Raw genomic sequence first — 144179 nt, 5'->3', positions numbered from 1 at the left:
AGAGGCCACCAGGAGTCCAGCGACTGCAGCAGCGGAGGGGACCGGAACGGAGCAGCAGAACCGCTGAGACAGGAGGTGAGAGTGAGCGGCTGGCGGGAGAGCGGGTGACGTCACCAGGAGGAGCGGAGGAGCCGCAGGAGCTGATAAGTATCTTCTGTGTGTGTTTGTGAGCTAAGTGTGTGTCTTCTGTGTATCTGGTGTGCCCTAGTTGTGTCTTCTGTGTGTGTCTGGGGGTCTAAGTGTTTGTGAGGGGGGGGGGGGGGATTTTCTGAGCGGAGGCAGCAGCGTGGGAGCGGAGGCGGCACACTACAAGTCACAGAGACCCCCGACTGACGACACACTACAAGTCACAGAGACCCCCCGACTGACGACACACTACAAGTCACAGAGACCCCCCGACTGACGACACACTACAAGTCACAGAGACCCCTGCCGACTGACGACACACTGCAAGTCACAGAGACCCCCCGACTGACGACACAATACAAGTCACAGAGACCCCCGACTGACGACACACTACAAGTCACAGAGACCCCCCCGACTGACGACACACTACAAGTCACAGAGACCCCCGACTGACGACACACTACAAGTCACAGAGACCCTCCGACTGACGACACACTACAAGTCACAGAGACCCCCGACTGACGACACACTACAAGTCAGAGACCCCCGACTGACAACACACTACAAGTCACAGAGACCCCCCGACTGACGACACACTACAAGTCACAGAGACCCCCCGACTGACGACACACTACAAGTCACAGAGACCCCCCCGACTGACGACACACTACAAGTCACAGAGATCCCCCAACTGACGACACAATACAAGTCACAGAGACCCCCGACTGACGACACATTACAAGTCACAGAGACCCCCCGACTGACGACACACTACAAGTCACAGAGACCCCCGACTGATGACACACTACAAGTCACAGAGACATCCCCCCCCCCTCGACTAACGACACACTACAAGTCACAGAGACTCCCCCCTCACCCTGACTGACGACACACTACAAGTCACAGAGACCCCCGACTGACGACACACTACAAGTCACAGAGACCCCCCGACTGACGACACACTACAAGTCACAGAGACCCCCCGACTGACGACACACTACAAGTCACAGAGATCCCCCGACTGACGACACATTACAAGTCACAGAGACCCCCGACTGATGACACACTACAAGTCACAGAGACATCCCCCCCCCTCGACTAACGACACACTACAAGTCACAGAGACACCCTGACTGACGACACACTACAAGTCACAGAGACCCTCCGACTGAGACACACTACAAGTCACAGAGACCCCCCGACTGACGACACACTACAAGTCACAGAGACCCCCCGACTGACGACACACTACAAGTCACCGAGACCCCCGACTGACGACACACTACAAGTCACAGAGACCCCCGACTGACGACACACTACAAGTCACAGTGACCCCCCCGACTGACGACACACTACAAGTCACAGAGATCCCCGACTGACGACACACTACAAGTCACAGAGACCCCCCCGACTGACGACACACTGCAAGTCACAGAGACCCCCCGACTGACGACACACTACAAGTCACAGAGACCCCCCCAACTGACGACACACTACAAGTCACCGAGACCCCCCGACTGACGACACACTACAATTCCCCGAGACCCCCCGACTGACGACACACTACAAGTCACCGAGACCCCCCGACTGACGACACACTACAAGTCACCGAGACCCCCCGACTGACGACACATTACAAGTCACAGAGACCCCCGACTGACGACACACTACAAGTCACAGAGACCCCCCGACTGACGACACACTAGAAGTCAGAGAGATCCCCGACTGATGACACACTACAAGTCACAGAGACCCCCCCCCCGACTGACGACACACTACAGGTCACAGAGATCCCCGACTGACGACACACTACAAGTCACAGAGACCCCCGACTGACGACACACTACAAGTCACAGAGACCCCTGCCGACTGACGACACACTACAAGTCACAGAGACCCCCCGACTGACGACACACTACAAGTCACAGAGACCCCCCGACTGACGACACACTACAAGTCACAGAGACCCCCGACTGACGACACACTACAAGTCACAGAGACCCCCCGACTGACGACACACTACAAGTCACAGAGATCCCCAACTGACGACACACTACAGGTCACAGAGACCCCCCCCGACTGACGACACACTACAGGTCACAGAGATCCCCGACTGACGACACACTACAAGTCACAGAGACCCCCCCGACTGACGACACACTACAAGTCACAGAGACCCCCCGACTGACGACACACTACAAGTCACAGAGACCCCCCGACTGACGACACACTACAAGTCACAGAGACCCCCGACTGACGACACACTACAAGTCACAGAGACCCCTGCCGACTGACGACACACTACAAGTCACAGAGACCCCCCGACTGACGACACACTACAAGTCACAGAGACCCCCCGACTGACGACACACTACAAGTCACAGAGATGCCCCGACTGACGACACACTACAAGTCACAGAGACCCCCCGACTGACGACACACTACAAGTCACAGGGACCCCCCCGACTGATGACACACTACAAGTCACAGAGACCCCCCGACTGACGACACACTACAAGTCACAGAGACCCCCCGACTGACGACACACTACAAGTCACAGAGATGCCCCGACTGACGACACACTACAAGTCACAGAGACCCCCCGACTGACGACACACTACAAGTCACAGAGACCCCCCCGACTGATGACACACTACAAGTCACACAAACCCCCCGACTGACGACACACTACAAGTCACAGAGACCCCTGCCGACTGACGACACACTACAAGTCACAGAGACCCCCGACTGACGACACACTACAAGTCACAGAGACCCCTGCCGACTGACGACACACTACAAGTCACAGAGACCCCCCCGACTGACGACACACTGCAAGTCACAGAGACCCCCGACTGACGACACACTACAAGTCACAGAGACCCCCCGACTGACGACACACTACAAGTCACAGAGACCCCCTGACTGACGACACTACAAGTCACAGAGACCTCCCGACTGACGACACACTGCAAGTCACAGAGACCCCACCGACTGACGACACACTGCAAGTCACAGAGACCCCCGACTGACGACACACTACAAGTCACAGAGACCCCCCGACTGACGACACACTACAAGTCACAGAGACCCCCTGACTGACGACACTACAAGTCACAGAGACCCCCTGACTGACGACACTACAAGTCACAGAGACACCCGACTGACGGCACTACAAGTCACAGAGACCCCCTGACTGACGACACTACAAGTCACAGAGACACCCGACTGACGACACTACAAGTCACAGAGACCCCCTGACTGACTACACTACAAGTCACAGAGACACCCGACTGACGACACTACAAGTCACAGAGACACCCGACTGACGACACACTACAAGTCACAGAGACCCCCCGACTGACGACACACTACAAGTCACAGAGACCCCCCGACTGACGACACACTACAAGTCACAGAGACCCCCCGACTGACGACACACTACAAGTCACAGGGACCCCCCCGACTGATGACACACTACAAGTCACAGAGACCCCCCGACTGACGACACACTACAAGTCACAGAGACCCCCCGACTGACGACACACTACAAGTCACAGAGATGCCCCGACTGACGACACACTACAAGTCACAGAGACCCCCCGACTGACGACACACTACAAGTCACAGAGACCCCCCCGACTGATGACACACTACAAGTCACACAAACCCCCCGACTGACGACACACTACAAGTCACAGAGACCCCTGCCGACTGACGACACACTACAAGTCACAGAGACCCCCGACTGACGACACACTACAAGTCACAGAGACCCCTGCCGACTGACGACACACTACAGGTCACAGAGACCCCCCCGACTGACGACACACTGCAAGTCACAGAGACCCCCTGACTGACGACACTACAAGTCACAGAGACCTCCCGACTGACGACACACTGCAAGTCACAGAGACCCCACCGACTGACGACACACTGCAAGTCACAGAGACCCCCGACTGACGACACACTACAAGTCACAGAGACCCCCCGACTGACGACACACTACAAGTCACAGAGACCCCCTGACTGACGACACTACAAGTCACAGAGACCCCCTGACTGACGACACTACAAGTCACAGAGACACCCGACTGACGGCACTACAAGTCACAGAGACCCCCTGACTGACGACACTACAAGTCACAGAGACACCCGACTGACGACACTACAAGTCACAGAGACCCCCTGACTGACTACACTACAAGTCACAGAGACACCCGACTGACGACACTACAAGTCACAGAGACACCCGACTGACGACACACTACAAGTCACAGAGACCCCCCGACTGACGACACACTACAAGTCACAGAGACCCCCCGACTGACGACACACTACAAGTCACAGAGACCCCCCGACTGACGACACACTACAAGTCACAGGGACCCCCCCGACTGATGACACACTACAAGTCACAGAGACCCCCCGACTGACGACACACTACAAGTCACAGAGACCCCCCGACTGACGACACACTACAAGTCACAGAGATGCCCCGACTGACGACACACTACAAGTCACAGAGACCCCCCGACTGACGACACACTACAAGTCACAGAGACCCCCCCGACTGATGACACACTACAAGTCACACAAACCCCCCGACTGACGACACACTACAAGTCACAGAGACCCCTGCCGACTGACGACACACTACAAGTCACAGAGACCCCCGACTGACGACACACTACAAGTCACAGAGACCCCTGCCGACTGACGACACACTACAGGTCACAGAGACCCCCCCGACTGACGACACACTGCAAGTCACAGAGACCCCCGACTGACGACACACTACAAGTCACAGAGACCCCCCGACTGACGACACACTACAAGTCACAGAGACCCCCTGACTGACGACACTACAAGTCACAGAGACCTCCCGACTGACGACACACTGCAAGTCACAGAGACCCCACCGACTGACGACACACTGCAAGTCACAGAGACCCCCGACTGACGACACACTACAAGTCACAGAGACCCCCCGACTGACGACACACTACAAGTCACAGAGACCCCCTGACTGACGACACTACAAGTCACAGAGACCCCCTGACTGACGACACTACAAGTCACAGAGACACCCAACTGACGGCACTACAAGTCACAGAGACCCCCTGACTGACGACACTACAAGTCACAGAGACACCCGACTGACGACACTACAAGTCACAGAGACCCCCTGACTGACTACACTACAAGTCACAGAGACACCCGACTGACGACACTACAAGTCACAGAGACACCCGACTGACGACACACTACAAGTCACAGAGACCCCCCGACTGACGACACACTACAAGTCACAGAGACCCCCCGACTGACGACACACTACAAGTCACAGAGACCCCCCGACTGACGACACACTACAAGTCACAGAGACACCCGACTGACGACACACTACAAGTCACAGAGACCCCCCGACTGACGACACACTACAAGTCACAGAGACCCCCCGACTGACGACACACTACAAGTCACAGAGATCCCGACTGACGACACACTACAAGTCACAGAGACCCCCCGACTGACGACACACTACAAGTCACAGAGACCCCCCGACTGACGACACATTACAAGTCACAGAAACCCCCCCAACTATTGACACACTACAAGTCACAGAGACCCCCGACTGACGACACATTACAAGTCACAGAAACACCCCCAACTGAAGCCACGCTACAAGTCACAGAGACATCCCCCCCCCCTCGACTAACGACACACTACAAGTCACAGAGACTCCCTGACTGACGACACACTACAAGTCACAGAGACTCCCCCCTTGCCCTGACTGACGACACACTACAAGTCACAGAGACCCCCCGACTGACGACACACTACAAGTCACAGAGACCCCCCGACTGACGACACACTACAAGTCACAGAGACCCCCCCGACTGACGACACACTACAAGTCACAGAGATCCCCCAACTGACGACACATTACAAGTCACAGAGACCCCCGACTGACGACACATTACAAGTCACAGAGACCCCCGACTGATGACACACTACAAGTCACAGAGACATCCCCCCCCCTCGACTAACGACACACTACAAGTCACAGAGACTCCCCCCTCACCCTGACTGACGACACACTACAAGTCACAGAGACCCCTGCCGACTGACGACACACTACAAGTCACAGAGACCCCCCGACTGACGACACACTACAAGTCACAGAGACCCCCCGACTGACGACACACTACAAGTCACAGAGACCCCCGACTGACGACACACTACAAGTCACAGAGACCCCCCGACTGACGACACACTACAAGTCACAGAGATCCCCGACTGACGACACACTACAGGTCACAGAGACCCCCCCCGACTGACGACACACTACAGGTCACAGAGATCCCCGACTGACGACACACTACAAGTCACAGAGACCCCCCCGACTGACGACACACTACAAGTCACAGAGACCCCCCGACTGACGACACACTACAAGTCACAGAGACCCCCCGACTGACGACACACTACAAGTCACAGAGACCCCTGCCGACTGACGACACACTACAAGTCACAGAGACCCCTGCCGACTGACGACACACTACAAGTCACAGAGACCCCCCCGACTGACGACACACTACAAGTCACAGAGACCCCCTGACTGACGACACACTACAAGTCACAGAGACCCCCCCGACTGATGACACACTACAAGTCACACAAACCCCCCGACTGACGACACACTACAAGTCACAGAGACCCCTGCCGACTGACGACACACTACAAGTCACAGAGACCCCCCCGACTGACGACACACTGCAAGTCACAGAGACCCCCGACTGACGACACACTACAAGTCACAGAGACCCCCCGACTGACGACACACTACAAGTCACAGAGACCCCCTGACTGACGACACTACAAGTCACAGAGACCTCCCGACTGACGACACACTGCAAGTCACAGAGACCCCCCCGACTGACGACACACTGCAAGTCACAGAGACCCCCGACTGACGACACACTACAAGTCACAGAGACCCCCCGACTGACGACACACTACAAGTCACAGAGACCCCCTGACTGACGACACTACAAGTCACAGAGACCCCCTGACTGACGACACTACAAGTCACAGAGACACCCGACTGACGACACTACAAGTCACAGAGACCCCCTGACTGACGACACTACAAGTCACAGAGACACCCGACTGACGACACTACAAGTCACAGAGACCCCCTGACTGACTACACTACAAGTCACAGAGACACCCGACTGACGACACTACAAGTCACAGAGACACCCGACTGACGACACACTACAAGTCACAGAGACCCCCCGACTGACGACACACTGCAAGTCACAGAGACCCCCGACTGACGACACACTGCAAGTCACAGAGACCCCCCGACTGACGACACACTACAAGTCACAGAGACTCCCTGACTGACGACACACTACAAGTTACAGAGACTCCCCCCTTGCCCTGACTGACGACACACTACAAGTCACAGAGACCCCCCGACTGACGACACACTACAAGTCACAGAGACCCCCCGACTGACGACACACTACAAGTCACAGAGACCCCCCCGACTGACGACACACTACAAGTCACAGAGATCCCCCAACTGACGACACAATACAAGTCACAGAGACCCCCGACTGACGACACATTACAAGTCACAGAGACCCCCCGACTGACGACACACTACAAGTCACAGAGACCCCCGACTGATGACACACTACAAGTCACAGAGACATCCCCCCCCCCTCGACTAACGACACACTACAAGTCACAGAGACTCCCCCCTCACCCTGACTGACGACACACTACAAGTCACAGAGACCCCCGACTGACGACACACTACAAGTCACAGAGACCCCCCGACTGAGACACACTACAAGTCACAGAGACCCCCCGACTGACGACACACTACAAGTCACAGAGACCCCCCGACTGACGACACACTACAAGTCACAGAGACCCCCCGACTGACGACACACTACAAGTCACAGAGACCCCCCGACTGACGACACACTACAAGTCACAGAGACCCCCCGACTGACGACACATTACAAGTCACAGAAACCCCCCGACTGAAGCCACGCTACAAGTCACAGAGACATCCCCCCCCCTCGACTAACGACACACTACAAGTCACAGAGACTCCCTGACTGACGACACACTACAAGTCACAGAGACCCCCCGACTGACGACACACTACAAGTCACAGAGACCCCCCAACTGACAACACACTACAAGTCACAGAGACCCCCGACTGACGACACACTACAAGTCACAGAGACTCCCCGACTGACGACACACTACAAGTCACAGAGACCCCCGACTGACGACACAGTACAAGTCACAGAGATCCCCCAACTGACGACACATTACAAGTCACAGAGACCCCCAACTGACGACACATTACAAGTCACAGAGACCCCCCGACTGACGACACACTACAAGTCACAGAGACCCCCCGACTGACGACACACTACAAGTCACAGAGACCCCCCGACTGACGACACACTACAAGTCACAGAGACCCCCGACTGACGACACACTACAAGTCACAGAGACATCCCCCCCCCTCGACTAACGACACACTACAAGTCACAGAGACTCCCCCCTCACCCTGACTGACGACACACTACAAGTCACAGAGACCCCCGACTGACGACACACTACAAGTCACAGAGACATCCCCCCCCCTCGACTAACGACACACTACAAGTCACAGAGACTCCCCCCTCACCCTGACTGACGACACACTACAAGTCACAGAGACCCCCGACTGACGACACACTACAAGTCACAGAGACCCCCCGACTGAGACACACTACAAGTCACAGAGACCCCCCGACTGACGACACACTACAAGTCACAGAGACCCCCCCGACTGACGACACACTACAAGTCACCGAGACCCCTGACTGACGACACACTACAAGTCACCGAGACCCCTGACTGACGACACACTACAAGTCACAGTGACCCCCCCGACTGACGACACACTACAAGTCACAGAGATCCCCGACTGACGACACACTACAAGTCACAGAGACCCCCGACTGACGACACACTACAAGTCACAGAGACCCCCCGACTGATGACACACTACAAGTCACCGAGACCCCCGACTGACGACACACTACAAGTCACAGAGACCCCCCGACTGACGACACACTACAAGTCACAGAGACCCCCTGACTGACGACACACTACAAGTCACAGAGACCCCCCCCGACTGACGACACACTGCAAGTCACAGAGACCCCCCGACTGACGACACACTACAAGTCACAGAGACCCCCCCGACTGACGACACACTACAAGTCACCGAGACCCCCCGACTGACGACACACTACAAGTCCCCGAGACCCCCCGACTGACGACACACTACAAGTCACCGAGACCCCCCGACTGACGACACACTACAAGTCACAGAGACTCCCTGACTGACGACACACTACAAGTCACAGAGACTCCCCCCTTGCCCTGACTGACGACACACTACAAGTCACAGAGACCCCCCGACTGACGACACACTACAAGTCACAGAGACCCCCCCGACTGACGACACACTACAAGTCACAGAGATCCCCCAACTGACGACACATTACAAGTCACAGAGACCCCCGACTGACGACACATTACAAGTCACAGAGACCCCCGACTGATGACACACTACAAGTCACAGAGACATCCCCCCCCCTCGACTAACGACACACTACAAGTCACAGAGACTCCCCCCTCACCCTGACTGACGACACACTACAAGTCACAGAGACCCCCCGACTGACGACACACTACAAGTCACAGAGACCCCCCGACTGACGACACACTACAAGTCACAGAGACCCCCCCGACTGACGACACACTACAAGTCACCGAGACCCCCGACTGACGACACACTACAAGTCAGAGATCCCCGACTGACGACACACTACAAGTCACAGAGACCCCCGACTGACGACACACTACAAGTCACAGAGACCCCCCGACTGACGACACACTACAAGTCACCGAGACCCCCGACTGACGACACACTACAAGTCACAGAGACCCCCCGACTGACGACACACTACAAGTCACAGAGACCCCCTGACTGACGACACACTACAAGTCACAGAGACCCCCCCCCGACTGACGACACACTGCAAGTCACAGAGACCCCCCGACTGACGACACACTACAAGTCACAGAGACCCCCCCGACTGACGACACACTACAAGTCACCGAGACCCCCCGACTGACGACACACTACAAGTCCCCGAGACCCCCCGACTGACGACACACTACAAGTCACCGAGACCCCCCGACTGACGACACACTACAAGTCACCGAGACCCCCCGACTGACGACACATTACAAGTCACAGAGACCCCCGACTGACGACACACTACAAGTCACAGAGACCCCCCGACTGACGACACACTACAAGTCACAGAGATCCCCGACTGATGACACACTACAAGTCACAGAGACCCCCGACTGACGACACACTACAAGTCACAGAGATCCCCGACTGATGACACACTACAAGTCACAGAGACCCCCGACTGACGACACACTACAGGTCACAGAGACCCCCCCCGACTGACGACACACTACAGGTCACAGAGATCCCCGACTGACGACACACTACAAGTCACAGAGACCCCCCGACTGACGACACATTACAAGTCACAGAGACCCCCGACTGACGACACACTACAAGTCACAGAGACCCCCCGACTGACGACACACTACAAGTCACAGAGACCCCCCGACTGACGACACACTACAAGTCACAGAGACCCCCGACTGACGACACACTACAAGTCACAGAGACCCCCCGACTGACGACACACTACAAGTCACAGAGATCCCCAACTGACGACACACTACAGGTCACAGAGACCCCCCCCGACTGACGACACACTACAAGTCACAGAGACCCCCCGACTGACGACACACTACAAGTCACAGAGACCCCTCGACTGACATAGTAACATAGTAACATAGTATGTAAGGCTGAATGAAAACAATGTCCATCTAGTCCAGCCTGTCTATCCTACTGAGTTGATCCAGAGGAAGGCAAAAAAACCCAAGGCCAGAAGCCAATTAGCCCTTTTGGGGGAAAAATTCCTTCCCGACTCCCTAATGGCAATCAGACTGTTCCCTGGATCAACCCCTAATAGTTCCTACCTGCCTGTATACCCGGATTGACACTTAACCTAATATTTATATCCTGTAATATCCTTCTTCTCCAGTAAGACATCTAGTCCCTCTTAAATTCCTCTATGGATCCTCCCATCACCACGTCCTCAGGCAGAGAGTTCCACAGTCTCACTGCTCTTACAGTAAAGAACCCCCTTCTGTGTTGGTGATGAAACCTGCTTTCCTCTAGACGTAGCGGATGTCCTCTTGTTACCGTTACAGTCCTGGGTATAAACAGATCCTGGGAGAGATCCATGTGTTGTCCCCTCATGTACTTATACATGGTTATTTGGTCGCCCCTTAACCGTCTGTTTTCCAGGGTAAATAGTCCCAGTTTTGGTGCCTCTCTGGGTATTCCAGTCCCGTCATTCCATGTATTAGTTTAGTTGTCCTTCTTTGTACCCCTCAAGCACTGTGACATCTTTCCTGAGCACCGGTGACCAGAACTGTACGCAGTATTCCATGTGAGGCCTGACAAGTGCCTTATATAGTGGGAGGATAATGTTCTCGTCCCTCGCCCCTATACCTCTTTTAATGCACCCCAAGACTTTATTTGCCTTTGCAGCAGCTGACTGGCATTGGTTACTCCAGTTTAGTCTATTATCCACTAATACCCCCAGATCCCTTTCCATATCACTTTTCCCTAGTGGTACCCCATTAAGTGAATATTTGTGACATCCGTTCCTCCTGCCCATGTGCATAGTCTTACATTTTTCAACATTGAACTTCATTTGCCATTTTTCTGCCCAAGCCCCCGGCTTATCCAGGTCCATTTGTAGCCGCACATTGTCCTCCGTTGCATTAATTATATTGTATAATTTTGTGTCATCTGAAAATATTGATATTTTGCTGTGCAGCCCCTCTATCAGGTCATTGATAAATATGTTGAACAGGGTGGGGCCTAATACTGAGCCCTGTGCCCCCCCCCCCCCACTAGTGATGGTGGCCCAATCGGAGTACGAACCATTTATTACCACCCTCTGCTTTCTATCTCTGAGCCAATGCACTTCCCGGAAGTGACGTCAGACGCCAGGAGCAGCGCGCCGAGACAGAGGCACGAGCGGGGGACTGAAGGGGAAAGCGCAGCAGCGCAGGAGCCGAAGCAGGTGCGGGGGCAGTAAGGTGAGCGGAGCAGAGAAGTAGCCGGCGCCAAGAGGCCACCAGGAGTCCAGCGACTGCAGCAGCGGAGGGGACCGGAACGGAGCAGCAGAACCGCTGAGACAGGAGGTGAGAGTGAGCGGCTGGCGGGAGAGCGGGTGACGTCACCAGGAGGAGCGGAGGAGCCGCAGGAGCTGATAAGTATCTTCTGTGTGTGTTTGTGAGCTAAGTGTGTGTCTTCTGTGTATCTGGTGTGCCCTAGTTGTGTCTTCTGTGTGTGTCTGGGGGTCTAAGTGTTTGTGAGGGGGGGGGGGGATTTTCTGAGCGGAGGCAGCAGCGTGGGAGCGGAGGCGGCACACTACAAGTCACAGAGACCCCCGACTGACGACACACTACAAGTCACAGAGACCCCCCGACTGACGACACACTACAAGTCACAGAGACCCCCCGACTGACGACACACTACAAGTCACAGAGACCCCTGCCGACTGACGACACACTGCAAGTCACAGAGACCCCCCGACTGACGACACAATACAAGTCACAGAGACCCCCGACTGACGACACACTACAAGTCACAGAGACCCCCCCGACTGACGACACACTACAAGTCACAGAGACCCCCGACTGACGACACACTACAAGTCACAGAGACCCTCCGACTGACGACACACTACAAGTCACAGAGACCCCCGACTGACGACACACTACAAGTCAGAGACCCCCGACTGACGACACACTACAAGTCACAGAGACCCCCCGACTGACGACACACTACAAGTCACAGAGACCACCCCCGACTGAAGACACACTACAAGTCACAGAGACCCCCCGACTGACGACACACTACAAGTCACAGAGACCCCCCGACTGACGACACACTACAAGTCACAGAGACCCCCCGACTGACGACACACTGCAAATCACAGAGACCCCTGCCGACTGACGACACACTACAAGTCACAGACACCCCCGACTGACGACACACTACAAGTCACAGAGACCCCCCGACTGACGACACACTACAGGTCACAGAGACCCCCCGACTGACGACACACTACAAGTCACAGAGACCCCCCGACTGACGACACACTGCAAATCACAGAGACCCCTGCCGACTGACGACACACTACAAGTCACAGAGACCCCTCGACTGACGACACACTACAAGTCACAGAGACCCCCCGACTGACGACACACTACAAGTCACAGAGACCCCCCGACTGACGACACACTACAAGTCACAGAGACCCCCCGACTGACGACACACTACAAGTCACAGAGACCCCCCGACTGACGACACACTACAAGTCACAGAGACCCCCGACTGACGACACACTACAAGTCACAGAGACCCCCCGACTGACACACTACAAGTCACCGAGACCCCCCGACTGACGACACACTACAAGTCACAGAGACCCCCGACTGACGACACACTACAAGTCACAGAGACCCTCCGACTGACGACACACTACAAGTCACAGAGACCCCCGACTGACGACACACTGCAAGTCACAAAGACCCCTGCCGACTGACGACACACTGCAAGTCACAGAGACCCCCCGACTGACGACACACTGCAAGTCACAGAGACCCCCCGACTGACGACGCACTACAAGTCACAGAGACCCCCCCGACTGACGACGCACTACAAGTCACAGAGACCCCCCGACTGACGACACACTACAAGTCACAGAGACCCCCGACTGACGACACTACAAGTCACAGAGACACCTGACTGACGACACTACAAGTCACAGAGACACTCGACTGACGACACACTACAAGTCACAGAGACCCCCCGACTGAAGCCACGCTACAAGTCACAGAGACATCCCCCCCTTCGACTGACGACACATTACAAGTCACAGAGACCCCCCGACTGACGACACACTACAAGTCACAGAGACCCCCCGACTGACGACACACTACAAGTCACAGAGACCCCCCGACTGACGACACACAAGTCACAGAGACCCCCCGACTGACGACACACTACAAGTCACAGAGACCCCCGACTGACGACACACTACAAGTCACAGAGACCCCCCGACTGACACACTACAAGTCACAGAGACCCCCCGACTGACACACTACAAGTCACAGAGACCCCCCGACTGACGACACAATACAAGTCACAGAGACCCCCGACTGACGACACACTACAAGTCACAGAGACCCCCCCGACTGACGACACACTACAAGTCACAGAGACCCCCCCGACTGACGACACACTACAAGTCACAGAGACCCCCCCGACTGACGACACACTGCAAGTCACAGAGACCCCCCCGACTGACGACACACTGCAAGTCACAGAGACCCCCCCGACTGACGACACACTGCAAGTCACAGAGACCCCCGACTGACGACACACTGCAAGTCACAGAGACCCCCCGACTGACGACACACTACAAGTCACAGAGACCCCCCGACTGACGACACACTACAAGTCACAGAGACCCCCGACTGACGACACACTACAAGTCACAGAGACCTCCGACTGACGACACACGACAAGTCACAGAGACCCTCCGACTGACGACACACTACAAGTCACAGAGACCCCCCGACTGACGACACACTACAAGTCACCGAGACCCCCCCGACTGACGACACACTACAAGTCACAGAGACCCCCGACTGACGACACACTACAAGTCACAGAGACCCCCCGACTGACGACACACTACAAGTCACAGAGACCCCCCGACTGACGACACACTACAAGTCACAGAGACCCCCCCCGACTGACGACACACTACAAGTCACAGAGACCCCCCCCGACTGACGACACACTACAAGTCACAGAGACCCCTGCCGACTGACGACACACTACAAGTCACAGAGACCCCCGACTGACGACACACTACAAGTCACAGAGACACCCGACTGACGACACTACAAGTCACAGAGACCCCCCGACTGACACACTACAAGTCACAGAGACCCCCCCCGACTGACGACACACTACAAGTCACAGAGACCCCCGACTGACGACACACTACAAGTCAGAGACCCCCGACTGACGACACACTACAAGTCACAGAGACCCCCCGACTGACGACACACTACAAGTCACAGAGACCCCTGCCGACTGACGACACACTACAAGTCACAGAGACCCCCGACTGACGACACACTACAAGTCACAGAGACACCCGACTGACGACACTACAAGTCACAGAGACCCCCCGACTGACACACTACAAGTCACAGAGACCCCCCCCGACTGACGACACACTACAAGTCACAGAGACCCCCGACTGACGACACACTACAAGTCAGAGACCCCCGACTGACGACACACTGCAAGTCACAGAGACCCCCCGACTGACGACACACTGCAAGTCACAGAGACCCCCCGACTGACGACACACTATAAGTCACAGAGACCCCCTGACTGACGACACACTACAAGTCACAGAGACCCCCCGACTGACGACACACTACAAGTCACAGAGACCCCCCGACTGACGACACACTGCAAGTCACAGAGACCCCCCGACTGACGACACAGTGCAAGTCACAGAGACCCCCCGACTGACGACACACTACAAGTCACAGAGACCCCCCGACTGACGACGCACTACAAGTCACAGAGATCCCCCGACTGACGACACACTACAAGTCACAGAGACCCCCCGACTGACGACACACTACAAGTCACAGAGACCCCCCCCGACTGACGACGCACTACAAGTCACAGAGACCCTCCGACTGACGACACACTACAGGTCACAGAGACCCCCCCGACTGACGACACACTACAAGTCACAGAGACCCCCCGACTGACGACACACTACAAGTCACAGAGACCCCCGACTGACGACACACTACAAGTCACAGAGACCCCCCGACTGACGACACTACAAGTCACAGAGACACCCGACTGACGACACACTACAAGTTATACAAACCCCTGACAGCGGTTACAGAAACCCCCTCTGATAAATTATCACATTTTTATGGTTCCAGGACCTTTCGTGATGTCATAGTCATGTGACCACAGATAGGAATGTTTGTGACTATAGGACCTTTCGTGATGTCATAGTCATGTGACCACAGATAGGAATGTTAGTGACTATAGGACCTGTCGTGATGTCATAGTCATGTGACCATAGATGGGCATGTTAGTGACTATAGGACCTGTGGTGATGTCACAGTGATATAACCATAGATGGGAATGTTAGTGACTGTAGGACCCGTTGGTGATGTCATAGTCATGTGACCATAGATGGGCATGTTAGTGACTATAGGACCTGTGGTGATGTCATAGTCATGTGACCATAGATGGGCATGTTAGTGACTATAGGACCTGTCGTGATGTCATAGTCATGTGGCAGATTTTCATCTTTTTTTTCAAAAGCCATAACTTTTCTATTTTTCCGTCGCCGCGGCCGTATACGGGCTTGTTTTTTGCGTGGCGAGCTGTAGTTTTTATCGGCGCTATTTTTGGGTACATAGACTACATTGTAAAACTTTTATTAATCTTTTTTATGAAAAAAAACCCCACATCAATTCTGCCATAGACGTTTGTGTTTTTTTTTCATAGCGGTAATCATGCAGCATAAATGACACAATACATTTTCTGCGGGTCGGTACGGTTACAGCGAGACCAAATTCTTATTTTTTTTAAGTCTTTCCAATTTTCCACAATAAAAACCCTCTTTTGAAAATTATAATTTTTTTTTAAATCGCTGCATTCGAAGTCCTGAAACCTTTTTATTTTCCATGGCCGGAGCTCTGCCAGGGCTTATATTTAGTGAGGGGAGCTGTAGTTGCTATGGGTACCATTTTGGGGTTCATTTGGCTTTTTTTAATCCCTTTTATTGCGTTTTTTGGAAGGCGAAAATAAGCATTTTGCTTCAGGTTTTTAGTTTTTTTTTCTAACGCTTTCTGCCGTGCAGCATAAAAAGCACATTCATCTTATTGTACGCGTCGTTACGGACACGACGATACCAAATATGTGGGATTTTAATTTTTACTATTTATTTTTATGCTAATATGGGGAAAAGTGTAAAAAAGGTTGGGTTTTTTTTTTCATTTTACTTTTTTTTACATTAAAGGGGTTGTCTCGCGGCAGCAAGTGGGGTTATACACTTCTGTATGGCCATATTAATGCACTTTGTAATGTACATTGTGTATTAATTATGAGCCATACAGAAGTTATTCACTTACCTGTTCCGTTGCTGGCGTCCTCGTCTCCATGGTTCCGTCTAATTTTCAGCGTCTAATCGCAAGATTAGACGCGCTTGCGCAGTCCAGATCTTCTGCTTTTCTCAATGGGGCCGCTCGTGCCAGAGAGCGGCTCCTGGTAGCTCCGCCCCGTCACGTGCCGATTCCAGCTAATCAGGAGGCTGGAATCGGCAATAGACCGCACAGAAGAGCTGCGGTCCACGGAGGGAGAAGATCCCGGCGGCCATCTTCAACCGGTAAGTAAGAAGTCACCGGAGCGCGGGGATTCAGGTAAGCGCTGTGCGGATTTTTTTTTAGGTCCCTGCATCGGGTTTGTCTCGCGCCGAACGGGGGGGCTGTTGAAAAAAAAAAAAACCAGTTTCGGCACAGGACAACCCCTTTAATCTTATCTTTTTTTTTTTTACTTTTTATGTCCCTGTTGGGGACTTGTACAATAGCACCTATGATCACTATGATAAGGCTTCTGTCCTGCAATTCCTTATCACTTGTATTAGCTATCATAACCTATGGCAAAGCCAGACGCCAGTATCTGGCATCCTGTGTCCACAGCAACCTGTTGGGCTCTCCACGATTACATCGCGAGAGTCCAATGACATCATATAGTGTAGTGGAAATCCAATATATCTATATTCTGGACTGTGAGCCTTTGGTAATGGACAATGAACCTGTTTTTATTCTGTATATTAAATGCCAGTACTTTTCCATCACTGATACAAATATAGATATGCCTTCTTTCATTTATCCAATGTATCTACTTCCTCTTATGAAACTTCTGTTCTCAAAACGCTGACAAGATAATATATAGTATAAACACGTTACATTTTCCATCTGTTTTGCAACTTTGGAAGACAGTATAACTCAGACATGGACAACCGCAGTCTGAAACAGCCACCGCAGAAATTACCCAAGCAATTTTACTGGAAACGTATGCAATTTATAGTTCATGATGTAACAACCAATCATATCGAAGGAACCACACGTGGCTCCAACACAACCCACTCATTTCATCCACCACCTGATGGCCAATCACAGATGACCGGAGGATGGAAGAATTGCAAGATGCTCATCCAATAATTAAACAATACGTTGTATCTATGTAACCTTTTGACCTGCCCATATGTTAAACTCTTAAGAGGCTACGCGCCCAAGATTAAAGATAGAATTGAGGAAGCTATGCATGCTGAACCTTGTGTCAGTGTGAAAACTTCTTATGCGCATATAATCAATTCAGAATTAATATGGAAGGGTGTAAACATTCCAAATTGAGTAAGCCATGGTTCCACAAAGGAATTCCACAACAATAGGGAGTGCGCTCCCTCTGTGAAGCCTTTACATGCTGCGATCTACACAGATTGCGGCAGGGAAGGGGTTAACAGCAGAGGTCGTTGTCCCGATGAACCCCCTCTGTTGCAGCTATTGGTGACAGCTGGCTCCCGCAACTGGATAGCGTGAGATCTCTTCTGATCTCACACTATCCCAAGGGTGTAAAGGCCCATTTACAGCAGCCGATGATCGCTTAAAAAAAAAACACTAATCGGCAATCGTTTGAGCGATAAACATTCCTTCTAAACACGCGCCCATCGTCTGCTTTTCGGGTACTGCTCTCTGATCATTAAATTCAGGCCAACCTAAAATCGTCCTTCAGCTTTATCAGTGGTTCTATATGGGTAGTGTTGTAGAACAAAGGAGTTGAAAGCAGATAAGAGCCCTCCGGCTTTTAACTGCGTTCAGGGAAGGCTTCATTTTCACTCTTTAATTGCTCTGAAGTAGCTGAGTAGCTACTTAATAGTTTATGCAAAATGATCGCTCAAAGCTGTCACTGTCGTGTGAGCGATCATCTGCTGGTGTAAATGGGCCTTAACTGTTCGTCCTGTTGCATTAAGTATCCCCCTGCCAGGACTACAGTTACACCCTGTGGTTGGAAGGGGTTAAACGAACAGTATAACGTGATTGTTCTTAAGAAAAAACAAGTAATCTTGTAGATATGATGCCTTTTAGTGGATAACAGAAATACATGATGTTATAGGGAGTTTTCAAAGCCACACAGGGCTCTTCTTCAGGCTTTTGAAATAGAAGCATCAATATTTATACAGTATATACACATACATGTGACAAGGCAGACATGATTGGGTTAATGTGCACTAAACACAATGCCAGAACTGGATGAGCAGACGAGTAAATACTTCATTAGTCTGCTGATAATGGATGGGAAAGTTTTATGGTCCTTAAATTGGTGTTAGGGGGTCACCAGGCCAGCGTGTTATCCTGTTCTGGTAGTGTGATTAAGGTCACTCTCACACAGGGGCTTGAAAAAATGTGTTTTTAAGGCAGTGCTTACTGTGTATTCAGCGGTGCTGACAGCATTTTTGACTACGTTTTCCGCACAGTTATGAACACAGCCAAGCAAGCTGATAATGCCAGAACTGAAAAAACGCTGCTGAAAATGCAGTAACCACATTCATGTCAATGGGCGAAGCAGAAACGCATGAGGATACAACAGAGAGCACTGTGTTTTAAGGCTTGTCTGAGAAGCCCTATTGATAACAATGGTAGTGATTGCCAGAATGGAAGTGAAGATCTTAGGGCGCCCACCCACTGGCGTTTTTTTTAACCTGCGTTTGCGTTTTGCGTTTTTCCTGCACAGGCATAGAGATAACATGTGTTCCTGTCCACTGGCGTTTTTTTTTTGGTCCGTTGCGATTTTTAACATAGGAACTGTCAGTTGCATATGTGTCCTTATTTTTCTCTTAATGCACCCATGAATGTCAATGGAAATTAACGGAAAAGCCGCGAAAAGCCGCGAAAAACGCGCCAAAAACGCGCCGAAAACGCTGCGTTTTTCACGCACGGAAATCGCAAACGCCAGTGGGTGGGCGCCCTTATAGTCAACATTTAGTAGTGAGATGGGTCTATAAATCTCTATTGGCCTTTGGGATCACTGTGAAATTGGAGTTTAGGATTTCCTGGGTTGGGGTGTCACCATTCATCAGGATCTGAAACATGGTCTGTAGAGGCTGAGATCAATGTGTGCCTATATTTTTTTATAATAGATGGCTGTAAAACCGTCCGGGCCCGCTGCCTTTCCCAATTTCAAACTATCGACAGCCTTGACTATTTCCTCTGAGGTTATATCAATATTCCGAGCCTCACCTTGATCCTGAGAGAGCGGGTGATGGGAGAGACTCCATAAACTTACGCCCCACATTCTCCACACTTCCCTTGTGTTCTTTATACAATGACGTATAGTACTTAGCAAACGTATCGTAAAGTTTATCTGGGTCAGCGGCCGTGGTATTATGCGGGTTAAAAACACATTATGCGGGTTCATCTTTTGACTTTCACCCAATTTTGTTGCCAGAAGCCTGTCTGGTTAATTTGCATATTTATAAGATTTATATCTAGTCCACCGAAGCGCCCTCTCCACCCATCTCTAATCTCCTTGGTCATCGCCCTTGAGGGAAGTCGTTGGTTATAGTTTTTTTTTTTTTACCAGGAACAGTCTTCTTTCCAGGGCCAGAAAGGCCTGAGACTTTTCCTTTTTCATTCGAGAGGACAGGCGAATAAGCTGCCCCCGGCTATATGCATTATGGGATAACCAGACCCATTGGAGTTGTGTCTCTGGGTTAGTATTAAGACCCAAGAAATCAAGAGATCTGGCTGGCAATCTGCCCTGAAATGTTAGGGTCATGAATAAGGGCCTCGTTCATCCTCTACCTAAATATTTGTCTGGTGCATCATCATAGTGAATCTCCGTAAAGACCATGTCGTGATCTGACCACACATACGGATAATGTCTTACTGGCGTTAAGTGTAGTAAGAGGGATCTGGACATCAATATATAATCCAGTCTCAAATAGGACTGGCTTACTGGTGAAAAATAGGTATAACCCCTCTCCTTCCCATGTCTCTCTCTCCAGCTATCTGCTAAAGCCAGTAGGGACAATTTACTCTCCCAATCCTTCTGTGAGGCAGAGGATCTATCTATGGTATTACCTGACCTATCTAGGGTTGGGGAGAAGGGGAAATTAAAATCACCCACCCATATCACCTTGAACTGAGGATTTGTGAGAAACTTTTTAGAAATCAACCTTATAGTTGGTAGGGGGTTCTCCGAGGGAGCATACATATTAACTATAGCCATTGGCTGCTCGTGTAATCTGCCCCAAAGAATACAAAATCTCCCCTCCTGATCACTGTAGGACTATGTGGATTACTTAATAGGGGGGCCCAAGCGTGCCTCAGAAGCATTTTCTGCAAAGGTATCCCTCCTATAAGATGTCTTTTAAAATGTGACCAACTAACGACGCTTGGATGCGAGATCCAGTACTTGGCTTGCTTAAGTAGTATAGCATTATAATATGCCGAGATCTTTGGCACTCCCATACCTTCTTTTTGGGGTATACAGAATTGATACTGCCACCCTCAGTTGTTTACTATTCCAAACAAAGTTTAATACTTGTTTTGGGAGAAGATTTATATTTTTAGAAGGGATGGGGACGATCATTGTGCAAAATATGTAAAAATCTTGGGTAGTATCATCATTTTATATAGAATAATTCTACCTACCCAGGATGGCTCTGTCCTCGTGTAGCTAATCAGTTCTTCTTATAGGAAGTTCATTAATGGTTTTAGATTTAACTCTGCCAACTTCTGTAGTGGGGATGCCAATTTTATCCCCAAATGCGGTGTCCCGGGCTCCTCCCACTCCAAGGGAAATTCTTGTTTAATAATCTCTTGGTTATTTTTGGAGATGTTAATTGCTAGTATTTGGGATTGGCCGGGGTTCACCTTATAGTAAGAAACCTTTTCAAACTTGTCTAATGAGATGGATATTTCTCTTAGGGATTTGCGTGGTTGGGTTACCATTAATATAAAGGTCATCTGCAAATAATCCAATTTTGTGTTCTCTGAGGGCCGCTGGAATCCCGTTTATATTACAGTTCTTATAAACTCAGCTAAGGGTTTTAATGCCATGATAAACAGTATGGGCGACAATGAACAGCCTTGTCATATTCTAGACATAACTCCTTTTATTAGTACTTTTGCCGTTGGCTCTGTAAAGCCCTGAATGCATTTAGTCCTTCAAACCCAACTTTTGCCAATACTACGAATTTGAACTCCCAATGCTTCCTTTTGAACGCCTTCTCCGCATTCCAGTGTAGAGATCAAGTCAGTTATGCGCCTTGTACCATCTGGGGCCTGTCGGCCCTGTACAGATCCCACCTGGTCGCTATGAATTCTAGACGGGATTATTTTTAAAAGTCTTTGTGCTAGAATTCAGGCATATAATTTCGTATTACCGTTAAGTAGCAAAATTGGCCTCAAGTTTGCTGGGGAAGTTGGCCTCTTTCCCTGATTTAGGGATTGCTGTAATTGTTGCTTGGAGCATCTCTTTTGGCAGTTTTCCTGTTATCCTGCCTTCACTAAACACTTTTGCCAAGCGAGGGGCTAGTGTTGTTTTGGGAATCTATCTTTTAGGTAGTATCATTTTTTGTAGAAATTTACTAATGACTCTGTGATATCTTTGGGGTTACAAATCTTATCTGTAGGGTCTATTAGGAAGGGAACTTTTGCTTTTATTCTTTTCTGTTTGACTTCACGCTATTGACCAACTAAATTTATTATTAGATGAGTAGTACAACATTTTTAGGGCCTTTAACTGTCTATCATCGTCTACCATTAATAGATCTCTGAGCTCATGTCGCCTTTTCAATCAGATCTCTGTGATGTTCTATGGTGGGCAATTCCCTTAGACTTTCTAGCTCTTTAATCCTTGGTATGATATTTTCCTGTTCTTTCCTTTTTTATGAATAGCTCCCTGCTGAAACATATTACCTCTTATGACCAATTTATGAGCATTCCATAAGACAAATGGGTGGGTACCTGGTAAATTACTAAATTCAAAGTAATCTTGCAAGGATTTTTTTATCTTTTCCTGATGCACCAGCATCCCCATTACGTATGGGTTATTATGTAGACATTTGTGGAAACTGCTAAGGACAGTACTATCGAGGAGTGATCTGACAATAGAGACTTTTCTCATTCTCTGCACCAAGAAGAGATCAACCAGAAACTTGTCTACAGATAATCCCCTACTTATGAACAGGTTCCGTTCCAGAAGCCTGTCCGTAAGTACACTTGTTCGTATGTCCGAACTAATGGTTGTATGGAGGGGATTGCGGGTGGATCCTGCTCAATACAGCGTCAACAGTTCCGACAAGCTGCGCCGCTCATCAGGACCGTTAACACTTTAAATGCCGCTGTCAGAATAGACAGTGGTATTTAAAGCGTTAACAGTTCCATCAAGTGGCGCGGCTGGTCGGAACTGCTGCCGCCGGGTATCCGCTGCAAGAAAGAGCCGGCACCCGACGTTCAGGGGTCCCGTACAATGTCCCGCAATAAGATCACGGAACGCTGTGTGGTTGCTAGGCAGCTGGGAGTCTTCTGAAAGGCTTGATAGGCGCTCTGCATAGGCAGCCCTCGGGTCTTTCAGAAGGCTCCCGGCTGCCTAGCAACTGCACAGCGTCTTGCGATCTTACCAGACAGGCTTGATAGAAGCCTGTCCGGTCCCTGCACAGAATGATGTCATGCCATAGCATGACATCATACTGTGCAGGACAGATTGTTCATATCTTGTGAAGTTCGCAACTCGAACATTCGCAAGTAGGGGACTATCTGTATTCTAGAAAAGGATTTATGTCTAGACAAATAAAAGGAATACTCTCTAGAATGAGCATTGCGGAAGTGAAATGAGTCATACAGTTCCTCTTTGTTTATCCACAAAGAGTGAAGGCCATACATCCTGCTCCATTTCTCTGTCGTCTCCACATACTATTAAGGGGCCTTTCTGAATCACTTCATTTTCTTCAAGACTTTCTGTAGAAATCTGATCTGCGATGAGTTTGGGGTATAAATACTAGCGAACATCATCACCAAAGAGATGAGCGAACCTACTCGGCCACGCCCCTTTTTTGCCCGAGTACCACGATTTTCGAGTACTTCCGTACTCGGGCGAAAAGATTCGGGGGGCGCCGTGGGTGAGTGGGGGGGTGCAGCGGGGAGTGGGGGGGAGAGGGAGAGAGGGCTCCCCCCTGTTCCCTGCTGCTACCCCCCGTGCCGCCACACCTCCCCCTGCATCTTTTCACCCGAGTACTGAAGTACTCGAAAATCGCGGCGCTCGATCGAGTAATTACTCGAAACTAGTACGTTCGCTCATCTCTACATCACCAGTTTATTACTTTCACACACCATCTAGCTCCGAGTTCATCAGCTGTAATTCTTTTGTGTTTTTGATGGCCACTATGATGCCCACTTTCTGTATGAGCCATAACAAGTGTGGAGTATTGAGGATGGGAAAATTTGGGGCAGCGACGTTTCTCAAAGTGTGTTTCTTGGGCGGATATCACTGCTGCATTAAATGTGGTGGCTTCTTTCCAGAAGGATGATCTTTTGTATGGGGAATTTAAGCCTTTTGTCTTTATAGACAGAAAATGTATACTTATGGTGGATTTCTGGGAAAGTGCTGAGGATTTTGCTTCCTTGGTTTCTTTCGATATTCTCTATGAAGCTGAAGGGTTTATCCATCTTAGCTTTGTAGATCAGAGGTGGGGAGATTCTTATATTGAGAAGGGTAGAGTATCAAACTTGTGGGGATTGGGTGAGAAAATTTGGGAGCATCAGTTTGATGCCTCTGTTTGAACAGTCTTCCCTCCCGGGTGCATTGGCTGCTCCTTGAGGAAGGGTTCTATTTTATGGGAAATAAGTTTCGGCCTTTTGGTTTAGTGACCTTTTCATATATTTAACTTGATTTTGGACTTTTATCTCACTCTCTAATCTGCTTTGTTGAGGGGCACTTTGAGTATGTCCGCTAGCCGGTGCTCTTTTCGGTCTGCTTTGCCATTCTTGCTCAATGCGGGATGGGCTCTGTTTTCTCCACTCCTCCAGACCCCAGCTCTGAATAATTTCACCCCTTCTTTTGGGTTACAAATTAGGTTATTTCTCTCAGCTTTGCACATCATCAGCTTGATAGGAAAACCCCACTTATACATTATTTTATTTTCACGGAGAACGATCGTGATTTGTACAAATTGTTTTCTCACTGTCATCGTTGCTTGAGACAGGTCTGTGAAGAGCTTAATACTTTTGTATGGGTGTGGGAGGCTTCTTAACTCCCTTGCCTTTTACATCAGCTTATCTTTTATGTGGTAGTAGTGGATATGAACCATAAAGTCTCTGGGGAGGTTTTCCACGATCACTCTCGATCTTGGTAGTCTATAAATTCTGTCTACAATGCGTTCACCTTGTGAGGTTTTAGGCTGGCTTCACATGGGGCAGATTTGCCACGGAAATTCCGTGCGGAATTTCGCCGCGGCAAATCCGCATGCGGCCGCTAATCCCGGGATTAGCCAGCCATGTGGACGATATTTCTCAGAAATCTCGTCCACACAGGACAGCAAATCCGCTGCGGCTAAGCCAGCAGAAGCCACCACTGCGGCTCGGATTTGGCGACCGCAGCATGTCCATTTTTTTTTCCCGCTGCGGCCGCGCTTTCCTCTATGGGAGCACGGGCCGCAGCGGAAGAGCGAGCGTCCAGGCCGCTTCAAAGCCGCCGCAGGTTTTGCAGCAGCGGTTCTCCCGGCGGAAATCTCACGGTTTTTCGCTGCGGCCAAACTGCGAGATTTCCGCCGAGAATCCGCCCTGTGAGAACCTAGCCTTAGAGAGTTGGGTTTTGATTAGGCCTTGCATAAAATCATTAGGTGCAGCTGGTTGCACCATCTCAACTATTCCTCTTATTTTAATACCATTTTCCTGGTTCCCATTTTCCATATCGGCCATCTTTGTAGTGATCGTCTATCAGGTCCCTTCTTCTGTTCTCTGGTGAGTATCCAGTCCTTCTCTGCTCTGTCTGCGTCGCTTCCAAGGTCACTTTTCAGCTGAGCTCAGAACTTCATGTCTGCTCCCGCTGCCTTCCAGGCCACGCCCCCAGGCAGATATTCTTTTTGAGTGTACTTGGATATCTCCTAGACTGCTATATACCATTTCTGGCAGTAAGAAAATAGAAAACAATCAGGACAGCGCTCCTCTCTCTAGCACCAGTGTTAAGCGATGATCACAGTAAGAACATGTATATGACTTACCCGGTGTAGGTGGAGGAAGCCCCCTGTTGGTGTGAGAGCCCTCCCACCTAGCACCTCCAAGTCCTGGTCGGCACATAGAATCAATGGATGGAAGTCCACAGGATCCAGAAAATAAAGAGTTGGTTTCCCGAAAAAAAACCCTGTTTATGCAGGGAGGAGCTTGCCTAAGTTTGTTGTATCCCCAAGGTTAGGGGCTCAACTCCTTAGAAGGCAGCAATGAAGAGATGAATGTAAAAATATAACTTGGGCACTCCAAGGAATCATTCATGTTATGATTAAAATGCAGGTATACCCCACTGGATTTATTATAGAATAAAATAGAATGGAACAAATATGCAAATATGCAACGCGTTTCGTCGCAACCTATGCCGACTTTCTCAAGCATAACAACAGACAAGAACATCATTCATTATATCTCTAAAATGTGGGACTTACATTTGGATATGGACCAATCCGGATCCCTCTATCTGTATCCATAGGCATGTTCAGGCAAAATGAGTGTATTGCACTGGCAGCCCTGTGTAGCCCGTAGGACTTCAGGGTCCCGCCTGCTGCGTGTGACGTCATGACGCCAAGGCGTCATGACCGCAGTCTGAGGGCGTTGGCGTGCCCCGTGAATCTTCTGGGTCTCGGCTGCTGTGTATGATGTAATGACGCTGGGGCATCCTGACCATGTGACCGCGCCCCTAGTGTGTGTGTTCCCATAATAACCTTATGTGTCCTGTGTTACTTCCGGGTAGCGGCCAAGATCTAGATCTTTATGGTGCTCACTATCGCGGGTGAGGGAAAAGAAAGAGCCCACAGTCCTATGTGTAATGGACCCAGGAATTCAAAAGGCGCTGGAGTTCAAAAGGCACTCCCTGCATACCCACACACCCCTCTACGTATATACTGAAGTAGAATAAAATGTATTTAGAATGTGTTAAGAATATATCTATTAAAAATACGGATCTCTATATGTATCTTGTGCATTAATACCGAAGATAATTAAACCATGTAAAAATATATGGAGTTATTAGTGGAAAAACATATATACAGGATTGGGCTATATTAGAATACATGGAGTCTGTCCAACAAGGATATATATATATATATATATATATATATATATATATATATATCAACCGACTTCATACACATTGGATTAAATTAAAACCTCTCTGACCAAGGTATAAACATATATTGAATACATGTCATCCAGCCAACTTATATACCCATATTTACATGGATAAATAAATAAAGTATATGTATATAGATACAGATATAGATATAAATATAAAAATATATGAAAATTAATATATTAAATATCCTAAAACCACTTGTAATAAATGCCCAAAATTAATGTATTACATATATTGTAATATAGTAAATTAAAACTTTTCTAAAACTTCGTTTAAACCATGGGGAATCACTGTATCTAGTTTAAAAATCCAAAACATCTCCTTGATCCGGAGTTGATTTATCGACTTTGTGAATATTTTCTCTAGTGGGGTGACTTTTAAAACTGAAGGATCACATCCATGGACTGTGCTGAAGTGTCTAGAGACACTGTGCTTCGTAAAACCTTTTTTAATATTACTCTTATGTCTGGAGATTCTGGAACTAAGACTATTGATGGTTCTCTCCACATAGCGTTTGCCACAGGGGCACTCAAGCAAATAGATGACATATTTTGTTCTACATGATAGATGTTTTATCTGTGTTTTCTCCTCATCTTTCGTTTCTATTTCAGTGATCCCATGAGACATAAGTGTACAACTTTTGCATCACTTCTTTCCACACCTAAAACCCCCTATCTTTCCTTTCTGATCAGATCTGTCCTCTACATTCAATTTCCTCTCTTTTTTTGGGGCAAGATGGTGCCAATAGATTCTTGAACGTTTTATTTTTTCTAAAAATATATACCGGTTGCTTATTCAATCTATCCCCCCAAAAAGGATCACTTTTGAGAAGGCCCCAATGCTTCTGGATAATGCCCTTGATTTTGTTGCGATGGGTACTATATTTAGTATCAAAAGCTGTTTTGGTTATTTTGTCTTCCTCCTGGTCATTATTTTCACTTTCTTTAATATTTTTATTTCTATTTTTACTGCTGTTCGCACCTCCTATCTGAATTTCGGAAGCCACTCTATTGTAGGCCCCTTCAATGACTTCTTTGGGGTATCCCTTTTCTTTAAACCGTTTTTTAATGATCAGAGCTTGTTGTTCAAAGTATGTTTGATCAGAACAGTTCCTCTGTATCCTTTTTAGCTGTCCATAAGGTACATTAGTTTTCCATCTTTACAGGTGACAGCTGGAGAACATTTTGTGTTCCGAATAGTTAATTCTACCTCCCCTTTCTTCCGTTGAGGTGGTAATACATGTATGCATAACTTTCAGCTCTTTCTGCAGAGATCACTTTAACGCCAAGGTTATCTCTGACGCTGCCTTATCTGTGCAACTAAGTTTTAGCATTGGATCTCTTTCTTGTACTCCCTCTCCAGTTTCTTCGTCTTTACTTTCTGAACTAGTAGTGTGATTCTCCCTTCTCTGTGTAGCTTCATGGGAGGTTTTCTCCCCTCCTTGCTGTAGTGCAGTTGTTGTATAATCACTTCTGGGGCTCTGGAACTGTGCCTCCTCACCCCCTTCCTTCTTCTGTTCCCTACCTTTTTGTCTCTACACTTTGTGGGGGTGTCGACCCTGTTTCTTTTAATTTTTGCGTGTGTGTGTGTGTGTGTGGAGGGGGGGGGGGTGACTTAATTTACTTTTTTCTTCTTTTAACTTTTTACATTTTATTTCTCCCCCCCCCCCCCCGTAGCACTGTTGGCACCATCCTGTGTGTGGCATCCTGAGGTATTGCAGCTTCTCTGGCATCTCCAGTCTCTTCTCTGCTTCCCACGCTGCCTCTCTGCGTGGGAGGCAAGGGAAATAGGAAAGCCCATTTGCCCGCATCTCATCACGGGGATTCTCCCGGATCTGCAGCTGAACTGCACCTGCATCCACGGCCTGCACCTCCGACTCTCCTGTGTCTTGTGCTGGGAGGAATTCAGTCAGCCGCCACGGTCCTTTCTTCTGTTCTCTGGTGAGTATCCAGTCCTTCTCTGCTCTGTCTGCGTCGCTTCCAAGGTCACTTTTCAGCTGAGCTCAGAACTTCATGTCTACTCCCGCTGCCTTCCAGGCCATGCCCCCAGGCAGATATTCTTTTTGAGTGTACTTGGATATCTCCTAGACTGCTATATACCATTTCTGGCGGTAAAGTCTAAGAAGAAGGTCTTAGGATGTTGTACTGATAACATGTTTAATTGGCTGCATAAATTAGCTGTAGCTGCACCTTCAATAAACTATTCTCTTCGGACTTGATCTGCACCATCTGCTTTGTGTGGGTCAGCATGGATGATCGCTGTCATGCTTTCTTGTAAGGCAATGCATAGTCTCTTAAAGACTCCTCTACTCACTGTCTTATTAAAAAATTGCTTTTTCACCTCAGAAGCAGAACGTGTTTCAAAAATGCTTTGGAGTTGCTCAAAATTCTGTTCTACGGTTTTCTTTTGGGCTCTCGGCTCCTTGCCCTTTTAGAATTTCTACTTTTTGCTTGGCAACAATGGGGTACGGGCAGAACATTGCCTTCATTTTATTTTTAGAGTCTCTGAAAGTGTGCAGTCCTCCACCATAGTGCGGTAACTATGGGGCTCCCAAGTAATATGGTATGGTGAGAGGCATCATGGGAGGTGGAGCGGTAGCTGAGGACCCAGTGTCACCGGGCTGCTCGTTAACACTGAAATCAGACTGCTCAGTTGTGCAGCACCAGACAGTTCAAACAATTCTTTCAATATCACGCAGTGTCTCTTGTAAAGTTACAGAGGAGTTATATCCCATTCATGATGCTAAAACAGAGCGACGGATCGTAAACAGGCAGGTGACCATCTATGAATGACTGTTTATTGTGAATAGAGGTGGGGTCGGTCAGAATCCCTAGCCAGCTCCACCTGTATTCACTATTGACCATCGTACCGTGTAAAAGGGCCTTGACCCCTCACACAGGTCTGGCTACGCACTACCCACCCCCTCCTGTTATAAATGAGAGTGTTCCTGGAAGGTATGATGTCACTGAAGAGGTGGGGCCTCCCAAGACTACAGAGCTCCGCCCATATGGGAAGCAGCAGTCCTGGCCTTATATACATGTGCATGTGGGGGAGTGATATTGCTTCCCGGAGCAATAGTTCCTGACAGCTCCTATTTTACACGGAACAACCTGTGGTCCCAGCGATATTCATTCTGTTGCTTTCACACAGGAATGATGATCACTTGTGAATGGAGGTGGAGTGTGTCCAGGATTGTTCTGAGCTCCCCACCTCAATTCACAGAAACTGAACGATGAGCGAGAACAGCCATCTAGTCCCAATTGTGAAACGAACAAAAATTACAGCTTTTTGCAGTCAAATTCTAGCACAAGTGATATTTTAAATATGTCCCAGTCCAATTTGTGGGTGGGTGGGTGGGGGAGAAGGTTTTCACATTGTACTATAGGGAAGGGGAATAAAATAAGTGGGACATAAGTGAAAAAGTGATGGAGATGCTACATTCGTGAGAGAAGACGGCTATGACATAATAAGAGGGGAGGCAGGCGCTATAACAGAGTCTGAGAGAATGGAGGCGCCATCATCAAGTGAGAGGGGACGGAGGCGCCATCATCAAGTGAGAGGGGTCGGAGGCGCCATCATCAAGTGAGAGGGGTCGGAGGCACCATCATCAAGTGAGAGGGGTCGGAGGCACCATCACAGAGTCAGAGGGAACGGAGGCGCCATATTAGAGTGAAAGGGGACAGAGGCACTATAATAAGAAAGAGAGGGGATGGAGGCACTATAAGAGTCAGAGGGGATGGAGGCACTATAACAGAGTCAGAGGGGACAGAGACACTATAGTAAAAATGAGAGAAGACAGAGGACATAAAACAGAGTCAGAGCGGACAGAGGACCTATAATAGAGGGAAGGGGAATGGAAGACCTACAATAGAGTGAGAGGGGACGGAGCTACAGTACATGACTAAAGAAAAGGAAGCCCCAGCATGTACACAGCAAAATGTCAGTGATTCGGTGGGGAGCACGGGCCGATTACTACCCGCTTGTGTTGACATCTAGGAAGTTAATTCCTAAATACGCGCACAGATTTTCACCTTTTGAAATATGGTTTGGGAGACCCTGCAGAGGTTCAACCATAGCTTTTTCCCTATGTGACTTCTTTGATGTTAACAAGATCTGATTTCTGGTGACATTAGAGGATTAGTCACTACTTAGGATCGCCATCTTCTCCACTCAAGATGGTTGGTGCTACTGTCAGGAAAACTGTACACCCGGAACGTCTTTAAAGTTTGGAACCTGACAGTTTTATTAATTACGGCAGTTCTCAGCACTTCATACTGTACATCAACTTTGGCCCTCACTATTCAACTTAATGCCATAACTCATCACATTAACAAAACGCAATCCATTAGCCATTCTTCGACATCAGTACATAGGCATCATTCTTCTTTCTCGAAGAGGTGGAAGAACCCCATGAGCTCCCTGCTCTGGCGCAGGCTGCTCATTAGCTCAGTGAGTGGCACGCTCGCTCCTTTTACCAAAGTCTAATAAGATTAACCAGTCGAGGTCCCCTTTCTCTACTGAATCAACTGTCACAAAGCCCAATAATGGCCATATTTGTTACTATTTTACCACACTGGCCAAACAGTTTCCTACATTCTGAACAGCTACTCCCCTGTGTGAATTCTTAGATGCTCAACAAGATTTGATTTATGAGTAAAACATCTACCACATTCTAAACAGGAAAACAGCTTCTCCCCTGTGTGAATTCTCTGATGTCTCTCAAGATGACCTTTAAGCATAAAACATTCCCCACATTCCGAACATAAAAATGGCTTTTCTCCTGTGTGAGATCGTAGATGTTCCACAAGAGAATCTTTATGCATAAAGCATTTCCCACAGTCCAAACATGAATATGGCTTCTCTTCTCTGTGACTTTTCTCATGCATAACAAGAGCAGATTTGAGGCTAAAGTATTTCCCACATTCTGAACATGAATACGGTTTCTCTTCTGTGTGACTTCTCTCATGTATAACAAGATGTGATTTCTGGCCAAAGCATATCCCACATTTAGGACATGAAAATAACTTATCTCCGGTATGAAACGGTTCATCTCTTGTGTGAAGTCTCTGATGTTTACCAAGATCTGATTTCTGGGTAAAACATTTGCCACATTCTGCACATGAATATGGCTTCTCTCCTGTATGACTTCTCTCATGTATAACAAGATGTGATTTATTTGTAAAAGATTTCCCACATTCTGAACATGAATATGGTGTTTCTTCTGTGTGAATTCTCTCATGTGTAACAAGAGTAGACTTCTGGCTAAAACATTTCCCACATTTTGAACATGAATAGGGCTTCTGTCCTGTGTGAATCCTCTCATGAGTCACAAGATTTGATTTTGATGTAAAATATTTCCCACATTCTGAACATGAGTACTGCTTCTCTCCAGTGTTAACTATTAGAGGTTGCAAGTGGATTCTCTTGTGGCTGGAAAGAGTCGATTTCCTTTTAAAATATTTCCCACATTCGGAACATGAAAACATTTGGCCCAGCCCATGTGCACGGCTTTCTTTGCCAGTCCATGATTTATCATATTCCACTTCATAATTGGGGGATAAAAGGTGATGTCCACGAGAACCTCTCATAAAATCTTTACCTGGAAAAAGAAATTTTACCAAATAAAATATTTAATTATCATTCAACTAGTAAAACAGTCAGCAAATCAAGATAAATACATGAACGTTGATTAAATGAAAGCCGGGACCAGACTCTTTTCAATACATGAAATATCTGCTACAAAAGTGCTAATTTGAGGGTCCCCAAGTCTATACAATTTGGACTCCTCTACTTCCAAGAATTAAAGAGGTTTTCCAGGACATAAAAAGTTAAACAGACTTAAAATGAAGAGAAACTGAATACTCACCTATCCTGGCAGCTCAGCCACTCAAGGGCTTCGGCCGTGATGCCTGTGGGTGACTGAGCAGTCACGTGCCCCAGGAATGGCACATCACCACAAGCCGGTCGTTCCAGGTTGCTTGCTGTGGGCACTGGACCTGCAGTCCTGGATGGAGAGCAGCTGGGATAGGGGAGTATATAATTTTTCTTCATTTTAAGCCCTTTTTTATGTTTCGGAAAACCCCTTTAAAAGGTTTATTATCCAGTCATCAGGTTTGAGCCGTAACACCCCTTTGCAAACAGTTGAGTTTGGTGGGGACAGCAGCTACAGGTTAAATGATGTGTTATATGGAAAGAAATAAATGATTATGCAATACATGGACGGCTTGAAGCTGCCATAGCGGGAGCAGTACTTAAAAAGCAGTTCTTCATTCTGGATCATACAATGGAATTCCAAGCAAGGGACTGATGAATGATGTCCATATTCCCTTGCCTTGTACAGTCTAGATGCACATCCCCAGCCTTAGCTTTGTTTGGTCTATATGCACAATCACTGCAGCCTTAGCCCGGTCCTGTCTAGATGCACTACATCCCCAGCTTTAGCCCGCTCCTGTCTAGATGCACTACATCCCCAGCTTCAGCCCGGTCCTGTCTAGATGCACTACATCCCCAGCTTCAGCCCGGTCCTGTCTAGATGCACTAAATCCCCAGCTTCAGCCCGGTCCTGTCTAGATGCACTAAATCCCCAGCTTCAGCCCGGTCCTGTCTAGATGCACTAAATCCCCAGCTTCAGCCCGGTCCTGTCTAGATGCACTAAATCCCCAGCTTCAGCCGGTCCTGTCTAGATGCACTGAATCCCCAGCTTCAGCCCGGTCCTGTCTGGATGCACTAAATCCCCAGCTTCAGCCCGGTCCTGTCTAGATGCACTACATCCCTGTTATCTACCGCTGAATGCAGTGAGCCAGCTTAAATGACAACTTATTGACGAATGCTGTCCTTCAGATCTGGCACTGATGCAGGTCAGTCATGGTAAGGCTGGTGCTTCATAAAATCCCATAGCCAGAAGTCTGCTATAGTGCCACCACAACTTGATTTTGCAGCGTGACTTGCATAGCTAACGTGCCAGCTACTGGTGACTTTTTTCCTAAAATGTTTTTTCCATAAATGGCGAGCACATAATCTAAAGTGGCCGTTGTCCAAATATAAACTTGTCTGGAGCAGCAGCACGCCTCCCTGAGGCCACAGAGTTGGGGAAGTTTAATTTTAATAGTCCTCTATATGCCAGGAGGGCTTCTCCATGTATATCCCTGACAGCAGCACATTACATTTCCTTGTGGTATGCCTCCGCACAGCATAGTGTAGTCAGTCTACTGCGTTGTTCTGTACAGCACAGAAAGGTACAACATATACCGGACCACCCGATCGTATTAAAACTTCAATGGGGCCAAAAGTGTCCACAATGATGGGCAACAAGACCCTTAGATAAAAAAAAGAGAGAAACACGAAGGGATTTCTTCTTACCTGGTGAGGTGAGCGGCTGGTAGTCCCCCTTAATGACGTCCTTGTACAGATCCTGGTGTCCTCCTATATACTCCCACTCCTCCATGGAGAAATAGACGGTGACATCCTGACACCTTACAGGAACCTGACAACACAATATACAGTCATCACCCAGACCCTCCTGTTACTGTATAATGCCCCCCACATTCCCCGCAGCGTCACCTCTCCGGTCAGCAGCTCCGTCATCTTCTTGGTGAGCTCTAGGATCTTCTCCTTATTGGTCAGGAGGTGCGGGGGAGGCTCCGTGATGGGGCCCGGGGTCCGGCTCCATCCTCCTGACTCCTGGAGATGGATGATGGGAGTCACAGAGTCACCGGATGTCTTCTTCACTGCTGTGTAATCCTGTGTATATAGAGACATAGAAGATGTTGGCAGGAAAAGATGGATGATGGGAGTCATAGAGTCACCAGATGTCTTCAGGGCGGTGTAATCCTGTGGATGATGAGGGACACTCGGGGGACCGAACTCAGTGGGGGATGTTATTAGGCTTATGCCACTTTTCTAGATGATAAAACTCAAAAATGTGGCACACGCTAGGTTTACTTTCTCTTCTCACTTTCGAATGGTTCAGTAAGGTTCGGGACTTACTGGAAGGACTTGGCTTCTGTGGATGGACTAATTAACTATAGAGCTTACATCAGACACTGGCATAAATAGTTCAGATCAACGTCTGCTCATAGCTGATTGGATTTTCTACCACCGAAGACAACCGTCTCATCAGACTCCAGAGCACGTAGGATTAACCCTGGCATAGAAAACAGATCTCAGAAGGTGGTGACTCCGCTGCATAGAGCTACCATGAGACCTCATCCGCTATACTGGAGACCAAATCTACAAAAACACACCTGTCAGATTGAACTGGACTAGAGGTGAGATACAAAGACGGTGGAAGGAGAGAACTTATCAGGAAAAAAATTAAAGAACTTAAAGAGGTTTGTCCAGAGACAGTGCCACTTCTGTCCATGGCTGAGTTTGGTATTACAGTAAAGCTCTATTCACTAGAAAAAGGGGTGAGATGGTATACCAGAAAAAGCGTGGGTTGTGGAGAAACAGATGCTTTTTTCTATTTCTGGACAAATCATGTGTAATGTCTGCAGTTTGCAGGAAAGAAGGAAAAACAGATGTGATGGAAACCTTTATATATGTTAGAAGGAATATCAAGTAAGGAACAATCTTTTATGTCATATTAATTATATTATATATATATACTGTATATATATATATATATATATATATATATATATATATATATATATATATATATATATATATACACACAAACAAATTAGATGGACCATGTGCTCTCCTCCTGCCGTCATCATCTTCTATGTCTCTATACAGATATCAGACTAGATGGACCATGTGCTCTCCTCCTACCATCATCATCTATGTCTCTATATAGATATCAGACTAGATGGACCATGTGCTCTCCTCCTGCCATCATCTCCTATGTCTCTATATAGATATCAGACTAGATGGACCATGTGCTCTCCTCCTGCCATCATCCTCGATGTCTCTATATAGATATCAGACTAGATGGATCATGTGCTCTCCTCCTGCCATCATCTTCTATGTCTCTATATAGATATCAGACTAGATGGACCATGTGCTCTCCTCCTGCCATCATCTCCTATGTCTCTATATAGATATCAGACTAGATGGACCATGTGCTCTCCTCCTGCCATCATCCTCGATGTCTCTATATAGATATCAGACTAGATGGATCATGTGCTCTCCTCCTGCCATCATCTTCTAGGTCTCTATATAGATATCAGACTAGATGGACCATGTGCTCTCCTCCTGCCATCATCTTCTATGTCTCTATACAGATATCAGACTAGATGAACCATGTGCTCTCCTCCTGCCATCATCTTCTATGTCTCTATATAGATATCAGACTAGATGGGCCATGTGCTCTCCTCCTGACATCATCTTCTATGTCTCTATATAGATATCAGACTAGATGGACCATGTGCTCTCCTCCTGCCGTCATCTTTTATGTCTCTATATAGATATCAGACTAGATGGACCATGTGCTCTCCTCCTGCCATCATCTTCTATGTCTCTATATAGATATCAGACTAGATGGTCCATGTGCTCTCCTCCTGCCATCATCCTCTATGTCTCTATATAGATATCAGACTAGATGGACCATGTGCTCTCCTCCTGCCATCATCTTCTATGTCTGTATATAGATATCAGACTAGATGGACCATGTGCTCTCCTCCTGCCATCATCTTCTATGTCTCTATATAGATATCAGACTAGATGGTCCATGTGCTCTCCTCCTGCCATCATCCTCTATGTCTCTATATAGATATCAGACTAGATGGACCATGTGCTCTCCCCCTGCCATTATCTTCTATGTCTGTATATAGATACCAGACTAGATGGACCATGTGCTCTCTCCCTGCCGTCATCTTCTATGTCTCCATATAGATATCAGACTAGATGGACCATGTGTTCTCCTCCTGCTGCCATCTTCTATGTCTCTATATAGATATCAGACTAGATGGACCATGTGCTCTCCTCCTGTCATCATCTTCTATGTCTCTATATAGATATCAGACTAGATGGACCATGTGCTCTCCTCCTGTCATCATCTTCTATGTCTCTATATAGATATCAGTCTGGATGCTCCATGTGCTCTCCTCCTGCCATCATCTTCTATGTCTTTATATAGATATCAGACTAGATGGATCCTGTGCTCTCCTCCGGCCATCATCGTCTATGTCTCTACATAGATATCAGACTAGATGGATCCTGTGCTCTCCTCCGGCCATCATCTTCTATGTCTCTACATAGATATCAGACTAGATGGAACATGTGCTCTCCTCCTGCCATCATCTTCTATGTCTCTATATAGATATCAGACTAGACGGACCATGTGCTCTCCCCCTGCCATCATCTTCTATGTCTCTATATGGATATCAGACTAGACGGACCATGTGCTCTCCTCCGGCCGTCATCTTCTATGTCTCTATATAGATATCAGACTAGATGGGCCATGTGCTTTCCTCCTGCCATCATCTTCTATGTCTCTATCTAGATATCAGACTAGATGGACCATGTGCTCTCCTCCTGCCATCATCTTCTATGTCTCTATATAGATATCAGACTAGATGGACCATGTGCTCTCCTCCTGCCGTCATCTTCTATGTCTCTATAGAGATATCAGACTAGATGGACCATGTGCTCTCCTCCTGCCATCATCTTCTATGTCTCTATATAGATATCAGACTAGATGGACCATGTGCTCTCCCCCTGCCATCAGCTTCTATGTCTCTATATAGATATCAGACTAGATGGACTATGTGTAGAGATGAGCGAGCGTACTCGGATAAGCACTACTCGCTCGAGTAATTGGCTTTATCCGAGTATCGCTGTGCTCGGGGCTAAAGATTCGGGTGCCGGCACGGAGCGGGGAGCTGCAGGGGAGAGCGGGGAGGAACGGAGGTAAGATCTTTCTCTCCTTCTCTCCCGCCCGCTCTCCCCTGCTCCCCGCTGCGACTAACCTGTCAGCCGCAGCGGCACCCGAATCTTTAGCCCCGAGCACAGCGATACTCGGATAAAGCCAATTACTCGAGCGAGTAGTGCTTATCCGAGTACGCTTGCTCATCTCTAACCATGTGCTCTCCCCCTGCCATCATCTTCTATGTCTCTATATCGATATCAGACTAGATGGACCATGTGCTCTCCCCCTGCCATCATCTTCTATATCTCTATATAGATATCAGACTAGATGGACCATGTGCTCTCCCCCTGCCATCAGCTTCTATGTCTCTATATAGATATCAGACTAGATGGACCATGTGCTCTCCTCCTGCCGTCATCTTCTATGTGTCTATATAGATATCAGACTAGATGGACCATGTGCTCTTCTCCTGCCATCATCTTCTATGTCTCTATATAGATATCAGACTAGATGGACCATGTGCTCTCCTCCTGCCATCATCTTCTATGTCTCTATATAGATATCAGACTAGATGGACCATGTGCTCTTCTCCTGCCGTCATCTTCTATGTCTCTATATAGATATCAGACTAGATGGACCATGTGCTCTCCTCCTGCCATCATCTTCTATGTCTCTATATAGATATCAGACTAGATGGACCATGTGCTCTTCTCCTGCCATCATCTTCTATGTCTCTATATAGATATCAGACTAGATGGACCATGTGCTCTCCTCCTGCCATCATCTTCTATGTCTCTATGTAGATGTCAGACTAGATGGTCCATGTGCTCTCCCCCTGCCATCATCTTCTATATCTCTATATAGATATCAGACTAGATGGACCAAGTGCTCTCCCCCTGCCATCAGCTTCTATGTCTCTATATAGATATCAGACTAGATGGACTATGTGTAGAGATGAGCGAGCGTACTCGGATAAGCACTACTCGCTCGAGTAATTGGCTTTATCCGAGTATCGCTGTGCTCGGGGCTAAAGATTCGGGTGCCGGCACGGAGCGGGGAGCTGCAGGGGAGAGCGGGGAGGAACGGAGGTAAGATCTTTCTCTCCTTCTCTCCCGCCCGCTCTCCCCTGCTCCCCGCTGCGACTCACCTGTCAGCCGCAGCGGCACCCGAATCTTTAGCCCCGAGCACAGCGATACTCGGATAAAGCCAATTACTCGAGCGAGTAGTGCTTATCCGAGTACGCTTGCTCATCTCTAACCATGTGCTCTCCCCCTGCCATCATCTTCTATGTCTCTATATTGATATCAGACTAGATGGACCATGTGCTCTCCTCCTGCGGTCATCTTCTATGTCTCTATATAGATATCAGTCTAGATGAACCATGTGCTCTCCTCCTGCCATCATCTTCTATGTCTCTATATAGATATCAGACTAGATGGTCCATGTGCTCTCCTCCTGCCATCATCTTCTATGTCTCTATATAGATATCAGACTAGATGGACCATGTGCTCTCCTCTTGCCATCATCTTCTATGTCTCTATATTGATATCAGACTAGATGGACCATGTGCTCTCCCCCTGCCATCATCTTCTATATCTCTATATAGATATCAGACTAGATGGACCATGTGCTCTCCTCCTGCCATCATCCTCTATGTCTCTATATAGATATCAGATTGGATGGTCCATGTGCTCTCCCCCTGCCATCATCTTGTATTTTCCTAGTCCTTTTCTCCTTGCTATAATGTGCCTACTTACTGATAGAGACCTAGAGCCGCTCACCTCTCCGGTCAGCAGGTAGATGATCTCCAAGGCGGCGTTCAGTAGGATCTCGGTAATCTCATTCCGCTCCTTGTCCATCCTTGGTGGTCATTCAGAAGAAAACTGGCTGATGTGGAGGATCTCGTCCTGCGGGAACCTTTATGAAGAGAGGAGCGGCTGTAATCATACATTATTTAAGGCAGGGTTTGAAAGTCAACATCAAAAATTGCTATACAACGCAATACCAAAGTATTGCCGTATACAGCGAAGCAATAAAAATATTGTTAGTATCCCCCACCCCAAGGAGTCATATAGCACACTAGTAATTATAGCAACAGTGTTTCCGGTGATACCACACAGCTCTGCTACCTGCACGTCACACACACACTCCGCTCTGCTACATGCAGGAGGCTCCCCTCGCCCTGCGTCAGGGTCTGTGTGACAGCGGCCTCCCTTGAGCCCTTCCCCGACAAGTGTCACCAGAGGGCCGCGGAGCACACGGACTCACCTGGGCGGGATGGTGATTCAGACTACTAACAGAAGTCCCGTGCTGAACATATGACCGCCGGTGACACACGGCGCATCCCAAGCAGTAACGTAGAGGAGGAGGAGCCCCGAGGAGGTGGGAGGAGCCAGCAAGAGGAGGTGGGAGGAGCCAGCAGCAGCGGGGACAATTCTCCACAGAGAACCAGACATCTCCTCGCAAGGAGGGGGCGGAGAGGCAGGACGAAGAGGTGACGTCACAGGTCAGGTGGTACTGTCACATGACTCCCTGGCAGAGGTAGAGGGCTAGAATGGAGTGTCTCCTGGTAGATGTGATGTCACTGGCTGGGCGGCGCTTACTGGGTTACTGGAAGCTGCGGCTCCTGTTGGTGTGTACTGGGGACTGGACGTGGGACTGCGGTACAGGGTGGGCTTTACATGGGGCTGCATGCCGGGAGGGGCGTGTGTGTTTTTTGCATGGGACTGCAGGAAGCGATGCCTGTGGTGTGTGTATGGCTGGGGGAGGGGCGGTCACACGGACGTTGTAGCCCGGGCTCCGTGTGTAGAGAGAGGGGCAGCCGGACGGTGCTGGCTGTTATAGTCATCCGGCCTGCAAACTAGCACGTATACTGACCTCTGCTGCATCCCCCGCCCACCTCCGCGCTGACCGCTGCGCCCCCCATCTCCGCGCTTTTGCTGACCGCTGCGCCCCCCACCCCTCGCTCGCGCTGCCCGCTGTGCCCCCCAACCCACTCGCTCGCGCTGCGCGCCCCACCTCCGCGCTGACCGCTGCGCCCCCCCATCTCCGCGCTTTTGCTGACTGCTCCGCCCCCCACCTGCGCACTGACCGCTGCGCCCCCCACCCACTCGCTCGCGCTGACTGCTGCGTCCCCCGCCCCCTCACTCGCGCTGACCTCTGTGTCCCCCGCCCCCTGCTGTGTCCTTCGCTCGCGCTGACCGCTGCGCCCCCCAACCCACTCGCTCGCGCTGCGCGCCCCACCTCCGCGCAGACCGCTGCGCCCCCACCTCCGCGCTCGCACTGACCGCTGCGCCCCCGCCCCCTCACTCGCGCTGACCACTGCGCCGCCCGCCCCCTCGCTCCCGCTGACTGCTGTGTCCCTCGCTCGCGCTGCGCACCCCACATCCATGCGGACCGCTGCGCCCCCACCCACTCGCTCGCGCTGACCGCTGCGCCCCCCAACCCACTCGCTTGCGCTGCGCGCCCCACCTCCGCGCAGACCGCTGCGCCCCACCTCCACGCCCGCGCAGACCGCTGCGCCCCACCTCCGCGCCCGCGCAGACCGCTGCGCCCCACCTCCGTGCCCGCGCAGACCGCTGCGCCCCACCTCCGCGCCCGCGCAGACCGCTGCGCTCCACCTCCGCGCCCGCGCAGACCGCTGCGCCCCCCTCCCCTTGCGCTGACCGCTGCGCGGCCCACCTCCGCGCTCGCGCTGACCGCTGCGCAGCCCACCTCCGCGCTCGCGTTGACCACTGCGTCCTTAGCGCTCGCGCTGACCGCTGCGTTCTCCACCCCCTCGCTCGCGCTGACCTCTGCGTCCCCCGCCCACTCACTCCCGCTGACTGCTGTGTCCCTCGATCGCGTTGACTGCTGCGCCCGCCCCCTGGGCCAATAACGGCCGTCCCGCGCCCGCCCCCTGGGCCAATAACGGCCGTCCCGCGCCCGCCCCCTGGGCCAATAACGGCCGTCCCGCGCCCGCCCCCTGGGCCAATAACTGCCGTCCCGCGCCCGCCCCCTGGGCCAATAACTGCCGTCCCGCGCCCGCCCCCTGGGCCAATAACTGCCGTCCCGCGCCCGCCCCCTGGGCCAATAACTGCCGTCCCGCGCCCGCCCCCTGGGCCAATAACTGCCGTCCCGCGCCCGCCCCCTGGGCCAATAACTGCCGTCCCGCGCCCGCCCCCTGGGCCAATAACTGCCGTCCCGCGCCCGCCCCCTGGGCCAATAACTGCCGTCCCGCGCCCGCCCCCTGGGCCAATAACTGCCGTCCCGCGCCCGCCCCCTGGGCCAATAACTGCCGTCCCGCGCCCGCCCCCTGGGCCAATAACTGCCGTCCCGCGCCCGCCCCCTGGGCCAATAACTGCCGTCCCGCGCCCGCCCCCTGGGCCAATAACTGCCGTCCTGAGCCCGCCCCTTGGGCCAATAACTGCCGTCCTGAGCCCGCCCCCTGGACTCCCAAGGATAGAATGAGTGGGTGGAACCTCATAAGGATGCAGCTTTTTTTGTTTGCTTCACTGCCTTTTGGAAGCCAGAGCTTTTTAGCATCGACACAGTTGAACGAGGGCGTATTTTTTGCAGGACAAGTTGTGACTTTAATGTCACCGTTTTGGGGTGTTTTTTTCAATAAATTATATTTTGAGATAATTGAAAAAAAGTTGCACATCTGCCAGTGTTTTGGGTTTTGTTGCTGCAGTTTACAGTGTGCGGTAGAAATGACACAACTATATTCTGAAGAGCGTAACGATTTTGGGGACACCAAATGTACAGAAGTAGTAGAACAAAAACATTGACTAGTTTCTTTTTGAAAACTTTGTTTTGTTGTTGAAACTCAAGAGCCAGAAGTTTTCTGAGGCTGCCTTCACATCTGCGTTTGGGGGTTCCGTTTCCCGCTCCGTTATGGGAAGGGGAATCCTCTGGCCGAACAGATCCATCTTATGAACGGCGCCAAGCTGACTCCATTGATTTTAATGGGGTCCATTTGGTCTCCGGTCAGCTGACTGGCATTTTACCGGATGAGAGAGTCCTCTTTGCAGGATTTTTCTTCCAGCATTTAGCACTGGATCTGCGATGGCGCCTCTGAACGGAAGTGCCTGACGCAGATGTGAAAGCGGCCTCATCTGCCCTTGTTTTATGTGAGAGGTTTTCTTTTTGGGGGGGGGGCAGGAGTTGTTTGTTGGCGTCGCTCTAGAATGTTCAGGAGTTACTGATTTAGCCTTCATTCTTTTTTGGGGGCGTGGTTTCATGAAAAAAAACCAACTAATTCTGAAATTGTATTTTTTTTTTTTTTTTTAATTTTACGTTGTTCAGCACCCTGAATTATATTTTGTAAATTTTTACATATAGATCACAAATGCAGCAGCTTCCAATATGTGCAGTGATGTATTTCACCCTAATACGCGGCCCCCTCCCTGCGGTGACGCTTACTTGATACACGGCCCCCTCTCTCCGCTGCTCCCTTATTCGTAGCCAGCTCACCATGCGGGACAGGGGTCAGGGACCCCTCATTCACCACTCGTACACGTTCCTGTGAGACCCCCATCTATCAGCCATGTGTGGGGCATCTTGTGGGACCTCCATCTATCAGTCATGTGTGGGGCATCCTGTGGGACCCCCATCTATCAGTCATGTGTGCGGCATCCTGTGGGACCCCCATCTATCAGCCTGGTGTGGGGCATCCTGTGGGACCCACATCTATCAGCCACGTGTGGGGCCCCCATCTATCAGCCATGTGTGGGGCATCCTGTGAGACCCCCATCTATCAGCCATGTGTGGGGCATCCTGTGAGACCCCCATCTGTCAGCCATGTGTGGGGCATCCTGTGAGACCCCCATCTGTCAGCCATGTGTGGGGCATCCTGTGAGACCCCCATCTGTCAGCCATGTGTGGGGCATCCTGTGAGACCCTCATCTGTCAGCCATGTGTGGGGCATCCTGTGAGACCCCCATCTGTCAGCCATGTGTGGGGCATCCTGTGAGACCCCCATCTGTCAGCCATGTGTGGGGCATCCTGTGAGACCCCCATCTGTCAGCCATGTGTGGGGCATCCTGTGAGACCCCCATCTGTCAGCCATGTGTGGGGCATCCTGTGAGACCCCCATCTGTCAGCCATGTGTGGGGCATCCTGTGAGACCCCCATCTGTCAGCCAAGTGTGGGGCATCCTGTGAGACCCCCATCTATCAGCCATGTGTGGGGCATCCTGTGGATGGGAATCCTCCTCTAATCCATGGCGTGATGGAGAACCTGCGTCTCTGAGCGCTCTATAAGTGACTTCTGTATGTCCCCTATGATGTCCCCTGTATGATTACAGCCGCTCCTCTCTTCATAAAGGTTCCTGCAGGACGAGATCCTCCACATCAGCCAGTTTTCTTCTCCTGAATGACCCACCAAGGATGGACAAGGAGCGGAATGAGATTACGGAGATCCTACTGAACGCCGCCTTGGAGATCATCTACCTGCTGACCGGAGAGGTGAACGGCTCTAGGTTTCTAGTGTTTCTTCTGCCACAGATTCTACCGGTCAGTGACGTCATTTTCCTTCATCATGTGACTTCCCTGATGAATGAGACTGACGACTGCTATACCGGGTACCGCTGCTACAGAAGGAACGGCGCTGGGCCGGGTCTACGGTGATGAGGTTGAGATGTACACCCAACAACGGTGCCTCTTCAAACAGCTGGTTGGTTGGTGGGGTTCTGTAAATTTGAAGTATAATTGACGCTATCATAGTAAATTTGTCCATTTAGTCCACATGGTTCTACGAAGCCCCACGCTTTTGTTTTAGCATTTTTTTAAATGTGCAGAGATGTGACAAACTTTATCATAAATCCAGCGAATTCCACTATTATACACCAAAAAAGGGCCAAAAATGGTCTACTAATCCCCTGAGTGTCTCTCTCCATCCACAGGATTACACCGTAGTGAAGACATCCGGTGACTCTGTGACTCCCATCACCCATCTCCAGGAGTCAGGAGGATGGAGCCGGACCCCGGGCCCCATCACAGAGCCTCCCCCGCACCTCCTGACCAATAAGGAGAAGATCCTAGAGCTCACCAAGAAGATGACGGAGCTGCTGACCGGAGAGGTGACGCTGCGGGGAATGTGGGGGACATTATACAGTAACAGGAGGGTCTGGGTGATGACTGTATATTGTGTTGTCAGGTTCCTATAAGGTGTCAGGATGTCACCGTCTATTTCTCCATGGAGGAGTGGGAGTATATAGGAGGACACTGGGATCTGTACAAGAACGTCCTGATGGAGGACCACCAGCAAAGTACATCAGCAGGTACGAATACAGACAGGTGCTGATCTGCATCGCTCGGTCTGCTGTAGGTTGTACCTTTCTTGTTGTATAGTAGACCAGTGTTCCCCAACTCCAGTCCTCAGGGCCCCCCAACAGGTCATGTTTTCAGGATTTCCTCAGTATGGCACAGGTGATGTCATTATTGTTGGCGCCTCAGACATTTCCACAGGGGTTCTTACAATAGGAGATCCTGAAAACATGACCTGTTGGGGGCGCTGAGGACTGGAGTTGAGAAACATTGTAGTAGATGACCCTATTCTGTGCAGAGGTCTCCCGCAAACACAACTAAGGTGGGATCTCATGAGCTTGATGTGCCGGAGCCTGTCAGAGGTCTACATGGGGAAGCCCTCCTGGCATATACGTTAGACATACACTACCGGCAAAAGTTTTAGAACACCTCAATTTTCCAACTTTTATTTTCACAGATTAATGTCTCAAATCTACTTTGAAATGAAAGCCGAGAACAAAAAACAAGTTTAACCCTCTCCAATCCAGAGTCGGGTCTCGTCTGACTTTGAGATTTCCCTGCATAGCTCCCATGTCAGGCGAGGTCAAACACGTTTCTCACACTATGCAGGAGAGCGCTCCGATGTCAGATCTCTCATACTATACACAGTGCATGCAGTTCTAGAATGCCCCTGTATGACCGATGATATTAGAAATGACTAGAGCCTTATTATAGAGGGTATGTGATCTCAATATACACATATTTACAGATTATTACAAGATCTTCCCGATGTGAAACACAACATTGCTCATAAAGTCATCCTGACGGGTCATTTTTATATGTTTTTGGTGAGTAATTCTAAGGAAAGCACAATGCACTTCCCCACCCAAAATTAAATAAGAGCTGGGAAGCGTGCGGGGGAGGGGTAAGGTAATTGGATTGGCAAGGGTTAAGATGAAAAAGAATAATGAAGTAATTTTGTTTAACCAAATTAAATCTAGATTTGTGACCCTTCACAGTCTCCCCTATACCTGATAGAACAGCTTTACATCATCCAGACATTCAGGTATTGTTAAGAATTTCCTTGCAGAAGTTCCCACAAATGTGCTGCACTTGTAGGTCGCTCTGCTTTCACCCTTCTGTCCAGTTCATCCCAAGCTCAATGGGGTTTATGTCTGGAGACTGCAGGCCATTCCATTCTTCGTAGCCTACCAGCTTCTTCTTGTCTTCTTAGTTCTGACATAACCAGGAAGTACATTTTGGATCATTGTCTTGCTGTAATCTGAACCCTTGATTAACTAGGCGCACACCAGAGGGTACTGCATGGTGTATCAGAATGCCGTGGTAGCCCTGTGCAAGTTGCCAACTCCGGTTCCAGCAGACGAGCCCCAGACCATCTCACCTCCTCCATGTTTGGCAGTTGGTGTCACACACTTAGGAAGCACAATGGCATACAAAGACCGGGTGTGATGCACCAAAGAGGTCCCATTCTGATTCATCAGTCCATAGGACCTCCTCCCACTCTTCAGTAGTGCACTGGAGGTGCTGCTTGGCTAGTTTGCAGTCTTGGCATTGTCTTTCTTACTGATCCTCCACCGGTCAGCCTGCAGATAGAGGTCTTCTCTACAGATGAGATGTAAACATGTTCAGCTTCGGCTGCATTAAGCTGTGCTGTGAGGCACCGATCACAGTCGACTCTCAAACACTTGTAATGTGATTTTTGTTGTGGCCTTTGGTTGGCCAGACCTCTTCCTGTCAGTTTCCTCCAGTCTCCGAGTGCCTTTTGATGGTAGAGGAAGCTATACTGACTGCCACCTTGGCTTTCTTGGCACTTTCTCTGTAGGTTAGACCTACACTTCTAAGGTCCTCTTTGGTTAATAGCCTTTTTCTTGCCATTATGATAGCAAAGTGCTCTGTCCTGAAGAGCAAAACTGTCCACATCCTGCCCTAGAGGGAGCTGCAATGCAGTCTGTTCCAGCACTGGTATATAGAATCAGAGGGTTTGAGAGTAATCTACAAAAGTTGAGTCTCCTGTAGTTTGCATAAAATTTTAAACCTTAATTTGCTTCCTGTTTTGCCGTCCTGAAGAGAAGTCCTTTGGTTTAAATCATAAATTCAGACTATTGTTGCGTTTCAGGTTAAACTTTTATAATAATTTTATGGTTTTAACTTACTTTTGAACCGTTGAACCATTTCACATTATTTACTAGTCCTGAACTGTGTTAACCCTTTCCAATCCAATTTCCCCGCCCCCGCACACACTCCAACTGTTATTTATTTTGGGTTGGAAAGTTCTTTGTGGATTCCTTGGAATTACTCAACAGAAACACATTAAAATGACCCGTCATGATAAAGTTCTATGAAATGTTTTGAAAATTAAACGTGGATTTACATGTATCTTACAGTATGAAGCAGAGAGGGCCAACATCTGACCTCTCCGACACCGGAGCTCTGCAGAGAAATCTCCATGTTGGATGAGGTGCGACAATGGATTGGAAAGGCTTCATAGCAAAAACTAGAAAAATTGAGCCGTTCTAAAACTTCTGACGGTGTGTCCTTCTTTTGGGATTTGGGGGAAAAAAGTTTTTAAAGGCTTAAGACGCACTTTTTGGCAAGAAAACAATCTTGCCAAAAAGTGTGTGCATAGCCTGAGCTCAAGAAGAACAGGCAGTGCCAGACTCCCCTGACTACTTGCTTTATGATTGAACAGGCAGTGCCAGACTCCCCTGACTACTTGCTTTATGATTGAACAGGCATTGCCAGACTCCCCTGACTACTTGCTTTATGATTAAGCACTCTGCCGAGACCCTGAGAGTACCTTGCGTCTGGAGCGTTTTCTCTTTCTTTCCCTCCCTGCCCGACACTGAATGTTGATTATATAAATCATTCAGTCCTCTGACACTGTAGAGGCAGGATAGAAGTACTGACCTCCCACAGAGAAGGTCCTTGAGCCATAAACCACAAAGGAGGAAGGATCAATAAAGGACCATTGGATCATGTGACCTGTCTGATGCCCAGGGGAGTAGAGAGTCTCGGACTGCAGATAGTTTTCACGGTAGAAAAGGTTAACAAGCACATTGCAAGTCCATTCATCAGAGATTTGTGTGTGTAGTATATAATTAGTCCCTCTGCATTACGAAGCACTTTTTTTTTATTAATACACAAGTGCTAATTTTCTTCTTTTCTTGGGAAAAAAGACTCCTGTATGTGAGAATCAGCAAATATGCTCTCTCGTTGATAAGGGGAGGTGGGGATAACATGAAGTCCCAGTTATCCTTCCCTGGGACAGGACGACGGACAAGGAAAATCACAGATGATTCTCTGCTCTGCACACGGTCTGAAGTGACAGCTATGAATTCAGTCTGCCTGCCCCACTTCAGACGGTTTTAACTCTGGTTTCTATCACCCGACAAGCTTTGTGTGTCATTTAAAGCCAAGAATCTGGGCTCTAAAATGACATAAAAAAATGACTGTTAGGTTTTTGGAGCAGAAATACGGAATTAAAACAAATAAATGTTAGTCTTTTTTCCCCCATTGATTTCTATGGGTTTTCAAAAAAACTGAATCTCTGCCCTTCTCCCCCTCAGTGATGAGGCCTATTTTGGCGATTTTGATCTCTTCTTTTCGAAAGCCATAAATATTTTATTTTTTCTGTCAACATGACGGGACTATTAGTACTATTTTTGGGTCCATATAATAAATTGTAAAACTTTTTTTTAACTTTTTTTTTTCAGGGCAGAGGGAAAAAACATCAATTTTGCCAGTGTTAATCATGCCGCACAATAGGCAGGCTATGATTATGGCAATACCAAAATGATATGTATATTTTTACTTTTGCGCAATAAAAACTTTTTCTTTTGGAGAAAAAAAAAATTTCTACATTTTTTTAAATTTCCCTGTATGGAACTTGAACAAGAAAAGCTATGATCACTATCATAATACATTGTAGTACTTATGTACTGCAATGCAGTATTGCTTACAATAGTGAGCATAGGTCTTGGCAGTGCCAGTCCTATTGTCTAGCGTCCCATGGCAACCAGTCAGCCCTCTTCGTTTACATTACGGAGGGCTGATGACGTCCCTGTGGGTGCAGCATGTAGGGGCTTAACAGCAGGGATTGGTGTTCTTGCTGATCCCCACTGTTGCAGCTGGAGGCTGGCGGTCCGTCAGAAGTTTACGTACTGTTGTGTTAAGTACCATGCATCCAGGATGTCAACTTACTTCCCATTGCATTAAAATGGCTTTCCTCGCTGCTATAACCACTGCTCGTTGGGTTGGAGAGGTGCAGGCTCTTTCACTTACCCTAAGCTTCTGGAAGATAGGCTAATGATGATAACTTTCCCTTGCTATATACCCAAAGTGGCCTCATAATTTCACAAGAATCAGGAAATTGTTCTTCCTTCTTTCTGTAATGACCCAAAAATCCTCCTCATTGTTTAGAACAGAAGTACTCAACAGGCAGACGGGGGTCAGAATATGGCCCTCCGCTGTCTGGGCCCCTGCTGCCGGTTCCCATTTTCCCCTCCACGAACTCCTTTCAGTGTAATTGCATGTCAGGACCTGACCCTGTTGCTCACCTCTCCATACCACTGGACTCTCAGTGATCTTGAGAACAGGAGCCGGCGGTGATGGAAAAGCGAAGCTGCTCTACATGTGTGTACTGGTGAAAGGAGGGGCAGAGGAATTTACATGATACTATGTAAGAGATGTGTTTACATGGGACTATACAATAAATCTTCTGAAAGGAGGGAGAGATTTTATATGGGACTGTATGTTAACCCCTTGAGTGGCACGCCCAGAAATTTTCCAGGACGAGCTCCACTGCCGATAGTGATATAGCCCAGAAGATTTCCGGGCTGTGTATCACTATGGGAGCTGCAGAGCACAATGCCACAAGCTGTGGCATTGTGCTCTGCCTGCACAGTCCACAGAGAACCAGTGGAGGACGTTGAAAAACAGAAGCTGGGAGATATTGCCGATCTGCCGGCAATCTCCTGCTTCTGAATTTAAGCTCCTTCACTCGTTTGTGTACAGGTTGCCATAGAGACCATTGGCTTGTCAGAAGCAAGCCGATAGTCTCTGTGGCAGGGAGAGCTGTTGCTTGGCTGTCAGAGGACAGCCATGCACCAGCTCTTACAGCAGAGATCAGAGAAAACCTCTATTTTCCCCATTTTTTTTTTCCTCCCCCCCGTTTAAAAAATCATAACTCCTTTATTTATCCATCGACGTCACTGTATGAGGGCTTGTTTTTTGCGGGACGAGTTGTATTTTTCAATGGTGCCATTTAAAGTACCATATAATGTACTGAAAAACTTTTACAAAAATCTAAGTGGAGTAAAATGAAAAAAAAACGACATTCCGCCATCTTTCAGTGCGTCTTGTTTCTACGGCGCACAAACTGCAACAAAAACAACATGATAACTTTATTCTATGGGTCAGTGCGATTACTACTACACCAAACTTGTATAGTCTTTTTTTACTGTAGCACTTGTATTTTTTTTCAGACATTTAATTTTTTAAAATTATTTTCTGTTGCATATTCAGCGCGCAATAAGTTTTTTATTTTTCCGTCGACGTACTTGAACAAGGGCTCATTTTTTGCGGGACGTCCTGTAGTTAATGTTAGTACCATTTTGGAATACATACGACTTTTTGATCGCTTTTTATTGCATTTTTTCTGGGAGACAGGGTGACTGAAAAAGTGCATTTCTGGAGTTCTTTATTTCCAGAGCGTCATCCCGACGGCCCCATTACATATGGAGGTTGCCCTCTGACCCGGGTAGGGACAGGAAGAGTTTAAAAGCACCTCCCTTTCCACCCGTGCTTCAGTGTCTTCCTGTCCCTACGGTGGGACAGAGGAGCAGCTCCAGAGCTGCAGGAGATAGGAAGCTGCGGAGGCAAAGAAGACTTACCGCACGAAACTTACCGCACGCTGTGTGGCCCCCCTGGAGGGGTAGAGGTCGGGGCCGCACACTCAAGAGTCCCTGCATCCCCGACCTGCGCCGCCGACGGAGCCGTCAGTCGCCTCAGTAGCGCTCGTCTCCCTCGCGCGGATCGCATGTTCGGGCCGCCGCTGCTGCGATGGGATAGTTCCTCCTGGCAGGGGAACGGCAGCGGCGGCCTCCCTGGACCTCGGGCGCATAGCGGTGACGTCATCCGGCGTGGTGACGTTACGCGCACAACGTAGGGGGCGTGGCTACCGGCGAAAACCCGGAAATGGCGCCAAATTTGAAAATCCTCCCCATAAAAGCAGGCTAAACTCCATGGAGGTTCCTGCTGACTGCCAGACAAGTGTACGTGCGTATGTCTACCCGCGACAGCTCAGCACGTGAGGGAGAGATTGACACCCTACCAACTGTAAGTAGGCTATACGCCAAAACATGCGCAAATGGTCACTTGTACAGCGGATGCATATATGTTCCCTTTCTTGTCTCCCCTCTCCCCCACTTTCATGGGTAGATGGATAAGGAGGGTCCAAAGAAAACGGACCCGAGGAAAAAAATCGAAAAAATGCGTCCTCTGCAACAAAAGGCTCGAGGAGAGCTATAAAAAACCCCTATGCGAGGAGTGAGTGTATTACCGCAAGTAATGCTCCTGAATCCAACGCTTGCACTGCTATAACAGTGAATCGCTCTGCCTTCACAGATGCACGGGGAAAATTCTCGCAGAGGAGAAAGCAGCATTCAAATCCGATATCCGCTGCATGATTAGGGAAGAGCTGCAGGCTTCCATGGCGTCCCTTCCCCAGGCCCAGCCAGGTCCGTCACGGGTCCCTAAAAGACCTAGACAGACCGAGTCGGCGAGTTCGATCTCCGGTGAATCGCTGGAGCTCCTATCCGAAGGGGAATTAGAGGACCCACCAGTTCCCATAGAAGACGAGAAGAAATATTACTTCTCATCAAACGACATTGCGCACCTCATCAAGGCGGTGAGGGAAACAATGCAAATTGAGGAAGATAACCCGCCGAGAACAATCCAGAATGAGATGTTTGGCGGCCTCCGATCTAGAAGAAAGATCATGTTCCCAGTCAACCAGACGCTGCAGCAAGTGATCACAGATGAATGGCAGGAACCGGAAAAAAGGATCACTGTTCCAAGAGAGATCCGAAACCGGCTCGCATTCGCTACCGAGGACGTCCGCCTGTACAGGGAAACCCCTAAGGTGGACATCCAAATCGCAAAAGTGGCCAAGAAGACCCTCTTGCCCTTCGAGGACACCTCCCAGCTAGCCGATCCGATGGATAAAAAAATCGACGGATTAATGAAGAAAGCCTGGGAGGCAACATCCCTCACCATCGAGGCTAACATAGCCTCAACCTCAGTGGCTAGATCCATGGCGCTCTGGCTAAACAGGCTAGAAGCCTCCATAAAGGATCGGGCCCCCAGAGAGGAGTTGGCCAGCTGTCTCCCCCTCTTAAAAATGGCTACCGCCTTCCTGGCTGACGCATCAGCGGAGACGGTAAGATACGGGGCAAAAACCGGAGTCCTCAGCAACTCAGCGAGAAGGGCACTATGGCTGAAGACTTGGGCCGCAGACATTACATCAAAAAATAAGCTCTGCGCCATCCCCTTCCAAGGGGAATATATGTTTGGGCCCGTCCTGGACAAAATCCTGGAAAAAGTCGGCGACAAGAGTAAAACCCTGCCCGACAGACAACCTTTCAGGAAACCATCCTTCCCGAAGAGGACGCGCCAGCCTCCTCCCGAAGTTAAAGGGAAGACTGGAAGATGGTCGTACCCCAAGGGAGGTCGGGGTAAGGAAGCTCAACCCTCCCCGGAACAAACAGGGGGTAGATTAGCGGGCTATCTAAGCCAGTGGCAAGGGGTAACGTCTAACCCCTGGGTACTCCGAATAATCGAAGCAGGGTACCAAATTGAATTCCACTCGCTACCCCCTAGGAGATTCCTTATAACCTCCCCGGGGTCCCTACAGGAACAAGGGAACCTCATAAAAGGCGTTCAGGAACTTAAGGACCTAGGGGTCATTACACAAGTCCCCGATTACGAAAGGGGTGAGGGATTCTATTCCCCCCTATTTCTAATAAAAAAACCGAATGGTTCCATTAGGACTATATTTAATCTTAAAGCCCTAAATAAATTTATCTCGTACAAAAAATTCAAGATGGAAACAGTAAGATCCATCGTCCCACTAATAGATCGAGATAGTGTAATGTGCACCATAGATCTTAAAGATGCATATTACCATGTCCCAATAACGGCAGCCCATCACAAGTACCTGAGGTTTGCTCTGCGGGAGGGAGACAAGATCCAACATTACCAATTCACGGCCCTTCCATTCGGAATCTCCACCGCCCCTCGGGTATTCACGAAAATCGTAATAGAGATGGTAGCCTACTTCAGGCGGAACCAGATCCGCATATTTCCGTATCTGGATGACTTTTTGTTAGTGTCAAGGACGGAGAAGACCATGCGTATAGACCTATCCATGGTCTTGTCCACCCTAAACAGTTTAGGGTGGATAGTTAACAAGCAGAAGTCCGACTTGAACCCTGGTACACAAAAGGTGTACCTGGGAGTATTACTAGACTCCCACATCCAGGAATCCCGGCTTCCATCATCTAGGAAGGAAGACCTCACCCAAAGAGTAAAATCCTTCTGTCAGGCTACGGCGGTTTCCATTAGAGAAACAATGAAGGTGCTGGGCATCCTGACGGCTTGCATTCAGATAGTCCCATGGGCACAAGCCCATACCCGGCAACTACAAGGATTTATCCTTGCCAACTGGGACAAACGGCAGACATCCCTGGATAAGAAGGTGAGCCTGTCCGTCCGAGTCAAAGAGTCCCTGCGCTGGTGGACCTCACAGAGGAACCTAAGCAAAGGTACCTCTTGGTCACAAGAATCTACCGTACCCATCACAACAGATGCCAGCAAAACGGGATGGGGAGCCCAAGTAGCCGACCAAAATCTACAGGGAATTTGGGACCCCCAAGTAGCTAAACGCTCATCCAATTTCAGAGAACTAAGGGCAATCTGGGAAGCCCTTCAGGCGGCAGAACCCCTTATAAAAGGAAGGCATGTCAAAATCCTAACCGATAATATGACAGCTCTGTCATTTGTTCATCACCAGGGGGGAACGCGACACCCGCACCTGCAACGACTGGCAACAGAGATACTCCGCTGGGCGGAATCCAACGTGCTGTCCCTCTCAGCGATCCACTTAAAAGGGTCCACAAACGTCGCTGCCGACTTCCTGAGCAGACAGAGCATTCATCCAGGAGAATGGGGACTGAATCAGCGAGTCTTCGACCAACTAATCTGCCAGTGGGGAGAACCGCAGATAGACCTGTTCGCCACGAAGAGAAATTCAAAGTGCCAGGACTTTTACTCGCTGAACCCCAGAGACAATCCACGCGGGGTAGACGCCCTGTCCCAAAGCTGGGACATGGACCTAGCCTACGCCTTTCCTCCCTTCCCACTGATCCCCCGCACCCTCAGGAAAATCCAAACCAGTCGGGCGTCAGTCATACTAGTTGCCCCTATGTGGGACAAAAGGCCCTGGTATCCCCTGCTAAAAGCCTTGGCGATCCGGGGTCCATTCCTACTACCAGCCGTAGAAGATCTTCTCCTCCAGGGCCCACTAACATACCCAGGGGTCGAGAAATTGAAGCTAGCAGCATGGATGCTGAAAGCATGATACTGCGTGGGAAGGGACTCTCCCATAATGTAATTACTACCCTAACAAAAAGCCGTAAACCTATCACGACAGCTATCTACGATAGGATATGGAAAAAATTCACAGAGTTCTGTAAAATAGAGCCAGGGAAAATCCCAGGAATTGACATTCCCGTAATCCTGGAATTTTTGCAGGCAGGCCTAGAAAAAGGCCTTAGTCCTAGAACCCTTAAAGTCCATACAGCAGCACTAGGGTCCTATCTAGATTTTCCCTTGGCAGAACACCGCTGGGTGCGTAGGTTTCTCAAAGGGGCAGAACGGCTTCGACCCTTTGTTAGAGAAACCTTTCCTACCTGGGACCTAAATATAGTCTTAACTAGCTTTTGCCAACCCCCCTTCGAACCCCTCTCACAACTCTCCTTGAGGCTGCTCACACTAAAAGTTACCCTTTTAGTTGCCATAACGTCAGCTCGGAGAATAGGGGAATTGCAAGCATTACACTGTATTGAACCATACATGGTAATACAAGACGACAGGATTACCTTCAAACTAGACCCAGCCTTCCTTCCGAAGGTAGTGTCAAAATTTCATAGTGAGCAGACGATCACTCTGCCCTCCTTCTATCAAAATCCCCGCAACGAGAAAGAGAGAGAATTTCATAACCTAGACGTTAGGAGAGCTGTTCTAGCGTACCTAGAGGCCACCCGTTCTTTCCGTAAAAATAATAACCTCTTCATTCAATTTCAGGGGCCGGCAAAAGGAAAGACGGCAACTAAGAGCACCATCGCGAGGTGGATCAAGACCGCCATCCAAGAGGCATATAAAGCCAGGGGTCTCGACCCTCCGGGAAAAATTAGAGCCCACTCCACTCGCTCTCTCTCCTCCTCTTGGGCAGAAAAAGGCCAGGCGTCTGCCGAGCAGATTTGCAAAGCGGCGACCTGGTCAAGTATACATACATTTACCCGACATTACAGGGTTAACGTCCAGTCGGACAAAGACCTGAGCTACGGACGGAAAGTCCTTCAGGCAGTGGTCCCACCCTAGGGCCACGTATAATTTCGTATACTCCATATGTAATGGGGCCGTCGGGATGACGCTCTGGAAAGATACGGATTACTTACCGGTAGTCCCATTTCCAGGAGTCATGACGACGGCCCATAGTTCCCTCCCCTTTAAGAATAATTTATGTTCTTCAAATGTAAATATGACCGAATAAAGGTAAAATTTGGTTTAGTAAACATTGTCCACCGTAATAATTTATAAGTCACTGAAGCATGGGTGGAAGGGGAGGTGCTTTTAAACTCTTCCTGTCCCTACCTGGGTCAGAGGGCAACCTCCATATGTAATGGGGCCGTCGTGATGACTCCTGGAAATGGGACTACCGGTAAGTAATCCGTGTCTTTTTTTTTCGGACTACGTTCACCTTGTGGGGTAAATAATGCAGTACTTTGATAGATCGGACTTTTACGGACGCGGCGATACCAAATATGTATTTTTTCTTTTAGGATTTAGATTTTTTTATTATAGATATGGCAAAAGGGGGGTGATTTAACTTGTGTTACTTTTCTTTTTTTTAAAGTGTGAAAAAGTCATGAAAAAGAAAAAAAAAACTATTACAATTTGGTCTTGCCATAATCGTACCGGCCGGTAGAATGACTTTAATACATTATTTATACTGCTCAGAGAATGCAGTGAAAAATAAAAACATGCCAGAATTGCAGATTTTGTTAATCTTGTCCCCAGAAAAAATGGAATAAAAAGCGATCAAAATTTTACATGTTCCAAAAAATTAAATAAATGAAGACTAGAGTTCATCCCGCAGTAAACACGGCCTTCTAGAGCGCTGGCAATGGGAAATAACATTAATACGGCTCTTGGAATGTGGCGACACAAAAGCAAATATTTAAGAAAAAAAAAATGTTTTAAATGTACAAAAATAGCAAAACATACATAAACTGTATAAACTTGGTATCGCTGGAATCATGTGACTCAGAGAATAATGATATCACACTATTTATTCTGCATGCTGAACGCCGTAACAATGAAATCCAAAAAACAAATGGCAGAATTTCTTTTTTTTCCTCCAATCTCCCTACAAATCTTTTTACAAAAGTTATACAATACATTATATTTACCCAAAAATGATGCCATCAAAAAGTATAATTTGTCCCGCAAAAAACAAGCCCTCATATGGCCGTGTCGGTGGGGAAATGAAAAAGTTATGGCTCTTGGAACGTGACTGGAAAATTAGTTGAAATTAAATGATTAGACCATTTAAAAAACCTGCCCTGATGGGTCTGACAGGGTGGTAGGAAACCCACCACTCAAGGGGTTAAAGGTCTGATGGTACGGGGAGTGTTGAGGTTTCTTTTTGTGTTTTTTTTTTTTTTCACATAGGACTGTAAGAGGTGATGATGGGAGGGAGAGTATGCGGTGTTTACATTGGACTGGACGATGGAGGAGTCAGTGGAGGCGGAACACTATACCCAAAGGGGCCACAATGGGGCAGCATAACTAAAAGGGGCACTATTTACTATGGAGGACTTACTATTGGGGGTAGCAGCAGGATGAGAACAGTGTACAGAGATGAGTCATAGCTGGTCATGGTGCTCTGGGTCCAGATAGAGAAGTAAAACAAAAATGGACATCACCAAATCAGAGAAGACGTCACTTGTGATCACTGGAGGTAACTGCACTGTAATCACTAACACTGTGTTCAACAGATATCCAGGTTTATAAGCGTTCCAAAGTTATCACCCCAAAATAGTAAAAATGAAAACCAGCTCATTCTCCAAAAACGATCCCTCACGGGGCTCCGCTGATGGGAAAATAATAAATGATAGCCCTCAGAATACAGGGAGTAAAGTGTTATAGTACAAAAATAGTAAATGAAAAAAAACCTATACATATTTGGTGCCGCCATAATTGTACTGTAATTTATTTATAATTAACCCTCATTAAGTGGGATTGCCAGACCGTCACCTGACAGCAGACCAACATAAGTGGACCTATACAAAAACTAGTTAAATTTCCCTGGCCTTGACATTAGGAGAGCAGGGGTTGATCAGGGAAATGCGGTAGATATAGTATATGTTTACCTTAGTAAAGCATTTGACAAAGTATCTCATACCATACTAATTGAAAAAATGACCAAATCTGGGATTGACAAGGCAGCTGTTAGGTGGATCCACAACTGGCTGAGTGATCGTACTCAAAGAGTGATCATAAATGGCTGCACATCCAAGTGGAAGAATGTATAAAGTGGGGGCCACAAGGCTCAGTCCGAGGCCCAGTGTTGTTCAACATTGTTATAAATGATCTGGAGGAGGGAATTGATGGGAAACTGAGCAAATTTGCTGATGACACAAAGCTTAGAGGAATAGCTAACACTAAGGAAGAGAGCGGATTCAAAAAGATCTGGACAAGCTCGAACAGTGGTCAGCGACTAACAGAATGGTATTTAGCAAGGACAAAGATAAATGAAAAAAGCCCATACAGAATGGGAGGAATCGGAGTAAGCTGAGGCACAGGTGAAAAAGACTTGGGTAGACTAATAGATCATAGACTGAACATGAGTCAACAATGTGATGCATCAGCCAAAAAGGCAAACACAATTCTGGGTGTATTAAGAGAAGCATAGAGTCTAGATCACGTGAGGTCATTATCCCCTCTACTCTTCCTTAGTCAGACCTCATCTAGAATACTGTGTCCAGTTTTGGGCACTCCACTTTAAAAAAAGACAAACTAGAGCAAGTTCAGAGAAGAGTTACCAAGATGGTGAGCGGTCTGCAAATCATGTCCTATGAGGAACGGTTAAAGGATCTGGGAATGTTTAGCAGAAGAGAAGGCTGAGAGGAGACTTAATAGCTGTCTACAAATATCTGAAGGGCGGTCACAGTGCAGAGGGATCAGCCCTATTCTCATCTGTACAGGGAAAGACTAGAAGCAATGGGATGAAACTGAAAGGGAGGAGACACAGATTAGATATTAGACAGTGAGGGGGATCAATGAGTGGAACAGGTTGCCACGGAAGGTGGGGAGTTCTCCTTCAATGGAAGTGTTCAAACAGAGGCTGACAAATATCTGGGATGACTTAATGAATCCTGCACTGAGCAGGGGGTTGGACCCGATAACCCTGGAGGTCCCTTCCAACTCTACCATTCTATGATTGTAGATGTTTAGTTTATTACCTTGATGTAACAGCAGAATGGAGACAATCGGAAAACCTCTTAGTTGCTTTTCTGGGTAAAAAGAAAGTGTCTGCAGCCAGTAAAGTACCATCAGCAGATGGATTAGACGGGCTATATGGTTGGCCTATTTAGGTAAGGATATGCAATATCCTCCATTTTTAGTGCCCCTTCTACTATTGCAGTTGCTTCCTCGTGGTGCAATGTGCAGATGCTTCTCTGGATCAGATATTCAAGGCAGCTTTGTGGAGCTCCCATCATACTTTAGGATACTATTTAGCCCTAGTTCTGATTCATCTTTTGGATACAAAGTCCTTCAGGTGGCAGTCCCACCCTTAAAGTCTCTCGTACTAGTTGAAGTCTCCAGGGGTGCTGTCATGGGTGAGGTGGTAAAATAGGAAATGTACTTACTGGTAATTGGGTTTTCTCAAACCCGTGAGAGCACCCCAAGTCCCCAAAAAAGCATATACATAATGCATATATGATTTTCCTGGCAAAATTTCTTGCAAATTCTGAGGTGTGAAGAGGAGTGTCCACCTTTTATCTTCTCAGGTTTCTTGTCCAGCGGTGGGAGGTCCTCTTCAGGGTTGCTGTCATGGGTTGAAGATAACCCTATTACCGGTAAGACTCATATCTCTTTTTGTAGAATGAGATTTTGAATCAGAAAGTGAGCAGTCAGCAAAACCTGTTCCCACCTTAAGTTAGAGACCTTTTTAATAGTAACATAGTATGTAAGACAGAAAAAAGACATAGAGCGATCCAGTTCAGCCTATTACCCCCTAATGTTGATCCAGAGGAAGGCAAAAAAAAACAAACTATGAGGTAGAATCCAATTTAATCCTATTACCAGAGTATCACATCTTGTATTCAAACTAGAGGTGGTCCAGCATGGTGCTAGAGCCTTCATGCCCACTTGCATCACATTTTGTATCCAAGCTATAGGCGGCCCAACGTACAAGAGCCTACATGCCCACTTGTATCACATCTTGTATCCAAGCTATAGGCGGCCCAACGTACAAGAGCCTACATGCCCACCATATCACATCTTGTATCCAAGCTAGAGGTCGTACAACAGGATACTAGAGCCTCCATGCCCATCTGTATCACATCTTGTATCCAAGCTAGAGGCTTTACAACAGGAGACTAGAGCCTCTCTTCGAGGGGTAATTTCTCCATAATCAATGGTCCTTTTGCTCTGATATTGTAATCACTTACTTATATCAACGTTACAATCGTACATAGAAAATTTCCTTCCACTTGACAACTTCTTCTAGAAGATGAATTTTTTTTGCAATGAGTGTACATTGTAGTGCCTCTGTACTGCAATGTATTATCACTTATAGCAGCCACAGACCATGCCAAACCTGGATTCCAGTCAATGGCATCCAGTTGCCTTAGAGTTCCATCAACCCACTGTGATTACATGACAGAGGGTAGATGACGTTCCAGAGGGATCAATCATAGAATGGTAGAGTTGGAAGGGACCTCCAGTGTCATCTGCTCCTCCGGGGTCATCGGGTCCTACCCCCTACTCAATGCAGGATCACTAAATCATCCCAGACAGATATTTGTCCAGCCTTTGTTTAAACACTTCCATTAAAGGAGAACTCCCCACCTCCAATGGCAACCTGTTCCACTCATTGATCCCCTCTCTGTCTAATATCTAATCTGTGTCTCCTCCCTTTCAGTTTCATCCCATTGCTTCTAGTCTTTCCTTGTGCAGATGAGAATAGGGCTGATCCCTCTGCACTGTGACCTCCCTTCAGATATTTGTAGACGGGTATTAAGTCTTCTCTTCTGCAAGCTAACCATTCCTAGATCCTTTAACCGTTCCTCATAGGACATGATTTGCAGACCTCTCACCATCTTGGTAACTCTTCTCTAAACTTGCTCCAGTTTGTCTGTGTCTTGTATAAAGTGGGGTGCCCAGAACTGAACACAGTATTCCAGATGAGGTCTGACTAAGGAAGAGTAGAGGGGGATAATGACCTCACATGATCTAGACTCTATGCTTCTCAATACATCCCAGAATTGTGTTTGCCTTTTTGGTGCTGCATCACATTGTTGACTCATCTTCACTCAGCCAGTTGTGAATCCACCTAACAGTTGCCTTTTCAATCCCATATTTGGTCAGATAGGCTGGTATGAGATACTTTGTCAAATGCTTTACTAAAGTCAAGATATACTATATCTACTGCAGTGATTTATGTCAGTGATTCTGTCATAAAAGGAAATTAGATTCGCCTGGCATGACTTGTTTGTTACAAACCCATGCTGGCTCTGGTTAATTACTCCATTCTCATCCAAGTACTTGCATACATGCTGTTTAATAATTTGTTCAGAGATCTTTCCCGGTATAGAGGTCAGGCTCACAGGCCTGTAGTTTCCTGGATCCACCTTCTTCCCTTTTTTTGAAGATAGGGACAACATTAGCCCTTTTCCAATCTTCTGGGACTTCTCCTGTTTTCCAGAAATTTTCACAGATTATGGTGACTGCTTCAGCAATTACCTCCACTGCTCCCTTTAGTATCCTAGGATGTAATTCATCTGGACCTTGAGATGGATTCATGTAAGTTAGCTAAGTGTTCCCCAACCATCTCTCTCCTTATAGATAGCCTGCATTCTTGTATTCCCCCAATAGCGCAGGGAAGATCAGCTGATGTTACATCTACTTTCTGAGAGAAAACATACAAAGTAGAAATTCAAAAGTTCGGCCTTCTCAACATCATTCTTAACCAATTCACCATTTTCACCTTGTAAGCATCCAATAGCATCTTTGACTTTTCTTTTGCTTTTGACATATTCCCAAAACCCTTTTTTTATTGCCTTTGGCCTCTCTTACAAGCCTCAATTCATTATCAGCTTCAGCTTTTCTGACCCTTGCCCTACAGTTTCTGCAGACCCCATTATATTCTTCTTTAGATATTCCCCCCTCTTTCCATTTGATAAACATATTTTTCTTTCTCTTACATTTGTACAAGTTCTGTGTTCATCCATCCGGGTCTCTTTAAATGCTTCCCCTTCTTCCTTCTTTGAGGGATTGGTAACGATTGTGCTTTGAGAATCTCATTTCACAATATTTCCCAACCTTCTTGGACATTTCTGTCCTTAAGAACATCCAGCCATTGGATTCTTCCTCTTTCTGAGTTCAGTAAAATCTGCCTTTCTGAAATCCAACCTTGAGGTCTGAGTCTTCTCAGGTCTTCCTCCCCTTTTTATCCAATATCCAAGGATATCATGATCACTGCCTCCTAAGGTCCCAGCCACCCTTACTTCCTCAATTGCTTTCCCCCCAGGACGTACATTTACGCCCAGGGGCAGGAAGGGGTTAAAGCTATGCTTAACCTGATAGAGCTTAATCGTGTTTTCTGGGACTGCAATATTAATGGCCTGTCCTGCCCAGTCCTAGTCACTCCAGGAAGCAATCCTTCCCCAGTCCGAAAGCAATTAGTGACGGAAACTGCAGACTTATTAACCCTTTCCAATCCACTGTCTGACCTCTGAAGACATTATGATTTAAGGCTGTACAGCTCCGATGTTGGAAGACGTCCATCGGGGTTCTCTTACTGTATATTGCCAGCCTCTCTGCTGTCGGAGACGATCCAACGTGTCACCTCATGCAGTACTGGCTTTAGCCAGCATATAGCGCCGTTGTATAACAGCAGAAAAAGAGTAAGCCCCCTAGGAAAACCAGGATACAAATTGGATTGGAAAGGGTTAAGAGTTTCCGCGGTGCTTACCCCAAGGCCGCTCTCACACGCACGTTTTTCGCAGCATTTAGGATGGTGTTTGGAACGCTGCTCTAAATGCAGTAAACCGCCTGTTTTGATTTCAATAAGGATTCACAGCCAAACGATCCTTCTGACGCCGTTTGCTCTATTTTAGGTGGTTTCAGTGTTGGTTTTCTCTATAACGCCTCATCACTCGTTGTTGCGATGGGGTGCGTTCAATAATGCTGAAAAATGCCACTTTTACAGATGCCTGTGTGGGAGCAGCCTAAGGCCGACCCCAAGGGCTCCTTCCCACGGACGTTGCCTGCGTTGCTCGCAGCTATTAGGTTCTATTGAACCTAATAGCTCAAGGCTTACGGTGCGGAATTCCGCACTGTGAATTCACCCGTGCTCACCCGCGGCATGCTCTATTTGCCACAGGTGTACCCGCGGACGGCTTCCATTGCAGTCAATGGAAGCCGTCCGTCACGCTATCTTCCGCTGTAGCACAGCGGAAGATAGCGTGAAACCGCTTCCTCGCCTACCACCAGCCGCGTCATGTGACGCTTTGGGCTTGTCATATGACGCGGCCACCGCGTCACATGATGCTGTGTCGCGTCACCCGCTCTATTGCACATACACGTCGAAGCGTCATGCGGGACGTAGGACGCCGGATCCGGAAGTAAGTATTGGGGTCTCTGGGGGGGGGCACCGTGACAGGCTCCGGCGCGGAATTCCACGGCGGTGCCCGTCACGGCCGTGTGAAGCCGGCCTTAGGGCAACAATGTCTGTTCTGGTACTTATGGCCTCTTGCAAACCCATACTGAGTTTGTATCACGCCCACTTAAGCCCCCCCACCCCTCCCCATAATTAGCTCCTTAAGACCTGGTGGGATGCCCATTTCTTGCTAGACTTTCCTCTGTACTTATCTTCCTAGGTTGTAGCTTCTGTGGGCTGATTAAATAATTATCTCAGTGAGCTCAGGGTGTGCCAGAGACCCCCATAGATGTAATCGGTTAGGGGGGCTCACTCTGTGTATTTCCTACTTCAGGGGAGATGACATAAGATTCAGGAGGAAGATTCTTGGAATATGAGGGGTGAGCAATTCTCCAACCATGGCCTATGTTAACAGTCAGCGGGAATGGGAGACCCCTTCCCGCACCCCATCGTCACCCCTGCAATACAATCTGAGGGTGTCGATGGGCTAGAATAGCAGCCTACGGCCTGTTGAAGGCGCCCATGTCTGCCACGCATAGATGCCTATCAAGTCCTGCCTGAGGCTAAATGAAAACTAGCTATATACTGCAATAGTGAAGTGATCACAAGTTAAAGTCCCCTGTGAAAACTAAATAAGTGTTAAGAAAAAAAATGTTAAAAATTTAATAAACAGTAAAAACATGAAACAAATATTAAGTCTAAAAAAGTTAATCTCCCCATAAACCATTCTAAAGAATGAAACTGCACGTATTTGCTATCATAGTCTGAAGTATTACCATATCACCATATGTATCCTGCATGGTGAGGCTGTAACCAAAGATGGGATGCCAGAATTCTGGTTTTTATATATTCCAGCTCCCAGCAGCAGGAACTTAAAAAAAGATCATAAACATGTATGCCCCCCAAAATGGTGGTAATAAAAACTACATCTGACCCCACAAAAAACGGTCCCTGACAGCCCAAACGGCGAAAAAATGAACCAGATGCAGGTCTCAGAATACGGCAACAGAAAGCAACTTTTGTTTAGGAACAGTTTTTATTTTCATTTTAAAAAATAGAAACAACTACCGTGTTTCCCCGATAGTAAAACACCCCCGATTGTAAGACGTATCGGGGGTGTCAGGGGGGTCGGCCAATGTAAGCCGTACCCCGAAAGTAAGACATACCGTAGAAAAAAAAAAATCATTACTCACCTCCCCCGGCGTCCTGTCGCGCTCCGGCAGGCTGTCGCTCGCTCCTCGTCCCCGGCGCAGCATTGCTTTCTGAATGCGGGGGCTTGAAATCCCCGCCTCCAGAAAGCTAATACACACGCCGTCAGCCAGTTACAGAATGGCTGTGATTGGCTGAAGGCGCACGTGGCTTCAGCCAATCACACTATTCAATGACCTGAGGAGTGTGCAGCCATTATATACAGCCTATTATCATGGCCACGCAAACAGCCTGAGTTGTGACCGTAATTATGAAAACCATATTATTATGTTGGATTAACCCCTTAAGGACCAGACCCTTTTAGGGATTTTACCCCTGTGGTGGTTTTACTGCCCTATTTTGTTTTCTTCAGCTGCTAACATTAATTCTGCTGTGTTTTTTTCCCGTGACGTATAGCTCTTTTTTGTAAATATTTTTCACTGAATTTTTTCAGTTTTCTAGTTTTATTGGGGGTAAAAAGCTAAAAAAGAGGGTTTTTTAAAAACATTTTATAGTTTTTAGTTTTTGTTTTTTTTAGTATATTAACACTAAAATAAAGTACAGGAACGGGTTCCTCATTTTGTTTCGGATGTTTTGTAATATTTATGGGTTTGGATTACAGGGCACATATGGCGACCATTTTGATTGGCATTAGCTTTGGGTTATTTTCTTTCTTATGTATATATTGTTTTATTCTGTAATTTTTCTTTTTACTATCTATGTCCCCCATGACGACATAGAAGACCTCTGGGGGACAGTCACATGTTTTGTTTTTTATTTGCCATTTTTCCACTGTAGCCTCATCCATAGGAGCCCCAGTTACAGGGAGAAACATCCCCTGTAGTGACATTAGTCACTGGCAGAGGTGATCAGGGTCTGCTGGGAGCCTGCAGCTCTGCTGTGCCAGAGGTGACCCGGTGATCACATGACTGCCAGCTCACGTAGTGGAATAAAGACTTTCACTTTTTAGTATGTGGCGCTCATTGAGCGATGTGCACTAAATAAAAGGAGGAGGCAGAGAGGGTGAAAACCCACTTCACCCTTCTCCTCCGGGTTTTTAGCTGTGACTTAACTGCTGACAACCCACCCTGATTTTGATTGATTGCAGAAGGCTTTAATCCTCACTATAATTTTACATATGGCTGGGCTTTAGGGCTTATTTAGACGACCGTATATCAGCTCGGTTTTCACGCCGAGCCGATATATACGGTGTCCTTGTCTGAGGGGGGGGGGGAGGGAGAATGGAAGAGCCAGGAGCAGGAACTGAACTCCCGCCCCTCACCACTATTTGCAATTGGAGGGGCGGGACAGGGCGAAGCTAAGTGCCGTTACTTAGCTCCGCCCCCGTCTCGCCCCCTCCTATTACATATAGTGGAGAGGGGGCGGGAGCTCAGTTCCTGCTCCTGGCTCTTCCATCCTCCTCCCCCTGCAGTCAAGGACACCGTATATCGGCTCGGCGTGAAAACCGAGCCGATATACGATCGTCTGAAATAGCCCTTAAGCCCGGGACCAAGTGCCGTAAATTTACAGTGCTTGATCCTTAAAGGGTTGAAGCAATGCTCAATTGCTATTTAAGGGCCAAATGTGTCAGCAGAGGACGGGCTTGATTCTAAGGCAATTTTGAGTTCTGTCCAGTGTAGGTTTATATAGTAAAAGTGGTCATTGGGTATAGGACCACAATCCTTGACTCTCATTGATATACGATTGTTGTAGAGTTAGGTTCAGAAGGATGTGAACGTTACCAGAAGGACTTATGCTGCTCCTTCCAGCTGGATCCACTTCTGGCTTAACCTAGAAAACAAATTGTACCTCAAACTGCGTCACAAACTATGGGGTGTGTTTGCAGTCTACTAAGAAGCTTATGGAACCCCAATTAAAAAAAAAGTTGGGGCGCTGTGTAAAATATAAAATAAAGCTCCCGAAAAAAGAATAAAATGATTTTGAAATCTCATGTAACCATATTTCGAACATGGAACACATAGCAGAAGGGGGAAGGGAAACCTTTTTCCATTTCATTTAAAAAATGAACCCATTTAGAAATTGATGGCAGCAACACATCTCACAAAATATATACAAAGCCCTCACTGATAGAGACCTTGTGTGGATGGAGCAGATGTTCTACAACCTCCATACATACTGCGCAGCATTGATGGTGCCTTTCAGCATGTGTGAGCTGCCCATGCCATAGGCATGAATTCAACTACGTACCATCAGAAATGCAGACCTAAGCGCTGATGGTATGTAGTTGAATTCATGGTATGACGCTCTTCTCTTGAGTCTGCAGGACACGGCGTCCGCGGTTTCCAAACAAAATTTCACATTTTGATTTATCTGACCACAGAACAATTTTCCATTTTACCTCTGTTCATTTTAAATGAGCTTTGGCCCAGAGAAGACGCCGGCATTTCTGGATTGTGTTGTTATATGGCTTGTACTTGGCATGATACAGGTTTAGCTTGCTTTTGTAGATTTCACGATGAACTGTGTTCACAGACAATTATTTTTGGAAGTCTTCCTGAGCCCATGCAGTGATGTTTATTATAGAATCCTGTTTATTTTAATACAGTGCCGCCTGAGGGCCCGTAGAGCTCGAGCATCCAGTATTGACCATCGACTTTATACCTTGTGCACATTAATTTCTCCTGATTCTCTGAATCTTTTGATGATGTTCTGTGCAGTCGGTGGTGGGATATCCAAAGTCTTCACAATTTTAGGAACATTTTCCTGAAATTTTTTAGCAGTTTTTAGATACAGTTTTTCACAGATTGGTGAACCTCTGACCATCTTTACTTCTGAGAGACTCTGCCTCTCTAACATACTCTTTTTATATCCATTATGTAACTTAGAATATGGACCCCCAGCTGGTTTTCATTAGCACAACTTATTTTTCCAGTCTTTTGTTAATCCTGCCCCAACTTTTGTGATGTGCGTTGCTGCCATCAATTTCTAAATGAGTAATTAAAAAAAAAATAAAAAGTGGAAAACTGTCTGTTTCCCCTTCTGATATGTTCTATGTTCCACTATGAATAAAATATGGTTAGATGTGATTTTTAAAACATTGCATTCTAATTTTTTATCTTTATATTTATTTACATGTTACACAGCGTCCCTATTTTTTTGTAATTAGGGTTGTAGTTTTCCTACTGTATTGTTTGAAAAAAAGAATCACAGAATCCATTTTTGATCCTAGCAGAAAATCGCTCAGAGGAAAACTTCATGGTATCTGTAACTTATAAAGTGGAAGATGAAGATATCCCACCGCTCTACTCAGGAGAAAACCTCATTACCCTTGATGTACATCCAGGACTTCACAGTACAGATCTGTCCTATAATCCCTCTGATCAGGAGGAACCTTCTCCTGGCCGATCGCAGATTGTTGCTCCAAGTACAAGTCTGGAAGGGGGTGAATGGTTTCAGTGTGGTGAATGTGGAAAACAATTTACAAGAAGCTCAAGTCTTTTTAAACATAGAATAATTCACAAAGGAGAGAAGCCATACTCCTGCTCAGAATGTGGAAAATGTTTTAGCTATAAATCATGTCTTCATCAGCATGAGAGAAGTCACACGGAAATGAAAGTGTACTCCTGTTCAGAATGTGGGAAATGTTTTAGCTATAAATCAGGCCTTCGTCAGCATGAAAGAATTCACACAGGAGAGAAACCGTTTTCGTGTACACAATGTGGGAAGTGCTTTATAAATAAATCAGACCTTGTTAAACATGAGAGAATTCACACAGGAGAGAAGCCCTACTCATGCTCAGAATGTGGGAAATGTTTTATAAATAAATCAGACCTTGTTAGACATGAGCGAATTCACACAGGAGAGAAACCATATTCTTGCTCTGAATGTGGCAAATGTTTTACAAATAAATCAAATCTTGTTGCCCATGAGAGAACTCACATAGGAGAAAAGCCGTATTCGTGTTCAGAATGTGGGGAATGTTTCATGGACAAATCAGTGTTTGTCAAACATGAGAAAATTCACAAAGGAGAGACTCCATATTCATGTGCAGAATGTGGGAAATCTTTTTTTAAAAAATCAGTATTTGTCAAACATGAGAGAATTCACAAAGGAGAGAAACCGTATTCATGTTCATTATGTTGGAAACGTTTCATGAGTAAATCAGATCTTGTTAAACATGAGAGAATTCATACTGGAGAGAAGCCGTATTCATGTGATGTGTGTGGGAAATGTTTTGCACAAAAATCAGATCTATCTAAACATGAGAGAATTCACACAGGAGAAAGACCATATTCATGTTCAGAATGTGGGAAATGTTTTATAGATAAGTCACATCTCGTTAGACATGAAAGAATTCACACAGGTGAAAAGCCGTACTTGTGTTCAGAATGAGGGAAACATTTTATTACTAAAGCCAATCTTAAAGGAAATCTGTAGTCACAGGCAAACAGATTGCAATGATTTGCCTGTCTTATGTATCTTTGAAGTAAAATTATATTTCCTGGATATGTTACGGCAGCATATAATGGGTTAATTATCTTGATCCCTACTCTGAATAGAAGACCTATTAAACTGCAGTGAAACAATTAACTTAAGATACCTTTTGGGATGATTGTCTGTGCTTTTAGAAAGTGGAGTCAGAGTGCCCGGAAAACTCTTCCAGTTGCCTGCCTCCATTCACCATAAAGGTCAGTCATTCAAAGATTGAGCGACTCCCATTTATAGTGAGCGAGAAGCTGCTCAGTAGTAATTCTGTTTCAGTGAGCATTTATTTTGGCAACTAGAAGCCTGTGTACCTTTACCTTATTACACCAGCTATCCACAGGTAAAGCACACACAAAAGACAGCAGAGTGAATAAGTCTGTGACCTTCGAATTCTCTCTGAAGATGAACATTTATATCTGAAAATTGAGACAAAGTTTTCTTAGCGCTCCCCTGTTGGCCTTCAGGCTGTTGAATGAAACTTGTGAACACCATGGTGCATGAGGTTGCCCTGAGATAGCACAGTCTGATGCAGTGGAGGTCTCCAGATTCTGCCCTTCAACAGAGATAATGCTAGGGAAAACCATACATTTGGATGGTTATTCTCTTCGCTTCTTGTTGAGAACCCTCATGATGAGAGGTAGGCGAGGAAAAACATAAAATCAACATGTTCTGCCAGAACATGGACAGGACATCTATCCTCCCAGAATGGTCTGCTTTTTGTAAGGAACAGAATCTGGGAGTCTTCATATTGCTCCTGGTCACCGTGACATCTGTGACTGATGTTCCCCACCTGAGTAATCTGTTGAAAGGTGCCTGGGTCTGGACTTAATTACCGCAGATGAATGATATTCCCTCTCAACTAGTCGACTGATATTTAGGGTGCCTTGTATATGCACCTCCAAATCAACCAGATCTGCAGTCATTCCTTGGCAAGTGAGGAATTCCTGGTCCGCCCATCTGTTGATGTAACATACTGTTTCCAAATTTTCGGATAGATCAGGACTTCTGAACTGAGTAGGGAGGACTGGAAGTACAAAAAGATCTTAATCTCTGCTTTGAGGACCATGTACCTTGTGATGCTATGATTGTTCACACCCAACCTCCGCCTGTGACATCTGATATCAGGAATACAGGATGCTGATGCTCTAGAGAACTGCTGCACGAAGAGCCACCATCTGAGATCTTGTTTTGTGTCCTCTGAACTCGCTAAGATGGAATCCAAGGTGTGCGAATCTCTATCCCACAATGTCAATATGTTGGACTACAGCATATGGAAGCGTGCCTCTGCCCATGGGATGGCAGCTCTAGCTTTTGTGAGCAGACCAAGGACTTTCATGGCAAAGTGACCTGTTACTTGAGATTCTGGCATTAATGTTTAGAGATTGTGTGATAGGTTGTGTATCCTGTTGTCTCAAAGTCTGTTGGACATCTGAAGGGTATTTATTTGAAATTTTAGAAATTTCACCTTTCTGACTGGTGTGTGGTTGGACATGTTACAAACCTTTTAAAAACCATGAGAAGCCAGAAGGTAATGAGTGAACTCTTCATATGGAAGTACAAAAATTCATTTCAACTTGAGTTCCTCAAGTTGTGCCTTGAACTACCCTAGAATGGAAAGTGCTTCTGACTGGGATGCAGGAAGGGATATCAGAGGACGGAATCTCCTACTTGTCCGACCAGAGGCTCAGACAATATGTAAGCTGCCAATGTTTAGCATTTTTCTTGTACCGGTTAAATATATGCAAAAAAAAAAAAAGAAATCCTTGGTCTAGTATAAATATAAAGGCATCTCCGTGGTGAAATCTCTACCCATCAGGGCTCCTGCACACTTGTATTTTTCTTGTGTGTTTTTTCACAGGATTTTGCTACTTTTTTAATGTAAAAGTCAATAGAACTTCCTAATGCTAAAAACGCACTGCGATTTTCATGTGATGCGTTTTTAACATTAGAAAGTCCTTTTGATTTTCGCGTAAAAAAAATGCTGCAAAAATCGCATGAAAAATGTGCAAGAGAAAAATCACTAAGAAGCGAAGATTCTGCGGCCCGGCAATCGGAATGTTCTTTAATTCTGTCCACTAATGGGGTAGTAGAAAAATAGGTGTGCTCCATTCTTTCTCTGCCTTTTATGTGTGTCACTTGTGGTTAATTGGTGTCATTAGCTAAGTTAATTGATTTATTACTGTTTAATATGTCTTCTATTCAGAATCCTGATCAATGGAATTAACCCATTATGTGCTGCCATAGGATATCCTGGAAATGTCTGACAAGCTGATTTGCAGATGTCTTTCTTAAGGCCCATTTACACGGAGCGATGATCACTGAAAAATTGCTAAAAAGCGATCATTTGAGCTATATTTGTTGCGTCTAAACACGCGCCCATCATGCAGTTTTCGTGCTGATCGTTACATTAGGGCCAACCTAAAAATCGGCGGTCAGAATTATCAGTGGTTCTCCATGGGTAGTGCTGATAGCATTGTTTCCCGACGAAGAACAAAGAAGTTTAAAGCAGATAAGAGCCCTTGACTATTCAGTGCATTCAGCGAAGGCTTCATTTTCACACTTAATTGCTCTTAAGTAGCTGAATAGCTACTTAATAGTTCATGCAAAATGATCGCTCAGAGCTGTCAAACTGTTGTTTGAATTATCTTTGAGCGATCATTGCTCCGTGTAAGTGGGCCTTTAGCCTTTATTCCCACGAGCGTATATACGCGCCTTTTTGCCCACGTAAATACATCAGGCCATCTCCATGAATGCATTGGATTGAAAGCATTCCTTCCAATGGCCGGTGTATTTATAAGCTAATCGGCTCGTCTGTCTCTACTTCATACATAAAGATGGTGACTGATTGACTTCTCACCTGTACGACGCATTTGATGATCTCTAAAGGCATTCTGATCTAGAGGTGGAGAATGTTTTACAAGGAAATGAGAATTCACACAGAGCAGAAAGCAGCTACTTGTTTGGAATGTGGGAACTATTGTAAATAAAGATTACTCCAGACCTCACAGCCTCTGAAAATGTATTGTCTAGCGGAATTAGCCCGAATCTACCAAAGATCAACTGTGATCGGGACCCATGGGAGAAGGAAGAGACGTTCATTGTAGCAGTGACGCTGAATTGTCAGCATGTACCTCACGTTTATTATTTATTTGTACATTCTTAAGTTTTTAAAACATGGTTGTCGTCATAATGTGAAATGATAGATTGTCTCCACAGCTTTATCTGGTGCATAAGACAATGCATTGGAACACATCTAACAAAACCTGGGGGGGGGGGGGGGGGGGGTGAGGGAATTTATCCTGTGTTCCTTTAAGAGCCGCAGTTAGTGCATCTCCATGGTCTCCTCTATTACATTAAACCACATTAACATGGACGGAGGCGCAGTCTGCCACCAAAGCCTAGGGATACAAGCTCTTGCTGCATTCACCAGATGGTATACCACCGGCTATTTGTACATGACCAAGGGCATGTCGCTGACATGCAACAAGAATAGCACGGGTGATTTGGGTAGGATGAAGTTCGTGAATTTGGAAGTAATTCGCCACACTTCAGACCAGCAACTAGTCCGTATTAGACAGTCCCAAAAAATGTGTAGCTTTGTGTCCTGCTCTCCTCCACATCTCCAACACAAAGGGGACACCGTGGGGGACATTGCATGTAGGCGAGAAGGGAACCTCTACTGGTGTGTGAGGATCCTAAACCCTGATTCCTGAATTTTGCAAGAAATGAAAGAATTGTGTGAATGTAAAAATCTTGCATCTTTGTTCCTGCGTGAGTGACATGGACAGGTCTCTTACCCAGATTTGAAGGTATGAGGGAACTGGTACACCTGCATGGGAGTTCAATAAATTATAGATGCTTTAAAGACAGTGTCTAGAGGGGCCCCCTTCTATGCATACTTGCATAGCTGTTCGAAAGGAGTTTTAGCATGGGTGAATCCTCTGGGATGGGGTAGGGATGTAAAGAAATGCTGAAGCTGGATTATCTGCCATGAAGACAATGGATGCCGATCTATGGAAAGCACAATTTTCTCTGCTGATATCCATTAAGCTTCCTGTAGAAAGTTACAAGCTCTAAATATTTGGTTGGCTATCTGTCTGCGGAAAGCCCTGCTCTTTGAACGAGGTGGAAAAAATGGGATTTCCTAGTATTGGAAATACTGGGGAGGAAGCAGAAAGACCTTAGAGGTCATCTCTATAGTAGGGCCTACGGTGGGATGGTCTTTAATCTCTTAGGGAGGGTCGCTCTAGAGCCAGGGCAGTGCCGTTAAGGGCCAAGGGAAAGATTCTCCCTCTGTAAATACCCACTGCTTGATGTCCCCATGTCTATGCCAGTCGACCACTCTTAGTAAATGAGATGCTTGGTGTGCTTTCATATCAGGCAACCCCATTCCTCCTTCCGATTTAGGCCTAACAAGTATGGAACAAAATATGCAAGTTGGTTTGTCCACCCAAATTCATTTTAAAGCTTGAACCTACCGAACCATGAGAATAATGCTGATCTAATCTCACCTAAAATACCTGGGACGTTAGCTGAGTGGAGGTCTTTTGTATCTGTGGCTCGGTGACTGCCTAGGTACTTTATATGATCTTTGACCCAGCAGAAGGAAAAGGACTCTTTCATAACTGATATTAGAGGTTGGGTTAAAGAAATGGTAAATGCTGCAGATTTTTGGTAGTTGATTTTAATGTCGGAGAGTTGAGTGTATTGACAAAATTCGCCCAATACATTTTGAAGTGAGATGCTTGGTGTCGAAAGAAAGGATAATAAGTCATCGGCTTAGGCAGCGACTTTGTGCACGGAACCTCCCGTCTGGATTCCTAAAATTTGAGGACTGAAATGAACATGTCCAAGGAAGGGGCCAAAGAGAGCAACCCTGCCTCGTACCATTTGAAATCTTCCCCCGTCTCTGCTCTGCCTCCCACTTTACTAACTCCCCTCTTCCACTGTCAGATCACAACCTCCTCTCTTTCTCCATCAGGCACCTTAGCATCTCTCTAGAACCTCCTATTGCACCTCTAGGAACCTCCAGTCCGTCCGCACTCATCATTTCATTGAGACTCTCCAGTCCTCCCTGTCCCCTATCTCTCTCCTTTCCTGCTCTAACCTGGCAGCCAAACACTGCAACATCACCTTCAGACGTGCCTTGGATGAAGCAACACAGACCGTGACCCGAACCGTCAACTGCAGACCACGACTACCTTGGCTCACACCCCAAATGCTCTTAATCCGGTGGTGCTCTAGGTGCACTGATTGGCTGTGGAGAAAATCAAAGCTGCCAGCAGACTTCCTCCACTTCAAATTCATGCTTTAAACTTATAACCTAGCCCTTCACCATGCCAAGCAAGTTTATTTCACCTTCCTTGTCTCCTCACTATCCCACAACCACAAGCAAGTCTTTGACACCTTCCACTCCCTCCTCAGCCCCGAAGAACAGGCCCCTGTGACGGATTTGACACCCAACTATACACCTCTTCTCGTGAGATCTCCGAATCATTGCTCCAAAATATCACCGACTGTCTTGTCAGTTGTCTTTTAACACTATGTTCTCTCTTTTTCTCAAATGTAACCTCTCTAAAACTTCTTTTTTTCCGCCTTCCAACCAACCTCCCATCAACATCTCCATTCCAGTCTCTGGCAACATCATAACCCCTAGACAGCACCCCCGCTGCCGTGGGGTCACACTGGACTCTGACCTCTCCTTTTCCCCCCACATCCAATCTCTGGCCCAAACATGCCACATGCACCTCAGAAATATTGTTAATATCCGGCCGTTCCTCACCATGGACACGCTAAAGACACTCATGGTCGCCCTCATCCACTCCCGACTCAACTACTGCAACTTACTAAAATTAAAGCATCTGCAGGGCATAAGCTCAGGATTACTAGCCCGGATATTCCATTTACCTTATTTGTAAGGAGCATTTAAAAATTTGTAGTCGTCAGAGTTACCATGACCTTATGACAATTTAACTCTTGGTTTCCCTCTGTAATGAGGATACTATTCTTTAGGGCTAATTCCCACGGGCGGATTTCCACCGCGTGTTACGCCGCGTTGCCCTATTGAACCTAATAGTGCAATGCTCACTGTGCAGAATTCCGCACTGTATAATCACACGTCCTCACCTGCGGCATGCTCTATTTGCCGCGGGTGTACATGCGGACGGCTTCCATTGCAGTCAATAGAAGCCGTCCGTCACACTATCTTCCGCTGAAAACGCTTCCCCGCCTACCACCAGCCGCGTCATATGACACGGCCGGCGCGTCATGTGCAACTGTGGGCGTGTCATATGACGCTGCCTGTGTGTCACATGACGCTGCCGGCACGTCATGCACTCTATTGCGCATGTGCGCCGAAGCGTCATACGGGACGTCGGGCGGCAGATCTGGAGGTAATTATGGGGTCTCTGGGGGGGCGCCGTGACGGGCTCTCCTGCGGAATTTCGCTTGCTGAGCCTGTCACGGCCGTAGGCGCCAGGCCTTACAGTCCTCTGCATTTATTCAATTACCTCAACACTAACTAGGCAAAATAGAGACTGTGCTGCCATCTAGTGGTTAAATCTGTATCCATAGTAGAGGATTGTGAAGATATAACTCAGTCTAGTCTACAATTGCTAACCCTTTACTGCTACTCAGTGGCTGGACACAGTACTACAGCCTCCTTTAAATAATATAATACAATATTGATGCATCACAGAAGGGGAAATCAAGAATTAATAACAATCACAGAAAAATGGCCGTTACTTACTGACTGAGGAGTGCATATAGATGCATCCTCCTCTCACCATGCAGGTAGCTGACTACCAAATGGAGGAGCCAATATCACCTGTGCAGGACACCGATAAGACACCCACTCACACTGCCTCCTGATAATGAGGGGGGTGGATGCTTGGCGTACACTCCCACACATAGTGGATACAGGGTGCCAGACCATTCTGATATATGTAGTTCACCATGCAGACCAGCAACCTATTAATGACGCCATGATAATTCGGCAGGTGGCCCTGCATATCTGTCAGTGAACCACATTGGTACTGCCACCCTGGGCTCCTCCTGGAGTCTTAAAGCCACACTGCATGTGAATGATAGATAATATGTGCAAGGCATTGGTTGGATGTTGGCCAAGATACATGAGCCCACTAACCACTTCACAGTTCCTTGCGTTGTATCCACTATGTGTGGGAGTTTAAACCAAGCAGCCACCCCCCTCATTATCAGGAGGCAGTGTGAGTGGGTGTTTTATCGGTGCCTACACAGGTGTTATTGGCTCCTCCATTTGGTAGTCAGCTACCTGCATGGTGAGAGGAGGATGCATCTATATGCACTCCTCACCCAGTAAGTAACGGCCATTTTTCTGTGATTGAATACAATATTGATGGGGCGGTTCTCTTCTACCACACAACGTGATTAAGGAAGAGATTTTTTCTTTATTCTTCTAGTATTATGATCGTATATAAATCTTATTCTACACAAACTTTGTTACACTAACAATTTAATACATTAAAAGCAATTCAATACCCTGGGCGACCAATGACCTGCAGGGTAAAATCATGTTCTAGCGGATTCACACCCACAACCAGCACCCACAAGAGGACATAATTGGGAGAAGACTTTTCTCACTATTCTGATCTTTTGAGCTGTCGAATATAATTGGTCTGGAGAGGCAAAAACACAAGTCCTACTCAGATAAAAGCAGGAAAACCAGTCCAAAGTCAGCAGATATAATGACAAGAATATCCAAGTAAATTAGAGAGCTAGGCCATAGAACATCGGAGTTGGAGGAGCGCATTGACAACGCCACGAGAGTGTTGGAGTCTCACGAAAAAGAGGTGCATTTCCTCTATGGTAGACTAGAGGATGCAGAAAATAGAGCCTGCAGGGCTAACTCGCATATACACGGTCCTCCAGCGACTATCTGAGACCTACAATCACTGCCTTATTTGAGGAACTCTGCCGAAACATCCTATTGGAAAGGCTACTGATGGACAGAGTCCACAAAGCTCTATATGCCCGTAAGCTGAACGGCCCACCATGGGGTATTGTATTAAAGCTCCATTACCATCGCACCAAAGAACAAATATTACAGGCAGCCTAACCGTCCTCTTGCCTATCATTACAAAGCCATGATTACCAGCCCTTCCCTGACCTGGCCCCTTCAACTCTTGCCAAATGTAAAGCTCTGAAGCCATACCTGAAATCTTATGACAAAAAAAATCCAATATAGATGGTTTCCTATTCAAATTGATGTTCTCCCATCAAGACAAAACCCACACGACCCTGTCCCCAGAAGGAGGCAGACTGTGATTCGAAGATCTACAATTTTAGCTACCATCCCTAAAGCCAAACACCTCTACTCACGCACCGACTACCAGATCCGCACAGGGATCACCCAAAAATAAAAGCCTGTGAGTTGGACAAACAGACACCGCTAATCATCCTCAATTCACATTACTGACCGTACCTGGTCCACCTATTCTAATACTGCTGAAATAGGACAATGAAATGACAGACAAAAAAGTTTATGCTTTTTACCCCCCCCCCCTCTCCTTTTTTTTGTTTTTCCTTTTTCCCTCCCCCTATTGGGTAGCCTGTTTTATACTGAGATATCTTTGATAGCTTGGATTTACATTTTTTTAGGACTCAAATTTAAGCATTTATTTGCAACAATACAGAAGTGTCCGAGCAGCGGCTGAGATCAGGTCGCCTATGTTCTGGCAAATCTAAAGAGGCTAACCAAATTTTTCCTCCCAGGAGGGGAGGGAATTCATTAAAACCCCACTTTTTTTCTTATTTTCCCTCCTCCTCTTTCATACTAAGACTCCCTGGGTTGCTCAGATTCACATTTATTCTTGACTTATAAGCATCGACATTGCAACATTATGAAAAACGTCAAGGTAGAATCTCCCGCTTGGAGGGTAGGTGGCTTATATTCTACTTATTCTAAAAAGGTTACGCTAACCGAGGATGGAATTCTTCCTCGGGAAGGAGGGAGAAGAGCGGGAACTTACTGCCCCTTTTAATTTTTTTCCCCCTCTCCCTATTTCTTGAGTTTCTTCTTCCCTTTCAACTCAGATTTACAGTTTGCACTACATTCCTCTTGGGTGCTGATGTGGCACACCGCCCTGTAGGTGGGCGAGAAATGACCATACCGTCAACTGAAATAATTGAATATAAAGCAAGTGGCATCAAAGTTGTTCTGATTATTATCCTAACCGGTTGGCCATTCTCTCCAATCCCTCTTCCCCCACCGCGTGTGGATTCCTGACCCTAAAGTAAAAACACAATTACCTTTTTCATAACTTCGCTTAACGCTCTAAAACTTTTAGGTACTACAAAAGCATACTCACATATCCTATGCTTGCAAGAAACCCATTTCTCTAGTAATTCCTCTCCGTTATCTCTCCCCTCATTTCTCAACCTTTTATTTAGCATCTGCCCCAACCAAAACGAAGGGAGTTTCTATCTGTTTTGGCAGATCGGTCTTATTTATCCACAAAACAACTATAGCTGACCCTGAGGGCCACTACTAAGTCTCACTGGCACAATTCAGGATATTCTAATGACCATTGTAGCATGTTATGCTCCAAGCACTTGGCAAACCCAATTTTGATCTGAGCTCCTAGGATTGGTTGAATCTCATAAACAGTGCACTGTGCTTTTATGTGGGCATTCTAGCGGCATACTAAACCCAAACCTGGACAAAAGCATTATTTCTTTACCCTCCCCGCTACCGCCACCTCAACACTCACTTTCACAATCATGTAAAATATTACTCTGATAATGCCATTTGGCCGACTTGTTGTGCAAGTTAAATCCGACCACTAAAGATATTACACATGTTTCTGCACCCCATTTCATCTGCTCCACAATAGACCATATTCTGACACAAGCTACCTTTTTACCACAGATAACAGAAACCAAGATACTGTCAGTTGCGGACTTAGGTACGTGGGCCACACCATAAATGCATTGAGGACTAGGTTAACAAACATAGAACTAATATCAAAAACGGATTCACGAATCACAGCATATCGAAACATTTTTTAAATCATCATAATAAAGATTTTACATTACTAAAAATCACACGGTTAGAGAGCATACAATCAGGGCTATTTTTAGTTTTTAAAAAATCGAGAGATGTATTGGATATTTAGATTGGGAACTCTTAAACCGGGGGGTTTGAATGAAATTTTAGAGAAAATTTAATATGTGAAATGTATATAATGTGTTAGTTGTATATAATTGATATATTAATTGATGTAATAATTTTTAGTATTGATTAGCGTATATTAATATGAAATTTAAATAAGGATGAGTATATTATGATTATAAGAACTTCATTAGTGAATTAATACTAGTTTCAGTTTGTTAGAATGGATATTGTCCTTTATAATAGTGATATATGGAATATGTGATTAAGAAAAGTTCATTTAGTAATACATTAATATTGATTCCAATAAGGGAATTTATATAGGAGAATACGCAGAGGAATGAGTAAAGTTAGATAATAAATTAATTTAGGGAAAGATTAGCTTGTAATACACATTCTAATAACATCCACGTAGCGTTTCAGAGTGAAACGCACTCGTTTAGTCCGCATTGAGTGATACGTGATGACGTAGGGATGCTGTGTAATCCCCCGGAACCCCGGGTACCACGTGATGTGGGTTTGGTTGCGAGAACGTGTAGACTCAGAACGTCGTGACGGTGTCTGCCACACGTGACCACGCCATCCAGGATTACACGACGGAGTGACGTGCATCCAAACGGGATGACGTCGTACGTCAGGCTCATCAGAGTCGCAGCGCATGACGATGGAAATGCGCCGATGACCCACCACCCCCCTCAAGGGTATTTGGAATTACCAACATCAGGGTGTGGAAGGTAAAACTTCTCTATATAAATCGTTTGTTTTAATGTATGTATAACTTGATAAGGGTACAGAGTGTACCGAAACGCGTTGTTATCTGATCGTTTGGTGGATTTGTCATACCACTATCGGGTTGACTTGTTACACCACCGTTTGGCTGAATTTTAATAAATTTAAAAGGAGAAAAATCTGGACTGGATTGGAAGGGTGAATTCCTTGAAAATGTCTTTTCTCTCTAAACATCTTTATTTATTTAGGGCTCTTCCAGTCTCGGTTCCAAGACATATTTTAAAAATATTCCAACAGATATCGCTCCATTTTGTATGGCTGGAGTCAATTCCAAGAGATTTGTGGTCTACTCTTTACAGACATAGCAGCAAAGAGGGCTAGGTGTCCTAATATTCTAAAGTGCTCTCTGGCGGCCCAAATAGCCCAATTACCCCTACTCGACTCACAAGAAAATACCACCCTCTGTCTATCCCTAGAGGTCCCTGATCTGCACCATCTTAAAACCCAATCCATTTTATGGCCCTCCTCTGCAGCAAATAGAACCATTCTTAGCAACCCTATCACAAAATATGCTCTTTAAATTTGGGACTCCATAAAGTACTCAGGGGGCCTGATTTCACCTCACCTCACCCTCCTACCACTTTTGCAGAACCCCCTTTTCCCTCATCGCAATGAAACCCCCAGGCTTTTCAGACTTGGACAGACAAGGGTATCACCAAAGTCTACCACTTATTCTCAAAGGAAGGAGTCACGCCATTCGCTACTCTTCAGAAAAATTATCAATTACCCCCCCCCCCCGGGAAATATTCAGATATCTGCAAATAAAACACTTCACTTCAACCCTTCTGAAAAACACTACCTCTCCATTATCCCTAACTCCCTTTTGAGACTTTTTGTGTCCAATATCCTCATGCTAGAGGCATCATCTTGAAAATTTATTCTAAATTAGTTCACTCCCTCTACTACACCCAACTAAGCTATGTAGCTAGATAGGAGATAGACATAGGCAATACTCTTCCTAAAGATGAGTGGACCCAGATTTGGGAGTCAACCAATAAAAGTTATCGAAATACTCTAATAGTAGTAACGTCCTACAAGAAATTATTCAGATGGTACCTGGTTCCCAACCAAATAACCAGATTACCCGTCACATTGCTTCCAAGGCTGTCAAGTTCCTGAAGACATGATTCTCATTTCATGGTAATGTCCCAGAGTCAAAAGGTTATGGATCAGAGTTTACCAATTGATATTAAATGAACATTAAATTGGTATCTCATTTAAAGAAAAACTAACTTCAATATTGTTAGACCCCCATGAGGCTTTTCAGAGAGTTTGGAATCCATGAGTGAACTATTCTGCGCTCTCAATACGACAGATCCTTAATTTCCTCATAAATCTTGATATAAAATATTTCTATACTACTCTGCATGATGTGTTTTCGATGATAACCCTGCGAGAGGTGGGACCCCTGCTTCCAGACTTTACCTCCCCTCTCACTCCCTCCTGTTAGGTCTGGCAGACATGGGCGTCGTTCTCTGAATCTGTGATTGCCTTTTTTTTCCAGCACATCCAAGGTTAAATTATTTCTGCCTATTTCTCCCAGCTGCAGATCTTTTGTCATCTCTTCACCACTATATAGAGACCTCAGATCTGACAGCCTCTGCTGCAGTGTTGATGTTTGAGTGCTCATGTATGCAGGTGTCACAGCTGCTCCTGTTGTTCCTGTGTCTGCAGTTCGTGCTTGGTCTTCAATTTGCTCAGTACTTTCAGCTTGGTCCTGAACTTGCTCACTCCTTGGTTCTGCAAACAGCATGGTGTTAGCCAACTTCTTGGCTTGCTGGTGACCAGTACTGACAGGGTTAATCATCGCCTTGGTTCCCGTATAGGGCCACCCTTGTCAAGGCGAATTCTCTGCTGTTGTTAGGGAGGGACTTTCCATCTCCTGGTCACCTTTGCATTCCAAGCCACACCTCCAGCAGTGAGCATCCAGGTTTCCAGAGACGGCTGTCTACCCTGCCAGTCTTATCCATCCACTGGTTGGGCGATACAGCAGATCCATATTAAATCTCTAACACTGCCCCACTCCCGTTTCCCTATAAGGATACGAAAGAGGCCCTGGCCAGGCCACTAAATATCTATAACCCACTATCACGTATACAAGTATCATTCTAACAGACAATGACTAAGTGGGGATCTGTTATTTGTTAACAAACTATTTAATTTTAAAAAAGATGCTTTGTTTATAGAGATAATCGAGCATACTCATTCGAGCATTAGGGTATTCGAGATGCTCGTTACTCGAGTCAATTCCATTTCCTTGCCTGAATGTTTAGCACCATTTTCTGGCCAATGGACATGCAGGGAAGGCATTACCTTTTCCTGCTGTGACGTGCCAGCCCTATGCCACCCCACAGTAGTGAGTGGCTGGTGAGATCAAGTGACCGCCGAGTACTTAAAGTGGGCCCGCCCATGGCTCGCTTCAGACACACACTGGGAAAGATCAGGGAGAGTGCTGCTGCTATAGGGAAAGTGGTAGTATAGGTTCCTGTCTTCAAGAACCCCAACGTCCTTCTTAGGGCCACATCTGACCGTCTGCATTACTGTTGTGGCTGGCTGGGAGAAGTAGTGCACCAACATTTTTTTTTCATCTCTGGCTGTGCAGGCTATTACAGCTATAGCGTTCTAAGTCTGCAGTCTGTAATACAGAGTATAGGGAAAGTGGTGCTGAGACAGGGACAGTGGTAGTGTAGGATCCTGTCTACAAGAACCCCAACAGTCCTTCTTAGGGCTACTTCTGACCGTGTGCATTTTACAGGTTGTCTGGTGGGAGTTGTAGTCAATCACTATTGCATGGCTAGGTCTGTTTGCAGCCTTCTGTATTCTTTGTTTCTGCCTGGAGTTAGCGTTACAATACCGCTATCAGCCTCCAACTGTACGCCAATAATTCCATAATTTTTTACACCGGTTTGTGTCTGCCGTGAACTTAGAGGGAAAGTCATATACACGCTATATAGCCTGTATTCTTTTTCAAAATTTTTTTTAAAAAAGCTCCTTTGTTAGGCTACCTCTGACCGTCTGCATTTTACAGGTTGTCTGGTGGGAGTTGTAGTGCATCACAATTGCAGAGCCAGACCTTTTTGCAGCTTTCCGTATAATTTTTTTCTGCCTGCAGTTTGCGTTACATAACCGCTGTCAGCCTCCAACTGTACACCAATAATTCCAAAATTTTTTACACCACTCTGTGTCTGCAGTGAACTCAATGCAAAACCAGAGACTATTGGATTGGATAGAAGAGTTGAAGAGAGGGTGGACTCTAAATTTGTAACTATGAAGGCAACTAATCCAGACTGTTTTGTATATTGTTGAAAGTGAAAATTCCTATGTGGAATGTAAAGCTCCTGGAGAACGGAGTACACAGCAGCAAGAAGGGCAAGCAGCTGTAATGAGTGATCACATACTTATCTCCTAGACCTGGAATCTAAAGAGGAACATATCATATAGAAGATTTATCCATGTACTGAGAAGAACAACATGTAATTCCAACATTGTCTGCTGCTCAGGCCCGGTCAGTGTCTGTGCTTACAGTCCAACATCCATTGGTGAATTGATCATACTCCATGATTAATAGATTAAAGTCGGACTGACCAAAATGTTACATGGATGGTGAAGATTAAATGTATATGGTCTGGGATTGTATAAAATTGTCTTAAATAGCTATCTATTTGATATTGGTCTTAATCCCAGAATTTGTATATTGGGTATTGTTGTTGGCCATACTACTTGACTGGGTTGTTCAAAAAGCATTGTATTAGACAGGGACTCCAATTAAGGTCCATTTACAGGCAGAGTCTGAAAGATTGATGTATTTGCATAAAGTGTTAATGGTTTAATGGTCATTAACACTTAAATCATCTTCATTTGCATGTAAAAGGACCTTCTTTGTCCTCCCTGAGTTGTTTGTGTATTTTGCTGAGGAGAACAATGGAATCTGCCAGCAGATGTTTACACACAGAGTGCTCTCAGTGTATGTAAAGCAACACACAACTAGTACACTGTGTATCCTGCAGTCTTTTGAAAGAGGAATTTAATGCCTTGAAATAGAATGTATTTGTTCAGTCTTTCAGTTGCTGAACGATGGATTTTATGGGGAGCTAAAATCACACATTCAAATGAAAAGAGCACAATGCCCGCGTTTACATGTAACAATTATCGCTCATTTTCGTCCGTTTGGATGAATTCTGAGTGACAATGTTTGACTTAGTTTGTGATGGTCTGATAAACATAATGGATAGTTCACATCGAGTGCTGGTTGCATTGAGGTATCATAGACAAGCTTATGGACTTCATAGGGGGCTGAGGAGGAGAAAAGGTAGGTTGTTTTCCCTTTTTTGTACAGGTCAAAATATATTTCTTTGAGGGGGGATGAGGAAGATTGGGATTTGTTTTAATATAGTTAGGATTAATTGTATTGTTTGGGTGGGGTAATGATAAGTTCTATGTATATTATGCTTATGTATAGAAATTAAAGGAGTTTTCCAGTAACTGCCGGGTTACAGAGTGGTCGGTGCTTGTAATTGAGGGAGCAGCGGCCATTGAAATTAATAGGCACTGGGATTGTAAATGTAGGCTTGGGTCCCATTGACTTCAATTAGAGCTGCACCGGCAATTACAAGTGCTGCCAGCCACACAGGGGTCAGAGCAGCAGCTTTTGCTCCAACTCTGGTGTGGCTCGGCACTGACAGCTGGCACTTCGTGGAAAACCCCTTTAAGGGGTAATTGTATTCAAAAGTAGAACTTCAATAAAAAACTCTTTAATAAAAAACAAAAACCATCTTTCTAGGTATAATCAATAACTACACCACCATTGTATCGTGTTTCACCCTCCAGTCTTTATTTACTGCCACAACAAAGAATTACAATATGTTATGGAAACATTCTGAAATGATAAAGGTTTGCTAAAAGCAATAGGCATTGTCTATTGTACGGTCAATAGAAAGAGACTCCGCTACATGTCCCCTATAATACGCTGGCATCGCTCGTTCTGTGCTCTGAAGAGACCTCTGATTTCCATGGCAGGTGAATATATCTGAGGATGTCCATAGCTGAGCACCTCTCTGAGGCGTTTGGTGCCAACAGTTCCCAGAACATTTCTCTGGCTCCCACTGAGACTTTCTTCCACTTTTTGGGGGCATTTGATGGATCCTTTTCCAGCTGCCACCAGACAAACGCCCTATACTTTTGGTCACTGCCCACTGCTCCGTGCCAAGGGAAGATACCAGTAAGAGCAAAGTAGACAAGAATACCAAAAGCCCAAACGTCAAGACTGGGAAGGACTAAGAGATGTTTTCCTTCTTTTAAGGCACAGAGTTCAGGAGCCATGTGAGGTTTATAACAGGACACGGAAGGGATATTGCTGCCCCTTAGCCGGGTGAGTCCAAAGTCTGACAGTTTTATGCTGTGGCATTCTGGGTCCATCAGAAGAATGTTATTCGCCTTGATATCCCGATGGACCAACCCTCTGTTGTGCATGAAGTCCAGAGCACTGGCTATCTGAGGAACACATCGTTTCACCATATCCTCTTGCATCCCGACCTGAGCAGAAGACAATACAAGAGATCACACCTTGTCATATAAAAAAGTACTAAAGACGAGTATTTAAGGGTTACCAATAGATAAAATTTCTTGTTATCAATGCAGCTTTTCATTAGTCACTGATTCTGAGAAATATCATGTTACCCTATATGCTATCCATAATCACATAAAGGATGTCTTTCACCAGTCTCTTGTATGGTGAATCTGTTTACAGTAGTTATGGGGATCCCATACTGCTATGAACATGGACATAGAGTATTTGTGGTTAGGGAAGTTGGATGCTAAGTCTTATCACAACTGTAATAATGGTCACCAGCTTTCCCCAAACCTGATGAGTAGACTATGACCATATTCATCATTGCTGTCTGAACATGCACGGAGCATGGAAAACTTAGGAACCAGGAGTGTAGTACTGGGCACTGATTGCTGTTGGCTCTCTATTCAACTCCTGGCTGTACTCCACCTCTCCCTAGTCCTGTTTTCTATATTTTTCATGCTTTGAGCATGCTCAGAATGCAACGATAAATATTCTGATGTATGTACAATGGGAGCTAAGTAAAAAATTGCAGCATGATCTAATCTCACCTTACGTTTTATGAGAGACTGAAGATTTCCTGCTGGAGCCACTTCTTGGGCAAACATAAAATCCCTTCTGGTGTGGAAGACCATTTGGTGAGTTCGGATGATGTGCGGGTGACAACTGAACGTGAGAGAAATGCTGTATTCCAGGATGAAGTCATCTGCTGGGGTCTTCTCCTTTGCCAACATTTTAAGAGCCACCATCTGATCTGTTAATATGAAGTCATTATTAGTAATAGGATTCCATCACACTTTCAGAAACAGAACATGGGTCAAGAACATTAAACAGAAGTAACACCAGAATACACCGCATACGTAGATACTGAATGGAAGTTACATGATGATGTGGGGCTAAAGTAGGGAGCTTCGCTAGCTGGGGGCTATCAGGTTCCAAAGGAGATACCAATCAGAGACAGGTCAGTGCACGGAGGTAACCTTTTGTCCCAGGTATGGGAGGCAGGGAATGGCTCCGTCTAAGGACCTTAGAACTTCACAATCTAAATAGCCTCATACCTTAAACATTGAGTATAATGGTGAAAATTTGACTACTTTGGCCAGGTGTCAGACCGAGGTAATATAGGAATTATGACATGTTATGACCAACTGATATCTCCAAAATCGTGGCCACTATTTCACCATGAAGTCTTGAAAAATCTTAAGGTAATGGAAAAGAGAGCGGATCATTGAAGAAATCACAGTCAACTTTAAATTTTAAGCACAAAATGAACAAACTGAAGCTTCATCGTAGTCCGTACTGTATATTGGGACCCAGCTCTTTGAGAAAGACAGTTTTGCTTAGAAGAGAAACCTAAAACTGCAGCACATTAAATTCTAAAGAGATGCCATCTATATGGTCACCAAAAGTCAAAACCAGCTTGTTGGCACAATATCCATCATAGTCATCATACATTACCATTCTCTCACCTGAATGCTTGTGTTTGCCCATGACGACCTTTCCATAAGCTCCTGTTCCTAGTTCTTGCAGGAGTTCAAAGTGGTCGCTCACTTCCATCATCCTCAGGTTCTGAGAAGTCTGTGAGATCACGAGCAGAAGATAATTTGCCATGTTCTTGTTTATTTCTTTGATGTTGGCGGCCATTCTAAGGAAAACACAAACATATAACACTTACTTTACTAAATCAGTGCACATCTATGTTGGGGAGCACTCGGACTTTATGGCTTGGTGTATTGTGTCTCGGGGATGTAGCGCTCTCCTGATTATTAGCATTACATTGTATTGCAGAAGCTGACCACAGGAGGCTGACTTACTCTATGCTACCTGAGACCTCTGTATACAAGAGTAGGCTCATATACAGATAACTCCAGAGGTCATGATAAAGGAGGTGAAATATGCAGGAATGCCAGAAGAGTATGCCTCCTTCCAAGTCTCAAACCAGAAATACATATTTGCCTACAGGGTCATTTTTTCTGTATGTCTCTGACATTTTATACTGTGATAGATCACAACAATAACCCCTCCAGAATCATCAGAGTAGCCCAAATGTGGCTGATAGGCGCCTGGTTATGAGAGACTAAAGGAAGTTCATCAAACTATTGTAAGTACCTACAATGACCCTTAATACTGGAAACAGTCTTCATTTCTCACCAAGTCCTTTGGCGCCCCATACCACCAGCTTAGAGGGTGTTAGTGAAAGCTTAAAGATTGCTTTCCAAAATGTGTCTTTGGGTCTCAAATTAGGTTGTTTATATCCAGGCCCGGAAATAACTAATAAACCACCAACACGACTGGATGGGATCAAAAGCTAGCTATCTTTTATTATCAGGCAGCAGTTTTATAGGGACACATTCTTCAAATACAGTAATTCATGTTCATTATAATTAATTACCACTGGTCCATAAAACATGAACACTAATATGAATATGGAAGATAAAGAATTTAACACCTAAAAGCCAAACAAGCAGACGCCGGCCCAGTGGGATCATACAGAATTAGATTCTCGGGACACGCGGACAGGATTGTATAACAAGAAAATGTATAGGTGGTGCATTAACCCCGCAGTGAGGAGGACAGGGGACACATTGATAAGTAAGAAAGCAAAGAGAAAAAGAAAACTAAAGAAGCCTGAACTGTAAATACATGACAACCCCTGTACTATTAGCACAATCACATACCTTACAGATGAAGACGTCTGCTGCTCCTTCAAGATGATAATGATCAACTTCTCCTGGACACCAAGAGCTGCTCCTCAGTGGCCGATACTGACCAAATGTAATCCGCAGGGTGGAATAGACGCCACTGAGTGGAAGAGACCTTTATATCTGGCAGGGGGCTGAAGGTGACTCATTAATGGGACATTGTCATTGGCCAACAAGTGGAGTCTTCATTTCCATATGAATGGGCACTGATGAGTCTTTGGAGGGCGGGTGATGGGGCCTGTGGGTGCGGCTCATGTATTGTACATTATGGGGCTCTCTGTGATAAACTAGACTGGCTAATACCACCAATAAAAACACCCACAGAAGATCAGCGGCCCTTATTTATGGATATTGGTGTAAACTGCGCCAATTCTTTATAGAACCTGACAGTCTTAAATGGGGCCACATTTACAACAGGGGTGCATGGACTTGTAGATTATGTACAGATTACACTGCCAATTCTCCCATAGCAGTGCTGCATGTGCCAAAAATATGTGCCAACTTATCGTCCGAAATGTTTTGCACCATACATTAAATTCTGAACTATGTAGTGATATAAAGATAAGTCAGCAGTCTAGTTACTATATTTAACACATAGAATGGCACATACATGAAAAGCCTCCCGATCCATGTAGTTAATTTGTACAACAAAATGCACCAGTTTATATTCAGAAATATGTTTTACTCCAAAAATTTTATTTCGCATCATCTACTAATATAAAAGTCAACAACAGTCAAAATAATGATAGTAAAGCAAAAAATGAAAATTAGCACCAAATAGCTCTTTTAGGCCTCATGCCCACGGCCATTACGTCCGTCACGGCGCCCCCCCACCAAAGACCCCATAATCCACAGCGTGAGCATTGAGCTACTAGAACCTAATAGCTGTGGCACAACGCCCGGCCGGGGGCATTCGCCCTTACACTAACTTTTATAAGGTTTTATTAGTTCCACTTTTCACTGAAACTTTCTTGCCAGAAGACCTCATAAATGTTTTGGAGAATACACAGAAACTAGCCACACCCACTTTCACGGGGAATAAGACAATTGACAAGCTGTCAGATCTTTTTGCTTTGGTGCAAACTATTGGTAAATTTGTCTAAAACTATGTGCGCCGTAATTCTGGCGCAGTCTTACACAGATCTGCGGTAAACACATTCATAAAGGGCCGGTGTTCACATTCTCCAGGATATTACCAATATAAAGCTCCTCGAGGAACGGCAACAACGCTTCTAGTAATACATGAGGAACTGGAGTGCCGAATGTTACAAACGGAGCAGTACAGCCCATCAATAAAGCATCACGATACAGGCGACAATGCGAGTCTGTAGAAATGTGCAAGCATAAATCTAGAGAGCCGTGGAGCCGGGAGTCACACCACCTTCCCACACCGATCACCAAGTTATCCCCTATCCTGTGGATATCTTATGGGCACAGCTAACTTGATATTCCGGTAAAACCCTTTAACACATATTTGGTCCGAATAGTTAAGTCCAGAAAAAGTTCCAAATTGGAAAATCAACTCAATAGCACCGGTGAAGGAAGTCTCCATTGAGGAGAGAAGGGGCAGCCTGTCTCGTCCCTCTACTAAACTAACAAAGGAATGTAGGATATCATTTGTCCCCATGATATTTTATTGTTGGTCTTGTCACAGACATCAGTGCCTCCATCTTTCCTTGTCTTCGCATGATGGTCTGCTGCCTGGCTGCATTAAAGATTACGGCCTGGTGCACATGGACGTTGTATGGCTCTGTATTGTACTCGGGGAGACGGGGCGTCTACTCCTCTTCCAGGTATGTCTGATCCCACATAGAGGAATATAGACAGAAAATATCATGGCGGCTCCATCGAAATCTTTGAGTATGGAGAGCATAAGGAAGCATTACTTCAAAGGCAGGGTATGTCTGCGTATAAGCAGCATATAAAGGCCGTGTGGCCCCAGACTCTGTCATATGTAGGAGCCCAAAATCATATACCAAATTCACAGTGTAACCACTTCAGGATAGCCGAACGACTATAAAAGTCCTGAAGAGTATATGGAGCCGGCTCGAGCACTGACCAGTAGGCATGAGTGCCATCACGGGTCGATTTTGGCCTACAATGAAATGGCTGCAATGGTCCACGGATGGGAAGTGTTTCATGCCTTCTTTACCATCTGATTATTTATTTTGTTCTATTTTTTTGTTCCTCTCACTTAATTTAAATTTGCCGTCCCCACTGGCACCATGTAATCCATTACTGATCAGCAGATAACATTGATCTCACCAATCTCAAACCCTTCATGAAGCCCCTTACAGACATCACGGCACCAAATGTCCAGATAACATTGTGTTTAATTACAATTGTATTCCCTTCTTTCCTTTTTTTGTTTATTTCCAAACCTTATGAATCTAATTGTATTATGTCAAAGATATTAGGCAATACCTCGTATTTATCAGTAGATATCAATAATATGCAGTGGGCTTTGTATGCTGGGGGGGGGGGGGGGGCCGTGTGGTTCACCTATAAGGTGCAGGGCGGCCCGCGGATTGCAATATGGCTTTATTAACAGGTTGTAAGCCTGCATGGTGCACTGCACATACTATGTGGCCTGACATCCTGTGTATGCTATATCTGTGCGCGGATGTTGTGCTAAACAGCCCCCTCTTGGTATAATGAAGCTGTGTGAGTGGTGGCTCATCAGTACCTCCACCTGTGTTATTGCTCCTCCAATTAGCAGTTTGTCTGTTGCAGTTTTTGGCTAAGATATATATTTCCACCTGTTTACTTTATTCTGGCGCACATTTTAAAAACTTTTTTTTTTAAACCATTTAGGAGAAGTACAAATTTAAAATTCCTTATTAATATTTTGAGGAACACTGTTTTCCTACACCAAGTCAAACTGTTTTTAACTTTTAGGTGATCGCTGTTATCCATTGGATAGCGGCGATCATGTGATCAGGGAAAGTGTACCCCAGCACCCCATGAAATCTCCAGGCCCTTGGCTACGTTTGGTAGCCAGAAGCAGGGAAATTTTAAATTACCCTGGCAATCTGCGGCTTTTGCAAATGTGTCCACCACATTGGCGACGGGCATGTGAACAATCCACGACGGACGCGTCAGTGGATAAATGTGGCGGCCTTAGGTACGTATTTTCGTCCACCCTCACGGATATGATCCCTGAGGGGAAATGAAACTGTACCATTTTAACTTTTCTTAACACTTTTTTTTACTATACATGATCACTGTTATCCATTGGATAACAGTGATCATGTGACGAGGAACCGCGTATAGCAGGCCCGGTGACATCTCTCTGCTCCTGGCTACCCATGCTACCCATTTCTTGGGGTGTGGGCCCTTCTGGCAATGCACAAAAGGCAACATGAGGGCCTGGAAGGACCATATTGCCGGGGAACATCACGGAGGATGGGCGTGAGTACTTTCCCTTTTTTTTATTTCTTACAACTTTTCACTGATCACTGTTATTCATTGGATAGCGGTGATCATGGACTTGGGGATCGGTCACCGCAGTCCCAGGTGACATCTCCTGTTTCCCAGCTACCATCAGCAGCCAGGAAGCCGGAGATTTCAAATGTTCCACGCCGTTCTGGTCATCACACATGCCTCGCCATTTTAACTTAGGTGCACATGCGCAGAAGACGCCGGAGGGTCGGTTCCAGACCAGATCAGAGCCACACATCGCAGGGGAATGGCGGGTGAGTAGTTTCAGCCCCCCTCATGAAAGCAATCCATGAGGGAAGCTGAAACTTTACCTTTTTGAAAGTTATTTACTTTATTGCGATCGCATTGCCGGGGGCTTCCCACGGCCCCTATAACTACTCTATGTTGTCGGCTACCTCCGGTAGCTTTAATCCTCAGGGGATGCATGTTTTTACGTCCCTGACAATTAAATCCCGACTTAGATAGGACGTAAAAACAATATGTGGCCGTCATTAAGGGGTTAAAAGTAAAATAAATGTCAAAGATGCTATTGGATGCTTACAAGATGAAAATTATGAATTGTTTAAGAATGATGTTGAGAAGGCCAAAGTTTTAAATTCCTATTTTGTATATGTAACATCAGCTGATCTTCCCTGTGCTTTGGGGGGAATAAAAGAATGCAGGCTATCTGTAAGCATAGAGATGGTGAGGGAACACCTAGCTAACGTACATGAATTCAAGTCTCAAAATCCAGATGAATTACATCCTAGGATACTAAAGGAAGCAGCGGAGGTAATTGCTGAACCAGTCGCCATAATCTTTGAAAATTCCTGGAGAACAGGAGAAGTCCTAGAAGATTGGAAAAGGGCAAATGTTGTCCCTATCTTCAAAAAAAGGAAGAAGGTGGATCCAGGAAACTACAGGCCTGTGAGCCTGACTTCTATACTGGGAAAGATCTTTGAACAAATGATTAAACAACATGAATGCAAGTACCTGGATGAAAATGGAGTAATTAACCAGAGCCAGCATGGGTTTGTAACAAACAAGTCAGGCCAGACGAATCTTATTTCTTTCTGATAGTATCACTGACTGGGTTGATCAGGGAAATGCGGTGGATATAGTTTATCTTGACTTTAGTAAAGCATTTGCCAAAGTATCTCATACCATACTAATTGAAAAAATGGCCAAATACAGGACTGACAAGGCAACAGTTAGGTGGATTCACAACTGGCTGAGTGATCGTACTCAAAGAGTGGTCATAAATGGCTGCACATCCAAGTGGAGCAATGTATCAAGTGGGGACCACAAGGCTCTGTCCTAGGTCCAGTGTTGGTCAACATTTTTTAAAATGATCTGGAGGAGAGAATGATGGGAAACTGATCAAATTTGCTGACGACACAAAGCTAGGAGGATTAGCCAACACTAGGGAAGAGAGAGAGGATTCAAAAAGATGTAGAAAAGCTTGCACAGTGGTCAGCAACTAACAGAATAGTATTTAACAAGGAGAAATGCAAAGTCCTATATTTGGGCAAGAAAAATGAAGAAAGCGCATACAGAATGGGAGGAATTGGGCTAAGCAGCAGCACATGTGAGAAAGACTTGGGTATACTAACAGATCATAGACTGAACATGAGTCAACAATGTGATGCAGCAGCCAAAAAGGAAAACACAATTCTGGAATGTATTAAGAGAAGCATAGAGTCTAGATCACGGGAGGTCATTATCCCCCTCTACTCTTTCTTAGTCAGACCTCATCTGGAATTTTGTGACCAGTTCTGGGCACCCCACTTTAAAAAAGACACGGACAAACTGGAGCAAGTTCAGAGAAGAGTTACCAAGATGGTGAGCAGTCTGCAAATCATGTCCTATGAGGAATGGTTAAAGGATCTGGGAATGTTTAGCAGAAGAGAAGGCTGAGAGGAGACTTAATAGCTGCCTACAAATATCTGAAGGGCTGTCACAGTGCAGAGGGATCAGCCCTATTCTCATCTGCACAAGGAAACACTAGAAGCAATGGGATGAAACTGAAAGGGAGGAGACACAGATTAGATATTAGACAGTGAGGGGGATCAATGAGTGGAACAGGTTACCACAGGAAGTGGGGAGTTCTCCTTCAATGGAAGTCTTCAGAGGCCGGACAGACATCTGTCTGGGATGATTTAGTGAATCCTGTACAGAGCAGGGGGTTGGACCCGATGACCCCGGAGGTCCCTTCCAAAAAAAAAAGTTCAACGGCAATTAAATCATGGAATCATAGAATGGTAGAATTGGAAGTATGCTATACAATTAATCCAGGCTTGCCATTAACTTTGCTTAATACAAAGAATAGCAGAAGTGATTGCCCAACTTTTTTTTATCACTGTTACACGCCACGCGCTGACTGAACACTAGATTTTCAGTTGTGCAAATGCGATGTGTATTTGAGCGATGTAAAATCGCTTATGCCCGTGTTTTTCACCTGCTGCGGCATGTTTTTAAGGGCACGAATACACTGCATATTTACGCATGCAAAGATGAACGTAGACGGGCTCATTGAGATGGTGGGCAAATAAACAGGCTCCCTGCGTACTCACTGCGTATTTGTGCTACCCCTTCACTTCAATGGCTTTTTGCGTTGTGTAATACGCCCCAACAAGGTCATGCTGCGTATCTTTTCACGCATTTGTACATACAATTAAATACGCTCATGTGAACTAGCCTATTGAAATCAATGGGTTCTATTCATTATGTATTCCACATACCGGACATTTCAGTTATTGAAAACCATCACAAAGGGAAGTACAATCCGAATATGATGGGCGACTCTTGCTGGAGGAAGTCAAGATCGAAGCATCATTTTCCACCAAAAACAGTCGAACAGTAATATTACGGCCCGTCCAAACTGTTATCAGCTTAAAGGAAATAGTTCATAACTTGAGATTGAACTGTGCCAGTAATCAATGTACCAATGGAATCAGCAGTTTTACATTTTGCACAAACGTATCAATTACTTTCTGTTATGAAAATGTTTAATAATTTGTTGCACATTGTTATCCGACTGAAGGATCGGTCTGTAACTCCGACAGCAGAAGCGGCCATTCACTTGACTGGGTTTTCTTTATCCCAGCATGCCCTATTGTCTGACTTTCAGATGAGCATAGCACACCAATATGTGGTCTCGCACATTGGACAGCAGAAGAATGTCCATAGAGGATTTTGCCGCGATCCGCAGTAATATCCACAGTAATATCCGCAGTAATATCCACAGTAATGTCCGCAGTAATATCCACAGTAATGTCCGCAGTAATGTCCACAGTAATGTCCGTAGTAATATCCACAGTAATGTCCGCAGTAATGTCCGCAGTAATATCCACAGTAATGTCCGCAGTAATATCCACAGTAATGTCCGCAGTAATGTCCGCAGTAATGTCCGCAGTAATATCCGCAGTAATATCCGCAGTAATATCCGCAGTAATATCCACAGTAATGTCCGCAGTAATGTCCGCAGTAATGTCCGCAGTAATATCCACAGTAATGTCCGCAGTAATATCCACAGTAATGTCCGCAGTAATATCCACAGTAATATCCGCAGTAATGTCCGCAGTAATATCCGCAGTAATGTCCGCAGTAATATCCACAGTAATGTCCGTAGTAATATCCACAGTAATGTCCGCAGTAATATCCACAGTAATGTCCGCAGTAATGTCCGCAGTAATGTCCGCAGTAATGTCCGCAGTAATATCCACAGTAATGTCCGCAGTAATATCCACAGTAATGTCCGCAGTAATAGCCACAGTAATGTCCGCAGTAATATCCACAGTAATGTCCGCAGTAATATCCACAGTAATGTCCGCAGTAATATCCACAGTAATGTCCGCAGTAATGTCCGCAGTAATATCCGCAGTAATATCCACAGTAATATCCGCAGTAATCTCCGCAGTAATGTCCGCAGTAATGTCCGCAGTAATGTCCGCAGTAATATCCGCAGTAATGTCCACAGTAATGTCCGCAGTAATATCCGCAGTAATATCCACAGTAATGTCCGCAGTAATGTCCGCAGTAATATCCACAGTAATGTCCACAGTAATGTCCGCAGTATTATCCACAGTAATGTCCGTAGTACTATCCGCAGTAATGTCCGCAGTAATATCCACAGTAATGTCCGTAGTAATATCCACAGTAATGTCCGCAGTAATATCCACAGTAATGTCCGCAGTAATATCCACAGTAATGTCCGCAGTAATATCCACAGTAATGTCCGCAGTAATATCCACAGTAATATCCACAGTAATGTCCGCAGTAATATCCGCAGTAATATCCGCAGTAATATCCACAGTAATATCCACAGTAATATCCGCAGTAATCTCCGCAGTAATGTCCGCAGTAATATCCGCAGTAATGTCCGCAGTAATGTCCGCAGTAATGTCCGCAGTAATATCCGCAGTAATATCCACAGTAATGTCCGCAGTAATGTCCGCAGTAATATCCACAGTAATGTCCGCAGTAATGTCCGCAGTAATGTCCGCAGTAATGTCCGCAGTAATGTCCGCAGTAATGTCCGCAGTAATGTCCGCAGTAATATCCGCAGTAATATCCGCAGTAATATCCGCAGTAATATCCGCAGTAATATCCGCAGTAATGTCCGCAGTAATATCCACAGTAATATCCGCAGTAATGTCCGCAGTACATCTGCAGCAAAATCCTTCTACACGTGAAGTTTGCCTTGGATTGTCAGCGGATTTCACTTCTCATCTGAAGGGGTGAAATCCCCAGAATAAACGGACATGTAGCTGTAATCTCTGCAGCTGAGTCGGTATCCGTTGTGGATTTTTTCCCCACAATGTATGGATGAGACTTCTAGAAATCCCCTCCATATTGCTGGTTCTGTAATATGCTGCATATAGCCCCACCCACAAGGAAACATATGCAATGTATACTTATGTGGACAGACCCTGATCGTATATTCACACATAGCGGAGTTGGGGCAGATTTTTTACAGTGGAAAAATCACGAAAATATACATGGACTTCCATGTGAAAAAAACAATTTTGCCTCAGAACCACCACAGACTTAACCCTTCAATTGAAAAGGTGAAATCTGCTGCCAATGTGCAGCAAAAACTGCATCAATCTCTGCACCAAGTGGATGGATTGTGGTGGGGATCTGCGGATCTCCAGGGTACGTTCACACAATGCAGATATGCTGCACGGGTTTTTTGCATCAGAATTGGTTGTGTAAAATATGCAGAGTATTACAGTACTTATGTACTAACCTTGGTTCTGGTACCACATGTATGCAGTAAGCCTGGTTCTGGTATCATATCTATGTAGTATTCTTGATACTAGTAACGTGTCTAGATGGTATATTTAGTTCTGATGCCTTATCTACTGTAACAATGGATTTCTGTTGTCTGTTTTTCTTGTACAAGGGGATCAATCTGCACCAAATTTGCCACATTGGTAAATCAGGAGCTTCAGAAGGTTTTAGGCTGGGTTTCAGCTCTCTAGTAACTATCGTTCTCAGCATATCTACAGATAAATGGAGTAATCTGCACAAAATACACGAGGATTCAGCTCTCTAGGACCGAACGTCCTACTGTTATCATAATTCAGGCATAGCTCACACTGAAATCAATGGGACCCCAGCCTACAATTATAAGCTCCGACCACTACACAGGGGTCAGAGCAACGGCTTCCGCTCCAACCACAGTGTATCCTGGCACTAGTAGCGGGTGCTGCCTAGAAAAAAGTTTTATAATCTAGACGCAATGCCTTCAGATGTAGCGGTAGTCAACTGGACATGATAAGGGCCGATTTGCTTCTACCATGACCTTTGCAATTTTTGTTTTTAGGGTTCCATTCAAGTGTTTCACCTTACCAGTACTTCAAGGTTGATAAGGGGTGGAAATGCCTGCTCAATTTCCAATGCCTTCATTACTTCTTGACATACCTCAGAAGTAAAATGTCTACCTCTGTCACTTTCAATCACTTCTGACAAGATTTTCTTGGCAACAGCTTTTGCATTTGCTTTGGCACAAGGCCAACTTTCTGGGCACCCCGAAAAGACATCAATACAGATGGGAATGTACTCATTTACCCCACTTTTAGGAAGCTTTATGAAATCAATCTGCAGTTGCTGGAGTCGGTACAAGAGCGTTGGAGTGCATTTAATTGGGACTTTATCAAGTTTCCAAACATTATAGCAGACACAGATGACACAACCTTGCCCAAACCTGGCAACAGCATTATGGAATCCTGGGGCTACCTAATGCTGACTTACCAAACTTGCTATAGCTTCTTTTGACTGATGTGTAGGTCCATAGGATAGGGCACAGGTCATTGGTTGGAATACTCTACATAAGTATAGTCTACCACTGAGGGGTGATAGCAGACTGCAGTCATAATCCGTACTCATAGCACAAAGGAAGTCAGTCTTTGGTAATTTGGGTGGTAATGGACACGTTGAGCAGAGAGCCCCATGTGGCCACTGATTAAGTGGGGCAGCAGTTGACTATGAGGCTGGAAGTGAAGCATCTAGTCAACGGTGCTACTGCTGACAGAGAGGGAGTTATTATCCTTCATTGTTCCGCACTTTTTACTGCTACGCTTGTCAGCTGCCATGCTGCCTGATCACTTTTTCCCAAAGACCGTCGGCACCACAGCAGAAAAGTAATGGCAGCGCTGGAGGTGGGGTCTCTGAGGTTGAGGGCCCAGGGCAGTTGCTCAGTGTCACCCCCTAACGCCGGCCCTGCCCCTCTCTGTTGATTTATTATTTCAGGCTTCTTGTTTGGCTAAGATTTCCTCTTCTCTTGAGACATAGGGCCGGATTCATAGTGCATTTTTTACTGTAATCTTTCCGGGTGCGACTCCTTCACAATTGCATGCTTAACAAAACACGCAACTACGCTCTGTCATTGAAATGCCCAGAGATTGTAAGGAGTTCAATATGTGTCCTTTTCCTGCGCATATGCAAAGGAAAATAGAGCATGCTGCATATTTTTTACTGACTATAATGCACACGCAACATATGCGCATGTGAACAAACCCATTAACATCAGTGGGTTCTATTCTCCGCATATCGCACTCGCAACATTTTGTGCAAATACATCCGTGTGAATCCGGCCTAATTCAAGTAGCCGCTTTATTTTCCCTTTTGTTTCACTTTGAGTGGGTGAAATAGTCTAAGCTTGCGGAATGAACTCTTCTAGTTTTATGTTTGATGACTCGGCTGTTCAGTCAAAAGATCTTTCAGCAATGCATTGTATGTTTAACATATTAATGTCACAGTACAGAAATTGTTTAATATAAAACCCCAAAAAAATTATTGAAAAGAATAGTTCTGATGATTAGAATTAAAAAGTCCAAAACAGAACAATTGGGCGCCAATTCAGTAAGGGGTCCTTGTTAGAGGTCTCATGGATTAGTGGTTTTCCTAGTCCAGTTTTGGCTATGGTAGATCATTTGAGATTTAATGGCCCATTGCTCATCCATTAGGCTGCTCTCCATTGATGAAATATCAATTTTCAACTTTGCAGAAGAAATATTTGAAGTAATTGAATCTGGATGATTTCAAAGTTTTCTGAACGCTCTTTCCTTAGACATTGAAAACTGGGCTTCAGCAATGATTTGATTAAGCAATTAGGAAGGAGGAGATGTCATCCCACCAGATTTGATACTAGACTCATTAATTCTCTTCTCTTGCATTTTTTTCATTTTAGGTAATTTAAAGTTTGTTATTTGGATTTTAGGTAATTCTTTTGTTTCTTGAGCTGAAAGCCAACAGCAATTAAAAGTTTGTCTGGAAATTGGGCCTTGGATACCGATAACATTCAGTAGAGATGAGCGAACGTACTCGGTACGGCCGATTTCGCAATCGAGCACTGCGATTTTCGAGTACTTCACTACTCGGGTGAAAAGATTCGGGGGGCGCCGTGGGTGAGTGAGGGGTTGCAGCGGGGGGGGGGAGGAGGGAGAGAGAGAGGGCTCCCCCCTGTTCCCCGCTGCTACCCCCCGCTCCGCCGCGCCTCCCCCCGCCCCCCGAAGCTTTCCACCCGAGTAGTGAAGTACTCGAAAATCGCGGTGCTTGATTGCGAAATCGGCCTTACCGAGTACGTTCGCTCATCTCTAATATTCAGGTTGTTTGGTTTAGAGGGGTTGGAAGGAGATAGCAGAGATAATTGCTGAAGGGCTCACCATAAGGTTGAAAAATTATTCAGTGCTTATTTTTTAGATCTCACTATTTCAACCAATCTGCGGATTTGAAAGAGTTTATTAATGTTAACTTTCCTTCTATTATGAATAAAAAATGAGATAAAAGCAAGCTTTATAATAATGTAATCTTCATTTGTAGTGAGTTATAGAGAGAATGCAATATCCCTTCTTTATATATAAAGACATTACTGGATGAAGGAGGAATACAGTGGAGTATCAATTTCAGTCAAACCTTAGGTGGAATGTTGGCCCCCGTGGACATTCCAGAAAAGTGTAGAAATACTGATTCTGCTGACTATACTACTGAATGCACTTTAAAAAAATAAAAAATAAGATTTAACTTTATTTACTTCAGGAAGTTCACTGATTTTACAGTTTCAACTTTGAAATCCAAGTAAATATAAAAGTGTATCAAATCTAATTTTTGTGAAATGTTACCTCCTAAAATATGAAGGTTTTGTTAGTCACCAATGTAGCACACATCAGAAGGTGCATGATATCATTATAATAATGGAGGGTAAGGCCACTTGTTACTAAAGTAATGTTTTCCTTTCAATGGGGTGTGTCTAAGATTAAGTTTCAACACTTGACCCCATCTATGGCTGCAGTTTGCAGGAATGCTATAGCAATGCTAATTCCCTTGATACCTGATGTTATGTATACAACAAGTACATATTGACTCCTAGCCAATCAGGAGCTCATTGATCCTTGGGTGTAACTTACCTACCATTATATAAAAAGACTCCTACCTTCTCAAGTCAGTGACTTCTCTGCTTCCAAAGACTTCAACATCCCTGAGACTTTGTGAAGAATTTTCACACACCTAAATTGAACCTAAATTTGATTTCTTCAAGGTCATTTTTTCAACTTTACTCAACATATTTTTAACGATTTTATATTTTGTTTCTTTTAATCATTTGCCATATACATCATATTAGATATTATACTTCACTCTATAAGGTCAGAGAGAAATATAATGATCATCATTAACTATTTTCTTGCCCCTCACTTCTACAGGACACAATGGCCTCCAGTACACGAGATGTGCAGCTTGTCCTGGAAGGACTTGTCTCCTTTGCTTCCCAGGGTCTACAGGAGATAGATCTTCAGGAGAACTTCTGTGTGATACAGAAGCTGGGAGATGGTGGCTATGGTTCTGTGCTCATGGTACAAGACAAGAAAACAGGTCAGTGGGGTCAATTATCTATTACTATCACTATGGAATAATCTGAAGATCCTGAGAGGACAGAATCTCGAAGGTTTAGATTTAGCACGGGAGATTTATGAACAGTGCACGACTATTAGGATGTAGATATTTAGGAATCTGATAAATGATGCAAACGGGGACAAATGTATCATAATAGTTCACATATCACAATAAATTCTTTGTTTCCTAATATGGTGCAATCACAGGGGGAGGAAGATAGGTCTACGGTTTAGTTTTCTGAATTTCCATATTTCCAAAGAGACAAACCTATAACTACTTGTAGGTAATAAAAGTACAATATTCTCTACGTAAACAGATCAGAAAATGGCATTAAAGCTCCTCGAGAGGAACAAAACAACTGATTTTGCCTTCCTCATGGAGTTCAGCAAGGGCTTCTTCCTCTCCTCCCATCCCAATATCATTGGAAGTCATGGCACTGCCTTCAAGACTTGGAACTACTTTGCTTTTGCCCAGGAGCTGTCGATAGGGGATTTGTGCTCTCTTATTACACCTCATGTAAGTAGAAATCCCTACTTTATCCTGAGAACTAGATTACCAATAGCCTTTCTTCTTGTAGTAATATCTCCATTAGGTTGACTTCTTGGGTTTCTCTATTTCAGGATGGCCTTCCGGAGGACCCGGTAAAGAGATGTGCGGTGCAGATCTCCAGCGCCCTAGAATTCATAGACAGTAAAGGGCTAGTGCATTTGGATATCAAACCAGAGAACATTTTGATATTTGATGAGGACTGCTACTGTATAGAAATTACGGACTTTGGTCTTTCGTGTATTAAAGGAACAATGGTGAAAGCCTGGATCGGCAGTGTCTCATACATGGCTCCAGAGATGAGCCAAGTTACCGACAAGGATTGTTTGCTTGTAGACTTCCCATTGGATGTATGGTCCTTTGGTATTGTCCTCTACTGTTTGCTCACAGGCGAATTTCCATGGCAGTCAGCAGTTTTCACAGACACAGCATATAGTAGATTCGTGGAGTGGCAAGGTAATCTGGAGAATATTGAGCCGCCATCCCCATGGAGCAGATTTCCACCTGGAGCTCTGAAGATGTTCCATGGTGTTTTAGCAATAGACTGTAGTAAGAGGAGTACATCTGGTGAAGTTTTGTTGTTCTTGGAGGAATGTTGGAAACAAGAAATCATAGACTCATCTGAAGGAACCTCAGACGATGCAGATACCACAAATGTATCTGTTGAATTTGAGCTTTCAAAATCTTGCCTAAAATCTGACATCAGGAAAGACGCACATGCCAGGATGCCATCAAACGTCTCCTACAGCAGCATATCAACGACTTCTCTCCTAAGTACCTTATCCGGCTCCTTGACTTCTGACAGTTCTGAGTGTGATAGTGTGACTCCTCTAGAAGATTGGAAAAATTCATTAATGACCTGAGAAAAAATGATTTTGGGTTCAAATTTACTTTTACAATTACCACAGACAAAATAGTATACCTAGATTTGGAACTGATATCAGAAGACGAAAGAATAAAAACCCACACCAATTTCAAACCAGTTGACACAAATAGTTACCTGGACTTTCGAAGCTGCCACTACAAAAAGTGGAAGCTGAACATACCATATGGGCAACTACAAAGAATAAAAAGGAATTGTAGTGATGTGGAAGAATTTAAAAGACAAGCAAAAGTTCTGAAAGAGAGGTTCAGAAATAAAGGATATCCGAAAAGTCTAGTGGATTCAGCATACCATAAAGTCCTGAAAAAGAAAGGAGGAAAAAAAGAAGAATATAACAAGGAAGAAAAGAAGATTAACAAAGAAGGAGGGGTAAACCAATTTAGATTGGCATTCACCACTAAATACAGCAGAGAATACAGCACCATCAAGAAAATTCTAAATAACAACTGGTCGATACTAAAAGAAGACCCATTCCTGAAAGACAAGATCCCGAACCACCCAATGTGTGTGTTTAGAAAAAACAAAACCTTAAAAAACCTTCTAGCACCATCCTGCCCCAAGAAGGAAAAAAACTAAAATAATAAAAAATCACACAATATAAACAAAACTACAACAGGGGTTTACAAATGTGGAGAAAAGAAATGTAAATGCTGCTGGAATATCACTCACAAACGGAAAGAAATAGAAACAAAAGAAGGAGCACCCCTGGTTATCAAACAACACCTTACATGCAAAAGCAGATTGGTTATTTACCTACTAGAGTGCCCATGTGGACACAGGTACATGGGTCGAACTATAAATACCCTAAGGGAGAGGATAAACAAACATCGCAACAATATAAAAAATGGATTCATAAAATATAGCGGGTCGCGCCACTTTTTACATACTCACAATAAAGACTTTAAACATCTTAAAGTTACACCACTTGAATCTATATACAGTAAATCCATTCAAAATGTACGCGAAAAAGAAAGGTTTTGGATATTTCGATTAGACACACTAGTACCCAATGGATTGAACGAAGTATTAGGAAAATCTAGCTGAGCGATACTTTGCTTTGTCAGATATAACGTTTTATTATGCTTAGAAACCACCGTATTTTACCATGACTATGACTATATATAATTTTTATTTGAATTTATGGCTTTTATTGTATATCATACTAAACTACACTATTATCATATTTATTACAGATATGAAACACTAAAAATCTCGACTGACATGTATGTATACGTATTACTGAGTGGCGTCTCATAGAGATTGAATATGGAATAGTACATAAAATTACAATTATTAATGACAAAATTAATTATTGATTTTTAATTTTTAATCTTTTTAAAAATATATTTTTCTATAGATAATAAGCAGAAAAAAAGTCTTATATATATTTATTGTTTTTATTCAACAAAAATGTCTATATTCTCCATCAAAAATAATATAATATATACATAAAAAATGCAATCTCTACTTATGATAATCCAAAATTGGTTCCATATTTTATCCTGACTATACTGCTAATGATTTTTATATATGATAACACTAAATATTGTATTTTTCAAGTGCATGAACTAAGATACCAGATATGTATTTATTTATCTATTTGTTTATTCATATTATTTATATATATTAACACACACCATATTGTACCTATATATATTCTAACTTCAGGATCGGTAAAATCCAATATCAATTAAATTTTGACTCGAACGGCAACATGCATAACCTTTGCAGTTCCCATAGTAACGCGGGGTTTATTGCGATATCAGCACACGTTCCCGGGTCCCGCGTCACCACGCCAATGACGTCATCACGTCATTCCGCGTCATCACGCAACCTCACGCTGCCACTCAATACAACATCCATAGATGTAGTTTCCCATCCACGGGCTATTACGCCGGTGACGTCATCACGTCACCCGGCGTCATTCCGCTGTTTAACGCTGCTATTCAATGCAGCATAGAGATACCCCAACGTTTCACCTAAGCGTCACCATACCGATGACGTCATCACGTCAGCCGGCGTCACCACGTCGACTAACGCTGCCATTCAATGCTGTACAGAGGAGTCTTAGCCCCTACACCCACCCACAATAAGCCATACAGTATTAAGGCACCGGAGTGGGCGGGCAGACACACCAACATCATCAATCATGTGACCGCTAAGTCACATGATCTCCTCTAATCCCGGAAGTAGTTTCGGTTTCATTTTTGCCCCAATAACCTTTAATCCAACACTGCACACATGACGTGGAGGTCATGTGGGCGGCAACCACCCAGAACTTCAATGAGATGATTACCACATCACATATGTAAGTGACTATATAAAGATGTATTGTTATGTAATTTACTATGTACTTGATAAAGTCGCTTTTATGCGACGAAATGCGTTGTACCTAAATAAACATTTTAGACAATAATACTATTGTCAAAATCGGTCGTTTGTTTGAGGCAGCGCAGGAGCATTTTTTTTATTTTTTTGAAGCCTTATCTAGAAGATTGGAAGCATTGATGAGAAGATATCAATCATTTCATGTTGGAGCAGAGATAGAAATTGGATGCATGACAACAATATATTGGATTTTAGAAAGGCAGATTTGAATGTACTCAGAAAGAGGGTAGGAAGAATCCAATGGCTGGATGCTCTAAAGGACAGAAATGACGAGATTCTAAAAGCACAATTGTTAACAATCCCTGAAATAAGAAAGAAGGGGAAGCATTTAAAAGGGCCAGGATGGATGAGAACAGAATTTGCACATGTTAAAAAGGAAGAAAAATCTGTTTATCAAAGGGAAAGAGGGGGGAATATCTAAAGAAGAATTTAATGCGGTCTGCAGAAACTGTAGGGCAAGTGTCAGAAAAGATAAAGCTGATAATGAATTGAGGCTTGTGACAAAGGTCAAAAGCAATAAAAAAGGATTTTCAGGATACGTCAAAAGCAAAAGAAAAGTCAAAACTGCTATTGGATGCTTACATGGTGAATTGGTTAAGAATAGAGATGAGCAAACGTGTTCTTCCGAGCTTGATATTCGTGCGAATATTAGGGTGTTCGGGATGTTCGTTATTCGTAACGAGCACCACGCGGTGTTCTGGTTACTTTCACTTCCTTCCCTGAGACGTTAGCGCGCTTTTCTGGCCAATTGAAAGACAGGGAAGGCATTACAACTTCCCCCTGCGTCGTTCAAGCCCTATACCACCCCCCTGCAGTGAGTGGCTGGGGAGATCAGGTGTCCGCCTAATATAAAAGTCGGCCCCTCCAGCGGCTCGCCACAGATGCCTTGTGAGTTAGATGAGGGACAGTGCTGTTTGTACCGGAGCTGCTGTAGGGAAAGAATTGGTAGTTAGTGTAGGCTTCAAGACCCCCAAAGGTCCTTATTAGGGCCACTGATAGCTGTGTGTTGGCTGCTGTTAGCAGTGGCAATTTTTTTTCTCTCAAAATCGGCTCTGCAGAGCGTTGCACCTGGCATTAGGGACAGAAGTGTTGCATAGGCAGGGAGAGTGTTAGGAGTGAGTGTAGCCTTCAAGAACCTCAACGGTCCTTTCTAGGGCCATATTTATCCGTGTGCAGTACTGTGCAGGCTGCTGTTAGCTGTGCTGCATATTTTTTTTCTTCTCAAAATCGCCTCTGCAGAGCATTGCACCCTCCATTGATACTGCAGGGAAAGAATTGTGTAGGCAGGGCCACAACACAGTTATTATTCATTGAATATACGCAGTGCGGCCTTTTGCTTGTAAAACAAGTGAAAAAAATTCTATTTGACCTGCCTCTGTCCGTCCTAAGGGCGGTGGACACGTGTCGGCTGCGTGTGCAACGTTTAAAAATCAGACGCACCCAGCTACGTTTTACTCCCGGCTTCGCCATTTGCTTTCCTTAATTTGGAAAAAAAATACCTGCTCTGCCAGAGTTATAATAACTCTGCTACCCTCACGTTCTGTGACACATTAGCAGGGCCACAGCACAGTTATTAAACTTCTCATGTTCATTGAATATACGCAGTGCTGCCTTTTGGTGGAAAAAAACTGAAAATAATTCTATTTGTCCTGCCTCTGTCCGTCCTAAGGGCGGTGGACACGTGTCGGCTGCGTGTGCAACGTTTAAAAATCAGACGCACCCAGCTACAGTTTACTGCTGGCTTCGCCATTTGCTTTCCTTAATTGGGAAAAAAATACCTGCTCTGCCAGAGTTATAATAACTCTGCTACCCTCACGTTCTGTGACACATTAGCAGGGCCAGAGCACAGTTATTAAACTTAGATTATTCATTCACTAGAGGCAGTGGGGCCTTTCGTTTTCAAAAAAGGGAAAAAATTATATTTGGCCTGCAGTCTTGCGCCAATTTATTTCCTGCCTGTGAAATCAAATCACTGGTAATACAGCATGCTGAGGGGTAGGGGTAGGCCTAGAGGACGTGGACGTGGACGAGGACGATGAGGTGACTGACCCCACCTGGTGTGCAATGCTTACTCAGGAGGACAGGTCTTCAGAGCGGGAGTCAAGGGCATCAGCAGGGCAGGTTGCAAGAGGCAGTGCGGTGGCCAGGGGTAGAGGCAGGGCCAGACCGAATAATCCACCAACTGTTTCCCAAAGCGCCCCCTCGCGCCATGCCACCCTGCAGAGGCCGAGGTGCTCTAAGGTCTGGCAGTTTTTCACAGAGACGCCTGACGACCGACGAACAGTGGTGTGCAACCTTTGTCGCGCAAAGCTCAGCCGGGGAGCCAACACCAACAGCCTCACCACCACCACCATGCGCAGACATATGATGGCCAAGCACCCCACAAGGTGGGACGAAGGCCGTTCAGCGCCTCCGGTTTGCACCCCTGCCTCTCCCCCTGTGCCCCAACCTGCCACTGAGATGCAACCCCCCTCTCAGGACACAGGCACTACCGCCTCATGGCCTGCACCCACACCCTCATCTCCGCTGTCCTCGGCCCCATCCAGCAGTGTAGTTCAGCACACCGTCCAGCCGTCGCTTGCGCAACTGTTGGAGCGCAAGCGCAAGTACGCCGCCACGCACCCGCACGCTGAAACGTTAACCGTCCGCATAGCAAAATTCATCAGCCTTGAGATGCTGCCGTATAGGGTTGTGGAAACGGAGTCCTTCAAAAGTATCATGGAGGCGGCGGCCCCGTGCTACTCAGTTCCCAGTCGCCACTACTTTTCCCGATGTGCCGTCCCAGCCCTGCACGACCACGTCTCCCGCAACATTGTACGCGCCCTCACCAACGCGGTTACTGCCACGGTCCACTTAACAACGGAAACGTGGACAAGCACAGACGGGCAGGGCCACTATATCTCCCTGATGGCACATTGGGTGAATTTAGTGGAGGCTGGGACAGAGTCAGAGCCTGGGACCGCTCACGTCCTACCCACCCCCAGAATTGCGGGCCCCAGCTCGGTGGTGGTATCTGCGGAGGTGTATGCTTCCTCCACTAAAGCACCCTCCTCCTCCTCCTCCTCCTCTGTCTCGCAATCAAGATGTGTTAGCAGCAGCATGTCGCCAGCAGTCGGTGTCGCGCGGTGTGGCAGCACAGCGGTGGGCAAGCGTCAGCAGGCCGTGCTGAAACTACTCAGCTTAGGCGATAAGAGGCACACGGCCCACGAACTGCTGCAGGGTCTGACACAGCAGACCGACCGCTGGCTTGCGCCGCTGAGCCTCCAACCGGGCATGGTCGTGCGTGACAACGGCCGTAACCTGGTGGTGGCTCTGCAGCTCGGCAGCCTCACGCACGTGCCATGCCTGGCCCACGTCTTTAATTTGGTGGTTCAGCGCTTTCTGAAAAGCTACCCACGCTTGTCAGACCTGCTCGTAAAGGCGCGCCGGCTCTGCGCACATTTCCGCAAGTCCCACACTGACGCTGCCACCCTGCGCACCCTGCAACATCACTTTAAGCTGCCAGTGCACCGACTGCTGTGCGACGTGCCCACACGGTGGAACTCTACGCTCCACATGTTGGCCAGGCTCTATGAACAGCGTAGAGCTATAGTCGAATACCAACTCCAACATGGGCGGCGCAGTGGGAGTCAGCCTCCTCAATTCCTTTCAGAAGAGTGGGCCTGGTTGGCAGACATCTGCCATGTCCTTGGTAATTTTGAGGAGTCTACCCAGGTGGTGAGCGGCGATGCTACAATCATTAGCGTCACCATTCCTCTGCTATGCATCTTGAGAAATTCCCTGCAAAGCATAAAGGCAGCTGCTTTGCACTCGGAAACGGGGGCGGGGGAAGACAGTATGCCGCTGGATAGTCAGGGCACCCTCCTGTCTATTTCTCAGCGCGTACAGGAGGAGGAGGGGGAGGAGCATGAGGAGGATGAGGAGGAGGGGGAAGAGACAGCTTGGCCCGCTGCTGACGGTACACCGGCTGATTGCCTGTCATCCTTTCAGCGTGTATGGCCTGAGGAGGAGGAGGATCCTGAAAGTGATCTTCCTAGTGAAGACAGCCATGTGTTGCGTAGGATGCCTTTCTCGTGACCCTCGCGTTGCACGCATTCTGGCCACAACGAATTACTGGGTGTACACACTGCTCGACCCACGCTATAAGGAGAACCTGCCCACTCTCATTCCCGAAGAGGAAAGGGGTTCGAGAGTGTTGCTATACCACAGGACCCTTGCGGACAAGCTGATGGTAAAATTCCCAGCCAACAGCGCTAGTGGCAGAAGGCGCAGTACCGAGGGCAAGGTAGCAGGGGAGGTGCGGAGATCGAGCAGCGTGTACATCCCAGGCAGTGCAACAGTCTTTAAGGGCCTGGACAGCTTTATGGCTCCCCACCAAGACTGTGTCACCGCTCCCCAGTTAAGGCTGAGTCGGCGGGAGCACTGCAAAAGGATGGTGAGGGAGTACGTAGCCGATCGCACGACCGTCCTCCGTGACGCCTCTGCCACCTACAACTACTGGGTGTCGAAGCTGGACACATGGCCTGAACTAGCGCTGTATGCCCTGGAGGTGCTTGCTTGTCCTGCGGCTAGCGTCTTGTCGGAGAGGGTGTTTAGTGCGGCTGGGGGAATCATCACAGATAAGCGTAGCCGCTTGTCAACCGACAGTGCCGACAGGCTAACACTCATCAAGATGAACAAAGGCTGGATTTCCCCAGACTTCTCTTCTCCACCAGCGGACAGCAGCGATACGTAAGCAATACGTAGGCTGCACCCGCGGATGGAGGCATCGTTCTCTATCACCATCCAAAACGGGGACATTTCTGCTTCATCAATCTGTGTCTAATATTCCTCCTCCTCCTCCTGCTCCTCCTCCTGAAACCTCACGTAATCACGCCGAACGGGCAATTTTTCTTAGGGCCACAAGGCGAACTCATATAATTTTTCTGAACAATTTTTATAAGTTTCAATGCGCTTAAAAGCGTTGGAACTTTAATTTGAACCAATTTTTCGTTACACTGGGCTGCCTCCAGGCCTAGTTACCACTTAAGCCACATTAACCAAAGCGATTCACCTGCCATCTTGGTTGGGCATGGCCAATTTTTACTGAGGTACATTAGTACTGTTGGTACACCAGTTTTTTGGGGCCCTCACCTACAGTGTAATCATAGCAATTTGTATGTTCTTCGCCTGCACTCATGGTACAGAAAGGTGTGTGGGGTTGGCCTACACTTTAGCTACATAAATGTAACTTGGGCCTTGGCTATACTAAGGCTACTGAAATGGAACTAAGACTGCGCTCCCACTATACTGCTGCTTCAGAATTGTTACTGGGGCCTGTCTTGAGTGCTACTATTGCTGACATGGAACGAAGACTGCGCTCCCGCTATACTGAGGCTTCGGAATTGTTACTGGGGCCTGTCTTGAGTGCTACTATTGCTGACATGGAACGAAGACTGCGCTCCCGCTATACTGCTGCTTCGGAATTGTTACTGGGGCCTGTCGTGAGTGCTACTATTGCTGACATGGAACGAAGACTGCGCTCCCGCTATACTGCTGCTTCGGAATTGTTACTGGGGCCTGTCTTGAGTGCTACTATTGCTGAAATGGAACGATGACTGCGCTCCTCCTATAATGCTGCTACTGATATGTTAGTGGGGCCTGTCCTAATGCTACGGCTGAAATGTTACGAATTCTGGGCTCTGCCTATACCGCTGCTAATGGTATGTCTCTGGGGTGTGGAAACAGAGGCTTCCCAAAGACATGATGGCGGCGAGGCCATTTCCCACCAACGCGGTTACTGTTAAGGTGCATATAACCACGGACACGTGGAGAGGACACGTAGTGCCTCAAAAACATCCCCCTCCTCCTCCAACAGGGAAAACATTCTTGGCAAATGCCTTTGCATTGGTTCGTCTGGTGGCAGTCCAAGAATTTCACCTTTACCGACACAACAAGAGAGCCCCCACACCATCCCCCCGCCACGGCCCACTTAATCCTGGCCGCATTCCGAAAACCAACAAAATACAACCGTGCTACTAGGTCCGCAGTCACCACCACATTACCACCAACGCGGTTACTGTTAAGGTGCATATAACCACGGACACGTGGAGAGGACACGTAGTGCCTCAAAAACATCCCCCTCCTCCTCCAACAGGGAACACATTCTTGGCAAATGCCTTTGCATTGGGTCGTCTGGTGGCAGTCCAAGAATTTCACCTTTACCGACACAACAAGAGAGCCCCCACACCATCCCCCCGCCACGGCCCACTTAATCCTGGCCGCATTCCGAAAACCAACAAAATACAACCGTGCTACTAGGTCCGCAGTCACCACCACATTACCACCAACGCGGTTACTGTTAAGGTACATATTACCAGTCTGACTGGGGCATGCAGACACCTTGACAGAATAAATAGTGTGTGGCACATAGGTTCCCCATTGCTATGCCCACGTGTGCAGCTCCTGATGGCGGTGGCACAGGATTCTATTTCTCATTGCTTCTGTACAGCATTGTGGGCTATCGCCCCGCCCCTTTTAAAGAGGGTCGCTGCCTAGCCGTGCCAACCCTCTGCAGTGTGTGCCTGCGGTTCCTCCTCATGGCAGACGCACTTCTAAATAGACATGAGGGTGGTGTGGCATGAGGGCAGCTGAAGGCTGCGCAGGGACACTTTGGTGTGCGCTGTGGGGGGGAGGGGGGGGCGGTTGGTCAGCATGTAACCCAGGAGAAGTGGCAGCGGAGTGTCATCCAGGCAGTGATTGTGCTTTGTTGTAGCTAGTGTGGTGCTTAGCAAAGGTATGCCATGCTAATGAGGGCTTTTCAGAAGTAAAAGTTGTTGGGAGGGGGGGGGGGGGGCCCACTCTTGCCGGTATTGTGGCTTAATAGTGGGACCTGTTAACTTGAGATGCAGCCCAACATGTAGCCCCTCGCCTGCCCTATCCGTTTCTTTGTCATTCCCATCACTTTCTTGAATTGCCCAGATTTTCACACATGAAAACTTTAGCGAGCATCGGCGAAATACAAAAATGCTCTGGTCGCCCATTGACTTCAATGGGGTTCGTTATTCGAAACGAACCCTCGAACATCGCGGGAAGTTCGTTTCGAATAACGAACACCCGAACATTTTGGTGTTCGCTCATCTCTAATAAAGACATTACTGGATGAAGAAGGAACACAGTGGAATATTGATTTCACTCAAACCTTAGGTGGAATGTTGGCCCCATGGCCATTCCAGAAAAGTGTAGAAAATACTGATTATGCTGACTATACTACTTAATGCACCTTAAAATAAATAAATAAATAAGATTTAACTTTATTTACTTCAGGAAGTTCACTGATTTTGCAGTTTCAACTTTGAAATCCAAGTAAATATAAAAGTATATCAAATCTAATTTTTGTGAAATGTTACCTCCTAAAATATGAAGGTTTTGTTAGTCTCCAGTGTAGCACACATCACAAGGTGCATGCTATCATTATAATAATGGAGGGTAAGGCCACTTGTTACTAAGGAAATGTTTTCCTTTCAATGGGGTGTGTCTAAGATAAAGTTTCAACACTTGACCCCATCTATGGCTGCAGTTTGCAGGAATGCTATAGCAATGCTAATTCCCTTGATGCCTGATGTTATGTCTACAACAAGTACATATTGACTCCTAGCCAATCAGGAGCTCATTGATCCTTGGGTGTAACTTACCTACCATTATATAAAAAGACTCCTACCTTCTCAAGTCAGTGACTTCTCTGCTTCCAAAGACTTCAACATCCCTGAGACTTTGTGAAGAATTTTCACACACCTAAATTGAACCTAAATTTGATTTCTCCAAGGTAATTTTTTCAACTTTACTCAACATATTTTTAACGATTTTATATTTTGTTTCTTTTAATCATTTTCTATATACATCATATTAGATATTATACTTCACTCTATAAGGTCAGAGAGAAATATAATGATCATCATTAACTATGTTCTTGCCTCTCACTTCTACAGGACACAATGGCCTCCAGTACACGAGATGTGCAGCTTATCCTGGAAGGACTTGTCTCCCTTGCTTCCCAGGGTCTACAGGAGAACTTCTGTGTGATACAGAAGCTGGGAGATGGTGGCTATGGTTCTGTGCTCATGGTACAAGACAAGAAAACAGGTCAGTGGGGTCAATTATCTATTACTATCACTATGGAATAATCTGAAGATCCTGAGAGGACAGAATCTCGAAGGTTTAGATTTAGCACGGGAGATTTATGAACAGTGCACGACTATTAGGATGTAGATATTTAGGAATCTGATAAATGATGCAAACGGGGACAAATGTATCATAATAGTTCACATATCACAATAAATTCTTTGTTTCCTAATATGGTGCAATCACAGGGGGAGAAAGATAGGTCTACGGTTTAGTTTTCTGAATTTCCATATTTCCAAAGAGACAAACCTATAACTACTTGTAGGTAATAAAAGTACAATATTCTCTACGTAAACAGATCAGAAAATGGCATTAAAGCTCCTCGACAGGAACAAAACAACTGATTTTGCCTTCCTCATGGAGTTCAGCAAGGGCTTCTTCCTCTCCTCCCATCCCAATATCATTGGAAGTCATGGCACTGCCTTCAAGACTTGGAACTACTTTGCTTTTGCCCAGGAGCTGTCGATAGGGGATTTGTGCTCTCTTATTACACCTCATGTAAGTAGAAATCCCTAATTAACCCTGAGAACTACATTACCAATAGCCTTTCTTCTTGTAGTAATATCTCCATTAGGTTGACTTCTTGGGTTTCTCTACTTCAGGATGGCCTTCCGGAGGACCCGGTAAAGAGATGTGCAGTGCAGATCTCCAGTGCCCTAGAATTCATAGACAGTAAAGGGCTGGTGCATTTGGATTTCAAACCAGAGAACATTTTGGTGTTTGATGAGGACTGCTACTGTATAAAAATTACGGACTTTGGTCTTTCGTGTATTAAAGGAACAACAGCTAAGACCAGTATCGGCACAGTCTCATACATGGCTCCAGAGATGAGCCAAGTTACCGACAAGGATTGTTTGCTTGTAGACTTCCCCCTGGATGTATGGTCCTTTGGTATTGTCCTCTACTGTTTGCTCACAGGCGAATTTCCTTGGCAGTCAGCAGTTTCCACAGACAAAGCTTATAGCAGTTTTGTTGAATGGCAATGTAATATGGAGAATATTGAGCCGCCATCCCCATGGAGCAGATTTCCACCTGGAGCTCTGAAGATGTTCAATGGTCTTTTAGCCATAGACTGTAGTAAGAGGAGTACATCTTGTGAAGTTTTGTTGTTCTTGGAGGAATGTTGGAAACAAGAAATCATCGACTCCTCTGAAGGAACCTCAGACGATGCAGATACCACAAATGTATCTGTTGAATTTGAGCTTTCAAAATCTTGCCTAAAGGCTGACATCAGGAAAGACGCACATGCCAGGATGCCATCAAACGTCTCCTACAGCAGCATATCAACGACTTCTCTTCTAAGTACCATATCCTAGTTCTTGACTTCTGGCAGTTTTATTTTTATTTTCTTTAATCAAATTTTTATTGGTATTTTTTATATTTTTCAAAGTATAACATCAAATAAGGAGCATATCATGTCATGTCCCTGCTCCTGCATCAGAACTGTGGGAGCAAATGTATAATACAATTACAATGCTAAACATTCTCTGCAGTAAGAGTCCTTATTAGAGATGAGCGAGCGTACTCGTTCGAGTATTAGGGTACTCGAGTTGCTCGTTACTCGAGACGAACACCACACGGTACTCGAGTCAATTCCATTTCCTTCCCCACATGTTTAGTGTCATTTTCTAGCCAATAGACACACGGGGAAGGCATTACTACTTCCTCCTGTGACGTGCCAGCCCTATCCTACCCCCCTGCAAGTACTTAAAGCGGTCCCGCCAGCGGCTCGTCTCAGACACATGCTGGCAGAGGTTAGGGAAAGTGCTGCTGCAGATATAGGGAAGGTGTTAGCGTAGGTCCTGTCTTCAAGAACCCCAACGGTCCTTCTTAGTACTACATCTGTCCGTGTGCATTACTGTTGTGGATGGCTGGGAGCAGTAGTGCACCATTTTTTTTTCATCTCAGGCTGTGCAGGCCATTAAAGCTATAGCGTTCTCAGTCTGCAGTGTATTATGCAGAGTACAGGGAAAGTGCTGCTGCTGATATAGGGAAAGTGTTAGAGTAGGATCCTGTCTTCAAAAACCCCAAAGCTCCTTCATTGGGCTACATCTGACAATGTGCATTTTAGTTGGGGCCTGCTGGGAGTAGTAGTGCATCCATTTTTGTATTACGCATCTAGGCCTGTTCGCAGCCTTTCAGTAATAGTTTTTTCAGGCAGCAGTGCCGTACAATCCCGCTCTCACCGTGAAAGTGCACTCAAATAATTCCTAGCCTGCTGCAAACAAGTTTATTTTTACTGTTCTCTGTCTGCAGTGAATTAGACAGAGTGTTGGGGCAACAGCCACTTCTGTAGAGGTAGTTATATACACTATACAGTCCGTATCCTCCGTGCAAAACCCCCAAAGCTCTTTCGTTGGGCTACATCTGACCATGTGCATTATACTTGTGGCCTGCTGGGAGTTGTAATGCATTAATTTTGGTATTACGCATCTAGGGCCTAGGCCTGTTCCCAGCCTGTCAGTGATAGCGTTCTCAGCCTGCAGTGCCGTACAAGCAGCTCTCACCGTGAAACTGCACTCAAATATTTCCTAGCCTGCTGCGAATGACTTCGTTTATAGACAGAGGTCTCACCGCTAAACAGTACTGTAATATTACCTGGGCCACTGCAAAGTATTTCAGCTCTGCCGCTGTGCAGAGCGTCTCACAATACCCTTTCCTTGGTGGGGTTGAGATAGCCGCAGTTACCAGCACTATCCACTGGCTTTAGAGTCTTCTCCCACTCCACACAGCCTCTATTATCTACAAGTCTCTGTGAGCAGTAAATTACCCCTCGGTATCAGCGCAGGACAGCGGGTTACTTTTTCCTAGTCCCAGCATAGAGCCTCCGCTGTCTACAAGTCTCTGTGTGCGGTGAATTAAGCCACAGTTGTCAGTGCTGTACAGTGGGGTAATTTATTTGGGCCCTACTTTATTCTTTATCCGCCATGACGAGGAGTAGGGGTAAGGGTCGAGGATGTGGACGTCCAAGTGAGGGTGTGGGCACAGGCCGAGTTCCTGGTCCAGGTGAGTCACAGCCGGCTGCTGCAGGATTAGGAGAGAGGCAAGTTTCTGGGCACCCCAGCTTCATATCACAATTTATGGGTCAGCGTGGTAGACCTTTATTACAAACAGAGCAGTGTGAGCAGGTCCTGTCGTGGATGGCAGACAATGCTTCCAGCAATGTATCGACCACGCAGTCTTCTACGCAGTCCACTACTCCCGGCCTAGGAACTGCAACTCTGAATCCTTTGGCTGCTGCTCCTCCTTCCTCCCAGCCTCCTCACTCCATGAAAATGACATTCTAAGCAGGCAGACTCCCAGGAACTGTTCTCGGGTTCCTGCCTTGAGTGGGAAAAGATGGTTCCTCTCTTACCTGAGGAGTTTGCCGTGACTGATGCCCAACCTTTGGAAAGTTCCCGGGGTCCGGCAACTGTCTCAAAAGCTTTCAGTGGGTGAGGAGGATGATGATGATGAGGCACATCAGTGAGGTAGTAGTAAGGGCAGTAAGTCCGAGGGAGGAGCGCACAGAAGATTCGGAGGAAGAGCCGCTGGACGATGAGGTGACTGACCCCACCTGGCTTGCTAAGCCTACTGAGGACAGGTCTTCAAAGGGCGAGGCAAGTGCAGCAGCAGGACAGGTTGGAAGAGTCAGTGGGGTGGCCAGGGGTAGAGGCAGGGCCAGAGCGAAAAATCCTCCAACTGTTTCCTAAAGCACACCCTCACGCCAAGCCTCTGTGCAGAGGGCTAGGTGTTCAAAGGTGTGGATGTTTTTCAGTGAGAGTGCGGACGACCGACGAACAGTGGTGTGCAACCTGTGTCGCACCAAGAGCAGCCGGGGAGCCACCACTACCAGCCTCACCACCACCAGCAGGCGCAGGCATATGATGGCCAAGCACCCCACAAGGTGGGACAAAGGCCGTTCACTGCCTCTGGGTCGCACCACTGCCTCTTCCACTGTCCCCAACCTGCCACTCAGATCCAACCCCCCTCTCAGCACACAGGCACGAGCGCCTCCCGCCCTGCACCCACACCCTCACCTCCACTGTCCTCGACCCCATCCAGCAGTGTCTCTCAGCGCAGTCGTTGGAGCGAAAGCGCAAATACGCCGCAACGCACTCGCACGCTCAAGCTTTAAACGTGCACATTGCCAAATTAATCAGCCTGGAGATGCTACCATACAGGCTTGTGGAAACAGAGGCTTTCAAAAACATGATGGCGGCGGTCCGGCGCTACTCGGTCCCCAGTCGCCACTATTTTTCCCGGTGTGCCGTCCGAGCCCTACACCAGCACTTCTCCCGCAACATAAATCGTGCCCTTACCAACGCGGTTACTGGTAAGGTCCACTAAACCACGGACACGTGGACAAGTACAGGCGGGCAGGGCCACTATATTTCCCTGACAGCACATTGGGTGAATTTGGTGGAGGCTGGGACCGAGTCAGAGCCGGGGACCGCTCACGTCCTACCCACACCCAGAATAGTGGGTCCTACATCGGTGCTGTTATCTGCGGCAGTCTATGCCACCTCCTCTAAACCCTCCCCCTCCTCCTCTTCATCCTCGTACGCAACCTCTACATCTCAATTAAGAAGTGTGAGCAGCACGTCGCCAGCAGTCGTGGCACGGCAGCACTGCGGTGGGCAAGCGTCAGCAGGCCGTGCTGAAACTACTTAGCTTAGGTGACAAGAGACACACGGCCCATGAACTGTTGCAGGGTCTGACAGAGCAGACCGACCTCTGGCTTTCGCCGCTGAGTCTCCAACCGGGCATGGTCGTGTGTGACAACGGCCGTAACCTGGTGGCGGCTCTGCAGCTCGGCAGCGTCAAACACGTGCCATGCCTGGCCCACTTCTTCAATCTGGTGGTTCAGCGGTTTCTGAAAAACTACCCACACTTATCTGACCTGCTCGGCAAGGTGCCCCGCGTCTGCGCACATTTCGGCAAGTCCACCAAGGACGCTGCCACCCTCAGGACCCTGCAACATCGGTTTAATCTGCCAGAGCAACGACTGCTGTGCGACGTGCCCACATGGTGGAATTTAACGCTGCACATGTTGGCCAGGCTGTATGAGCAGCGTAGAGCAATAGTTAAATACCAACTCCAACATGGGCGGCGTAGTGGTAGTCAGCCTCCCCAATTCTTTACCGAGGAGTGGGCCTGGATGGCAGACATCTGCCAGGTCCTCGGAAACTTTGAGGAGTCTACCCAGATGGTGAGCGACGATGCGGCAATCATTAGCGTTACCATCCCGCTGCTATGCCTGCTGAGAAGTTTGCTGCAAGGCATAAAGGTCGACGCTTTGTGGTTGGAACTGGAGACGGGGGATGACAGAATGTCGCTTGATAGCCAGACCACCCTCATGTCTATATCTCAGCTATCTCAGTGATGCAATACCACCGGGCCCTGGTGGACAAAGTGATGCTAAACTTCCCATCTGAGAGCGCTAGGGGCAGAAGGCGCAGTTCCGAGGGTCAAGTAGCAGGGGAGGCACGGAGATCAGGCAGCATGTTCAGCGCAGGCAGGGAAACACTCTCCAAGGCCTTTGCCAGCTTTATGGCTCCCCAGCAAGACTGTGTCACCACTCCCCAGTCAAGGCTGAGTCGGAGGGAGCACTGTAAAAAGATGGTGAGGGAGTACGTAGCCGATCGTACCACTGTCCTCCGTGATGCCTCTGCTCCATACAACTATTGGGTGTCAAAGCTGGACACGTTGCATGAACTTGCGCTGTATGTCCAGGAGGGGCTGGCTTGCCCTGCTGCTAGCGTCTTGTCAGAGAGGGTGTTTAGTGCAGCTGGGGGAATCATCATGGATAAGCATACCCGCCTGTCAACTGCCAGTGCCGACATGCTTACACTCAAAGATGAACAAAGCCTGCATTTCGCCAGACTTCTCTTCTCCACCGGCGGAGAGCAATGGAACCTAAAGATTCTATTCGCTGCAACCGCAGATAAAAGCATTCTTCTCTATCACCGGAAAAACGGGGCATTTACCTTTGTCAATCTGTCTCTGATATTAGTCTTCCTTCTCCTACTCCTCCTCCTGAAACATCATGTCATCACGCTGAACTGCCAATTTTTCTGCGGCCCAAAAGGCTCATCTAACAATTTTTTTTACAATTTTTCGAAATTTCAAAAGTATTGATACTTTAACATGAACCAATTTTTTTCACAGGGCTGCCTACAGGCTCTGTTACAAAATTAAACAACAGCGAGCTGTATCTTTCAAAAAATATATATGGGTTTCACCTGCCCTCTCGGTTGAGCAATTTTTCAGGGGTACACTTGTACTCTTGGTACACTAATTTTTCTGGCCCTCGCCTATACTCTTATCCAACTAATTTTTCCGGCCTTCGCCTACACTCATGGTACTCCAATGTTTCAGGGGTCGGCCTATAGTCTTGCTACAGAAATTTTACTGGGGTCTGCCTGCCTATACTTACGCCACATTAATGTTACAGGGGTCTGCCTATACTTCTGATACGGAAATGTTACACTGGTCTGTCTATACTTTTACTACATAAATGTTACAGGGGTCTGCCTATACTTCTGCCACGTAAATGTTACAGGGGTCTGCCTATACTTCTGCTACAGGGGTCTGCCTATACTACTACTACTACAGAAATGTTACTGGGGTCTGCTTATACTTCTACTACAGAAATGGTACTGGGGTCTGCCTATACTGCTGCTACAGAAATGGTACTGGGGTCTGCCTATACTGCTGCTACAAAAATGTTACAGGGGTCTGCCTATACTGCTGCTACATAAATGCTACAGGGGTCTGCCTATACTTCTGCTACAGAAATGTTACAGGGGTCTGCCTATACTTCTGTTACAAAAATGTTACTGGGGTCTGCCTATACTTCTGCCACGTAAATGTTACAGGGGTCTGCTTATACTTCTCCTACAGAAATGTTACAGGGGTCTGCCTATACTTCTACTACAGAAATGTTACTGGGGTCTGCTTATACTTCTACTACAGAAATGTTACTGGGGTCTGCTTATACTTCTACTACAGAAATGGTACTGGGGTCTGCCTATACTGCTGCTACAAAAATATTACAGGGGTCTGCCTATACTGCTGCTACATAAATGCTACAGGGGTCTGCCTATACTTCTGTTAGAGAAATGTTACTGGGGTCTGCTTATACCTTTGCTACAGGAATATTACAGGCGTCTGTGTATACTTTGGGTGCACTAAGTCTACCCATCAGTGTTCTACCTATCTGGCCCAAAAACACTGGCTGACTAGGGCATGGATTGTGGGCCGAGGCCAATATGTATTTTCTCTCGCGTTACCACAGTTATCCAGGGCACTGCTTTGGGTCAAACAAGAGGAGCGATACTGCACAAATGAGACGTTCACATCTGCGCTAGCATCGGAGACCGCTCTATGCCCACGATTGCTGAGGGTTTGGGCAGTGGCCTATGTCCTCGGTGCAGTGAAAGTCTGCCATGTTTGGGCACTCTGATTTCTTTATGTGTACTGTCTTTAAGTTCCTTGGACCCACCCATGCTGTGGATGCAAACAGACTTCCCATAGCGGTGATTGACCTGTCGGGCACAAAGACTCTGACTGACTTGGGTAGGGTGCAGAGTGCAGATGGTTTACCCCTTGCGTTGTTGATGAGGTATCCGACACCCAAACAGAATGAATAGTGTGTGGACACATGGATTCCCCATTTCTATGTCAATCGCAGCACATTGGGCCACACAAGGTGTTTGCTGGGACTGAGCCTGACCAAGGGCCCGCTCACGTACTTCCCACACAGGCTACTGTGGGTCCTGCAATCCACTTCTATTAACTTACAGCACACTTCTGGATATTTAAACCTGACTGCAAAAAGACTACCAAGTCTATGGAATGCACGCCAAATAGAGGGGTCAGAGCCGTCAGAACCCCAAGCAGTATATTTCAATGTCACAGCAATAGAACGGCAGCATCCCAGGCGTATTGCAAAATAGTGATTTATTCCTCCATATGACCGCTACGTTTTGACCCTCTTGGGGTCTTTGTCAAGCATAAAAGTATCCAGTTTCCAGCACCCACATATAACACAAATACAATTTAACTACCACCAATCACGTTTACAGATCCACATGTGTATGTCATATTCATTACTTTAAGGCTCAACCTTCTAGTCCAGTAACTTTCCATCAGGAACACAGCAGAGCACATTCCCCCGGCTGTCCCCATATCTCATGTGAGCTCAGCTAATGTCCGGCGTTGTTATTACTTTACTGCGCATGCGCGAGATGTCACAAGCGCCGCGGGAGTCCTCCTTCCGCGCTCTGTGTGCTGGGACTGCTCTGTGCTACTGATTCTGCGCGAGCCCAGCCACAGCTCTCGCGCTATCACGCTCTCATGGATAATAATCCCTTATGCAGCGCTGTATCTTCCTCATACTTCCTCTTGAGGGACTTCTATTAGCGCGGTCCTCTATAGGGGAGGAGGGAAAGTTAATACTCCGTATTAGTTAATAGAACAATGTAGCACTAAATAAAGGATTGTAGATCAACATATTATATATGTATATCTCTAAACATCAGGATTCTTTTGCCTTATACAATCCAGCTCCTAGGATCGGGGACCCCTCCTCCAAACCAGATTCTCCTAGCAATTTTTTAATGATCAGTTTCATCAGAAAAAACACCAGTCACATTCCTTCTGCTTAGTCAAATTTATTGATTAAAGGGATCTCCACACTTTATGTCTCATAGGATATATCACCATATAGATTATAAAATGTATTTAAAGGGACTATCAAATCCACTCCAATAAAGTGTCTAGTGAGAGAGGGCACATCCATCATCCCTGCCAGTCCAAATATATGTCAATTAAAGGTCTTTTCCTTCCTTTTCAATTTCTATATATATATGGGGAGAGCCGTGTGAACGTCCCTGTCTGTATCCAATATATCCAGGACAGATGATGGGAGCCTTGGTATCATATCACGTGTGATCTGTAATGGATAAATAACATCAATTAAAAACAAGAACAAGAAAAGTCAAATGGTAAAGTGGTCGATGTTATATAGGTGTCCACTGTCCCATATTCCTAGTCTGTGGCGAAACAGGAGTTAGATATGTGGCATATAGTCATAATCCAGGTTCAATCTTTTTGGTGTCATTGTATCCAGTACAAAAATCCAACGAAGTTCACATTTCTGCAGCAGACGCGTTCTATCACCACCTCTATCAAGGGGTGGGACTGAGTCTATCACCCTAAACCTCAATTGGCTCACCGAGTGTTTGTGTTCAAAAAAATGTTTTGGAACAGGAAGCTCCTTATTGTTAGTCCGAATTGTGCTTTTATGTTCATTAATTCTTTCGCGGACCTCTCTGGTGGTGTGACCCACGTAACCCAACCCACATGGGCAGGTAAGCAGGTACACCACGTATGCTGACCGACAAGAGAATCTCCCCTTAAATTTAAATTTCTTCCCTGTCAGGGGGTGTGAAAACTCATCACCTTTTACCAAATTTCCACAGCATGCACATGACAAGCATGGAAAGTTGCCCTTTTTAATTGGCGCTAACAATTGTTGAGTCTGGTTTTCTTTCTGTGGAATAAAAGGTTTCACTAAATGATCCCTCAAATTACGGCCTCTGCGATAGGCCATAATTGGGGGTGATGAAAATTCTTTAATGTCACATCCTCTTTCAATAATAGGCCAATGTTTCTTAATTATTTTCCTGACATTCTAGCTTTCAGGGCCAAAGGTAGAAATTAGGGGAATTCTATTGTTTTCCCGACGGTTCTTAGTTCTACGTATCTCTGATCTTGGTGTAGCTTTGATTTTATCTACCGTATTATTAATTAGGAATTTAAGGTACCCTCTGTCCAAAAGTTTTTTTGCCATTTGTTGAAAATGTGTATCAACAAATACATTGTCAGTTACTTTTCGTACCCTCAAGCATTGGCTCCAGGGGAGGGATTCAAGGGTCCTTCTAGGGTGATGGCTCTCGCACCTAAGGATATTATTTCTGTCTGTTGTTTTCACAAATAAGTCCATACACAGTCTGCCTGCCCTTTTGATCACCATAACATCCAGGAATTGGATGTTGTGAGTGAGTGATTCACAGTAAACTTCAAGTCAGTATCTAGGATGTTAATTTCTGCACAGAATTTCTGAAGCTGCTCATCATTACCGGGCCATATTAGGAAAATATCATCGATATATCTGTACCATTTCCTGACTAATGGCCAAAGTTCCAATGTACATAACTCCTCCTCAAAGGCCCTCATGTATACATTAGCGTGCGTTGGCGCGACATTCGGGCCCATTGCTGTACCCTGTCGCTGCCGGTAGTACACCCCCCCAAAACTAGAATTGATAGTAGAATTGATGCCGGTTTGGCAAAATCTCTTATAATTGAACATCCTAAGACCCCAAATTTTTATGTATTACCAGAAATACATAAAAACTTGACTAAGCCGCTAGGCAGTATGCGTTGTTAGAAGAGGGCCCTGTTGATGACTGTGTATTATTGACACAAGCTAAGCATTTACATCATGAATTGGATATCCCTGACAATCAGCTATTGAGTTTTAGTGATATCATGGCATTTGAGAAACACCTGGGCATAACCATAAGCGTTCTTTACCACAGCCGCGGTGATTGGCATTATTTTCACACCAACGAGACATCTGGCAGGAATGCTGTATACATCCTACACCATGATAATCATTACTACGGAATTAGGAATATAAAAGGTTTTATCGGGACCGATTACTTTTGCGATAGCTGTAGTTCTGTTTTTCACCACAAAAATAATCACTCGTCAGTACTTTTGCAAGGCTTGTCAGACAGAGTCATATTGTCGAAAGTGAGTAATCGATATTCCGATGCCCCAGTTGTCGCATGTTTTTTTCACTCGTCTGATTGTTTAGACGGTCCCAAGATCCCGGGTGTGATGGATTCTGTGTTTTGCAAGACTGAAATATTTTGCCATTGTTGTTATCTATATGTAGTAAAGTGCACCAAGCCTCACGACTGCAACGGCCTGTGCTGTAACATTTCTTAAAACCAGTGTGCAGAAATTTGACAATCACCTGTGTTATATGCAGCCTTACCAACCGAAGGCCGTTGTGGAAGACCCCATGTATATTTTTTACGTTATGTCATCAAAAAATGGGAAAACACATCCTCCAATTTTATTTTTGCCACAGCGATGCATGGTGGGAAGTCTGAGTAGGAGTTTGAGGGTGAATCTTGCACCCGTAATTTTGTTCAGTTTTTTCTCAGTGGAAATTTTACAGACTGCACCTTTATTGCCCACAATGCCGGCAGATACGACTCTTATTTAATTGTTAAGGAGTTGATTGTTGAAAAAAATCTGTAAAGAAATGATCACTCAAGGCAGATGCCTTTTGTGTGTGACGGTGCCCACGCTGAACTTGGTTCATGGACTCGCTTAACTTCATACCCATGAAGCTTAGCAAGTTACCCCAAGCTACGGGTTTTTCAGGGGCGAAGGGTCATTTCCCCTACTTTTTCAATACTGTAGAAAACCAGAATTATGTCGGCCCCCTACCTGATGCTAAAAATTATGGACCCAAGTACATGATGCCTGACGACAAAAAGGAGTTTGTGGAGCAGTATGAGATGCAAAAAGGCTGTACATTTGATTTTAAGTCAGAATTGAAGTTGTATTGTAGGAACGGCATGGAAATGTTATGCCAGGCGTGTGAGCTGTACAGAGATCGGGTGATGGGAATTCCTAAAAAAACTGTTACAATGTGTTGTACAGAAAAAAAAAAACGTTACTGCAACTTATTTCGTTGACCCATTCCAGCACATCACTCTCGTGTCTGTATGCATGGCAAAATACAGCTTTAAATTTTTATCTGAAGACACAATAGCTGTTTTGCCCATTGATAATTACCATAAGGCCAAAAAAAGGAACTGTTAGAAGGAGGCTCACCGCTGGGGGTGTTGGTTCCCAGCGCGGGTGTGCTGGTCTTCCCAATGCCGTCGGCGGTCGTACGTGCGTTGTGGCTCGGGTTCCCCTGTGCTGGTGGGCACTCGGGTTGGTCGGCAGTGCGGGGCCCCCTGCGTGCATGCGCGTCTGTGCCGACCAGGCTCAGAGTTCCCGTTAGGAGACGTGGCTGGAGGGAGGCCGGGTTTATTGCATCACCGGCCGGCGTATCATCACAACCCGCCTTGCCCTAGGCGGGTATTCCTGTATTTAGCTTGGCTGAGACTGGAGCTCAGTGCCGGTGTTTGTTTTGGTCCTATCCAGCTAACACCCGCTACAGCAGTTCTGTCTCCAGTTTTTTGACTCTGCTATTCCTTGACTCTGAGCTTGTCCTTTCCCTCAGTCTGACATTCCTGTTTGGTTTAACCCTTTATGTTCCTTACTCTTAGGTTGCGTTTTGTCAGTTGCTTTTGGTTAGTTGGTCCTCTCTGTCCCATCTGTCACGGGATACTCCTTAGTGCAGAGTAGGGACCGCCACCCAGTTGTTGCCCTGGGGTTTGGCCAAGGGGGGCAAGTAGACAGGGACAGGGGAGAGGGCTGGTGTAGGGATTCTGTGCCCCCTGGTTCCTAACTAGTCCTGACAGGAACTTAACCCCCACTATTCAGTGGTTGATGCATGTGTCACACAGGGAAAACAAAGCCATACAGCACGCACTGAGAGGGGGTGAAAAACGGGCACGCGTCTGTTGACAGTTAACATATCGCTTTTGAATTTCAGGGCTGTTTTTACCACAGATGCCCCGTCTGCTACCTTGAAGACACTCAAAATAACGTCACTAAAACTAAGTACAGCCAACTAAACTAGGCTTTTTTTTTTTTTTAGCTAAAAAGCGTTTTTTATAATGCGCAGGGTATTCTTTACGTGTCTTATGGGAACATGAATGACATGGAATGGTTAAGACCAATTTGAATCTTCCGGCATTATTTCTTAAAACCCAGTTCCTGTTGCCGCTAGACCCTCGTAATGCACTGTATGGGGATCAAACTAACTCAATAAAGCTACACTACAGATTGGGTGAGGATGAAACGATGCATTATTATGATTTCACTAGTCTGTACCCCTTTGTCAACAAGACAAAAACTTACCCTACAGGCTACCCGACGATTATAAAAATTTTGGCTACATCATAAATGACTTTGGCATGTCAGCATGCTTGACAAAGTCCTTTGCATAGGATGAAACATCGCAAGTTTTGTTGTTCATGCTGATGGAGTTTTTAACTCAATAAAGATGATAACTGGATTTGGATTCCCTGAAGACTGCAGGATGTCTTTTTGAAATAGCTTCTACTTGATGCTGCTCTCCACACACATTTTCTCTATGCTGCATTGGGATCCGTCCGGATCCCCTAGGTGAGCGCGCATCTACTGGCTTGACGCCGTATTCTATCCTTCTCTCCCTATTTTGTGAGCCTATTGGGCTGAAGGTGTGCTGCTGAGATCTTTTGTTTTCAGAGTGTTTAAACTAGGGACTGGGGGGAGGGCAAAAAGATAAATAGGGCGGTGGACAGGGTCGATAGCGACCTGGGTTTAAATAATGGAAATGGGGGTTGAGTAGAGGGTGGGGTTCGTACAGTTAGAACTGAGAGAATAGCCAATAGTACCATTAGTAGCAAAATGAATTTAAAGAACAACAACCATATAAATTGTATGGCTACGAATGCAAGAAGTCTGATTGGCAAAGTGGGCGAGCTTGAAGCGAGAATGACTGATGAAAACTATGATATAGTTGGAATAACAGAAACATGGCTTGATGATAAGTGCGATTTGACTGTCCATTTACAGGGTTCCAATCTCTTCAGAAGAGACTGTGGTAAACAGAAAAGGGGAGGAGTGTTTGTAGGTTAAATTATACTTAATGCCAAGGCTACGGGAGAATATAGGGGCAGGAAATGAACATGGGGAATCTCTGTGGGAGAAAAATAATAATAAAAAGATCTGGGGGTGCTAGTGGATTGTAGATTTAACTGGAGCAACCAATGCCAGTCAGCTGCTGCAAAAGCTAATAAAGTCTTGAAGTGTATTAAAAGGGGTATAGGGGCGAGGGACGGGAACATTATCCCCCCACTATATAAGGCACTTGCCAGGCCTCACATGGAATACTGTGTACAGTTCTGGACACCGGTGCTCAGGAAGGATGTTGCAGTGTTTTTTTTCCAATCAATTTTTTTTATTGGTATCACAGAAATTAAGTAACATACATATTCATGTTATTTTGTTATGTGTCTTAGGTACACACAGTGCAAGGTATCTGACAATTATTATGTCTAAGTGTGATACAGTTTTGAAATTAGTTCATCATCTTAAAGAATAAACAATTCTTCATGTGGAGAATACAGGAATTGGAAGGGAGGAAAGAAGGGAATGAGGGAGAGGGAAGGAATTGCAAAAGGGGGTGCGGAACAACTGGAAAGAACATCAGTTTTTGACATCAGGATAGAAATCTGTTATTCCATTGGGTCCACACCGCTTCGTACTTAGAATAGGCATTATTTCTGTAGGCAAGAACTTTTTCAAAAATGCTATGCTCAGATATCATTTGTATTAACTCGTTTGCCTGGGGCACTTCTGTTCTTCACCACTTCCTGGCTAGAAGTAATTTTGTCCCCATCAGAATAGGACATATCAAATGTCTGGTTTGAGGTCTGATTCCTTTCAAGCCAAGAAGAAGAAGAGCTGTAGCAGGGAGGCTTGGAATCTTTGTCTCGGAGATTTTATTTATTACAGAAAAAATGTCGAACCAGTAGGATGAGATCAATGGACAAGACCAAAATATATGGAGGAGACCCCTCTTGTCCACATCCCCTCCAGCACATGGCATCTGAGCTCAAGCATCTATTTCTTAATTGTACAGATGTAAGATACCATCTTGTGAGAGTTTTTAAATGCGTTTCTATCATGTTAGAGCAATTTGTCGCTTGTTTTGCTCTTTTAAGCGAATTTAACGAACTCTCTATTGGGATCTTTAATTTTAACTCTTTTTCCCAATTTAGGAGGTGACATCTCTTCCCTGGTCTCAGATTTCCTACCATATGATCATAGAAAAACCTGTTTTTTTATTTATTTCCTATTGGAAGTTTTGTTATACTTAAAATGAGTATTTGCGGGAGCAGTATTTTCTGTAAGTGGCTGGTTTGGAAGAGCGATCTTATCTGGAAATATCTGAACAATTCACTGTTTTGTAGCTTGTATTTCTCAGCTAATTTTGGAACAGATTTAGGAACTTCTCCCTCAAACAGATCGGATATAAACTCTATTCCCGACTTGGACCAAGATGACAACTGCGTCCCCGGGATGAAATATTCTAGAGTGTCGAAGGGGATCTGATTATGAACTTTAGTTAGAGATATGTAAATTTAGTCCAAGCTCCCAGTGTCGCTGACATCGTTAATGACACAGGGGGATGTGCAGTTTTGTATTTAGAAGTGGGTGTAGAGCAAGGGACTTAAAGGAGATGTCCCGCGCCGAAACGGGTTTTTTTTTTTTTTAAACCCCCCCCCCGTTCGGCGCGAGACAACCCCGATGCAGGGGTTAAAAAACCCACCCGCACAGCGCTTACCTGAATCCCGGCGGTCCGGCGTCTTCATACTCACCTGCTGAAGATGGCCGCCGGGATCCTCTGTCTTCATGGACCGCAGGGCTTCTGTGCGGTCCATTGCCGATTCCAGCCTCCTGATTGGCTGGAATCGGCACGTGACGGGGCGGAGCTACACGGAGCTACACGGAGCCCCATAGAGAAGAGGAGAAGACCCGGACTGCGCAAGCGCGGCTAATTTGGCCATCGGAGGGCGAAAATTAGTCGGCACCATGGAGACGAGGACGCCAGCAACGGAGCAGGTAAGTATAAAACTTTTTATAACTTCTGTACGGCTCATAATTAATGCACAATGTACATTACAAAGTGCATTATTATGGCCATGCAGAAGTGTATAGACCCACTTGCTGCCTCGGGACAACCCCTTTAAGGATTTCAAATTCACCACTTCAAGTTCTAGATTATACCAGCTAGTTGATATAGATTGTGTGATCCAGCCTTCTGAGTAATAGTGCATGTCGGTAAGCCTCTAAGTTAGGGAGGTCAACTCCTCCTTGAGATTTATGTAAGGACAAGATAGAGCGGGCTATCCTGAGAGGCTTCCCATTCCACACGTAGTTGGCCATCTGTCTTTGGAGTTTTTGTATTATTAATTGAGGAACTTGCATTGGTCAAGTCTGGAAATATAATATTTTAGGGAGAATTATCATTTTATATAATACTATTTGACCAATCCATGTGGTTTGATGTTTTTTTTTAAATCGTTTAACTCTTCCTGTAGTGTCTTTAGTTGGGGATAGAATTAGTTGATATTAAATTGGTAAGGGGAAAACAGATACGGATACTGAGGTAAGGAATATTTTGGAATTGCCATTGGAAGGGGAATTCTTGTTTTATCTCACTTTTTTGATCTTCATTCATATGGATGCCTAGGGTTTGTGACTTGGAGACATTTAGTTTATAGTATGAGATTTATGAGACTTGAGAGATAGTAGAATACACAGATCTTAAAGATTCTATGGGGTTAGTTAAAGGGGTTGTCCCGCGGCAGCAAGTGGGTCTATACACTTCTGTATGGCCATAATAATGCACTTTGTAATGTACATTGTGCATTAATTATGAGCCATACAGAAGTTATAAAAAGTTTTATACTTACCTGCTCCGTTGCTGGCGTCCTCGTTCCCATGGTGCCGACTAATTTTCGCCCTCCGATGGCCAAATTAGCCGCGCTTGCGCAGTCCGGGTCTTCTGCAGTCTTCTATGGGGCCGCTCGTGTAGAATGCCGGCTCCGTGTAGCTCCGCCCCGTCACGTGCCGATTCCAGCCAATCAGGAGGCTGGAATCGGCAATGGACCGCACAGAAGCCCTGCGGTCCACGGAGACAGAGGATCCCGGCGGCCATCTTCAGCAGGTAAGTATGAAGACGCCGGACCGCCGGGATTCAGGTAAGCGCTGTGCGGGTTGTTTTTTTAACCCCTGCATCGGGGTTGTCTCGCGCCGAACGGGAGGGGGGGGGGTGGGGGGGGGGGAGTTAAAAAAAAAAAAAACCGTTTCGGCGCGGGACAACCCCTTTAATGTTAATAGAATGTCATCTGCGAATAAACTTATTTTGTGTTGTTCCTGTGTGTATTCCTTTGATGTTGGAGTTTATTCATATATGTTCAGGTTCTATTGCTAGTATGGATACCAGTGGCGATATTGGGCAACCCAGACGGGTTCCATTTGTAATATGGAAGGTTTCTGATAATGTGCTGTCTACTAGAACCTTGGCCGAGTGAGATGAACATAGTGCTTTAATTGCTTTCATAAAATTACCGGTAAAACCAAATTTTTCAAGTACGGAGAAGTTATAACCTCAGTGAAACCGATCCAAGGCTTTTTCAGCATCCAAGGCTAGGAGAATGGCAGGGATACAAGAGAAATCTAACAATGAAAGGAGATTTATCACTCTTCTTGTTCCATTTGAAGCTTGTCTTCCTTTAATAAAGCCTACCTGATCTGAATGAACCATGGACAATAAAGTTTTCTGGAGTCTTTGGGCTACAATTTTTCAGCATAATTTTGTGTCACAATTAAGTAGTGAGATAGGGCAAAAGTTTGTTAAGGGAGAGCAGTCCTTGCCAGGTTTAGCTATAGTCACTACTGTGGCTTCAAGCATTTCTTTTGGGAATTTACCCTGTTCAATGGCCTGGTTGAACGTATGAGTCAAATGTGGTGAAAGGATTTCCGCAAAGGCTTTAAAATATTTGCTGGAAAAACCATCCGGACCTGGAGATTTTTGATTTTTTAATGTTCTGATTGTATCTGGAATTTCTTGGGTTGATATAGGCTCATTCAGGATTTTGTTTTGAGATTCTGATATAGTTGGGAAAAGCTGATATTTCTTGTTGAGTTGGTTGAGGAGTGGAGATGTCCTCTTTAAGATTATACACTTTTTCATAGAAATAACGAAAGCATTCAGCTATCTGTTTTGGGTCAGATATTTTTACTCCCTTGGCATCTGGGTTAGACATAAATGGGATTTTTGTTTTAATTGTTTTCTTGACGCGAAGCGCCATTAGTCTCGAGGGTTTATTAATAGAAGAGTAGTAATTTAATCTTGTATTTTTCATCGCTTTGTCAAAATTACCCATCAGGAGAGTATGCAATTTTTGCCTTAAACTAAAAAGCTGTTTATGGTTTTCATCCGAAGGTAAGGTCTGTAGGAGTGTTTCAGTGTTTGTAATTCGAGAGAGAATGTCATTGAGTTGTTTTCCTTCTTCCCTCTTGTGCCTTGCACTGAGCTTAATGAGCATAACAAAGGGGATAAACAAGCAGCATGTTAGCTTGAACATAAATTACATCAAACAATTGATGGATGTATAACACAACAACAAGTCTATGTAGAATGTGGGCTTGTGCATTATGGGGGGTAAAGTTCACCTGAGCGAGAGCAGTGTTCAGGCTTTTCCAAGGAAAATCCCGGATATGCATAATTCGAAAATTCTCAGCAGCCCAAGTCAGAGGTCCAATAATTCTTTTCCGGTGCTCTTTGTCTTCTGGATGGGCCCATAAAGGTAGCATCAGATATGAAGATGCCCCATGTTTTCAACATCAAAGTTGCTTCTAGTTTAGAGAATGCATGGTTGACTCCGTCCCTATAGATCAGGAGTTTCAGAGGGAATCCCCAATTGTACAGAATTTTTGCTGTACAAAACTGGGGAAAATGTTCTTCTCGCCTGCAGTGTCGCCTGTGATAGATCCATATAAAGGCGGATTTCATTGTAAGGAGCAGGCAGTTGGTTTAGTTTGTGGACTGCTTGCATCATAGCGTCTTTAATGTGGAAAAAATGAAACTGGGCTATTACATTTAAGGGCGCTGATTCAGGAATACATTTAGGCTTTGGTAGCATATGAGCTCTGTCGATTGTTAGGTCTATAGGCGTTGTGTCTGGTAGGACGGTTTTGATCAATTGCTGAAGATATTTAGTAATTTCCGTCGCTGGGACCGACTCTGGAATTCCCCTAATCGTCACGTTGTTTCGCCGGTTTCTGTCCTCCAGGTCTGCTAGCTTTATTTTAAGTACATCTACTTCATCTGTTAAAGCATAATGTTCATCAATTAGGTTATTATGAGACTGTGTAATTTCGCTCATTTTATTTTCTGTGTGATTCTTTCATCTATTTCTTCCATAGATGTTTTTAGGGTGGATGTTTAAGAGTCCAAATTTACTGGTAAGGAATCATTTAGAGCTATCAGCATCTCCTTCATAAATGCTTCCGTTGCCGTTTTTTCTGATGAAGGCATGGAAGCTATGGAATCGCCCACAGGAGGGCTGTGTCAGTCTTCCACCCGCTCCTCTGATAGTTTAGGGCGCTGCTTTAATGGACTGGCAGTGGGGGAGCCTTGTGCTTTTTTATTTTGTGTTGCAGCTGACGCCATTTTGTTTATGTGTGGTCTGCTTTTCTGAGCTGATTTTTCTTTATTGGCGGACATCTTTTGTGCTATCTGAGGCAGGAAAATATTAAGAGGATCTGTGTTAGAGCTCACCTCTGGGTTTTCTCCCTGGTCCGTCCTTTGCAACGGCAGCTGAGGCACACAGGAGTTAAGCAGCAGGGACACACCACTTCCTTTCGGTAAGAAAGCAGGCTGTGTTGGGGCTTCAGGCGCTGCAGTGTGTGGGCGGCTGCGCGGCGTGAAGAAGTCCTCAAGGGGTCTGTGTGAAGTGCGGGAGGACTTGCGGCGGCTCATCTATCTCCTGCAGAGCAGTAGCGGTGTTCACCGGGTGAGTGACGGCCGCTCTGTATGCTTTTAAGTTGCTTTTTAAAGTCTCTGCGGCCATCTCAGCGCTCGGTCAGGCCACATCCCCCAGATGTTGCAGTGCTTGAGGGGGTTCAAAGAAGGGCAACTTAACTAATAAACAGAATGGGAGGGCTGGAATACCCAGAGAGGCACCAAAACTGGGATTATTCACCCTGGAAAAAAGATGGTTAAGGTGCGACCAAATAACTCTGTATAATTCCATGAGGGGACGATACAAGGATCTCTCCCAGGATCTGTTTATACCCAGGACTGCGACGGTAACAAGAGGGCATCTGCTACGTCTAGAAGAAAGCAGGTTTCCTCACCAACATAGAAGGGGGTTCTTTACTGTAAGAGCAGTGAGGCTGTGGAACTCTCTGCCTGAGGACGTGGTGATGGCAGAATCCATAGAGGAGTTTACGACGGACTAGATGTCTTTCTAGAGCAGAAAGATATTACAGGATATAGACATTAAGGGACCAGCGGATTTGTAGTTCCGGGTCTTACAGTCAGGGAGGAACTACAAAGGTTGATCCAGGAATTAGTCTGATTGCCATTATGGAGTCGGGAAGGAATTTTTCCCCAAATGGGCTAATTGGCTTCTGCCTCTTGGGGTTTTTGCCTGCCCCTGGATCAACTAGAGGGTGGAAACAGGCTGAACTAGATGGACATTGTCTTCAATCAGCCTAACATACTATGTTACTATGTTTATCTATTAACGTATCTGTATGAGGGTTTGTTGTTTTTGCGGGACGAGTTGCATTTTTCAATAGTACTATTTAATGTACCATATACTGGAAAATGTAAACAAATTCTAAGTGGAGTAAAATGAAAAAAAAAAAACGACATTCAGCCATCTTTCATTGCGTCTTGTTTCTACGGCGCACAAACTGCCATAACAATGACCTGATAACTTTATTCTATGGGTTACTAAGATACCAAACATATAGTTTTTTTTGCTGTACTACTTTTATTTTTTTTCAAAGACATTTAATTTTATTTTAGTTTTTGCCGCCATCTTCTGTGCGCAATATCTTACTTTTTTCCGTTGACATAGTTGTGTGAGAGCTCAATTTTTGCAGGATGTTCTGTAGTTTGTGTTGGTACCATTTTTGAATACAAACGTTTTGATCGCTATTTATTGCATTTTATCTGGGAGACAAAGTGACCAAAAATGCATTTTTGACGTTCTTTATTGTTTTTCAGACAATGTTTCCCATGCGGTAAATAATGCGCTACTTTGATAGATCAGACTTTTATGGACGCAAGCAATACTAAAATATGTATTTTTATTTTATTATTTAGATTTTATTATAAATAAAGATTGTTTTTTTTTAATTATTATTTTTTTTAACATTTGGTAAAACTTTATTGTTCTGATTTTTACTTTTTCTTTAGTCCCCACAGGGCAGAACAACTTGCGATGCTTTGATCACTCCTGCAATATGATGCAATGCCATAGCAATTCATCATACTGTAATTGGGCAAGCAGTCTGTCAAGCCACCCCACAGGGATGGCTGGATAGGCAGTCTGCTAAGACAACCTTGGGACCTTTCAGAACGCCCCTGGCTGCCACGACACCTGCACGGGGATTCAAATGCTGTTGTCAGAAATGACAGGAGCATTTAAAGGGTTAATAGAGCGATCAGTCTCGCGGCTGATTGCAGCTATTACCGGCAGGTGTCATCTGTAATAAACAGCCGACACCCACGCTGTGTGAAGAGAGGTTGCCCCATAGCATATTTCTGGTGTATAATGCAATGCATCTGGATACATTTTACAAATCCTGTGGTCCTTTAAGAGCCGCAGTTAGTGCATCTCCATGGTCTCCTCTATTACATTAAACCACATTAACATGGACGGAGGCGCAGTCTGCCACCAAAGCCTAGGGATACAAGCTCTCGCTGCATTCACCAGATGGTATACCACCGGCTATTTGTACATGACCAAGGGCTTGTCGCTGACATGCAACAAGAATAGCACGGTGATTTGGGTAGGATGAAGTTCATGAATTTGGAAGTAATTCGCCACACTTCAGACCAGCAACTAGTCCATATTAGACAGTCCCAAAAAATGTGTAGCTTTGTGCCCTGCTCTCCTCCACATCTCCAACACAAAGGGGACCCCGTGGGGGACATTGCATGTAGGTGAGAAGGGAACCTCTACCAGTGTGTGAGGATCTTAAACCCCGATTCCTGAATTTTGCAAGAAATTAAAGAATTGTGTGAATGTAAAGATCTTGTATCTTTGTTCCTGTGTGAGTGACATCGACAGGTCTCTTACCCAGATTTGAAGGTATGAGGGAACTGGTACACCGGAATAGTTGTTCAATAAATTATAGATGCATTAAAGACAGTGTCTAGAGGGGCCCCTTCTATGCATACTTACATAACTGTTCGAAAGGAGTTTTAGCATGGGTGAATCCTCTGGGATGGGGTAGGGATGTAAAGAAATGCTGAAGCTAGATTATCTGCCATGAAGACAGAAGATGTTGGATATACTAGTTGACCACTTTTAGTAAATGAGATGCTTGGTGGTGTGCTTTCAAATCAGTCTCCCTTCCAATTTAGGCCTAACAAGTATGGCACAAGCTATGCAAGTGGGTTTGTCTGACCAAATTCATTTTAAATATTGAACACCCACAGAACCAGGAGAATGATTTCTTTATCCAATTGTTTAAGTCTGATCTATTCTCACCTGAAAGACCTGGAAAGTTAGCTGAGTAGAGGTCTTTTGTATCTGTGGCTAGGTGACTGCCTAGGTACTTTATATGAACTTTGACCCAGCAGAAGGAAAAGAACTCTTTCATAACTAATACTAGAGGTTGGGTTAAAGAAATGTTAAATGCTGCAGATTTTTGGTACTTGATTGTAGAACTGAAAAATTGAGTATATTGACGAACTTCGGCCAATAAGTTGGGAAGTGAGACGGGTAATGTCGAAATAAGAATAATAAGTCATCAGCATAGGCAGCAACTTTGTGCACGGAACCTCCTGTCTGGATTGGAACAAACATGTCCAAGGAACAGCTTCAGGCAGAGGACAAAAAGAAGGGGCAAAAGAGGGCAACCCTGCCTCGTACCGTTTAAAATGTCATAGGCAGAGGAGATATAGCCATTTGCCCTTACCAAGGCTGATGGAGATGTTTAGAGGCTTGGGACCCATGACAGCATACGGAAATCCAATCCAACGTGACAGAGGGTTTTGAGCATAAACTCCCAATTTACTCTATCAAATGCTTTGTCAGCAGCTGTAGAAAGCAAACATACTGAGAAGGATGTTTTTTTTTGGCTTAGTGAATAATGTTGATAGCTCTAATGGTGTTATCTCTTGCTTCTCTCAGGGGGATGAACCCAACCTGGTCTCCATGTATGATCTGTTGGAGTTAAGGGTATATCATGCCAGCTACAATTTTTGTTCAAAAATTGAGGTCAGCTTTTAAGAGAGACATAGGATGATGACTTTGACAGAGGTTGGGCTATTTACCCCCATTTTTTAGATACCCCCACAAATAACCTCATTTTAAAAACTACACTCCTTAATGTATTCACTGAGGGGAGTCAGGAGTATTTGGATTCCACAGTTTCTTTTCAGGTGTTAATGCAATTTAAAGTAGAAAAAATAAAATGTCATATTTTTGCAAATATGTCATTTCAAAGAACTTTTATAATGCACATGAAAATGAGTATTTGCAGGGCATCCAGGATGGCAGCTGTTAGCGCAATTTTTGCTCTTCGATATACTGTGTGTTCCAAATTAGATAATATGTGCAGGCCTGGAGAGCCTTTCAAAGACCACACGTCTGACCATCATGTGTCCCAAACGAGTCTGTCTTTATTCACGCGCGTAAAGTTTAAATTAAATCTCAACACAGGAAGTTAAGTAATTTAGGATACAGTTACATTATTTTGTGAGCTGATAGGTCATTCTCAGAGGAAGGTATTTGTGAGGTAGCTTGTGAGGTCATCCATCTGGGAGGAACTTCGGTGAGCACGCTCAGTTCATTCTTGAATTTGGTCTCATGAGAAGAACATCCTGTTTCTCCTCTCTGCTTGACCAAAAGACATTCCTAGATAGGTTTTTGCCAGTTAGAACCGGTTTGACCAGTTTATGGACACAAAGCACTGCTCCTCCAATTCTTGTGGAGCGGGGGGGGGGGGGGGGTGATATTCCCTTTCCCCAGAGGTTCAGACCATAGACAAAATACAGTATATTCACAGTTGACAACAGAAAATACATACAAAATGGTGAACCTATTGGAAATCTCCCACACAGCTCTGGCTTAAGCTCCGCTGGACACCGCCACTCAAAGCAACTTTCCATATCTCCAATGGGTGAATTCCTAGAAACACCACAACAACTGCCCAGGAGTGCAGGAATGACAAGGAAGAGGATGAGTTGTTCAGCTCCTCCGTGGCTGGAGAAATTCTTTACAGCATGGGAGTCCCCGCTGGCCATGACTGCTCATGAGTCCCCAACTTCCGGCTCTTCAGCTGAAGAGCCCACTCCGAGTCCAGGGACTGCTTTCACACCGGACTTTAACAGAGGTGAGCAGCTACAAAAAGGGTAGAGAGAGCCTGAGTGTACAGCACACAGAGGGGACAGCAGGGGAGAAGTTTCTTGAGCAGGATGTAGCAGAGGGGATAGCGTGCCATGCATCCAAGATGGCGACTTCTCTGCAGCCTCATGTCGCTGATTCTTGATTTGCGAGCCCTGAAAAACAGCGGCCGCGTATGGGGCCAAGTGAAACATCACATAACCCTGATATTCTGGAAAATAACATGGTAGATGGCATTAAAAGTCTTGCATCCTCTGAGATCTCTCTCTCCCCCCGCTTCCTCTCCGTTCCCCCACCCGCTGGCCCCAGCCACCACCCCCCTTCTCCTTGCTGCTCGGCGAGTACACAGTTACTCGATAAGACTGCTGCTCAATCGAGCATCAGCCTTAAACAAGCGTGCTCGCTCATCTCTAATTATTACCACACAAAGGAAACCCTAATGAACACTGCAAAGAAGCTACAGTTGCTCCTGGGACCATACTCTGATGTGCGTCTCTATACGGATTTGTCCCAAGCCATATTAGAAGCAAGAAGAGGATTCGCCAGCATTACAGCAGCTATGAGAAAAGCAGAAATTACCTACAAATGTGGTTTTCCAACAAAATTAATTACAACAAAGAACAATACAATCCATATATTTTAAAAACCAAAAGAAGCTTGGGGCATCTCTGTCCCTGTCCCGGCCCTGAGACAATCATTTGCAGATGCAAGGCCAAAGCGACCAGAGCCTCCCCAGAGCCCATAGCTCCAGATTCTACAGCTCCAAAGCCCCAGGCTAAAACGAAAACAAAGGACATTATCCTAAAATTCACTGTCAGTGGAACTCTTTAGCTACACATTGAGTGGCTGCCTGAACAGCCGAACTTTACCCCCCTCAAGAATTTCGCTAACGAAGAGTGCTTGCTTACACTTACAGGTAGACTATTGTGTTTACATTTCTATTTTTTTTGTTTTCTTTCAACGTTTTTTTTACATGGGTCCTTTACCCAGTATTTCAGAGCTGGTAATAAGCATGTTGAACCTGTTTTCTCTAACGATCCTAGGAGAAATCCTAGTTCCTTACTATACGACTTCAGGCGACTGTTGCATATAGTTTTGTTATTGTATTGTTTTGGGCATCCACGTTAATCTTCATCACATCCACAGTCCGAGAGATATCCGACTAATGAAACTATGGCTTTGAAAATTATGTCCCTAAATGCCAAATCTAAACTCCCCATAGAAAAAAAATTTGGTCTGGAGGGATGCCATTACCGACAGCGTCGACATTGTATGTATACAGGAGACACATTTAATTGGGATCTTGGTTACAAGGAGAAGCATTATACAATACCTTACGGTGTCTTAACACATCAGCAAGGACTTTGTCTTACTACTCTCCGAGGCACAGTACATTTTCCCAAATAGATCTGTGTATTGTTGATAGAGACGCACTGCCGAATGTGACGGAGTCATCAATTGGCACCACAACATGGTTGGACCATGCTCCACTGAGGATAGGCCTGTCCTTGGAGAATAGTCTAAAGCTGTACAGACAATGGAGGAACAATGCATACTTGATGAGTCTACCCAAATATAGAGAAAAGATAAATTCAGCATTAAATGAGTACTTTAAACTAAACGACACCCCAGAAATTGACCCATTGATTCTGTGGAGGGTGCATAAAGCATTTGTGAGAGGCATGCACATAAAATTAGGCACCACTTATAAAAAAAAAAATCAGCTAAAGTAGACACTCTCCTATCTTAGATCCAATCCCTGGAAGGGGAGCTACAAAGTTCCCCTTCTGAGAAAGCACATAGTACTATCTTCAGACTGAGACAAGAATTACGTGAGGACACAATGGGAGAATTTGACAGAGCAGTAAGGAGACAGCGCGTGTCAATATACTCCTCTCTGAACAAACCCTCTCGATGGATGGCTAACCCAGTTAAGAAAAAAGCCACCAAAGTTGGGGTCCCCTATATATGGTCTTAAAAAGAAAAAAAACATTAAACTGTCACGCCCAGGCATGCAGGCCTCGGATGGCACAGGAAGAATCCTGAATCTCATGCACTCGGTGGAATCCTCCAAATTGCCTTCAACATTGTTCGCCCTTGACGCTTAAAAGGCCTTTGACAGGATCCACTGGGGCGATGCCTTTGAAACTTTGAAGTGCTTTGGGTTTGGAGAGAAAGCGATACGTGCCATCCGGGCCTCGTACGGAAATCAAACAGTAGTTGGTACAATATCAGGGCCTTTTTCCATAACCAATGGTACAAGACAAGGATGCCCGCTTTCTGCTGCTGTTTGTTCTAATCATAGAGCCATTGGCGGAATTAATAAGATCCGACATAGGAATCAGAGGTATTCCCCTAAGTTCAAGACAGCATAAGATCAGCTTATTTGCCGATGACAGTGTTGACACTGTCAAACCCTTTGGAATCACTGAGAGCTACCCAGCAGATTTAATCATGTACTACATTTCTGGACCTTACAGTTTTTGAATGAATCTAAGCAAAGCAGAAGGAAAAAGTTAGGATTTTCATTTTTTTTGACAATCATGTTATTTTTAAAACTGTTTTTTTTGTACGGCACACGTGAATGAAGACTTGCACCTCATGTACCTTATGGACACATAACTAGGCTTGTAATGGAGGAAACACCCATTGGATATCAGGGCATAACTGAATAAATTCCAGCCCCCACTGGGGCAAAAAAATTTGACTCCCCCACCCTTTTCGGCACTCTCTAAATCTTAGATAAAAGTAATAATGTATGCTGTGTGGTATGTCTGAAAACAGGGGTAATTACAGAGGCCTCGTTGGTATAGACATATGGGGCAATAAAACCTGGTACCCCCCTTCCTCCCATGCTTACTGCAAACCCTTCACTTTTTTGGGGAGTATTTCTTGACCTCAGCAGCAGGATGCGATGTAAAAAGTGGCGCTCTGTGAGGCTTCGTAATCTCGCTGAGGTGCGGTGGCCTCCCACAGAAGGCTCTCAACAAGCTGCTCCGGTAACTTCAGGAAGGTGAGCTTTTCCGGGGCTTCTTGTAAATTATGTATTACAGGTACCGATCTGAATAACGCCGGGCTCACAATGCCATATGTGGAATCTGCTTGTGGAGGCCCATAGCGGATCCCAGCGGTGGCCCTGCATACGGCCGCATAATGTAGTGTGCATATTTACATACTCACACAGGCGGTCATGCGCATTCCCCTTTTTTTTGTTTGTATTTCCCGCACCGTCGCTTAGTGATGACGTGGGTACATGCAGCCCATACACAATGTAGTTGTGCATGGGCTGCGGGTATATCCGCGACCATAGAGCACGGCAGGCTCTATGCTGCAGATATCCACAGTGAAATAGAACATGCTGTGTTCAGTTTACTGCAAGTGGATTACATAATTCGGACCCCCTAATGGGAGCGGAATTCTGTAATCTAATGCATTTGATTGATCCACGTATTACCAGGGATCAAATGCATGCATCATTGACAATTTCTATCCCCTTGTGCGAGACCGGTCTGAGGTAGATCGCTACCTTTTTATCACATGACAGGGGACCACTCAATGAGCTCATCGGTCTCTATTCCAGGCTCTCAGTGACCTTTGGTGCCTGGGAGCAAGGAGATTTTACATTTCCCGGGCCCTCCGTCTCCTGTGCACGTGTGCTGCATTTTGCCAGCTGGTGCATGTGCAGAAGCTGGGGAAGGTCCGTGGAGGAGGATCTTGTCGAGGTTCATATGTGGAGGCCTCCAGTAAGAAGTTTCATCTCCTCTAACCGATCACAGAGAAGGGAGTTTAAACTTTTACGTGATTGCCCTTATCCATTGGATAACAATCATCGCATGAACAGTGACTGGTCACCGCAGCCCTCAGTCACTGCTCCAGGCTCTCAGCTACATTTAGTAGCCAGGAGCAAGGAGATTTTATATTTCCCGGGCCCTCCCAATCTTCTGCACTTGCATTCGTGTCGAAGCTGGGGAAAGGTCGGTAGATAAAGATCCCATCGGGGGACATTGCCGGAGGCCTTAGGTAAGTAATTTCACCTCCCCTCATGGATCATATCCGTAACTGGAGGTGAAACTTTAACTTTCTTTTACTTTTACATTATCGCTGCTATCCATTGGATAATGACAATCACATGACCAGGCTCCACGTACCATGGCGCCCTGTGAAATCTCCAAGCTCTTGGCTAAGTTTGGTAGTCAGGAGCAGGGAGATTTTAAATTATCCCAGCAATCCGCGGCTTTTGTGCATGTATCTGCCACTTTGGCGACAGTCGCATGCACAAAAGCCAGGGTAAAGTTCATGGATAAACCCAGGGGCGTTAGGTATGTAATCTCATCTCCTCTCATGGATATGATCTGTGATGGGGAAGATGAAACTTGCCTACTTTACTTTTCATGATCGCCGTTATCCATGGTTCCCAATGATGGCTCTTGGAGGCTACTTGTACATAGTGGACCTTTCTTTTTTAAGCTTGTGTAATACTTGTTGCCCACTAGACTAGCCTATATGATGTAATCGAATAGATTTCATCGGGTTAACAGTTTAAGAGGAGGGGGGGGGGGCGCATTATTGGAATGTTTGAAGTTAAATAGTTGTATGGAATTACACACCACCTGGGCCATTCTGACCAGACTTTTGGGTAGTGTTCAGACTAGTGGATGCATGAGCACATACACGCAAGGTGAGCATAGGTCGCCCTTCACAGACCATCAGTAGAAAGAACAGTTTGATTGTCTAACAAGCACGAGCAGCTCCAATTGTTTTGTTGTCTGGCATCCAGAGACAGATGGCACCATCGTTACAGGCCCCTGTGTCTGTCAGAATCATTTCCAGGCCCTTGGATGAAGGATATTTGGTCTCACAGTGCCCATTACATGTACTGACTTTGACACCCACTGTCAACTTAGTTTACAGTGATGCCATGAAGGAAGAAGATGGACTTCTATGGAGTCAAAGCAGTTTGGGCACAGATGATGACTGTGGTCTTGTCTGAAGACCCAGGGTTGAGCACCTCAATCTTGCCCACACTGCTGGTTTAATGATCTGGGGAGCCATTGCACACAACTGACGATCACCCCTTGTAGTGGTACAAGGGACAATGACAGCTCAGCTATATGTTCAGGGCTTCCTGCAGTCACATGTGTTCCTTTCATGGCAGAGCTTCCACGTGGCATATTATAGTAGGAAAATGCTCAACCGCACACACAAGGGTGTCACCAGAGTGTCTCCACAACATTGACACAATTCTATGCTCAGTTGCCAGAACATGTATGTGACCATCTGGGATGCCAACTTCGACAGTCTACGTGTTTGCATGATCTAGAGGCTCAGTTACAGTAAATGTTACAGGATACCATACGCAACCTATATGACACCATGCCCACCCGTATCACATCTTGTCTGGGATGATTTAGTGAATCCTGCACTGAGCAGGGGGTTGGACCAAATGACCCTGGAGGTCCCTTCCAACTCTACCATTCTATGAGTCTGTGATTCCAAAATACAGCCCAACAGGGTACTTGAGCCTCCATGCCAGTCAATATTACATCTTGTATCCAAGCTAGAGGCAGTACAACAGGATACTAGAGCCTCCATGCCCCCCGTATCACATCTGTATCTAAACTAGAGGCAGCCTAACAGGGTACTTCAGCATCCATGTCCGCCCTTATCACATCTTGTACCCAAGCTCGAGTCAGCCCAATGAGGTAGTAGGGCCTCCATGTTCACCCTTATGACATCTAGTATCCAAGCTAGAGGCAGTACAACATGCCACTAGAGCCTCCTTTCAAGGTGACAATTTTCCACAAATGATAATTTGGCTCTGATATTGGAACTACTTCGATCAACGTTACAATCACACAGAGGAAGTTTCCTTCCATTCCAACAACCTCTAGGGAGGGATGTTACGGACAACTAGTGTATTTATCATTATCTTTTTCTGTGAAACGAAGTATATAAGGGTAATTTTAAACAGGATGATTGGGTGCTTACTAGGGATGAGCGAGTATACTCGCTAAAGCACTACTCGTTCGAGTAATGTGCTTTAGCCAAGTATCTCCCTGCTCATCC

The 144179-nt window shown here is 45.9% G+C and overlaps 5 protein-coding genes across 6 annotated transcripts; 3 read left to right on the top strand and 2 right to left on the bottom strand.

The window, feature by feature from the left end:
• Window positions 1-32077: 32077 nt before the first annotated feature.
• Window positions 32078-41074, bottom strand: LOC136627293 (gastrula zinc finger protein XlCGF57.1-like). The gene is made up of 5 exons (XM_066602280.1): window positions 40941-41074; window positions 40454-40589; window positions 35420-35599; window positions 35219-35342; window positions 32078-33458 (listed from the first exon to the last, which is right to left on the bottom strand). Exons 2-5 carry the CDS (start codon window positions 40529-40531, stop codon window positions 32464-32466), a joined length of 1377 nt encoding a protein of 458 aa, XP_066458377.1. The 5' UTR covers window positions 40532-40589; window positions 40941-41074; the 3' UTR covers window positions 32078-32463.
• Window positions 41075-41266: 192 nt separating this feature from the next.
• Window positions 41267-72787, top strand: LOC136627288 (zinc finger protein ZFP2-like). 2 transcript variants are annotated; one of them, XM_066602275.1, is made up of 6 exons: window positions 41267-41304; window positions 44979-45118; window positions 45556-45732; window positions 45810-45933; window positions 60274-60342; window positions 68527-72787. In XM_066602275.1, exons 2-6 carry the CDS (start codon window positions 45041-45043, stop codon window positions 69687-69689), a joined length of 1611 nt encoding a protein of 536 aa, XP_066458372.1. In that variant the 5' UTR covers window positions 41267-41304; window positions 44979-45040; the 3' UTR covers window positions 69690-72787. The 2 variants fall into 2 exon arrangements, with proteins under 2 accessions (XP_066458372.1, XP_066458373.1); XM_066602276.1 differs by having other exon boundaries at window positions 41286-41342.
• A 12890-nt stretch (window positions 72788-85677) lies between these two features.
• LOC136627242 (serine/threonine-protein kinase SBK1-like) lies at window positions 85678-92590 on the bottom strand. The gene is made up of 4 exons (XM_066602173.1): window positions 92442-92590; window positions 87757-87932; window positions 86839-87041; window positions 85678-86253 (listed from the first exon to the last, which is right to left on the bottom strand). Exons 1-4 carry the CDS (start codon window positions 92588-92590, stop codon window positions 85678-85680), a joined length of 1104 nt encoding a protein of 367 aa, XP_066458270.1.
• Window positions 92591-101621: 9031 nt separating this feature from the next.
• On the top strand, window positions 101622-103214 carry LOC136627241 (serine/threonine-protein kinase SBK1-like). The gene is made up of 3 exons (XM_066602172.1): window positions 101622-101784; window positions 102122-102321; window positions 102426-103214. Exons 1-3 carry the CDS (start codon window positions 101622-101624, stop codon window positions 103212-103214), a joined length of 1152 nt encoding a protein of 383 aa, XP_066458269.1.
• Window positions 103215-113595: 10381 nt separating this feature from the next.
• On the top strand, window positions 113596-115098 carry LOC136627240 (serine/threonine-protein kinase SBK1-like). The gene is made up of 3 exons (XM_066602171.1): window positions 113596-113743; window positions 114081-114280; window positions 114385-115098. The coding sequence occupies exons 1-3, from the start codon at window positions 113596-113598 to the stop codon at window positions 115096-115098; spliced, it is 1062 nt and encodes a 353-aa protein (XP_066458268.1).
• The last annotated feature ends 29081 nt before the right edge of the window (window positions 115099-144179 follow it).

This window comes from Eleutherodactylus coqui, chromosome 5, assembly GCF_035609145.1.
Source record: "Eleutherodactylus coqui strain aEleCoq1 chromosome 5, aEleCoq1.hap1, whole genome shotgun sequence".
NCBI classification, from domain to species: domain Eukaryota; kingdom Metazoa; phylum Chordata; class Amphibia; order Anura; family Eleutherodactylidae; genus Eleutherodactylus; species Eleutherodactylus coqui.
This window is presented reverse-complemented; position numbering and strand designations above follow the sequence as displayed.

What these genes read in the sequence shown, in the direction of transcription:
- LOC136627293 (XM_066602280.1), bottom strand. Translation starts at nt 40,531, where the DNA reads ATGGACAAGGAGCGGAATGAGATTACCGAGATCCTACTGAACGCCGCC. An exon ending in TCTACCTGCTGACCGGAGAG is followed by an intron (nt 35,600 to 40,453) that starts GTGAGCGGCTCT and finishes CTATATACACAG; the next exon opens with GATTACACAGCAGTGAAGAA. An exon ending in CGGAGCTGCTGACCGGAGAG is followed by an intron (nt 35,343 to 35,419) that starts GTGACGCTGCGG and finishes TTGTGTTGTCAG; the next exon opens with GTTCCTGTAAGGTGTCAGGA.
- LOC136627288 (XM_066602275.1), top strand. Translation starts at nt 45,041, where the DNA reads ATGGACAAGGAGCGGAATGAGATTACGGAGATCCTACTGAACGCCGCC. An exon ending in TCTACCTGCTGACCGGAGAG is followed by an intron (nt 45,119 to 45,555) that starts GTGAACGGCTCT and finishes CTCCATCCACAG; the next exon opens with GATTACACCGTAGTGAAGAC. An exon ending in TGAAGATAACCCTATTACCG is followed by an intron (nt 60,343 to 68,526) that starts GTAAGACTCATA and finishes TTTTGATCCTAG; the next exon opens with CAGAAAATCGCTCAGAGGAA.
- LOC136627242 (XM_066602173.1), bottom strand. Translation starts at nt 92,590, where the DNA reads ATGTGTGATGACCAGAACGGCGTGGAACATTTGAAATCTCCGGCTTCC. An exon ending in CCAATGAATAACAGTGATCA is followed by an intron (nt 87,933 to 92,441) that starts GTGAAAAGTTGT and finishes TGTTTTCCTTAG; the next exon opens with AATGGCCGCCAACATCAAAG. An exon ending in GGGCAAACACAAGCATTCAG is followed by an intron (nt 87,042 to 87,756) that starts GTGAGAGAATGG and finishes TCATATTAACAG; the next exon opens with ATCAGATGGTGGCTCTTAAA.
- LOC136627241 (XM_066602172.1), top strand. Translation starts at nt 101,622, where the DNA reads ATGGCCTCCAGTACACGAGATGTGCAGCTTGTCCTGGAAGGACTTGTC. An exon ending in GGTACAAGACAAGAAAACAG is followed by an intron (nt 101,785 to 102,121) that starts GTCAGTGGGGTC and finishes CTACGTAAACAG; the next exon opens with ATCAGAAAATGGCATTAAAG. An exon ending in GCTCTCTTATTACACCTCAT is followed by an intron (nt 102,322 to 102,425) that starts GTAAGTAGAAAT and finishes TCTCTATTTCAG; the next exon opens with GATGGCCTTCCGGAGGACCC.
- LOC136627240 (XM_066602171.1), top strand. Translation starts at nt 113,596, where the DNA reads ATGGCCTCCAGTACACGAGATGTGCAGCTTATCCTGGAAGGACTTGTC. An exon ending in GGTACAAGACAAGAAAACAG is followed by an intron (nt 113,744 to 114,080) that starts GTCAGTGGGGTC and finishes CTACGTAAACAG; the next exon opens with ATCAGAAAATGGCATTAAAG. An exon ending in GCTCTCTTATTACACCTCAT is followed by an intron (nt 114,281 to 114,384) that starts GTAAGTAGAAAT and finishes TCTCTACTTCAG; the next exon opens with GATGGCCTTCCGGAGGACCC.